General features: G+C 43.9%; 1 protein-coding gene across 2 annotated transcripts; it reads right to left on the bottom strand.

Moving 5' to 3' along the window:
- Positions 1–30,114: 30,114 nt before the first annotated feature.
- On the bottom strand, positions 30,115–122,870 carry PDLIM1 (PDZ and LIM domain 1). Of its 2 annotated transcripts, XM_088476011.1 has the most exons (8): positions 122,555–122,870; positions 87,999–88,150; positions 68,807–68,891; positions 47,276–47,346; positions 46,392–46,700; positions 40,025–40,176; positions 31,625–31,736; positions 30,115–30,536 (listed from the first exon to the last, which is right to left on the bottom strand). In XM_088476011.1, the coding sequence occupies exons 1-8, from the start codon at positions 122,648–122,650 to the stop codon at positions 30,350–30,352; spliced, it is 1,164 nt and encodes a 387-aa protein (XP_088332137.1). In that variant the 5' UTR covers positions 122,651–122,870; the 3' UTR covers positions 30,115–30,349. The 2 variants fall into 2 exon arrangements, with proteins under 2 accessions (XP_088332137.1, XP_088332130.1); XM_088476004.1 differs by lacking the exons at positions 46,392–46,700; positions 47,276–47,346 and adding an exon at positions 47,682–47,872 and having other exon boundaries at positions 122,555–122,857.
- Between the last annotated feature and the right edge of the window lie 270 nt (positions 122,871–123,140).

Raw genomic sequence — 123,140 nt, 5'->3', positions numbered from 1 at the left:
AGCATAAGACAGGACCAGTATATTGCGTTGCTACTAGTATCCTACAAGTGTTTGCATTATACCCAGTGCCATATTGTGTGCCATAATACTGTGCAGCTATGTCTAGCAAAGGCAAGAGTAACAAGCAGGCATCTGCTCCCATATTGCTATCATGCAAGTTATGTGCTCCAGGCTTAAGTGAGGAGGATTTGATACAAGATGGGTTATGTAGTAAGTGTTATGCTCCACCAGGCCCATCAGACCAGTGCCTGTACAAGAGCCCCCCATGGCTTAATTTTCTCGGGTACTGGCCACTATGGTGGACTGCTTAGCGGTGCCAGCTGTAGTTCGCCCTATGGGGTTATCGCAGCAGGCCGTAATACCCCCTTTGGGGTTGCCACAACAGGGTCAGGTGATAGTTAACTCCCGTTCCCCCCTCCCATGGGTAAACATACTCTCTAAACTCAGTGCAGATTCTGCATGTTGCAGGCTGAGAAGCCCCTACCCAGTAAGCGCTTTAAGCATAGTGTGTTATCGGCGGTCCACACAATTCTTGGATTCTGAGGTATCGTTCGGAGGCAGATGATCTCTCTTCCTCCAGAGGGAAGTCAGGGTTAGAGTCTGTCAAAAAATAATAATCCCGCCTTGAGGTGAGCTGTCAGATCCATCTTATTAATAGATGACGAGCCAGCCCCTAAATCCAAGCACCCTCTGTTCAAACGACAGTGGCTTCAGCAGAAATTCCTCTATCTGAACAACTAGCTAAACACATCACTGCAGCCTGGTAAGTGGTTTCAAACACAAGAACATCTGACCTCATGTTACCCTTTTCCTGTGGCTCATTGCGCAAAATGGGATACACCCCTGCGGTAGATTCCCATGTTGTGTTTAATTAAAAGCGCTACTTTGCCTATTCCTACAGTTACTTCCTTGAAGGATCCTATGGTTGGGAAGGTGGAAACTTGCCTGAAATTGATATATTCTTTCAGGGCTGTTGCCCGTCCAACCATAGCTATTGCATGGACGGCTAAAGCTATAGAGAGTTGGGCTGAGGCACTTGAAGACTTTTCCCTTAGAAGCTTCTGGGGATCAGATGTCTCTTGCTCAAATTCAAGATGCGGCTTCCTATATTGGAGAAACAACATTGGATGCCAGTCTCATAACCTCCAGAGTTTCGGCCTTGGCTGTGTCTGCCCGGCGTACCTTGTGACTGCGCTCATGGAAGACAGATGCGGATTCCAAGAAAGGCCTTGAAGGATTACCTTATAATGGGGAGATCTTGTTTGGCCCAGACCTTGACAAGATTGTAACCACATTGGCAGCATCAAAAACTGCATTTCTGCCTTCAGCTACTTCTACTACAAAGCCTCGGACTACATCTTTTAAGTCCTTTCGTCCTCAAGGAAAGCCTAAAGGCCAATCCTTTCCTAGGCAGTCGGCCGCCAAACCCAGGACCAGGCAGACCTAGAACACCAGACGCCCTGCTTCAAAATCCGAGGATAACTCCTCAGCCTGCTGGGATGGGCCTCCCTCTGGGGGATCCCAGAGTGAGAGGCCGACTTCAGTTCGCCCAGTGGTTGTGTCAAACCATCACGGATGCTTGGGTAGAAGTGGTCTCTCACGGGTACGCCCTCTCTTCTCAGACTGCCTCCCGACCAGTTTTTCTAGACAGGCCCTCCTTCAGACCCGAACAAGGCCTTACAAATCTAGAAAGCCATATACACAGTCCTTGCTGCAAGCAGGGGTAGTTGTGCCAGTCTCACTATTTCAGTGAGGGACTGGTTATTCTACTTTCTGGTACAGAAGCCGAATGGGTCTCATCGGCCTATCCTCAACCTCAAATCCTTGATCCAATTCCTAAGGGTGCCAAGGTTCAGGATTTAAACCCTACACTACATCCTAGCTATGGAGCTTGGGGACTTTCTGGTATTGCGGGATATTCAGGAGGCGTACCTATAGCACCGTCTCATCAGCGGTATCTCTGGTTTGCTATACTCTACAAAACACTTCAAATTTCAGGCTATGCCCTTTGGACTGTCCACAGCTCCATGTGTGTTTACCAAAATTTATGGCTAATCATGGTGGCCCACCTGCATGGTCAGGTATCCGACTGCTACCATATCTGGGCGACGACCTTCTCTTAGCTGAATCCCCAGGGGTGCTTCAAAGCCATCTACAGTTAACCATTGCTTTCCTTCACAAGCACGGATGGTTAATCAACTGGAAAAAGACCTCCCTGAATCCCTCACACAGTGATTCATCTGGGAGCCCTGCTAGATTCTCAGGATCTGAGATTCTTTCTGACATCATACAAGATCTCCACACTTCAGCTACGAGTGCGCAGATGTCTCCTCAGTCGCCGGGTGTCGATCCGCTCAGCAATGCAGGTTCTGGGATCCATGGTGTCCACCTTCGACATGGTGGCATATGCTCAGTTCCATTCCAGGTCTTTGCAAAGGCTAATCCTCTTCAGGTGGAACGGATTAACCCAACGGATCAATGCTCAGACTGACCTCCGGAGTGAGAACCATCGTCTGTTTCTATCTTGGTGGCTACAGACATTTCATCTAACCAAGGGTATCCCCTTTTGGATCCCAGACTGGGTAATCCTAACAACGGACTCCAGTCTCCATGGCTGGGGTGCAGTTACCGGTCCACACTCCTTTCAGGGCCGTTGGACATCAATCGAATCAACCTTGCCCATCAACATATTGGCACTTCAAACTGGCCCAGCACATACTTCACGGAAAACCTGTACGGGTTCAGTCCAACAATGCTACAACCATGGCTTGCATCAATCATCAAAGAGCCACTCGCAGTCAGACAGCAATGACAGAAGTGTCACGCATTCTGACATGGGCCGCGGGTCACCTCCCAGCCATCTCTGCAGTGTTCATTCCAGGAGTTCTCAATTGGGAAGCAGACTTCCTCAGCAGTCAGGACGTGCATCCCGGGGAATAGTCTTTTCACCAAGAGGTTTTTTCAACTCCTAGTGAACAGATGGGGCCTCCCAGAGGTGGACCTCATGGCCTCCCAACACAATCGCAACCAGTGTACGGGTCCAAAACGAGATGCTGAGGCAACTTTTGTAGACACCTTATCAGTGAATTAAACCTTCCAGTTTGCGTACCTATTCCTTCCAGTCTCCCTTCCTCAAGTTCTTCGGAAGTTCAAACAAGACTGAGGCACTGTCCTGCTGGTGGCTTCAGCTTGGCCCAGACGTCATTGGCACTCTGATCTCTCAATCGACACTCCGTTCCTGCTGCCTCAATGACCGGATCTGTTGTCTCTGGGTCCTTGCCTTTACCCAGACCTGTCATCGACGTTGTGGCTCTTCAGACATCCCTCCTGAGGTCCAAAAGGGTTCTCTAGCTCTGTAGTCAAAACTATGCTCAGAGCGCATAAGCCAGCCTCTGCTCGGATCTACCACAGAGTGTGGCATACATATTTCCAATGGTGTCGTACCAGAAGCTATGACCGCCAGGTGTTTCGAATTTCTAGAGTCCTGACCTTCCTTCAAGCCGGATTGGACCTTGGACTCCTCCTGGCCTCACTGAAAGTGCATGTCTCTGCTCTGTCCATTTGGTTCCAGCGTAGACTTGCTCCACTGCCAGATATCCACTCCTTCCTCCATGGTGTCTTCCGGATTCAACCTCCCTTTGTCCCTCCTGTGGCACCTTGGGATTTGTCAGTTGTTCTTAGTGCCCTCCAGGGTCCTCCTTTCGAACCCCGGATTCTGTGGAACTCGAGTGGCTAACAGCGAAGAATCTTTTTCTTCTGTTTATAGCGTCTGTGATTTAGGGGCGCTCTCCTGTTGCTCCCCTTTTCTAATATTCCACCAGTACACGACTGTCCTTCGGACTTGCCCTGGTTTCCTTCCTAAAGTTGTTACTAGTTTCCACATTAATGAGGAAATTTTAGTCCCGGTCTTTCAATCACCAGACCTCCTGGCAGGTGAGGCCTCTTTGGATGTGGTCCATGCCCTCCGGGTATATGTGGACTGTACCAGTTCCCTTCGGATATTGGACTCCCTTATTTGTGCTATATGGATTTCACAAGAAGGGTGGCCAGCCAACAAACAAACATTGGCTAGATGGCTTCGCATGACTATCTCACAGGCTTACACGCAGGCAGGCCTTCCTGTACTGGCTACTGTTACTGCTCATTCTACTCGCTCTGTGGGTTTGTCGTGGGTAGCTCACCATGGTGCCTCAGCTAAACAGCTTTGTAAGGTGGCCACGTGATTCTCTGTCCATAACTTTAAGGTTCTATGCCATTGATACCTTTGCCTCTCAGGATGCGTCCTTTGAGCGCCGGATTCTCCTCTCAGCGCAGGAGCATCCCCACCCTTAAAGGACTGCTTTGGGACTCCCCCAAGGTCTCCCTGTGGACCCTGAAGAAGAAAATGAGTGATGGTAAAACTTACCTTTTGTTAACCCTTTCTTAGAAGTCCATAGGGCACCCGTCCAGATGCACCTGGCTTCATATATGCTATGTTTCTGGCCACTGGGTTCCTGTCTCTTTCGCTGTGAAAGGGTGATTCTTGTGTGTACCATTCTTCCTTCTCTTTTCGGCTTGTCACAAACTGAGGTGCCTCTGGCTTAGGGGCAAGTTATAGGGAGAGTGGACCAGTGCATCTTGGGAGCTGAAAGCTTTAACTGTGTGGTGCCTGGATTCCACATCCACCACCTACACCCCAAGGTCTCTCTGTGGACCCTATGGGCTTTGAAGAAAGTTAAGAAAGGTAAGTTTTACCATAACTCATATTTTGGGTTGGTAGTACTAAGTGTCTGAATTAAGATGCATGTACTGCGACTCCATCTACACTACTGTTCAAAAGTTTGGTGTCACTTAGTGCTTCTCTTTCAAAAATAAGGATATTTCTGTTTGTTTTTTTTCAATGAAGATAACATTAAATTAATCAGAACTACATAATAAATAATCAGAGGCCCATTTCCAGGAACTATCACTCTAGTGTTCGAATGGGACATTGTGTTTGCTTAGCATGTTAGGCTAACGGATGGTTTGAAAACCCTTGTGCATTTATGTTGGCACAGCTGAAAACTGGTTTGCTTGTTAGAGAAGCTATAAAACTAGCCTTCCTTTTAGCTAGTCAAGTATGTGGAGCATCAAATTTGTGGGTTTGATTATACTCTCCAAATGGCCAGAAAAAGAGAACTTTCATGTGAAACTCGACAGTCTATTCTTGTTCTTAGAAATGAAGGCTATTCTATGTGAGAAATTGCCAAGAAACTGAACATTTCCTACAATTGTGTGTGTTACTCCCTTCAGAGAACAGCACAAACAGGCTCTAACCAGAGTAGAAAGAGAAGTGGGAGGCCCCGGTGCACAACTGTGTAAGAAGACAAGTACATTAGAGTCTCTAGTTTGATAAATAGACTCCTCACAAGTCCTCAACTGCCAGCTTCATTAAATGGTACCCGCAAAACGCCCTTGTCAACGTCTATAGTGAAGAGGCGACTTCGGTATGCTGGCCTTCTAGGCAGAGTGACAAAGAAAGCCATATCTGAGACTGGCCAATAAAAGGAAAAGATTAATATGGGCAAAAGAACAGACATTGGACAGAGAAGATTGGAAAAAAGTGTTATGGACAGACCAATCGAAGTTTGAGGTGTTTGGATCACACAGAAGAACATTTGTGAGACGCAGAACAAGTGAAAAGATGCTGGAAGAGTGCCTGACACTATCTGTCAAGCTTGGTGGATGTAATGTGATGGTCTGGTGCTGGTAAAGTGGGAGATTTGTAAAATGGATTTTGAATAAGGAAGGCTATCACTCCATTTTGCAATGCCAAGCCATACCCTCCTCCAACAGGACAATGACCCAAAGCACACCTCCAAATTATGCAAGAACTATTTAGGGAAGAAGCAGGCAGCTGGTATTCTGTCTGTAATGGAGTGGCCAGCGTAGTCACCAGATCTCAACCCCATTGAGCTGTTGTGGGAGCAGCTTGACCTTATGGTACGCAAAAAGTGCCCATCAAGCCAATCCAACTTGCGGAAGGTGTTTCAGGAAGCGTGGGGTGAACTTTCTTTGGCATTGTAGTTAATTTGTTGAGATACTCCTAAGATCTGCAATGCTGTAATTGCTGCAAAAGGAGTATTCTTTGACGAGAGCAAAGTTTTTGAAGGACAAAATTATTATTTCAAATAAAAATCTTGACTATATGTTCTATTCATTTTGCAACTCATTTGATAAATAAAAGTCAGTTTTTATGTAAAACATGACATTGTCTGGGTGACCCCAAACTTTTGAACGGTAGTGTACCGCTGCCGGGCCGCAACACCAGTAACAGCGCTGGTGATTCTGGCGGGTATCGGCTGAGCTGTCAGGTAAGGTGATTCCTCGCTTATGAGGAATCTCGCCCGGCAGTCCTTGCTTCCAAAGCCTCAATGGAAGCCAGTGCAGTTAAGGCCTGGGAGTGTCCGCGGCTTATCGTCTGACACTGGGGATCGGCAGCAGAGGCTTATCTGCTACCATGAGGCCAGCATACCCGGCTGGTTGATGCAGCTTAGGGGAGGTAGGCGCTCCTCGCCAGATGCAGTCCCTACGAAGGGTTTTGCGTGTCTGGGTTGTTACGCCTACCCTCCTCCGTTTGAGACTTTCACGGTCCACTAGCAGTGTGCTGTTGTAGCTGTTGGGCTTAGGAGGGTTTGGGTCAGTCTCCCTGTATACTTGTCCCTTGGTTAAGGTATATAGTGCTCTATATCCTACCATTCCTGGTGTTTGTGTAGTTGATTTAGAGTCAATTGTATATATATTACATATGCATTGTATGTGACGGTTTGCCAGCTGCTGTATTCTGACACACCCTTTTATTTCTGTCTGTCAATTATAACTATTACTTATTTTTTCTCTCCATCCTGTTGGGGTGGAGGTTTTTCTTTGAGTACTTCACATTCATTAAGATTTTGTGAAGGCTGTCACATAATGCATTTATTGAACATGTCAAAAGATAAAGGGAAACAGGGAGGGAAAGCCCCCTGTGCCGGTTTTATGTAAATCATGTATAGCCTGTGTGTCCCCTCGGGACGTAAAGGATGGATTGTGTTATCGGTTTTAAAGAGTCACCTAACCAGTCCAGTTTACCTGTACCTGGACAAGAGCCATCTTGGGTATCCTCTTTGTCCCAGGTAATGAAACGGTTTGTGAATCCTATGACTGCTCCCACAATGCCTCCTTGGATAGGGTTTCCACAGCATGCTATGTTTGCATTTCCTATGCATCCTTCCTGGATGGATGTTTATGGCCATTCTAGTCAGTGTGGCACTCTCTAATGTTGAAAGCAGACCAGTAGTTACTAAGGTGCCTAAGCGCAAGTTATCTTTTTATCAGTCTGTCCAACATATGGATTCAGATGCATCATCAGAGGAATCAGATGATGTGCAGGGTTCCTCTCCAAGGTCTAGCTCGGGGGAGGACGGTTAAATCAATCCTAGATATTCAGGATGATGAACCAGCTCAAAGAAGGCGGCTTGAGTGTTTAATCACCACCAGAAGGCGGCCAAAATGGAGTTTCCTGTATCTGAACAGCTCACTGAGCTTGTGGATGAGGCATGGGGTAACCAGGACAAATGGTTTTATGTGAATAAAAGAATAACCTTGTTGTATCCTTTCTCAGCTTCTGTATGTACTAAGTAGGAAGTACCTCCTACTGTGGGTGCTCATGTGACGCATTTAATCAGAAATGCTACATTGCCTATTCTGTCAGCATTTTCTCTGAAGGATTACACCGATTAGAAAAATTGAAGCATGTTTTAAGGCAATATTTTCATCTGGAGGTCTTGCTCGTCCAGCTATGGCTGGAGCCTGGGTAGCCAAAGCTGTTTGAAGAATGGATGGGGGCATTTAAAGATTCTCTACCAGATGCTTCAGAGAACAGATGATGTATATCTCCCACATATGGGAAGCGGCTTCCTATCTGGGAGAAGCTGCAGTAGATTCTGGAATTTTAGCTTCTAAGGCATCGGCAGCTTAAATAGTGGCACACAGGACCTTTGGTTAAGATCCTGGAAAGCTGATACAGGATCAAAGAAAGCGCTGGAAAACTTACCTTTCTATGGCAAGGTATTTTTTGGAGCAGAGTTGGATAAAATAGCTACTCTGGCAGCTTGAAAGTCAGGTCTGCCATCTAGCGACTATAAAGTCTCGAGGCAGGTTTCTTTTCGGTCCTTCCATCCTCGGCGACGAGCAAGGGAACAGTCGTCCATTTAAGCAGACTAGTTTTCACAAGACAGCAAGGTGACAAACTAAGAGGTCTGGCCTGGCAAGACGTCCAGCTTCTAAACTGGATGACAAACCCTTGGCCTGATGGGGCGGGCCTCCTCCTGGGGGATCCCAGGGTGGGATGCTGACTTCTTCAGTTTGTGGATTATTGGCATCAGACAACAGATGTATGGGTCTGAGAAGTGGTCTCTTGGGTAAGGATACTGACTTTAAACCTCCATACGCTCCTGCCTAAACCCTCTAAAAACCTGCCTATACCTTCTAAAATTGACGCGATTTGCGTACGCAGTCATACAGTAAAATAAAGACTTCAGACCTTGAACATGTGTTTCCAAAGCACAAAGTATTATTCAAGCAAAATACAGATAGTTACACGCTGTGATCTAAGTACAATTTAGCGCAAAGAAATTATACAGACCCAAGATACAGTTATACATACGCACGCGCTCTGGGACCAGATTCCGGCATCAGCAAGAAACCTCCATCAACAGCATCAGCATGAAGATTGAAGACTGGGGTCAGAACACACACATTTATACCCCTACAGAAATAGACTACACAATAGAGAGGTTTGTTGCGATCCCATTGGTTCCCCATCACGGTGCTTCTGTTACAGGGCATTTAACAGGTTGATTCAAATGGACACAGACCAGCCTCCGACAGCTGGTTATCTCCATTTTCCCACCTCATGCAAATCTAGGCTGTTGTACATTTTGGTGCTTTAACTTTCTACGGTCCATAAGTTGAGAATGCATGTTACGATCTTCACACCGATGATACCGGCAAGCTGTTGAAAAAGTGCAGATCAGTATAACACCAAACACGGCTTACTTATCATGTATTGAACTTTAGATACCAAATAGCATTTATTTCACAGCATTTGTAATAAATGACTAAAACTTGAATCTTATACCTTTTAAACTATGGAACCTTTTACGTGAATGTGCAGTGTGTAAGTATTAGGGGTTTGGGAAAAGACGCTGGTTAACTTGGGGCAGATGTGTACGCACAAAGCTAATATATAGCGTTCGCATGCGGGGTATTATGCATTCGCTAATGTGCGACATGTTAAAAGCGCAACTGTGTGTATTAATGTGTGTATGGGGTATGGTAATAGATGCGATCGCCTGATGCTAATAATAGCATCGCCATGTGTACTTAAGTGTGAGTTTAGCTAAAATGGCGTCTTGCCGATCTCATTTCCAAGATGGTGTCTTGCGGCCATTCACAAGATGGCGTCGTTTCGATCTTATTTTAAGCTGGTCTTGTCTCAGCCAATTATCCAGCTTCGACACGGGTATGCCCTCGCTTTCAGGAGGCATCCTCCCCAGAAATTTTTTAGACAGATCCTCCATCAGATGCGGTCATGGCCTTGTCCCTTCAGGTTGCCATTCACTCCCTGCTGCAGGCGGGGGTAATAGTCCTGGTTCCTGTTTCGCAACAGGGAAGGGGTTATGCCAATGTATTCCTGATTCAGAAACCGAATGGGGCTGATCGTCCTATACTAAATCTAAAAACTCTCAACAGGTTTATCCTTTTACCCAAGTTTCGTATGGAAATTCTCCGGTCAATTATTTTGGCAATGGAGCCGGGGGATTACATGGTATCCCTGGACATTCAAGATGCATATCTGCATGTTCCTATTACACCATCTCACCAACAATTTTTACGGTTTGCTGTCCTTCAACAACATTACCAATTTCAGGCTCTACCCTTTGGCCTATCTACGGCTCCCCGGGTATTTACCAAAATAATGCGTCAGGGACTCAGAATACTGCCATATCTGGACGACCTTCTGATATTGGCACAGACTCCGGTTGTTTTACAAAACCATCTTCAGCTGACCATAGCCTGCCTACAAAAGCACGGCTGGATCATCAATTGGAAGAAATCGCTTTCTCCAGCACCGCAGATGGTATATCTGTGAGCTCTTCTGGATTCTCCGGCACAAGGAGTTTCTGCCAGAGGACAAGATTGTGGCCCTATCATTGCAAGTACGCAAGTTTCTACACAAGCAAAGGGTATCCATTCTGTTAGCAATGCAGGTCTTGGGATCAATTGTATGCTCAGTTTTTCGTTCCAGGCCTCTGCAAAAATTGAATCTCTCAAAGGTATCATCTAATAAGGTCCCAGAGGTTCATTCGCACTCCAGAGGTTTGTCACTCCCTCCTGTGGTGGCTGTGAAAGGATCATCTGAACAAAGGGCATTCTGGATTCCGAAGGTGCTTCTCACCACAGACGCCAGTCTTCGTGGATGGGGAGCAGTGACAGGTCCTCACACCTTTCAGGGAAGATGGACAAATCGGGAAAGTCATCTGCCAATAAACATTCTGAAACTGCGAGTACTATACAAAGCACTTGTCGGGGCTCAGGACCTGCTCCAGGGCAGGCCGGTCCAGATCCAGTCCAACAACGCGACTACAGTGGCCTACCTCAACCTTCAGGGAGGCACAAGAAGTTACGTAGCCATGAAAGAAGTGACAAAGGTTCTGATTTCAGCAGAACGTAATCTTCCGGCCATCTCTGCAGTATTCATACTGAGAGTACGCAATTGGGAAGCAGACTTCTTAAGTCGTTAGGACATACATGCCGGAGAGTGGGCTCTCCATCCGGGAGTGTTTCAGCTACTGGTAAACAAATGGGGTCTATCAGAAATAGATCTCATGGCATCACATCACAACCACAAGGTCCCCAGGTACGGGTCCAGAGACCCATCAGCAACCTTTGTGGATGCACTGGCAGTAATATGGGACTTCAAGCTGGCATATTTCTTTCCACCGATTTCTCTCTTCCCAAGAGTTCTCAGGAAATTCAAGCAGGAAGGTGGAACAGTAATACTGGTGGCTCCGGCTTGGCCCAAACATCATTGGTTTACCAACATACAGAATCTATCAATAGACAGTTTGTATCCTCTTCCTCTATGGCAGGATCTGCTAACGCATGGTCCCTGCCGGCATCCAGACTGACCTCATCTGGCTTTGACGGCGTGGCTCTTGAATCTTCCATCCTAAGAGCGAAAAGTTTTTCCAGTTCTGTAATTCAAACGATGCTTTGGGCACGTAAGCCTGCCTCTGCCCTCTTCTATCAAAGTTTGGCATTCTTTTTGTCAATGATGTTCCCATAGGAAGTATCCTAAGGTGTTCAGGATTTCCAGGGTACTCTTTTTTTTTTCTACAGGCGGGTTTTGACCGTGGTCTCTGCCTGGACACTTTGAGAGCGCAGGTTTCTGCACTGTCAGTCTGGTTCCAGAGGAAGTTTGCTCATTACCAGATGTCAGAATTTTTTTCCAGGGAGTTCTGCGTGTTCAGCCTTCTTTTGATCCACCGGTAGCCAGGGCTGGCGCTACCATTAGGCAGCTGCCTAGAGCGCCGGCCACTGGAGGGCGCCGCTGAGCCGCCTAACAAAAGATATCTCCAAGACACATCCTTTCACACAGCGCTGGCAGCAGCCGTACCCCCTACACTAATCAGCAGCCGATGTCCTTGTGCTGGTTTCAGCGTGGCTACAACAACAACAGCAGCAGCACTGACAGTCACATGACTGAAGTGCTCTGTGGTGTCGGCGGCCAGTGCGGCACCAGCCCTCGGCTCTCTCCTCACTGGCTCCCCCTTCTCTTCCTGGACATCACTGGATCCCCCACCCCCTGCTACCTTTCACCTTGAGGGCATTTTTTTTTGTGTTACAAACTGCTGCTGGCACTGCAGACTCGCACTCCTTGTATGCGCAGCATACAGAATCAGCATGGTGTTCTCTCCAATCCCCATTGTTTGGCTCCCATTTCCTCCCCTGATGACAGGCAGCATGTTACAACGTTTGGCCACGACAGCTGCAGATCCTGCAAGTTATGTTAGTCCTGTATTACTCAATGTAACTGACATGACCATGCCCAGGCAGCAAGGAGGGGAGCACAAGTATCCAGCAGTAGTGGCACTACAAGTCCAAACACACCTTGTCAGCTGGATGTGCTGGAAGGAACTTGTAGTGCCACTGCAGTTTGATAGCTCCAGACATGTCAAGAATTGTTGATATGTATATAGTGAACCATGAGTGCCGCTAAGAGGTGCTTTGGGCCCGTGGTCACTTTAATAGGATAGGCTATTGGCAGTCTGTGCACAGGGCACACAGTGACATTGGTTAGATGGGTGTTGCACTATGCGTGCAGCCTGTAAGGGGTAGGGGGCCTTTGGGCCCGCGGTCACTGGAATAAGGCTACATAGCAGTCTGTGCACAGGGCACACGCTGCTCTCACTAGTCTGTATAGCGCTGCTGGTCACGTGGCAGTTACTGTGGTGATGTCTTTGCAGTATGACGGTCATTGGGATAGCGAATGTGCTGTATGGTGGTCACTGCAATGATGTCTATTGTATGGTGGCCACTGCGTTAATGTCTATATTGTATGGTGGTCACTCCGTGTGCTGTATAGCATTGTGAATATCAGTATGTCACCTGCCTGTGTTCCCCTGACTACACTACAGCCTGTCTGGGTGTACCCACAAATGTTGCGCTTAGAAGTTCCACGCCCTCTGTAAAGAAACAACTAAGATGCCACCTCCATATTTTCACCTGAGGGGTTTGGGGGCGCAGGCAGAAGTTTTGGGCTAGAAGCCTTGCACCAGCCCTGCCGGTAGCACCGTGGTATTTGTCTTTGGTTCTTAAAGGGCTACAAGCTCCCCCATTTGAACCTCTGACACTTTTTTCTCCTCGCTATCTCTTCTGCATGCAGAGTCCCTGATTTGGCAGCGCTTTCTTGTTGCTCCCCATTTTTGATTTTTCACTAGCATAAAGCTGTTCTTCATACAAGGGATGGTTACCTTCCTAAGGTAGTGTCTCATTTTTAATGTGAATGAAGAAATTGTAGTTCCAGCTTTTCAGGCTACAGATCTTTCTGTAGGCGCAGCCTCCCTGGATGTAGTTCGTGCTCTCCATATTTATGTGGAGCATACAAACTCTGTTGGAAAATCAGATGCTCTTTTTTTTGTATTATATGGTTTTCACAAATGAGGATGGCCAGCTAATAAGCAGACTCTGGCGAGATGGCATACGCATGACTATCTCTCAGGTGTACACACAGGCTGATCTCCCTGTCCCAAGCATGGTGACAGCGCATTCTACTCGGTCTGTGTGGCAATTGTGGGTATTTAGTTGTGGTGCCTCTGCTGAACAATTGTGTAAGGCAGCCATGTGGTCTTCTGTTTTCTTAGGTTTTATGCCTCAGGAGCGTCCCCAACCCTAGGGGAACTGCTTTAGGACATCCCCATGGTATCCCTGTGGATCCTTATGGACCCTGAAGAAGAAAATTAGAGTTATGGTAGACTTACCTAGATAACTCCTGTTTCTTCGAGGTCCACAGGACACCCACCCTGTCGCACCTGGCTGCATGGGTAATTTTTTCTTTCGGTCACAGATTCCCTCATCTTGTGTTAGTGTTTCTGGTGTATGATTGCTCTTCGTTCTCCTGCCTTGTGGCTAGTTAACAAAATTGAAGACCTGTGGCTAGGGGCGGGGTATATATGGAGGAGGACCTGAGGCATCCTGGGAGCTTATGCTTTAACTGTTTGGTGCCTGGATCTCTCCAACCATAATATCCCCATGGTATCCCTGTGGACCCTATGGACCTCGAAGAAAAGGAGTTGTCTAGGCAAGTCTACCATAACTCTAATTATTTACTATTTCCATTTCCTTCATCCCATTTTAACTTGTATGCTTAGTTAATTTTATGCCTTTGGGGTAAAGGAGCATGGTTGTATCCATTTGCGTCTTGAGTCTGCTCATGTATGTAGCGACTTCCCCCCAGTGAAGAATGACTGAAGCACCATCTGACCCAACTGAGCAGCATCCTGCTTACCCCACGGCGTCCCGTAGGTGAATGTAGATGTTTGCCTTCAGCTGCACCTGGTTATTCTTAATGTAGTTCAACCTCTCAATCTATTTTGGTGTACATGTCCACCAAAATTTGACTGAAGCGGAAGTAAAGCAGGTGGTTGTCCTCCCCTTGTATGACCATAATGCGGTAGGTCTTCTTGAGGGGCAAATTGGTCTGTCTTACTGAGACAGGGCAATAAAATACTCATCCTCACCACAGCAGAACAGATGCTGGTACTGCCGGGTGTCATATGACCGGTGGATCTTGCTGATGCATTGCAGTGTTGTCATGGCTTTGCAGGACGATGTCTCGCTGTTGGAATTCCTGACCAACCATCACCAGAGCCACCTCATTTGCTGTTGCTGCATTAAAGTGACCTCCATGAGTGTTTGGGGGCTTTCTATCTGCATGGATGAAGACTTTGAACTTTTTGCAGAAGGGCGGCACCTTGTCCAGGGTGGTCTTCAGGTCCTTTATGTAGCTTATGACGACGTGTAGCATCTTCTACAGTTGTTTAACCAATCCATTTGACGTCAGGAAAGTTGCTGCACCTCAAGCACACTTCCCTGTTGTGCTTGCCTTGTGAAATAGATAGATATTTTTATTTTCACTGCAAAAGAACACAATGAAATTACAATCCAGAACATCAGCATATATTTACAAATCACCATTTCAGATTACTGATGAAGACTGACAATAACTGATGGGAAAAAAAGCTATTCTTAAATCGAGATGTTCTAGCTTTTATGCATCTGAACAGTCTTTTAGATGGAAGGAAGGAAATGCAATGGTTAGGATAACAATCTTGTACAATGCTATTTCCCTTACGACAACTGTTTTCAATATAGATGTCTTCAATTGACGGCAAACCACAACCAATAATACCCACAGCTGTATGTACTACTTACTTAGAGTTTACGATCACCTTAGTGCTATTGCCATACCAGACTGTAATGCAGTACGTCTATGTACTTTCAACAACACAACAATAAAACCTGACCAAATTTCTTCTTCCTACTTCATGGCAACCATTACACTGAGATTACATCCCCTGGTATTAGATAGGAAGTTTTTACCCTACTGGGTCCGCCCACTCTGGCTGTATAGGTCCCCTCCACTTATACCGCCTAAGTCAGTGTTGGCTAACCTTGACACTCCAGCTGTTGTGGAACTATATATCCCAGCATGCCCTGCCACAGTTTTAGCATGCCCTAATAGCAAAACTGTAGCAGTGCATGCTGGGTTATGTAGTTCCATAACAGCTGGAGTGTCAAGGTTAGCCAACACTGGCCTAAGTCTTTTTTTTCCTGTCTCCTAGTTAGAGGGAGTGTAGGAAGTTTGTTGTTTTGTTCCAGGGGACTTGCCTTCATTTATTTCCTGTAAATGCGCCACTGGTAGCTGTGAATTGGAAGAGGGTAGCACACTGGGGAGAGGCTGAGGCTTATCTATGTGGACCCCTGAAGCATTCGATGCATTCCAGTGTTGTCTTGACATACCGCTGCCGATGTCCGGCTGCTGGCGTTCCTTCTCCACGTGGATGCTGGGGACGGCTAGCGGCAGGAGGAAGACTTGATGACGCAGCAGTCCCAGTGGCAGGAAGTTCACCCGAGGGGTGCCCTCCGATACTTTTACTCGGCTGTTGCTGGTACTAGCTTTTGACAAATTTGGACAAGGAGCTTTCTCCCCAAAAAGCTGTATGTGCCCAGGAGATGTAAGTCCTCATAGAGGGCACTTTTTGGCTATAACATTAGCACTAGAGTGTTTAGTAATAGGTATTGTGTTCTGCAGTGTGTCACCAGCTTTAAAAGGAGCTATGAAAAGAAACTATAAGAAGAAACATCTTGCAAGTACTTGTTCTGCATGTGGCAAGTCCTTTACTGGTAAACAGAATGTTAAGTTCTGCAATGTCTGTCAGAAATATTCTTCCTCGTTCGATAGTCAATCTAAACAATTACAAGATTTAATGGAATGGATAAAAAAAAACCTATTACGAATGCTGGCCGTACACTGCAATTATCGGGACGATCCGCCCGATATCGGCGGATCGCCGCGATAATTGCAGCGTGTATGCGGGCGACCGAGGGTTAAATATTGCTCGGTCGGGCATGCTGGATTGTCCAGCATGCCCGTCCGATGCGATATTTACCCGGGAAACTGTCGGCCGCATCGGGCAGTGTATGCCCAGCGCGGCCGACAGGCAGACATTTCCTGTGTTCCTTCCTACGGAAGGAACAGGGAAATGTCTCCTCCCCCGGGGGCGGAGCGCGGATATCGGGCTATACACTGTGAGATTTCTCTCACAGTGTATGCCGGCGACTTCTGCGGCTGGCAGGCTGCCAGATAAAATGTCTGTCGGTCTGACAGACATTTTATCTGGCAGTGTATGCCCAGCATAAGGAGGAATTTATTTTATTTTTTATTTTTTTTAGTCAGTGAGCTAAGAGATCTAGATCCCGAGCTAGTCTGGATTTTCATTATTAATTAATTTCACCTGAGTTTGTGCTTGATGAGAATGTATCTAGTGAGGAGTCTGGTGAAAGTTCAATATTATAGCTGGGCATACACTATACAATTATCTGTCCTATATCTGTCCAATCTGGCTGGTTGAAATGAAAATCTGGCAATGTATGGGAGCAAATGACATTCAACCATTTGGTCCAAACACTGGAAAACGGACAAAAATGATTGTTCAAATTGGTTAAATTAGTTTGATTTAACCAGTTAGATTGAACAACCATTTTTGTCTTTATTCCAGTGTTTGTGAGCAAATGGTCGATTGTCATTTGCTCCCATACATTGCCAGGTTTTCATTCCAACCAGCCAGATATCTGACAGATAATTGTATAGTGTATGCCCAGCATATGTAAAGCTGGCCACACATCTAAAAATTATCTGTCCAACCAGCCAACTAGTTGATTGGTTGAAATGAAAATCTGGTAACGTATGGGAGTAAATGATGATCAGCAATTTGCTCCTAAATGCCAGAAAACAGATGAAAAAGGTTGTTTAGACAAGTGTGAACAAATTGTTTACATCAAACATTTAACAAACAACTGTTTTTGTCCATTTTCCGGCGTTTGGGAGCAGATTGCTGATTGTCATTTGCTTTCATACCTTACCAGATTTTCATTCCAATCAATCATCTAGTTGGCTGGTTGGTCAGATAATCTTTAGATGTGTGGCCAGCTTTAGAACAGTGGTTCTCAAACTTGGTCCTCAAGACCACACACAGTTCACATTTTCCAAGTCACCCAGCAGGTGCACAGGTGTATTCATTACTCACTGACTAATTTTAAAAGATCCACAGGTGGAGCTAATGATTTCACTTGTGAATCTGTGAGGAGGCCTGGAAAACATGCACTGTTTGGGGTCCTGAGGACCGAGTTTGAGAACCTGTGTGTTAGAACATTCAATTTGGATATTGTAGAAAGTTTATTGAAGAATATATATAAATCTATGAATTCTAATGATGCAGTGGAAATTGGTGATGAACAGGATTTCCTATTTGGAGATGACCAAAAGAAGCAGACATTACCAGTACATAAAGTTATGAAAGAAATTGTTTGCTGCTCCCAGATCACTACCAGAGTGAGAGGCTGACCCCTGAACTCTGGACAGCACGGCCATACTGTAACACAGCTCACACTAATGGAGCATACACACGGTCAGATTTGTCAGATGAACGATTTTAACAAAGTTTTGAACAATTGAACGATTTTTGACTGCATTCAAATGAATGGAATCGTCCAATTCTGACTGCAAACGCATCAGATGTCAGATATCGTTATCTGACAAACGGGAATGCGCATCGTTCATCGTCCATCGTTCAGGCATGTCAGATATGTCAGATTTTCCTTCAGATATGAACGACTGAACGATTTTTAAATCGTTATCGTTCAGATCTGAAGGAAAAATCTGACCGTGTGTATGCACCATAACCCCTACACTCTTTCCTGTGGTCGTAGTTGCATGTGCTGTAGCCCTTGGGAGGTCCCCAAATTTTATCTCAGTCCTCACCGGGGTCAGGCTTGGGCCCCCAACATGCAAAGCCTTCTAGGGTCTGTATTCAATATGAGCCGAGCCGCATTAACGTAACGTGGCCCGGACTTAAACGCCGATTTTGCCTGGTTTCCAGGCGTTTAAGTATCGCGCGAGTGCCCACTATTCCCCGTATTCAATTTGAAAGTATGCGAAAACGGGACCCCGCGATAATTGGATCGGCGGTAAAAAACCGGGAATTTTCGGGAAATAATCCTAGGACCCGCCTAAAGATGTCCAGACATGGGGGATCACTATGCAAAAGAAAGTCGGGTTTTTAAATAGCCGCGGCAGGTGTTTTTTTTTTCCTGACTTTGAAGAAGTGATGCAGAAGAGCATTTAGCTTATTTTTTTCGTTTTTAAAAATGGTCCCATCAAATTTGGGGTACATGAAAATGGGTAGTAGCATTTTTTTTAAGTCCCAAAATGCATTTTTTTTAAATTCTGCAAAAATTCAGTAGTTAAAAATGGGGGTACCCATAGTGCTCCCCCATGTCTACACATCTTTAGGGGGGTCCCTAGAATATTTCCCGAAAATTCCCATTGTGTTGTGATCGAGTCACACCACGTGGAAACTGTCAGTAGCCTGGTGCCAATCACCGGCCGCTCTACATCAGCTGATTGGCTGATGGGACTGCAAAGCCCCGTTCAGTCCCGGCAGCTGGCATTCGGGAGCTATCAGTATGTGTGGCAACACACATACTGATAGCTGTTGCGTGGATTGGGTAAACTCGTTTTTTGTTTTACCAAGTCCCGGAGATGCTGCGGAGACCAGCGCCAGGATATAGGGGAGTATGAATTCTTCTTTGCAGTGCCATGTTTTAAGGATATTCTACTGGAGAAGGGGACAGATTCATCTGGTATAGGTAAGTATGTGTGAATGGGTAGGTGTGTGTAATAAAGTTATACTGTCACGGTGTGTGTGTTTTGTCTTTTTTTAACTATTTATTTTACAGTGAAGTTACAGGTGCCACATGTCTGCTGGCACTTGTTGTTCCACAAGTGCAAAATGGCAGGCATGCTGGCACTTGTAGTTCCACTGTAAAACACAATAGTTTTACATTATTTGCCCCCCTCCCCCCCCATTACCTCCATACCCACCAAGCCAGGGGTATGGGGAAGAGCGCCGGGCTTCAGCGTAAGCCTGTGGTGCTCGGGAGGGGGGGACCCTTTTTTGGGGTGGTCCCCGACTCCCCCGAGATCACCGGCTTGCGCTGACCGTAGCAAATGTAGCGACTATATGTTACAAGACTGAGCACATGACCCTGCAATACCCTTGGGGCAACAGAGTGTTGCTCATTTTGTATTAGTCCTACTGATGCTATACTTTTCCTTTTTCATATCAGTGTATACGTGATCTATGCTTCTCACCAGTCACCACTGCCTTTTGGTATATGACTGGAAGCAGCATATAATCCGATTCTATGCTCTGACATTTATCCTACTATATACAATTGTCTATTATTCCATGGGCACTCTCATTAGAGTCTGGCCATAACAGGCTCCTGCACTATATACACACCAGGACCGTCTTTTGAGCCTGGTCTAAAAGCAGACGCTCATTTTACTTATTCTCAACACCGGGAGTACTACACAGTACGCTCACGTGTCATTCACTAATACATTATAATGACATGCAGCAGCTGCTGACTAGACAACCCATAAAAGGGAGTAGTCTAATTTCATCAATAAATTTTCTATATTTACACAGTCATCTTATACCTGGGGATTTTCAGAGGCGGCTGATGAAAGATCTACCCCTCAAAAACCATAGTTATCTGTATATATATGGACACATTCTAAAACAATGCTGGTAATTGATACTGGTCGCTTTACACTATTTTCAAAAAATAGATACATACTATGGTTTGTGTAAATACTTTAATATCTTCTCAAAAGGTTTTTTCACATCCATGATTACTGACTAGCTAGAGCCTATTGATGGTACTTGTGCTGGCTGTATATATTTGTGACTAGCCATTGTGCTACTATTTTATCATTTGGTCATTGGACCAGAATGGGTGATAATCTTACCACCACTGATCATTGAGATTCTTTGTAATATTTCACTTGGCTTCACATTACCTGTGATATTGCAACCAGTCTTATATTTATGTTTTCATGTTGTCTGTTTTCTTGTTTTTTTTAATTGTTTATATTTCTGCTGCTTTTCAGCAGTAAGATTGTTTGGGTGTTGGCAGGTCTGTACTTGTTAACACATTTTTAATGTATATTTAATAAAAGTTATTTATTATTTATTTCTGTTACTAACATTGATATTAGAGTGCCCTCAAAAAGAGAGTTTTCTTTCTTCTTTTCTATCAACGTCTATATATTTATACTCTCAAGGGGAGCACCTTCACAAGGTTACTCTTTGATACCCACGCAAGGGTTATACTTTTGATATTGTGGATATACTTACGTCTATAATATTTGTTCACTATTCATTTATAAAATTAGATCCTGTGCTCAAATTACTTCTTCACTTTTCCCTTTCCCTGGTTTCTGCAAGCTCATAAATCTGTCATTCGTGGCCATATCATTAGTTACGCTTCCCATTAAAGATAATAAAGAGCACAGACAACTGCTGCAGTCTCTTACCGACCAGGTCCACTCACTTGAATCCCTTCATAAACGCACCCCCACCGATGCCATTTACAGACAGCTTACATCTGCTAAATCATCTCTTAATGCGCTCCTCTCCGAGAAAATTGAAAAGTCTACGGTGGCTGAACCAACGCTTTTACGAGAAAAGCTACAAGTCTGACTCTTTACTTGCCAAACGTCTATGGGACAGAAACACTGTTTCTGCCATATCGGTGATCAAAGACTCCACAGGCTCTCTTCATTATAATCCATCTAGAATTAACTCTATTTTTAAGGAATACTATAATCAACTTTATAATGCATCTGAGAGCATTATAAAAAATTAGAAAAAATTGTTACATCCAAATCTTCAAAGTCTTCATTTGACTGTGGAAATTGAATGGGAACTACTAACACAGAAAGGTATGTCTGAAGAAGTGTTCCTTTCTTGCATGCACAAGAAATTGTATCTTCAGATATCTATTATAGAATCTGGAAAACATTTATATTTTGGCTCAAGATGTGATGAAGGCTGATACACCTCAAGTGTTGCAGTTTCTACATGATGGGTTTGAGAAATGTCTGGCGACTCCAACCATTAAGATACAAATAGAAGCATTAAGTATTTTATTGGATAGGATCAAAAGGTCAACACCAAAAAATGGTCGACACATGATTTTTTTATTTTTAGGCACTTACTGGAGGGTGACGATTAGGGTTAGACACTTACCGGAGTGTTAGGCACTAGAAGGGACGGATAGGTTCAGGCACCAGACAGTAACTAAAGTTTTTCCTGCGGTTCCCATCATTGAGTTCAATGGAGGGAGCCGTTCATTCGCTGAGAGGCGGGGCCTGACCTCTCTCAGCCAATGAACGCTCAGACACAGACTTTCAAAGGAGGAAGCCGCTTCTGAGTGCTTTGTTCAGGCACCTACCCCGACAGTCAGGGTTAGGTATCAAGGGGAGGGTTTGGGTTAGGGTGAAGATTAGGGCTAGAAAAAAAATAAATCACATGTCGACCATTTTTTTGTCAACCTTTTGACCATGTTGACCTTTTTGTCCCCGTTGACCTTTTGTTCCAGTCGACCTATTGACTGTCTAACATCTGGCGTCTATCTTGTATATCTGTTAATCCATACCCTGCCTCTTCCTTGCCATCCTTGATAAGACCCACAACAGTCATATCATCCGCAAATTTAATAATTACATTTGTACTAGTCCGGGGAATAGTCATGGGTGAACAATGAAAATAAAAGTGGACTTAAAACACACCCCAGTGGTGTACCAAGTACTAATTATGATAGCAGAGGGCTTCATTTTACTCATTCTAGCTTGTTGGGATCTGTTGATTAAAAAGTCTAAAAATAAGAGATAAGTCCATAGGGTTCCACAGGATACTTTGCGGTATTGGTGATGACGTCAGGCATCGGACACCACAGAATTAAATTTTCATCCTCCCAGGATGCACTGGGGTCCCTCTCCCATACCCTGCCCCCAAGCCAAGGCATCTCAGTTTCATAACAAGCCATAGGCCAGAGGAGTAGAACAAAGAGAAGAAAGATCTGGAACACACAAGAATCACATTCTCACAAGAAGGAGACGGAAAAACCAGTGACCAGATCAAAGCCCATCTGCAGTACAGGTGCGACAGGGCGGGAGTTCTTTGGAACCCTATGGGACTTCGTAGAAATAAGAGATATGGTAAGAATTTACCCTTGTTATCTCTATTTTCTACATCAGGGTCCATAGAGTATCCACAGGATACCTTGGGGATGTCCCAAAGCAGTATCCTTTAAGGGTGGGGACGCTCCTGTGCTGGAAAGAGAATCCGCCGCCCGAAGGAAGCATCCTGAGAGGCGAAGGTATCAAATGCATAATAACAAAGGTATGGACAGAAGACCACGTGGCTGCCTTGCACAGCTGAACTGCAGGGGCACCATGGCAAGCTGCCCATGAAGGACCCACAGACCGAGTAGAGTGAGCTTTAAGAGAGGATGGTACAGACAGGCCCTCATGAATGTAAGCCTCAGAAATCGCCATGCGAATCCATCCTGCCAAGGTTTGCTTAGTGGCAGGCCATCCCTACTTATGAAAACCATAGAGGACAAACAGAGAGTCCGATTTCCTAAATGAACTGGTATGGACAACATAAATCCTAAGAGCCCGTACCACATCCAAGGAGGTCTCATCAGCAGATAGGTCTGGGGAATTAAAGGCCGGTACTATAATTTCCTCATTGATGTGGAAACTAGATACCACTTTAGGTAGGAACTCAGGGCGAGTGCGCAGCACTGCCCTGTCCCTATGAAAAATTAGGAATGGGGGGGCGACATGAAAGAGCCGCCAAATCTGACACTCCTCTGGCTGAGGCAATGGCCAGAAGAAACAGTCTTAGCTGTGAGCCATTTTAAATCCACTGAGCCCAGTGGTTCAAATGGCAGTCCTTGGAGAGCCCTAAGGACCATAGCCAAGTCCCAAAGAGCCACAGGTGGAACAAAGGGAGGCTGTATGCGAAGTACACCTTGCATAAAAGTGTGGACATCAGGATGTGTAGCAATCAAAAGTTGAAACCATACTGAGAGGGTTCCTGGGAGACCTGGGGGGGTGAAAGTGGGTGACACTGGGGTACCATCAGCTATCTAGGGAACCCACAAGGGTTGTAACTGCCTTAGCGAAACAAGCCCAGGGCGGTTCCTGCACAGGCGCAGTTACAGAAATCTGGCATAAAATTATATAACATGCCCGACATAAACCTTCAGTGTGCCCCTCACCCTCCACTATTGGTACAGGGTACACTTTAACTGGAGAGGAAATTCATGTTCACTCTCAGACATGATGAGTGTAACAGAGTGTATGTGACTCCCCTCACAGACAATATTTTTACTGTGAGGCAATGAATATCCTGCAACACCGCATCACAAGGGCTTTTGCAGAAGAACATGGATAGTAAAATGGCTGACAGTCAGAAGTGAAACTACAGGCAGACAGCACTAGCATTAAGTCACATACAATGCAGAAATAAATCCCTGCATTATCAGCACTGAGATCAACTACGCAGGCACAGAGCCTGGTAGGAAACAGTGCAGCATACTCTAACCTTACTCTGGACCCAGGGGGACCCGGACCTCGATGCCACCTGTATCAGCTTCCAGCAGCGTTTTCACACTTCATTAGAAAATGGCCGCCGAGGAACAAAGAGGAGGCGGGCCCGGGAGAGGAGCGCTGACACAGTCCACCAGATCGCTGTGGAGAGGCACTGTGTAGCGGGGGAGGAGCCGGCTGCTAGACAGGGAAAGCGCTCTCCCCTGGCATGCTATTAACCCCTGGGACGCCGCGCTGTACCGCACATGCTGCGGCCCGCCGTCCCTGGTGGTCTAGTGGAAGCGCAGGTTAATACCTGGCTCCACGATCAGCCTGTCCCCAGATAGCCCCCTGACTGGAGACCTACAGGACTGTGTTACCGACGGGTGCCCTCCGCGGGACCCCGCCGCTTACCTGCTCCCTTGAATCCGGCCACAGTCCATTTTATCTGGGGTCACCGCTAGCTGTGACCCCAGATACCTACCAGCATCCCCGGATCAGTACCGGCGTTCTGGTCCGGCGGGATGTAAGAGCGACAGCATGGACGTCAGTACTGACTGGCCATGCTGTACAGGTCATTTGTGCAGCCACAGCTGCTTGTAGAAAACTTCAGGGGCCATTACAGCCCCACTCTGCTTGCAAGTAATCAGACTCCTGGCCGGACACCAACGAAACTGAGATGCCTTGGCTCAGGGGCGGGGTATGGGAGAGGGACCCCAGTGCATCCTGGGTGGATGAAAATTTAACTCTGTGGTATCCGATGCCCAACGTCATCACCAATACCCCAAGGTATCCTGTGGATACCCTATGGACGCTGATGTAGAAATCCAAATACATAAGGTAACAGAAAATTCCGAATTTTGTAGTTAAGATAACAACGTAATTGGGAGAATGGTATTAAACACCGAACTCTGACATAAGTATTAGACTCTTCTAAGTGACTAAAGCCAGCTACACACTTGACCAGGGGTGGGCAATAAGCGTCCCTCCAGCTGTTGCAAGGCATGCTGGAAATTGTAGCTCAGCAACAGTTTTAGCATGGCCAATATGCAAAACTGTGGCAAGGCATGCTGTGATGTGACAGTCTTCAATAGCTGGGTGGGCGCTTATTTCCCACTAGACTAGATGATACATTGTCCGATCCGGCGGATCAGACAACATAACGCTCACATCGGGTAGTGTGTACCTGCTATGTTGCTGACTGTGTACGCTCCCACGCGTCATCTGTGACCTCGCCCATCGGACCTACATGCAGGTCTGATGGGCGGTATAGTCAGTGGGCGCCGCCGAATGCAGCATGGCCCCCGCTGTCACGTCGTCGCTCCCGTCATTGGCAAGTGTGTACGCACAACACATCGGCTGGGTACGCATCGTTAAGTGTGTACCCAGCATAAGGAAGGAATGAATCTCAGATAACAAAGCATCCCCTATAGATCTATTTTGCCTGTAAGCGAATACAGTAATTGATGATTACCAAAGCCAGCAGGCAACTGACCTTTCATATGCGCCAATACAATCCTCCCAAAACACTTCATTATAAGAGGGGTCAAAGCGATAGGACGAAAATCATTCAGGCTCATACTGTAACTTTCAAATCTTTAGGAACAGGAACATCTACAGTAGATTTAACACTTTCTGCGACAATACAAGTTGCTAAAGACCAATTCAAAATATATGTAAAAATCTAACAAATGTAAAAATCTAACTCACTAGCACACCCTTTCAAAACTTCCCCGGAATCCCATCAGGACCGGGGGCTTACCTGACACCAACACCTAATAAACCATTTCTAACCGCACACTCAGTGAGAACTAACTCACTTGAATAAGGCAATTTAGTTGCAGAAGAAGCATTACCTCCATCAAATCCGGCAAGAAGTGGCCTTTCTGTTTGCTTCATATCGAACTTGAAAGTTCAGAGGCACGTCTTCTACAACCTGCTTACCCCCGAATTATGTCATTTGGATACACCAATTGTAATTACGAACACTGGGCCTGATTCAGACCCGCTCGTAAGCGGGTCGATTATAAGCAGTGCGTGCGCGAGCCCCAGAGCGAGCACAAAAAGCACTCGCTCCGGTGTTCGCATCCAAAAGGGGCGGCTGCCGATGTTGATCGACAGCTCGCCCCATTTGGAAGGAGGGGTGGGGGGGTGGGTGGGCAAACGGAGGCGTTCCTGTACTAACGCCTGTCGTTTGTGGGCGGCCCTACTGACATCACTCGTGATGTCAGTAGGTGGACTTTCTGCTCTATTAGAGCAGGAAGTCCACTGGGGCTTGCAGGAACGAGACCCTACCACAAGGGTCTCGTCGCAAGCCCGATGGTCGCAATGGTCTTGACCATCGCGACCATCACCTGGCCGCTCGCATAAGCTGTGGATGGTAACCCACAGCTATGAGAGCGGCCAGGTGACCGCAACTAAAAAACAAGCGCCTGCCCTGATTCAGAGCGACCGCTCGCTTTTTGCGAGCGCCTCTGAATCAGGACCACAGTCCAGCATGTTCACACTTCTGAACATGCTCGAGGTGCATGTCCATTAGCAGGCTGTAGAGAGGTTCGCGCAGAGGTTTGAATGACGGTAGCTGCACCTTGCCTACGCTGCAGCGCATGCCAAGGGCCATCTTGCATTGCAGTACTGGCACTTGTGGTTCATGGTACCCAGGGTAACAGTGCTGTCTGCCTCATAAGCCACATCAGGATCATACACCATGCCTGAGTGAGCCTTGACCTTCCAAGGAAGTGCTCGCCTTTCTACTAGTCTTCCAGGACTGTTTTGTTCATATCTAGACACTGCTGCTCTGTACACTTCTGGGTGATCTTGCTTGTACCTGGTCGCTCTGTTCACTTTGGGGTTTTTTGTTGGTACATGGCCACTACAGCACAGTGCACCGCAGGATTACTCTACGCATATTTCCTTGACACATTCTGAAGTTACTTCATTATTTCAGTGAACGTGGTTCTGGCACGACGTTTGGTAGGAGCCTTCATGGGGGCAGAAAGAGGCGAGGCGGAGTCGGGCTGAGGGATGCGTGGTGTGGTTCACACCTCTTGAGGTTCACGTGACAGGTACACATTGCAATGGCCCTTAGAGAGGTCCTGTATAAAGTTTAGCCTTCTCTTGGGGATACGTTCAAAGTTTACCGTAATGGTGAGCTCTGAGAGTTTTCGTGCTGAAGACTTAACTCAAACAGTTGCCCAGCCACCACTAGTTTGCATAAGTAAAGGGCTGGGACATGTTAAGGAGGTACTTAGCAGAGCTGGTGTAGTTGTCCCCCTTTCTGTTGTGGGACATTATTATTATCCTTTATTTATATGGCGCCACAAGTGTTCCACAGCGCCTTACAAAGTACATAAATAATTTGACAAGTGACTTACAGTACAATATAGGACAAGGACATGGATGATATACATTGTTACATTAGTGACCATAACACCTAGATATGCAACAGAGCATAGGTAACCAAGTGTTAGGTGCCCTGGTGGGGGGTAAGAAGTAGATGAAAATAAAGTAAGGAGAAGCACAAGAGGGTAGAGGCCCTGCTCGTAAGAGCTTACGTTCTAAAGGGAAGTGGCAGACAAACAGGTGTGACACAGATGGGGTAAACATGAAGGAAGGAGCATGTTGCAGCAAGTTAGGATGGGAGCTGGAAGGCTTTGATGAAGTAGTGGGTCTTGTGAGCCCGTTTGAAGGATTGTAAAGAGGTGGAGAGTCTGATAGGGAGAGGGAGAGAGTTCCAAAGGTCTGGAGCAGCACGGGCAAAATCTTGGGAGGCGGGAATGGAAGGAAGTAATCAGTTGGCATGAGAGGCGGCGTGCATTAGTTGAGCGAATGGGAGACAGGAGAGTGGAGGGAGATGTGGTCAGAGATGTTAATGGGAGAGGAATTGGTGAGGGCTTTGTGAGCAAGTGTGAGAACCTTGAATTGGATTCTAAAAGGGAAGGGGAGCCAGTAGAGGGCTTGTAGGAGAGGGACATGATGAAGTCATCCCAGTTGTTCACCACATGCCTCACGATTAGCTCATGCACCTCCTTAGACATTAGCTGAGTGCCATACATGAGATAGGAGAGGGACCAGAACAGGCAGGCTCCGTCTCCTGTTATGGGGACAGTGGTGTGAGGCACCCTCTCCCTATTAACATTCAAAAACTCAATTGCCCTGTTCACTTGATTTGCGATTTGGATTTTGAAGTACCGGATTACAATCCAAATTTTCTAAAAAGAAAAAACCTAGTCAAAAGGGGCAGATTCAATTAGCCGCGGGGTTGTCCCCGTGGCTAATTGCCCAGCTGGTCCAATTCAATTGCTGGGGAGTCCCCGAGACCCCGCACACGATTCCCCGCAGTCAGACTGTACCTCACAGCACCTGGTGGTGCAAGGTAAAATTCACGGTTACTCTTTTACTAAGCTATATTTGAAATATATATATCAGCCTAAATACAGCAAAATATCCACTGCGCACTTGTCGAGAACACCAACACTGTAACATACGACTCTGGGGAGCACCACTGACTGACCAATACCAGTACCATTATACTAACAGAGTAGGATAGGAATATTTTTCAATTGTAAAGCTGCATACACACACAACGATTTTGTTACCAACGATTTTATGAACGATTTTCTGTCAGATTATCTGTCAGATTTTGTGTCATTTTTTAAAGTGTAATGAACGATTTTTATGAACTACAAACGATTTTTACATATTCCCTTAATGAAAATCGTTCAGTTGACAAGTCTGACTGAACTACAAACGTGAACGCGCATGAACGATAATCGTTCATCATTTGACTCAGAAAGTGAACGATTTTTTCAAACGATTATCGTTAAACGATATCATTTAAAAAATCGTTGTGTGTGTACGCAGTTTAAGTAATAACTAGGTCAGTTTTAGGGGACAGAGACCAATATTCATATCACACCTTTTTTGACATTCAGGTATCTCTCCTTTTCCTCATTGCGGTCTAGCCAATAATACAGTTTGTTTAATATAGGGATTATTTTAGGCTGCTGGCTGGGCACTTGCAGACCAGGGTTCTGCGGACACACAGATAACACCTCAGCACACAATGTAACTAACTTTGTAGAATTTTTGCATGAGCGGTTTATACCTTACATATGTAAATACAGTGTGGTTGGGTCATCTGCAGAGCATCACACTACCACTTTCTTATTGCAGCTGATGGGCATAACCAGGTATCACCCCTCTTCCTATAGTGACCAGTGGAATGGTTTTATTTACTGCGGAATGTTCTGTGGTCTCTTTCCTTTATGTGTTGTGTCTTTTGCAGCTCCGCATTCTATTTGGTGGTGCAACTACATCTGTCCTATCCTCTCCTTTGATAGTATGGGTACCGTGCTTTGCTTTATTACTCGCTCGGTCAATATTTTCTTTCTCTCTGTGATGCGTCGTCTCTCCGCCCAAAATAAAAATGACGAATATTTTCTATTGTATGTACTTTTGTGTTCTCTATGGCTGCGCTGTAAGTTGCATATATCTTACAATCTATTCCCTGTGTTTGATGCTGCATAACCCTTATGGTGCCTTTATAAATAGACAATAATAATATTATACATTTGCCCATCAATGATGCAGCTACCATCAACACTGAAAATGTCACCAGGCCAATAACACATGCAAAGATGCATCTGTAGGATAAGTAGGGTCACCACCTCTTCCCTATAAAATCTGGACACGTGAATTACACAGGTTCTGGGGCTGGCTGACGTCAAGTCTCCTTTTCACCTGGTTTTAAATCAGCCACAGATCCTGTGTAATTCATGTGCCCCCAAATTAAAAGGGATGACCTGGCAGCCCTACGTGTAACTCCATATCATACACATCTTCTAGAAATAGGTTTATTCAAACTGAGATGCTTTCAGCAGGGAGGGTTAGGGTAGGGAGAGGGGAAGGGTTAGCATACCGAACAACAAATGTCAGTATGTTAAACCCAACGGGATCCCGGCGTCAGGATTATGACAGCCGGGATTCCATACCCATCCCCTCAAAATGTGTAATCTGCAAACATTTGCTGTGTGGTTTTGTTTATATTGTCCTTTACCAAACTCTAGTTCAGGGCTTTAGTTCTACCACTTTTTCACTTGGAATATATTCATGAATCTTACACTTGCTGATTAGCAGGACTTTGGGGAGATATGAGATGTTTTGTCCCCCGCGTCACATAAGACCAGTTTTTACATTCATGGCTCACCATTAAGGAGAGTAGATGGGAAAAATGTGCACCATATAACATTTTATGTAACACTTCTGCCATCAATTAACGAAATATTATAGTTCTGTAAAAATCACACAACACAATTGGGTTTACTAGAGGTTTTCTGTATTGAATATCAACAAAAGTGAAGATGAAACACATCATGGATGTTGGATTGACGTTATCATCATGTAGAAAATTTCCACAGGTATTTCTCGGAAAGCATTTACTGCAAACAGTCACTGTCAGGTAATCAGACGCCTCGCTCAGCATTAAAATGGGATAGAAAATGTCAAAAAATTATTTGTTTTTCAGAACAGTTGCGGAAAAGAACAAAAAATTGTTTATTTTGGGAATACTGTAACCACATCGTACCCCTCTGGTGGGGTCATACGTTCCCGGGCATGTTTTTCACAGTACATCTTTTCCTCCACAAAAAAGTGCCCTTTTTGCTTCAGGTTTATGCCACAGTCGCTGCACACATAGCATTCGGGGTGACGAGGTTTGTCACGAATCTTAACAAAGATGCCCCTGAGAAACAAAGGTTATATTAGTTGACTGTGTGACATAAGACCTTTTAGGAAGATTTTTGGCTGAAGAGGTGCTATGACTGCCCTTCCCGAGCTTTGTGCTTGTGCCCTTTTACATACATTAGTCTCGCACCTAGTAACAAAACATTATCAGTCTTGCATCACTACAGTCACACAATTTGAGCTATATTCTCAGCGGGCTGGAGATGAAAGTTTAAAGCGACACTAACATTCAGTGTACAGCCTGGTGTGCTTTACACTGAATGTTAGTGCTGCTTTTCACTCCAACCCGATGAGAAGCTTGTAACTATAGCCCTTTGATGGGACTAAGGGCCTGATTCAGTACGGATCGCAATTGAGAATCCATAAAGAATGCAGCTGCTAAAATATGCAATACTTGCCAATGCTCAGCCGGCATACAAGACCGCCCACTCATATCCGTCCAATCTCGCCATATCGCATAAACGTCAATACCAATCTCTGCCCACTCGCGCAGCAATTTACAGCAGCCGCAGACACTGCAAGTCTCCTCACACGCAGAGGGCTCTCAAGCCGCGTATGCAATCGCAGTAGCTAATTTATGCACGCCTGTGTTTCTCCAACCACTCCCCTAACACCACCCCCAAACACTGACACCCTGTCCCTCACTCTGCGATGGATGCCTCTGTGCGTCCGTAGTTAGTGTGATCACAGCGCACACGCACTGTCTTATACGCATATGCAATGGTAAAAAATCGCTCAATCTGTGTACATAGTTGCACTTCCAAACGGCACTGAATCAGGCCCTAAGAACTAACTTGTCGGCATAATCGCTAATAGTGTTGGAGCATTGACATTTTGGCTGTGAATAATACAGTAACACAAAGCTCAGTAAGTGCAGTGCTGAAATTGATAATCCCAGATATCTTATCTTATGTTGAAAGACTGAGCAGGAAAATTTTGTTTAGGTTAAGAAGCATTAAAGGGGGAACCCTAGCATTGGATTTACCAATGAGAAAGAAAATTAATAAAAGATCAGTCTGAATGATCAAGAAACAGTATATGAAATGTAGTATACACAAAAATAAAATAGACTTGTATTCTACTCACACAATGCCAGATCCACAGTGATCACAGATTGGCAGTTTCTGTCCACTGCCCACCGAGGCTGCCACTTTATTAGAGGGGGGCCTCACACTACGGAAGCCAGAAGGCTTCTCACCTGAAACAAGTAATAGAAATTAATTATAAATCCATTTAGCACATACAGATTATACATTTCTATATGTGAAATTTAGAAGATGCAAGTAAGATGTATAATGTTAACAGTGCCAAAAATCTTGCATCCATGGGCAATATGTTTCCGTAAAAAAATAAAAACAAAAAATGTATAAAGTAATTTTACAAACTTGGATATCAGTAACCTTAAAATCAACCTAATACTTGCTGCAAAAAGTGCTAAGCCAAACAATAAGTCAGCCTTAATTTAAAGGCTTACTAATAACATTCACTAGTGTGTATGTAACGCTCCCATACCTTGACAGCCGTATGACATTACATTTACTTTTGCTATTTAGCTGAGTAAGCGGTTTTTGAAAAGTTTTGCTTAAGTTAATAATCTTTTCCTGGCCATGGCAGTGGATATCAAATCTTTAGGAGGACAAACTTATTTTTAGTTCCAACTTTAATTCCTTACATAAATCCAAAAAGTCATAGCATGAATATAAACTAACAGGGAGGCCCAAACTGGTGCCAACCTCCAAGTCCAGACTAAAAATAAAAATACATATAACAAGCATTTTCTGATTTTCTAGGCCTTACACCTGCAGTGGGCACCGAATGAAGATCCTACAGCTGTAGAATCAGGAGGGAGAGCAAATATTTGCAAAATGATTATTCAGTCTAACTGGCTACAGGGGAATATTATTAGTAAAGGTAGATAAACTGCAGACTGCAGGTCATGTTAGTGCCTGATAAACATATGAGGCGAATGGCTAGATTGCCGGCTTGCAAGCCTCATAGTGAGATGTTGTGGCAGAAAAAAATCCCATGTGGTATAAACAGAGTTGTGAGATCCTTATTATTCACATTTCTAAGCATATTTGGCTTTGATGCAGCGGGTGATTTATTTGTAACACCTCCCAGCATCCAACCTTAGCTATAGGGTAACCAGTTAAGCATCTAGTTTTCTAAATCCTTAGAGTTTTGTAGATAAGCCAGCAGACCACGTCTGGAATCCAGCATATTCCACCTATTTCTTAGTCTTCTGCATCTGGTCTCAATGCTACATAATTCTGAAGGGCAACAGGCCAGGAATGCCATTGGCTGCTTAGTAGGCAGCTCCCATAACCATGGAAAACCTCTTCATGACACATAACTTACCATCTCTCTATGGGACCTGTGAATATTACACCATCATCTAATGGGAGCAAAGCTGTGTGAGCTACCCCAGTAGTGGCAGAATCAATCTTCGGTGGCATATACCATGCTCTTATCACTTATGTTATGATCTTAACCAGGGGAAATATTTGGAGATCCTTGGCAAAGGTTTGATCCAGGGTAGCCAAAAGGACCTTATTCTCTCCTGAGGACAGGAGGAGTGACCCCATTTGTACAATACTCAATGTAAGGGGTATGGAACCTGCTAATAACCATGTAAAACTGGGAGATTTCCATAGAGTTTTTCAACAGCTTTGCATACCGGAGGTTTTGCAAACAAAAAGGGTATAAAGGGCAAAAGGAAATTTTAAGCTTATTTAAGATCCTGAAACTTTTACATACATATATTAATGTTATTAGAAGCTCTTTTATTTAAGGCTGCATGTATAGTAAGTGCTTGTCCTTTAAGCTTGCTTTGTTTAGGAAGAAACTTAAAACAGATGTGTGCCAGGTCCCTGCAATATCAGCATGTACAATGACTGGGCCATCTGCCCTTCATAATAAGAGAACATGCAACTGAGCGCAGGAATAGAGCGTGTAGTGACAGGAGTGAGCAGCATTCATACCAATGTGACTTGTAGCAACTGAACTACTAAACATGCTCTACCTGGATCTCTAAAATGTCCAGCTGTAGGACCTGTGAATAAATGTTCTGTGCCCTCAAAATCTGGCAAAGGGGGAGAGAATTCTTCATTATTTAAACCATTAAGTTTAAACTTAAGATACATCTCACACTGAGAAATTAATTTTGTAACATATATCGTTATAATATATGTATCACATATAAACCGCGATTCAATTCAAAGCGATGCTGAATAGCCCCAGGAGGGAGCACCCTGAGCTATTCTGTTCAGTGCGCTTTTAAATTAGAGAATGCCGGTTCTCGCGATTTAACCTGGGTGTTTAATCGCAAGAACCAGCGATCTCCGAATAAAGTGCCGGCCGTGAGGCTGTTAGCGCTAAGTCAGCAAACAGTCTGGTTTCTCCTCATACCCTCAGGGGGGTGCGTGAAGAAACCCTTTAGTCGGACCAAACATCACGCTGAATTGAATAGCTCCAGGAGCTCCCTCCCTGGGCTAACCAGCATCGCTTTGAATTGAAAGTGGAGTAGTTGACCAAAGCAACCAATCAGCTTCTCGCTCTCTCTCTCCAGGCTTGATACATCGCCCCATAATTGTGGCACTAAGGGTCTTCACATATGATACAATAGCACAATCTGTGTGTTTTCCAGCATTTAAGTTTAATACAAACTTTCCCTAAACTGAAACATTGGAAAAGATACAGGATGTGCTGTTGTGTCTTATGTGAAGACCCTGAGTGCCAGACATATTACAGGTTCTATGAAGAGTTTTGTGTGAGAAAGGAACCTGGACAGAGTACGAGTAACTGCATACGTGGAGTGCCGACTCTTTCATTGTTACTAAATACATAAATAAATGTAGATGTACATGACATAGAAGATATATGACAAAGTAGGAATGAGAATTGTCATTTACTCTTCCTAAGTTGTCTGGCTATGACCTGAAGAATGGGTCATTGGGGCTTTCCAGCAGTGCATACATTAAAGGTCTCAAATTAATGCTGTCACAATTATGCAGGTCTGGTGGCTCACTGAGATTTCGCTCAGGTTCTCCTTATGTGAGTCCATGCAATTTAGCTCTATACATATAGTACAACAGGTTGGGTACAGAATGTCAGCGCTCGAGATCCCAGCGGTAAGAATCCAGACACCGGCATCCCAACAGGGTTAGGATATTGACAACTGTTGGTCAATATCTTAACCCTACCCCTAACCCTCCCCCTGGTGCCTAACCCTAGACCTAACTTTAACCCTCTCCCTACCCCAATACTTACCGTCGGGATGCCGAAGGTTGTGATGCCGGCGCCGGGATTCTGACAGGTGACTATATTCTGCCGCCGGCATCCTAAGCACCTACATCCTGACTGTCGGGATTACAACTAGATCCCCATTCAACAGCCTGACTAAATGGGACACAAATCTGGAAGGCAACTTAAAGAGGTCAAAAGGATTTCAATTTGCTGCACATGTACTCTTGAAACTTTTGCTTTTTTTATTTTATTTTCCTTCTGAACAGATTGTACTGAATATGTCCATTATGCACTGTCACCCCTATGCAGCAGGCTGTCTTTACAGTAGGAATGTGCTTTTCTAACTAAGGGCAGCCATACTTTGTGCAAATATAGGCCCGATCAGCCCACTATTGCACAGCGTATGGCCACGACCAAGCAGCAATTATTGCTCTGTCGGGCATGAGAAATCTTCCAGTGATGCCCTAAAGATGTTATAATTGCTGCTTTAATCTGACCGCGGATATACTCACCATCAGACAGTCTGTCAGGTAATTGGTCTGACTGAGTATGGCAACGTCAGATAAGTGGTCTGTCTGTCTGATGGCGAGTTTTATCTCAAGGTGTATGGCCAGCATAAACAAGCAAACAGAGTGACTGACATCATGGCAGACTTCCTTTGTACAAATATATGGCTTGGTAGATTCCTTAAAAAACAGGATGAAGTGTAAGTTAGAGCAATTTTCTGTTGGAAAAAACCTTTTAACTCTTACTTAGCAGTACAGACAATCGGACACTCCCATCTCAGTCCTACAAAACATTCTAAAGCTAATTCCAGTAGATAAAGAGGATATGTGGAGCATTGGCCGATTTAATGTTTATTCCACTTAGTATGCTCCTAAGAAGAAATCCACAAAACATGCGCTGTTGGTGAACGATGGATACATGTTTGTGATCACTGGTCTAAAGTCATTTCAATCTGAAACCTATATGTACAGTGCATCCGGAAAGTATTCACAGCGCTTCACTTTTTCCACATTTTGTTATGTTACAGCCTTATTCCAAAATGGAATACATTCATTTTGCTAATTTAATATATATAAAAATAAATAAAGAAATCACATGTACATAAGTATTCACAGCCTTTACTCAATGCTTTGTTGATGCACCTTTGGCAGCAATTACAGCCTCAAGTCTTTTTGAATATGATGCCACAAGCTTGGCACACCTATCTTTGGACAGTTTCACAATTCCTCTTTACAGGATGGGAAGCGTCGGTGCACAGCCAGACATTTTCAGATCTCTCCAGAGAAGTTCAAAGGATTCAAGCCTGGGCTCTGGCTGGGCCACTCAAGGACATTCACAGAGTTATCCTGAAGCCACTCCTTTGAAATCTTGCCTGTGTGCTTAGGGTCGTTGTCCTGCTGAAAGATGAACTGTCATCCCAGTCTGGGGTCAAGAGCACTCTGGAGCAGGTTTTTATCCAGGATGTCTCTGTACATTACTGCATTCATCTTTCCCTCTATCCTGACTAGTCTCCCAGTTCCTGCCACTGAAAAACATCCCCACAGCATGATGCTGCCACCACCATGCTTCACTGTAGGGATGGTATTGGTCTGGTGATGAGCAGTGCCTGGTTTCCTCCAAACATAACGCCTGGCATTCACGCCAAAGAGTTCAATATTTGGCTCATCAGACCAGAGAATATTGTTTCTTATGGTTTGAGAGTCCTTCAGGTGCATTTTGGCAAACTTCAGGTGGGCTGCCATGTGCTTTTTGATAAGGAGTGGCTTATGTCTGGCCACTCTACCATACATGCCTGATTGGTGGATTGCTGCAGAGATGGTTGTCCTTCTGGAAGGTTCTCCTCTCTCCACAGAGGAATGCTGTAGCTCTGACAGAGTGACAATCAGGTTCTTGGTTACCTCCCTGACTAGGGCCCTTCTCCCCCGATTGCTCAGTTTAGACGGCCGGCCAACTCTAGAAAGAGTCCTGGTGGTTCCGAACTTCTTCCATTTATGGATGATGGAGACCACTGTGCTCATTGGGACCTTCAAAGTAGCAGATATTTTTCTGTACCCTTACCCAGATTTGTGCCTCGAGACAATCCTGTCTCGGAGGTCTACAGACAATTCCTTGGACTTCATGCTTGGTTTGTGCTCTGACATGCACTATCAAGTGTGGAACCATATATAGACAGGTGTATGCCTTTCAAAATCATGTCCAATCAACTGAATTTACCACAGGTGGACTCCAATTAAACTGTAGGAACATTTCAAGGATGATCAGTGGAAACAGGATGCACCCGAGCTAAATTTTGAGCTTCATGGCAAAGGCTGTGAATACTTATGTACATGTGATTTCTTAGTTTTTTTGTTGTTTATTTTTATTAAATTTGCAAAAATCTCAAAAAAACTATACACGTTGTCATTATGGGGTATTGTGTGTAGAATTTTGAGGATAAAAATGAATTTATTCCATTTTGGAATAAGGCTGTAACATAAGAAAAAGTGAAGCGCTGTGAATACTTTCCAGATGTACTGTAAAATTCAGCCACCAGTGATATATTATTATCCTTGTCATTAGTTAGAAAAACCATAAATATATTTTATTACACCATTGTGCATTTAAAACATACTTTTTCATTTAACTAGTTCAACACAGGTGACTGCAATCAGAAATTGGAAAGTTCAGGAGCATAACATTTTATACCTGATGGAGGCAGTCATGTTAAAGGGTTGAAAGGTCTGGGATGAAATTAGTCAAGAGATGATGTCAAGAAGAACTGAATACATAGATATGTTTAATGGGCCCCAAACTGCCCATTGCCAGTTCATATCTTTTTTTCCAGTTTTTCTTTGGTGTAGAACCACAATTATGACAATTTTGTCAGATATTCTATTGAGGTGTGCTGAATGCTTGTAACTAAAGCTGGGTACACACCAATATGATGATATTTTGTACGATATATCATCCCAACACAGATTGGAACAATATATTGTACACATCATATACTTTGTACACCAGATCAGTCGTTCCTGGCCATCATTCATTGAATCGCTGCATTGGATGTGCTGTACATCCAATGGGACGATTCAATCAATGACGTGGTTTAGTTACACGCAGCGTACGCCGGATCGTGCAGTGTATACGGTGCGTGTGTATGTTTTCGGAAGTCACAGCTTTGCACGATGGAAATAATATAGTACATTAGTGAAATTTGTTTTTCAGTACTGATGTGATGTGAACTAAGTATATGCAGTCTGCTATTACAGGTTGAGTCTCCCATATCCAAATATTCCGAAATACGGAATATTTTTAGCATGACTGAGATAGTGAAATCTTTGATTTTTGATGGTTCAATGTACACAAAAACTTTGTTTACGGCACAAAATTATAAAAAATAAAGTATAAGATGACCTATAGGCTGTGTGTATAAGGTGTATATGAAACATAAATGAATATCATGTATGTATACAAACTTTGTTTGAGCCACAAAATTAATGAAAGTATTGTATAAAATTACCTTCAGGCTGTGTGTATAAGGTGTATATGAATCATAAATGCATTCTGTGTTTAGATTTGGGCCCTATTCCTAAGACATTTCAATATGGTATACAAATATTCCAAAATACGGCATATTCCAATATCCAAAATACCCTTGGTCCCAAGCATTTTTTATATGGGAGACTCAACCTGTAGTATAAACAGTCTAATCTAATGAGAAGAGTAGAATATACAATAACAATTGTATCGCATGACCCAACACATAAATCACAAATAAACCAGACTGTTTACTTTCTAGTTTATTCTTCTTTTGTGTTGTCATATAGATCATTATAGTAATATTCTTCACTGGCTCCTCCTACTTCTTAAAATCAATGTAATCCCTTCCTGCCCATATCCTCTTGTAAATGTGGCTACTGTATGGCGTTTAATATCATGATAGGAATTTAAAAAGTTCTTATTGGGGAATAATCACGTTAAAACAAAAATAAAAACAAGCTGCCTTTTCTAATTTAATGTAGTTATAATTACTTCTTATAATAACACACAAGTGATGCTAAAATATGTTTAGACCTCTGTAAAGAAATGCATTGTGATGTCATTACCTATGTGTATTGCATAAAATGTGTGTATGATAAGGAATACTGTAAAATTATCTATATTAGAAATCACCTTAGATACATTGACCTGTATGAAAGCAGTCATCTAAAAGCCTTGTGTTTTTTATAGCCCCATACCTCCTTGGTGTCATGTAGTCGAATGCAGTGCATGTATTATCCCATATATAATCCATTTTCCTACTGTCCTCTCTGGAAGTGTCTATTAGTTGGTTTTTAACACAAGGTGCAGTGTTGGGCAAAACAATTATGGTAATATAAACAAATTTTTTTTTATGGAATTCAAATAAACTGTTCTTCTTGACCTAACTGTGGATCTCCGAGAGCAGATATGTATCGATGCCTTTGGAGTTGTCCCTACATAAAACATTTTTTGGGTCCAGGTCTGGAGGTTTACCCCTGATTTTCTTGTGAGTTCCTTCTCCCTGACACTGGCTTGGACCATCTTTGGTACGCCTCCATCAAGCAATCTCTGCGACTGTACGAAAAAGTGTTCTTCAGACCTTCTATGTCCATAATTTCGTCAGAAACTGTATCATATCTTTCAGGTGGACTGGGTTGAGGCTTTTTTGCAAAAAGGCTCCAGCACACACAGGTTTTTACTCACATGGGAAAGTTTTATTTCTGTATTTCTCCTTCTCAAAGATTAATGGTGCGTACACACTTGCTGATAATCGCTCATGAAGCAAATAGCGTAGTGTGTATGCCCCTTAACTCATCCTTTGTTTTAGAAACACTCTTTGGTTTGAGACTAAATATATTATAATGACCCTCTGATCCTTTTGTGATGCGTTTTTATTGTATTTATTATGATCTGTAATATATAGACCCCTCATCTTTATCTACTGTAACACTCCCCTTATTTACCTATTTTTTGTGTGTGTTTATATATATATATATATATATTTTTTTTTTTTTTTTTATTATTATTTTTTTTTTTCTATTATTATTTTTTTTTGGGGGGGGGGCTTTCGGAGTGCCTTCTTAACTGGCAGTGTGTACATGTATGTATGTATGTATGTATGTATGTGTGTTTATATACTGTTCTATATCTGCACAAACAATTTAGAAAGATCTATATTTTAAAAGACACAAATTATACGGATATTGAGATTTCGGCAATCTAGTGGCTACTTACCTGTCTCATCAGTCTCTAAAATTTCTTGCAGTACTAAGAAAGATGCAGACTGTCTTGGGGGCTCGTCCGATTCTTGATTCTCCTGCAGCATCTTGTAAACCTCAGAATCTGTGTCAACATGTCTAGTATTTGTCGGCTGTGGTCTTTCTGCACTGTATATAATAAAAGAACAAACATAAGTCTATCAATGTACACCTTGATCAGCTTACGTCAAAGTTGATACGGAGAGTACTGCAAGGTGACCAAACTGTAGATATCTTGCTCACTTGCAGAAAATAAAATCCATCATCTCTCTAAATAGTCTTCTTACTTACCGATAACACATAGATACTGATTGTCCTAGATGGTTTTTGTACAAACATTTTTCTGGGTCATATTCTTGAATGTTCTGTATTTTTTTTATTACAATCACAACAAGATGATGAGTTATTTTAAGGAAGGAAGTTTGTAACTGGACAAACCATTTTGTGCTGCAGCACAAAGTATTCTAGATGGATTTACTCTAAATGAGGTCCTATATATATATATATATATATATATATATATATATATATATATATACACATACACACACACACACACACACATACATACATATATCTATATGTACACACACACACACATATATATATTTAACTCCACGCAAGAAAATGGAAGTGCATTAGTTATGACCATTTTACTTGTCACAGAAAAAGTTGGTCACTGAGGTGTTAAAATGGTTTTCCATGAGACGGCCTTCATTTATTGGCTTGTGTTCTACTAACTATATGGTTTTACCCTTAATGGTTTCCTTTTGTATTATTTAGCCATGTATGCTATTCATGTATTCATTTAATCAGGCAGAGATGTTTATTTGTTTATCCCTAGGACAATATAAAGTAGCTGCCTGGACATAACAATATCCTATGTCATATCCTAGGGCAATGAAAGTACACAATTCAGCCTGATTATAAAAAAAATAAAAAAAAAGACACAGCTAAATATCACAGAAGGGACAAACAGATAAAGCAATGTAGTTAAGTAAAGGTTGCCAGAGTGCATGTACAATGCAATATATAGAGGTCAACAAAAATATAAAACTGTGATAACATGCAGTAAGATGACTGTTGAGCACCCAGATAGCAATACAGCTAAATTACCGTTGGCGTGTCCTATATTTTTATCCACAGTCAGTGAATCAGACTGGCCAAGAGATCACTTAACATTAAAAAAAGAGGGAGCTGCAAAAAAAGTTTACCCTGAGATTATATATGTATACCCTGGAACTAAAATATACATATATTATAATAAATAAGTATAAATAATATCAAATGGCTCATGATGCTTAATTTTTGTGTCCCATTTTCATACATTTATATAAATGATATCCCCACTAAACCTGTAGAAGTTAATCTGAACTTTTGTAAAAAAATCAATTTCCAGTGGCAAAAAATTAGGACTCTCTTGAAAGTCTGCAAATATAGTGGCCCTGTTTCAACATTTGTAAAGGTGACAAACCCAATTTGACTGCAGTAGTTTATGCTCCATTGCATTAGATGATATTAGTAGATCTTCTTACTTGATGTCTACAAGCTTAAAAAAATTATCTATCATAATAGTGAACTTCACTACAATTCATCAGGCTGCTATTGTGGCATTAGGGTCACCAAATACCTATATGAAAACTTAACATTGCCAAGGAACTTTGTCCCAGAATGAGCTGGAACTTTAAATGATGGGATATCCAGACCAGACAATACAAGGTTATAAGCCATGAGTGACATCCACCGTAAACAATTTGGCTGGACTGGAGGCTAGACTGGTGTTCCACAAGCCATATCACACAGGTATCCCAACCAATTTTCCTTAAGAACAAATACTTTCTAAATCCAGAAGTCACATCATTTAAAAATAAACAGACATGCCATAAACCTAATCCAACAAATCTGACCATCCTGACAACACACCCAATTTAATGTCGTCACAATTACGTTGCGATGAGGGTATGCGTTTGGCATCCCAGTGGTCTGGATGCCGATGCTTACCTTACCGGCGCCCGAATACCAACACCGGTCAGAATCCAGACGCCGGCATCACGACCGCTGGGATGCCGAAGGTAAGTAGCGAGGTGGTAGAGGGTTAGGTTTAGGGGGCAGGAAGCTAGGATGTAGGCACTAGGGGGGAGGTTAGGTTAAGGCACCAGGGAGGGAGGGTTAGAGTAGGGAGAGGGGAGGGTTAGCATACCGACCACCAAGTCTCGATATGTTAACCCTATCGGGATCCAGTGGTCGGGATTCTGATCGCCTGGGTCCTGCCTGTCGTTATTGCATACCGATTCCGCAATGAGCTATGGCTCTTTTCAGCTATGAAAAAGGTATTTTTGTCAAAATCAGGGCTTAGGGTATGTACATGCAGGCAAATGCTGGCCAAAAAAGTACCTGGCAGATTCACAAATTGGTCACACGCTTCAGTGGTCCCTTATAGAATGATTGAATCGACTATGGGGCCTATTTATTGATGTCTGCATTTTTTGCACATTCATTTACAATGATTATTGCCGCTATCCTCAGCAAGAATAGATTACTATGGCAACTTAGCATTGAAGTCATGCTGGGGGCCCAGCCTCGGCCTGGCCCCTCCAGCAATCAGTACCAGCTCCCCCCACTCTGTGCCCCTGATGCTGCCTAAAGATTGGTAGCATAAATTGGGTAAAGGCTACCAAATATGTACATGTTATACAACGTATGATGGTATTGTAGGGCCTAGAATCAAAGTTGTTGTTTTTTTCCTTTTTAATTGTTAAATCCTTTTTGGATTCCCCATTGAACTATGTATAGCTCTCATTTTGAGCACTATGCACATCTATCCAGTAACCAGGAAATGTAAGTTCTTGTTCACATCACTAGAATATCCTACGGTCCTTCATAAACATGTTCCATGTTAGTGGTTGTGCTCTGTAGCGCACGGCTGCAATACTGAGAGGGCTCATATTTATATCCACTCAATGTGGCTGAGGAAAGGATAACACTATGCTCAAAAATTTGTCCTTCATATATAATCTGCAATGTACAGAGGAGTCAGCCATTTTGTGTACTGAACCAATATCGTTGGTTTCTATTCAATGTATAGGCTGCAGTCCCATGAATCTTACTTCAGCCCACAAAATGGCTGCCTGTACTGAGTTTATGTGACAGGTGATCTTAAGATTCCTTTTCATTTCTAAGATCAATATAAAAAAACAGGCCTGGGTCTTCCGAACTCATTTTGCATCTACCTCATTTTGTCTCCTCGATGCCGACCCGTAAAGATGGGTGGGATCCAACTCCATTTGAATCAATGTGTCTCTCTCAAACGCCACCTAGACATTTAATATCCATTTCGTGTCAATCCTGTCTAGAGGGCCTCACCGATACTTTCCCTGCTTATGTTGCTGCATGGCATAGGGACCTGAACAGGGAGTTGACGGAGGATCAATGGTCTCAGATATTTAGTTATACTTTTGCCAGCTCTTCCTCAATGCAGGTATTTGAGACGCAATACAAAATTTTGTCTCTATTGTATAGAGGTCCAACTATTCTCCGCCAAATGTTTCCAGATCTCTCTGATCTCTGCTGGAGGTGCGGTCGGGAACCGGGCACTCCACTGCATATCTGGTGGGATTGTTCAGTCTTGGCTGGCTTCTGGCGGAGTATCCGTGAGATCTTGGAGAAGATCACTGACCACCCGCTCCCCAACACGCCTGAGTTTTGGCTGTTTAGCTTAATGCAGTGTTGGCTAACCTTGACACTACAGCTGTTGTGGAACTATATATCCCAGCATGCCCTGCCACAGTTTTAGCATGCCCTAATAGCAAAACTGTAGCAGTGCATGCTGGGTTATGTAGTTCTATAACAGCTGGAGTGTCAAGGTTAGCCAACACTGGCTTAATGGATATGTCCATTTCTCAGTATAAGAAATCATTACTCCAGCATTTAATGAATGTGGCATGAGCAACTATTCCATGTTTCTGGAGGTCTCCTGTGTAACCTCCTATCTCCAGGTGGTTCCAGAGAATTCACACAATATGGTGCCCACCATAAACAAACTGAGAAAATTATTGGGATGTACTTAAAAATTATCCTGTTTTAGGTGAAGTACTACCCATAAAACCAGTTTATATATATAGAAGAGCTCCATCCCTTAAGGATAAATTAGTTAGGAGTGTCTTGCCCGAAACAAACCAATCCAGCGAAAGGAGTAAAGGCTTTCATAGATGTGGTAGCTGCTTGATGTGTAGAACCACCGCATCAACTAATATGAATAATAAAAAGATTACTGAGTTTACAGTAAATGGCACCACATATAAAATAAAGGATTTCATCACATGCCATTCAAGATATGTTGTATATCTTTTAGAATGCACATGCGGTTTGTTCTATGTTGGTAGGACCACCAGGAACTTTAAATTGAGAATGTCCGAACACATCTATAATATTCGGAAGGGTTTAAATACACATTCCTTCTCGGACCATTTCTTAAAAATTCATAATAAAAATGAAAATCATATAAAAAATTTTTGGGGTATCCAAGTAATTAAACCACATTGGCGGTCAAAGGATATGGAAAAACGTTTGGCCACCAGCGAAATTAGGTGGATTTTTAATTTGGATACACTTTCGCCTAAAGGCTTAAACCTTGATTTTGAATTGAAATGGTTTTTAGATTAATTTTATATATTTCAATGTTTTTAACGTTTTTTAATATTTTCTCATTTTATTAATTATTATATTTCTGTTTTATCTATTTATTATTCCTCTACTGCTGGGAGCGGTGTATAATTGTGTTCCACTGAGGGAGGGATGGACCCTGCCGGAATACTAAGTACGGCATAGCTTTGTAATCAGTGGAACACACCTACATGGATACTTCAAGTTCGCTGAAAAACCCTGCAAAGATGGCCGCGATTGGAGCCTGGTATTCACCCCCTAGCATTTCTTTGGTGCAGCAACAGAGAGAAAAAATATCGCGCTGTGGAACGCATATAACTTCCGCTTTTCCAGGAAGTTGTAATAGATGGAACGCAAGCAGCTTCCTGTTAAGAACGGAAGTGACGTCATCGTGATGTTTGCCGCAAAAAAAGCGGGAATTGGAGGACCAATAAGAAATTATTGCAGAGGATAAATAGGATCTGACTTTTAATCACAAACTACCTTTGCCTGAGGAAGGATCCTGAGAGGTCCGAAACGCGTTGCAGGAGGTGCAAGTTTGTGAATCAGGAGGAACGTCTTGTGGGATCCTGTTGCCATTTGGACTACTATAAAGTTTTCTGCCTTGGTACCGAGCTAACTTTGGCCCGGGACCCTTTGCTAATTTTTAGCATTAATCCACCGCAGCATCTCCACTTGGTGAGATTTTAACATCTTGGATCCCGATTCCTTCTTTATATCTATGTTATGAATGTTCTTGTTTTTAATCTATTTTTGTCTGAATAAATGATATCATTTTATTGGATGGGTATTTTATGCATATTTCCCTTCCTAATTTAAGGAATTACATGCAATTAGCGCTATCCAAGACACATTTTTCTGTTTTGTTGTACCCTTTTGAAGTTGGTATTACTTCATCTTCTGTGTGGTTGGGAGCTGCAGAATTGTATTTCTTGCGCAATCTGAGGGTTACTCACCTCTGAAACTTTCCAGAGAATTGACCATTACATGACTATGGAAGACCTTTCCTCTTCCTCGTAATTGATTTCCTCTGCCTGTACGGCCACCTGGTTTGATTGGCTGGAGTTTAAGGGGTCCTCAGAATATAATATCCCCACCACCTCTCCCTCTCCTGTTTTACTTTCATAGATATGGTGACAATCTCATTCCCCCCCTCCCCTCCCCCCTTTTCTTTTTCTTTATTTTTTCTTTTATAGAATTATTTATCTTACTTTGTATTTTTGTATTGTGTGTATTTGAAACAGGCTGGTTACTGTGTTATTTACTTAATCTCTATGTATCAACATTTTATTTTGTTGACTATGTTTACTATGATGGTATATTGTATACACCTTTTTCAGTGTTTGTTACTGATTCTGTTTTCAATAAAGATAGATTGCATTAAAAAAAAAAAAAAAAAAAAAAACAGTCCTGAAAACATGCATGCAAAACACAACCATATTGTGAACAAATAGAAAAATATTTCTATAATATCCAACACATTTATAGACATTGTATAATAGTACATTTGTGACACAGTGAATTCAGAATTATTAGGAGTGTGCTATTAACATAGCAGACAAAAAAGTGAGAAGAAAAATATTGTAAGGTGTTATGGTGACTTGCAAAATTCATAGGAAAGCGGTGCCACTCTACAACACACATACATTATGCCAGGTACTTGTGCGCACGTGCAATGTTACCTGGAATAAGATGGGTTAATGGAAGAGATCTGCCCCTGCAATGTATCCATAATGTTTTCCTGGGAATAGAGCTGTAATGGGGAGTTAAACTGGACATGCGTAACTCTGAGGCCAGGAATATCCACCTCCACTGGGCTGTTGGGACAGATCTGTGCAGCTTGTTTTAACTCTTCAGGTACCACTCGCACTTGAGATGGGATTGAGGAGGTGCTGTGCCTCCTTTGCAAAGTGCTGCGGGAAGTACTTGACTGAAGAGGGTAATAGACAGAAGCCAGAGGAGCCTTAAACATGGCAGAGGGCGATAGGGGGCTAGAAACCAGTTTGAAGTTCAAGATCAAAAGTCAGAGAGACGTTTACGACAGATCAGCAACAAAAGGAAGGAAAAGTTGAATTAATAATAAGTAAACAGTGGTGGGTAGCAATCACATTCCTAAATCTGTATTAATATATAAATACTACAATTCTGTCAAAGATTATGCATCTAACAAAAAATTTAAACAATACGGTATCCATATCTTAATTATATATGCATACTATATAATAAATAATGGTCACTATATAAGTAATAATAAATCTTAAATATTTATTTTCCTATATATTTATTTGTTGCAGACACTAATTATATTGGAATGCTGCAATATATTTTATGGACTAGATTGCTCTCTGCTGGTGGCACTTTAATGAGGACCCATCGCTTACACACAGTGAACGAAGACATATTTTGGGCAGATGCAATATTCACCCTTTCAATTAACCAGGATACAGTGACATCACTGAGGCATGAGGCAGCTTATCTTATTGCTTCAGTACATAAAATGTCTCCACTAAGTGTAGGTGATGGGACCACCATAAGCTAGGAGCAGATCAGAACAATGGGAAAGCACCTGATGGAGCCTGTTGGTGATTTTAGTGGCTGGTAAGTCATGCTGAAAGCACGCTGAAATGTGACAGGTCTCTGGTAAATAAAGGAAACACACGTTAGTTTTCCATTAGTCGATCATCTGTAGAACGAATGTGAACAAAGAAAAAATATGGTCAAACAAGCAAGAGCCAAATAAATCTCAACATAGTTCATTTTGGATATAACCATATCAGTTGTACATTTTATTATCATTGTTGGGAAATGAAGGAGATGTCTGCAAGACAGGACTGAGGTTGGGGTGAATATACACAGTATAGCAAAATACATTATTAATTAGTGAGGAACTACAACAAACTCGGAAATGTTGTCTATATAATGTACCATGTGGTTAATACACCATTGAAATGTTCCAGACTAAATATACTCACACTTTGCTTGGCACTGGGACACCAGAAGATTTGGTCTCCAGAGTACTATTGAAGGTTTGAATGTTGTCGGTGGAATAAAGGCCGGCCGGGTTGTTGTACTGAGCAGTGATGACTTTGGGGGTGCTGGAAGCGGAGGCAGCAGTGAACGGCAAAGCACTTCGATTGTGTGCGATTCCTATCTGTTTTACTTCCTGCATGCAAGGGGACCAGAAGGAAAATCAGATGTGTATCTAACATGCACGCGTGACGTAGCTAGACAGCCAAAACTCATGCAATGCTGAACGACAAGGTATGAACATATGATAACTGTCCCACAGGATACGGTGGGCAAAATGGAAGCTGGAGGATATTAGGACAAATCATAATTTCAGAGTCCCAAAATGGGATTTCAAACTGGAACTACAATTACAGAATACAACGCCATGTTAGACTAAAGCCTTTAGATTTTTTCTTCATTTCTTCTTAAGTGTTAAGGTGCCCATACACCGTTCGATTTTTTTTACACGATTTGGCAATTTTCGATCGCCGTGCAGCTGAACGACATTTTTTTTTTTTTTCATTAAAAGAAAAAGAAGCAGCCGGAGTTCAGGCAATTGCCCAATTGTGTTCAAAAATATTTGCACTGTGTATGGGCTCGTGTAATTGCGTTTTTTTGTTTTGATAAGACCCCATGGATTGCCTACTTTGGAATGAAGAGGACCCAAACTTTGCATAGGAGAAGGTGAGTATGGATGGATTTTCTACATGGAGAAGAGGACCGATGGCTACACTGGCTGGAGCTGGGCTGGCTGAATGTAGGGGGAGCTGCTGCTCCCAGGAAGTTCTGATGGGGCATTGCAAGAGGGCCAGGCTGAGCTGCTGCTGGGTGACTGTATTCCCAGTGCTTTCTCCTGGACCTGGAGGTCAAGTTATGTGGGGGTGTCCAGTCGGGGAGGGGCTACCGGCAGGATGTTACTGGCTGCGCGGGTAGGGGGGGGGGTTCCAGTGGGGGTGTTCTTTAATTACTGATGCTGTACTTGTTTGCCTGCACTTATGTTTTTTTGTGAAAGAGGGGTGTGTATATACGTGTCTGTCTGTGTCAGTGTGCAGTCTTTGTGAATGTCTGTCCTTGCCAGAGTGTGTGTCAGTTTGCGTGTAATGTCGAACTGACTGTCCGTCATCCATAATATAATATATATATAGATGAGCGGTTCGGATTCTGTGGAATCCGAACCGCTCTGAACATTGGGGATCCGAGTCCACCCGAACCCTGTTCGGGTGTTCACCGCCTGACTCGGATCCCCGTTCGGGGCCGAACGGTGGCTGCCTGATGTCGGATTCTCACTAGAGAATCCGACATCAGGGCTCCTATTGTGTAGGGCAGAGCGCTGTGATAGCGCTCTGCCCTACACAGACACAAACACACAGCCGCCAGCAGCAGCTGTGTGTTTGTTACAGCAGCCAATGAGAGTCACACAGACTCTCATTGGCTGCTGCACGGAGGGAGCCGGCTGGAGCTCACACATGAGCTCCGTCTTCCGGCTCTCTCCTCAGCGTGTGACAGCAGAGCGGACGGCACGGGAGCGGGGATACAGGTAAGTTTTTCTTTTTGTTTTTTTGTACTTGTGCAAGGGCCGGGGCGCTACTGGGGGGGGGGGATCTGCTACTGGGGATGCAGGGGGGCCATACTACTGGGGGGGCCTGCTACTGGGGGTGGGGCTATACTACTGGGGGGGTCTGCTAGTGGGGGTCCATACTACTGAGGGGCCTGCTACTGGGGGGGCTATACTACTGGGGGGGCATACTACTGGGGGGGCATACTACAGGGGGGGCTACTACAGGGGCAGCCTACTACTGGGGGGGGCATACTACTGGGGGGGGCATGCTAATGGGGGGGCCTGCTAATGGGGGGGCCTGCTAATGGGGGCACTGCATAGGGGACCCTACTACTAAGGGGACTGCATAGGGGGCACCACTGCTGGGGGCACTGTGTAAGGGACACCGCTACTGTGGGCATTGTGTAAAAGGGTCACTACTGTGGGCATTGTGTAAAAGGGACACTACTGTGGGCATTGTGTAAAAGGGACACTACTGTGGGCATTGTGTAAAAGGGACACTACTGTGTGTCGTAACATAAATAAGAGACACTACTTTATGGTGTAATGTGAATAAGATTGTGCACTGTGACTCCTTGGGCCGTAGCCCACTATGTAAACAAGTACTGTGATTCTGCTGGCCGTACCCCACTGGGTGGGTGCACTACTTTTCATTTCTGCCACTGCTGTGTGGCAATGTGTCATAGATGTGCTTTATACTGTGGTGTCTGTGGTTACTAAGCGACAAAGCAGCGGCACAACGACAGTCAGCTCACTGCAACCTTTGGCCAGTAATGTTGAAAACAATAATATAAGCTGTGATATGCTCTAAATTGACTGGAAATTAATGTTATTGAGGTTAATAATACTCTAGGAAGAAACAAAAGACCCATTTATGTGATTTTAGCTTTTTTTTTTATAAAAAAATCCAAATCCAAAGCCAGTCACCGCAGTTTGGCAAATCCAAAGCCGGACGACGAATTAGAACCAAATCCGGCAAAAATGGTCCGGCGCACATCCCATATATATATATATATATATATATATATACACACACACACACACATATTTCCTTACACACACACATATTTCCTTACACACACACAGCAGCCGGGAAACAGTACGCCAGACTGGATTCGAGTACAAGCTGGTCGGCGCCAGTCTTTATTGTGCAAAACAGAAATAACATAAAGAAAACATAAACATAAATCCTAGCCCTGTCGGGGCACTAACTTCACAGGTAGTTCCCTCACTACCAGAACCTGGCAGGGCCTAATGCCCTCACCAGCAACCAAGGCACAGCACAGCACTCACAGTTAGGTTTTCACAGTGTCTCTGAGCAAACTCCCTGTCTGCTCTCCCAGGTGAGACAATCAGCCCTCAACACACTAGGCTTATATTGGCCACTCTCAGGTGGAAACCCTAACAAGCCTGTTACCAGGCTAAGAGAACCAAAACCTGGAGTGGCCGTGGGTGGAGCCCTCCCTCTCCTCTCACCCACAACCCCCAGGTCCCAAAACGGCTTTTCAAAAAGCCGAGACTCAAGCCTGCTACACTGCAGACTTTCTCCTGGGGGTTTAAAACACATAATGACAGGAATCTGGGACAAATGTACCTGCCACAGACCACTTTATCAGTGATCCTATCACAACATATACACACACACACACACACACACACACACATATATATAAAATTTTTGGGGGTATTTGGAAACCCCCCCTTCAAAATTCTGCATTTGCCACTGCGCATGTTGGTACTTGTGGTTTCCGAGTACCAGCATGCGGAGGAGGCTTGCTGGGACCTGCAGTTCCACAGCAAAAAAACAATATTTTTACTTTTATCAAATGCACTGCACTACACTATCTACCCGGCACCCACCACCACAGAGGTCCCGGGGATAGCCCCGTGCTATCAGCCTAGACCTGGAGTACCCTGGAGAGGGTGACCCCTTTATTAGGGGGGTCCCCAGCCTGGGCTGACTAGCGGTCAGGGTTAATGCTTCGGCTGGGGGGCCCAGTGAAAGTGCTCCCCTGGTTGTGGCATTAGCCCCCGCTAGAAAAAGTCCGGTGCTGGTTCTGGATAATACAGGGGGACCCTACTAATTTTTTCCCCCTGTATTTCCAGGACCGGCTCAGAGCCCAGTGCTGGTTGCGCAAAGTATGGGGGAACCCTACGTCGTTTGTCACCCATATTTTGGAAACCAGGGCTGATTCGGGCTAGCCCGGTGATGGTTGTGCTTAAGTACAGGGGACCCCTACATCGTTTGTCCCCTGTATTCAAGCACAACCAGCACTGGGTCACTAAATGCACGGGGCTGGTTGCTCTTTTGAGAGGGGGGCACAAGATTTTTTTTTTCTACACAGGTTTGTAATTATTTTTTTACTGCAGCAGCACAGACTGTTCTCTCTGATCCCGTCCGTGCTCTGTGTCAATGACACAGATGAATGTAGCACAGATCTCCTGGTCTGTGCGTGCATCTGTGTCATTGAAATACACAGCAGCACATACGGGTCTCACTGATCCCGTCCGTGCTTCTGTGTCAATGACACAGATGCATGTTGCACTGATCTCCCTGGTCCGTGCTACATGCATCAGTGTCATATCACACTTGATCTAATGATTATAGATTGGGTGAACATCGTGTAGCTTTTGCTGCACATCGTTCACTTCAGCTGCCGGAGAGAGTTCAAGGGCGATTGCATATGAGATTGCATCGTATGCAAATCACACAGTGTATGGGCACCTTTAGAGATCTTAAGGGACAATAAGATTTTGAAAGATTTAAACCTAATAGATTTATTGAAAACTGTAAATATGAAAATATGGTTGTTCTTTCCTAGCATAGGCGCAAATGAAAATTAGTAGTTGCCACAGGTTTCTGTGCATTTGCACCTACAAGAAAAAAAAAATGTACGAGGGTGGATCCAAAAAGTCAGTGTCCTGACGTAGTAGTAGATGTCGCCTCGTATTGATTTTCTTTATGTATGTACTAAAGGTCTGAATAGAACACTGTGGAAAATTACAGCACATTTCTTTTATTTTTGCAAATATAGAATAATAAACAGAACAACATCACTAAAAATTTGGAATATCACCAAAAGTTGAAAAATGGAGAATACTAAAAAATGGAGAAAACTGAAAAGCCGTCAGTAAATATCTGCAAATGAAGAAGAGGACGCCTGCTGAAATTCACACTCAAGCTCAAGGAAGACATGGGAAGACTTTTGCGTCTGACGACTATGTCATGACTGCTGTACAAGACCGGTTTGAGGACCAGTCACCTGACTTTTTCCTGAACGGAATCAAGAGGTTGGAGCATCGATGGGAGCAGTGTATTGAAGTGGAGACTAACAGGGGTATTCAATATGGGAGCGATAACATAGTTTTTGCGTTAATATCGCACTTTTGACGTCATTATCGCAGGTTTGACTTTTACACCGTATTCAATTTCTAAGACTTATCGCAGTTTTGAAAAGTCTTTGATAAAAAACGTTGAATAGGTGTCGAAAAAAAGTGCAGAATTGGGGTTTAGGGGTGCAGGCTTAAAAAAAATAGCCTGCACCCCTGGGAATGACATTTAAAAAAGAACTGTGTCAAAAAAAGTTTTTAAAAAAAATAGGGACACCCCAAAAAATTTATTTAAAAATTGGGGTGAAAAAAAAAAAATGGGAAAAAATTGTTTAACAATACGGAAATAGGTTCAGGGCTATTCTGCAAGGATGCGGCAGGTGTTTTCTAGAATAGAATTATAGCGGCAAGTGCACAAATGCAGAATTTTTAAAAACTTACTTTAGGGACATAAAAATATGCTAGTACCCATTTTCATGTACCCCAAATTTGATGGGACCACTTAAAAAAACGAAAAAAATAACTTAAATGCTCTTCTGCATCACTTCTTCAATGTCAGAAAAAAACACCTGCTGCGGCTATTTAAATCCCAGACTTTCAATTAAAGGCTAAAACGGGGGTACCCATAGTGTTCCCCCATGTTTTTACTACTTTAGGTGGGTCTTACTATTTTTTTAAGGAAAAATTCGTAACTTTACGCAAATCCAACTTCGGAGTTTCCCGTTTTCGTTAATTTTATATTGAATACGGGTGTAAGCGGGAGCGCGCCCGATACTTTAACACAGGTAAAAACTCCGATATGAAACGTTAACTTCGACAGTGAAGTTAACGTTTCATATTGAATACCCCTCTATGTTGAAAAATAAATGCCATTTTAACGTACATTTCTCTGTTATTCATGGTCAGGACACAGACTTTTGGATCCACCCTCGTATTACTTGTGACTCGTGAACAAAGACTAATTCATACTTTTTTGAGTCACAATTTTTGCAGCATTCTTAAGCATATAAAAAAGTTAATATTGTATGGATTCCAGTCCAGATCATTCTAAAACAAAACAAAACATCCAAACACACAGAAAGCTGTATTTCTCTTGCTTAGAGTAATTGTTTAAATAGGTTTGCAGTATGTTAAACAGATCAGAGCCTTGCAATAATATAACTATTTTCTATGTGCATGCTGAAGATCAATGTTGGAACTAACCAGGGTTAAAATCAAAATGATTTTAACCCTGGTTAAAAACGGGAACGGGACACAGTCAGGAAGCCGACGGTCGAAATGCCGACCGCTGGGTTCCCGACTGTCAAATCCCGGCAGGGTACTAATGACAGGCGTCGAAATCCCGACGCCTGTCATTATACCTATGCCGGAGCCCGACGCACAGCATACCGAACAAAGGTAAGCCGGGCGGAGGGCGCGGACAGACATGCGGGGGTGAGGTTTAGGTTAGGGGCTCCCAGGGGGATTTAGGATTAGGCACTAGGAGGGAGGCTAGGGTTAGGCACCCCTAAAGGAGGGTTAGGAGGGGAGTAGGGTTAGGTATACTTGCCTAAATCCCCTGTCGGGATTTTCACTGCTATCGGTCTGCCGGCGTCGGGATTGAAACTGCCGGCCATAGGGTCATTCATACATATTCCTGATTTATATACTGTATGCAACCAAATGTATTAAAGTGTATAAAAGCTAGGCGTCTAAGCAATAATTTATAAAGCATACAAAAATACATTGTAATATATAATTATATTAGGGTTGCTATATATCATGGTTTTCCCAGTATCGTAACATAATTGAGGTTGTGTTCCAGCATCCCAAAGACTTCAGGATGCCCAAATGTCCCAGTTTCGTGGGGAAGGCGATTGGAGCAGCAGAGGGCGCAGAAGACTGTAGTATACTCCTGCGCAATCTGGTAGTCGCCAGTGCCCAGTCAGTGTCCAAGCACGCCCCCCACTACACATCCACCAGTCAAGGGCTCGCAGCTGCCTGAACCCGGAAGTACCCTACATTCTCCCAAAGACGCTGCACCAGCTGTCTCTCTCCCTCCTACCTACAGACCATACATGCTTACCCTCCTGGTTTTCGCGGCCCCCAATTTTTCGGGTAACCCCCCGCACCCCCAGAAGGGTAGGCACTTCTCCTGCTTTCTGCCCACTTTCTAATGAAGTGAGCAGAATGGGGAGAACTTCCGTGGCGATCGCGAGTCCCCATGTAGGGGGCGGGGCTTAATGACACGATTCTGCAGAAATCGCGTAATTTAGCCCTGACCCTTATGTGAATTTGTGCCAATCGTGGCAATTTTCTGTGAAGGGGGTGGAGCTTAATGACATGAGACGCCAGGCCCCGCCCCCATCACGACCCAATGCTACAGACCATACTGGGCAGGATCTGACACAAAATTTTGGTGAGATACATCCCCACCGGCTGTATCCTCCCACAGCTAGACACCAGGGTAACACTGATATCTCTGAGCACACCAGCTCCAGTACTATGGACTGGCAGCCTCTAAACCTGGCAAGGATTTTTTTTTCTGGTACACAACTTTTCTCTGTTTTGTTCTGTTTTCAATCAAGAACCTATATAAATCTTTTTTCAAAGTATATATTTTGATTAATTGATACCTCTCCAAAAATACTTCACTTCTTCCCCCCATTTAAAACTGGTCTAGCACATAGCTATTCAACAATGTGTATTCTATGAATAATGTATACATTTACACACATTTTATGTGTGACAATGTTTGGGTAGAAGAAAGGGAAGAAAAGTCCTGTTGACTAAGGGCCTAGACATTTGCACTATGATGATATAAGCATTCGGTGTGATCAAGGTATAAGATTGTATTTATACCTTGATCACATACGCTAAATATGATAAAAGGTTCAGTTTAGGTGCCTATCCACTAGACGATTTAAATGAGCAATTGAACGAGAATGACATCGATATGGTTTGATCGTTCGATAATCGTTTGCAGATTGTTTAAAACATTGGTCTTTTAGACATCTATCATCGTGCAAACATGCTGGTCAACCTAACAATAACATCAGGTTGAGCATGTTTGCAGATGATTGATTGTGCCTAGACTGAACGACTACTCATTCAGTGTAGGCACATCACAGACTGACAAACGACTGCACGATTACAATGTTGTAATCGTGCAGTCTCTTGCCTGTCTTCTAGTGGATAGGCACCTTTTGGTTCAAAGCGATGCAACATTTATAAATATGTAGTTTATGAAGGACAATTAACCATATCAGATAGCACTTCTCTAGGTGATTTTATCAGTTTTTATGTTGCTACATGAACAGGGCCCTCGTGTCACATCATGTAACAACATTCAATTATTTTTCTATTTTAGTATAATGGACAGGAGTCTTGGGGACCCCAGTACTTTATTTTGGGACAACAGGGGTGTGAATGTATTCACCCGGCACTTGTCAGCACAGAGCTGGAAGCCTTGGGATGAGGTGGATGTATACTGCTACTAGCGGATGTACCCGGTTTCACCCAGGTAAACCGTAGATATTTACCGTTTCCATTTCCATCTCACCACTCCAGTAAAACATTAATCCTTCACCTCAGTGCTATAGGGACATTACCTTCCCTCACCTGTGTACTAACACATTCCACTCCCTCACCGCTATAGTAACACATTACCCCCGCTCAGCCTTGTAGTAGCACATTACCCTCACTCGCACCTGTAGTAACTTACTCCACTCCCTCACCCCTGTAGTAACATATTCCCCTCCCTCACCTTTATAGTAACACATTACCCCCGCTCATCCCTGTAACACATTCCCCTTCCTTGCCCATGTTGTAACATTCCCTTCCCTCACCCCATAGTAATACATTCTACATTCCCCTCCCTCACATGTGTAGCAACACATTCCCCTCCCATACCTGTGTAGCAACACATTCCCTTCCCTCACCTCTATAGTAACACATTCTTCTCCCTCACTATTTAAATAGAGAAGCCACACCAATTGCCAGTGATATACTTGGGGTGACAGTTGGTATTTGAATATTGAACTGTGCTGCAGCCGGCATGAGTCAGTCAGGACATTGCACAGGGGGAGGAAATATTTTAGCCGTTTACAAGCCCTTAGGAGTTGAATTTCGAAAAAATTCCTGCTTAGTGGGTACCTACATTATGGAAGGAATGTACTCAGATTATCGCACCATGCTTGGTGCACTCCAGTGTTAGTGGGACCAGCCCAGGCTTTATAGTGCTCTATATGGGTTTTCATGTGCATCAACAAATTATGGGGAAGCCTTCCCCTGCGAAAGCCAGCCATAATGGCAGCGTGTGTTCATAACAATCAGCTAACAGAAGTACACTGCATGCAGGTACAAATACTGGATGAAAAGGCGATATACTTTACATTAGAACTACATGGTTTTGATTACTACTACAGCATGCAAAAGGAAATGTGGTTAGCCTAAAAATGAATGATATTACAATACTTAGGGTGGGATGTATTGCCCAGTAGAAGCCTATGGGCTTCTTTTCACTTACTGCAGAAGGACTTCTGGGTCATAAACCGGGAAGTCTCTCTATCGAAAAGGACAGCTTTTATCGGGAGAGTTGTCCTTTGCACATTTCTAGGTACATACCGGCGTTATTAATGCCGGTATGTACCAGATAAGTGGTAGGTTGTACAGCATCGGCAATGCGATGCTTAGCACATCCGTCCTGTCCTTAAAACGGAGACCTGAATAAATCAAAGTCTCACGGGACTATGCGCGACTGCCGCAAAGACGAGTGAGGCACATCTGTATATAGCCAAGAGCATAGTAACGGCTGGTATTCAACATGCAGAAAACTTTATTATGCAGCTGGACAATAGTGAGAAATAGGAACACTTCCCAAGACAAAACTTTTGCCAAATAAAAAGAAAGCACCACACAGGTTGGACAGGTGCAAGGCGTTAAATCTGTAGAAAGAACAGCTCCTGACATTCCAAGCTTATGACACAAATGTGGCTCCAGAATACTAAACAATTATCTTGTTAGATCTTGTGTCTGCTATGTCATTCTTATCACACCTAGCTGAATGACACAACCTGCAATGACATCATGTTCCTCTGGAAACAGATCAACAGGTACAAAATAAAATTACTTGCAAGCACAAAATAATGTGACCTTATTCAGGAAGGCAGAATAAGAGCAATTTGTGTGTTGATATAGCCTCAGGCGACTCAGGAAATTACAGTGCAATAAACTTGAGTTCAGTATTCTAGAACCAGAACTATTATTGTTTATTCTACAGACCAGTGATAAGATCTGGCAGAGAGCTAGAAAGTCAAGTAGGACTTTTCTGAAAACAGTACAAAACTGGGAAAGGCAATGCCAGCTGTGGACTGACCAGGGCCCTAGGGGTGTGATTCAAAAGGTCGACATTCAGAAGGTCAACTGATTCTGAAAGTCAACAATATAAAGGTCAACATGGACATTAGGTTGACCATCATTCTGTCAGCATGTATTTAGGTCAACAGGGTTAAATCGTCAGCACAGCTAAAAAGGTCGACATTTAACATGTTGACATTGAAATGTTAACTCTTGTTATTTTAGCCTATCCCTAACAATCATGGAAACAAACAGGTGTCATCATTTTAGTGTTGACATGGTAAGTGTCGACTTTTTGACTTGACTATTTAACACTGTTGAGCTAAATACATGTTGACAGACTTTGGTCGATCTAATGACCATGTCAACCTTTTTTACCATCGACATTCAATGTTGACCTTTAAATTGTCAAGCAAGTGAGCTGTATCGGGCCATAGGGGGAGCAGGAGCCTCAGTATCAGACATCCTTTTGACCTGTTGTAATAAAATCCCCAGCATGCATTGCAAGTTGCTGAATGGTAAAGAATGACACTTGAGGGGGGCAAACAATAATTGCACGGGCCTGATAAACAAACTAAATGGTTGGAGGTCTGTAATTCTGGATTAGGTGATCTAGAGAAATCAGGCAGGGGACCTATTGACCAGAAATTGGTTATCCAAACAATGCAGGAAACCAGAAACGAAACGTAGTAAATAAATGATCTGCTTTGCAGAATTCATGTCATACACACAGACATATTACCCAGAGTTCCCCATAGACACTATGAGGAGCACTGCAAAACAAAGTAATAAGGGAAATGCCAGGAGCAGAAAGGGGAAACTCCGGTCATTTTTCAGATACAATATAGAATATTTTAATAATAGCTCCAAACTACAGATAACAAAAACTCAAATGGAAACCGTAAGTCCTAAAGATTCCAACAAATAGTTCCCATATCGGTATGTCTATAAAATATTTATAGAGGGCCTGATTCAGCCGATGTACGCTATTCCCATATTTATTCAGTGGAGTGTTTAACGGTCGGCTGCGCATGCATCATGATCGCACTACGCACACTCCAAGGTAACTTTGCGATGCCGCTCGCAGTGTGGATCACTTTGTAAAGTGATTGACAGTCAGGAACCATTTAGGGGAGGTAACAGGGAGTATCGGCAAAAATCGCAGGGGTGTCGAGACCATTTTGGGGACGTGTATTATTATCCTCTATTTATATGGTGCCACAAGTGTCCCACAGCGCCCTACAAAGTACATAAACAAATACGTTGATTTACAGTGACATACAATACAATACAGGACATGGATAATATACTTTGCTACATTAGCGACCATAACACCCAGATAAGAAACAATGCAAAGCAACCAAGTGTTAGGTGCCCTGGTAGAGAGTAAGAAGTAGATGAAGGTAGAGTAAGGAGAAGCACAAGAGGGTAGAGGGCCCTGCTCATAGGAGCTTACATTCTAAAGGGGAGGGACAGACAAACAGACAGGGGTGACACAGATGGCAGGGAGGAAGGAGTATGTAGCAGCAAGTTAAGATGAGACCTGGAAGGCTTTGATGAAGTAGTGGGTTTTGAGAGCCCGTTTGAAGGATTGAAGAGATGTGGAGAGTCTGATGGGAAGAGGGAGAGAGTTCCAAAGGTGGGGAGCAGCGCGGGCAAAATCTTGGAGGTGGGAGTGGGAGGAAGTAATCAGTTGGCATGAGAGGCGGTGTGCATTTGTTGAAAGAAGAGGGCAGATAGGAGAGAGAAGGGAGATGAGATCAGAGATGTAAATGGGAGAGGAATGGCTGAGGGCTTTGTAAGTGAGTGTGAGAACCTTAAATTGGGTATTAAAAGCGAAGGGGAGCCAGTGGAGAGCTTGTAGGAGAGGAGAGGCAGATGTAGAGCATTTGAGAGGAAGATAAGCCGAGCAGCAGCATTGAGGACAGACTGGAGAGGGGAGAGAAGGGAGTTGGGGAGGCCAGATAGGAGGTTACAGTAGTCCAATCTGGAGATGACCAATGAGTGTATGAGGGTTTTAGTGGCATACTGGGTGAGAAAGGGTCTAATCTTGGAAATATTTTTAAAATGAAAGTGACAGGACTGTGAGAGATTCTGCATATGTGGTTTGAAGTAGAGGGAGGAGTCCAAGATAACTCCAAGACAGCGCACTTTGGGGCTAGAGGAGATAGTTGTGCCATCAATTGATAAAGAAATGGTGGGAAGTGAGGTTATGTTGGGGGGTGGGAAGCTCAGTCTTAGACATAATAAGTTTAAGAAGTCGCTGGGACATCCAGGAAGAGATGGCAGAGAGACAGTTGGAGACTCACGAGTGAGGAGAGAGGGAGAGAGGTCAGGGGAGGAAAAGTAGATCTGAGTATCATCAGTATAGAGATGATAATGGAGGTCAAAACAGCTGATGAGTTCACCTAGTGAGGATGTATAGCGTGAGAAAAAGAGGAGTGGTCCAAGAACAGAACCCTTGGGAACACCTACTGCAAGAGGCTATGGGGGAGAAGAGGAGTCATGAGAGGAAACTGAGAAGGATCGGTCAGAGAGGTAGGAGGACCGCCAGGAGAGGGCAGTGTCACGTAGATTAAGGGAGTGAAGGATTTGCAGAAGGAGAGGGTGGTCCACAGTGTCGAAAGCAGCAGAGAGGTCAAGGAGAATGAGTAGAGATTAGTGGCCCTTGGATTTAGCAGCAATGAGGTCATTGCTGACTTTTGTGAGGGCAGTTTCAATGGAGTGAAGAGAACAGAAGCCAGACTGAAAAGGGTCAAGGAGGGAGTGGGAGGAAATAAGAGTGGTAAGGCGGTTGTAAACAACACGCTCAAGGAGCTTGGAGGCAAAAGGGAGGAGAGAGATGGGACGGTAGTTGGAGAGTGTGTTAGGATCAAGGGTAGGTTTTTTTAGAATGGGGAGACAAGGGCATGTTTGAATGCAGACGGGACAGTGCCTGATGATCGGGAGAGATTAAAGGAGGGTGGGCAAGATGGGAGCAGGCAGAAGGAGAGAGGTAGCGGTGGAGACGTGAAGGGATAGGGTCAAGGGGGGAGGTGGAAGGGGGGAGGACTGGATGAGGGACATTAACTTTCTTCTCCCCTGTATTTGGAGAGGAAGTAGAGTTGGTAAAATGGAAGGAGAGGGGTGATCTGGGAAAGGAGGAGGTGGATAGCAGGGGGACTGGTGGGATATGATGTCCTGACATATGGAGGAGGGGTGGGCGGAGGAGGGAGTTGAAGGTGGTGAAGAGACGTTGGGGATTTGAGAATTGAGAGGAGATGAGGTTCTTGAAATATGACCGTTTAAAGAGAGAAAGGGCAGCACTTTATGATGAGAGCATAAATTTGAAATGGAGAAAATCAGCCTTAGAGCGTGATCTTCTCCACTGTCGCTTGGCAGTTCGCGAACACTTTTGCAGGTATCTGGTGCATCTGGGATGCCAGGGTTGAGGTGTAAATCTGCAAGGGTGAATAGTGATCGCCAGAGCAACAGAGTCCAGAGCAGAAGTAAGGGAGGTAATGTATAGGGAAATAGCTTATTCAGGGCAGGAGAGAGACAGGATAGGGGAGAGAAGCGAGTCAAGCTGGGAAGAAAAATAAATGGTGTCAATAGTCTCAATGTTACGCTTAGTGATGGTGGCCTTAGGAGGTGTAGAAGGGCAGGAGAGAGGGATAGGTTAAAAGAGAGAAGGTGATGGTCAGAGAGGGGGAATGGGGAATTAGAGTATTCAGAAATATCACAACGGTGAGTGAAGACCAGGTCAAGCGAATGCCCACTCACATGGCAGAGTAAGGAGGTCCATTGGGAGAGACCAAATGAAGATGTGAGGGTAAAGAGTTTGGAGGCAGAGGCTTCTGTGGGATTAAGAATATTGAAGTCATCTTGGATAATAGAGGGAAGGTCAGAGGAGAGAAAGTGAGGGAGCCAGAAAGCAAAAGTTGTCAATGAATTTGGAAGGAAGGCCAGGGGGACGGTAAATGACAGCTACTCTAAGGTGTACTGGTTGGTAGAGGCGTCTAGCATGAAACTCAAATGTAGAGATGGTTCAGGGGGTAGGAGTTGGTTGGAGTAACCGGGGGATAGAAGTACCCCTCCCCCACCACCGTGGCGACCCCCAGGCCAAGGGGTATGAGAGAAGATGAGGCCCCCAGAGGAGAGAGCAGCAGGTGAAGTGGTGTCAGGTGAAATCCAGGTTTCAGTAATGGCTAGGAGATGCAAGTTTTTTGAGATGAAAAGGTCGTGGGTGGGTACGAGTTTGTTACATACTGATCTGGCATTCCAGAGGGTACAGGATAGAGGGACAGTGTTTGTGGGAGATATGTGAATTAGATTATTTGGGTTGCTGTATCGAGAAGGTGAGTTTAATATGGGTGGCCAAGAGATGTAGTGGAGAGATTGTGCAGGGACCAGTGCTGGGAAGGGAACCTGTAGGTGGTTGGCAGGGAGGGAGTTTAATATGATGATGGTGGGGTGGGGTGACACGGAGGTTTGGAGGAGGGTTTATCAGTGGGGTAGTAGGACATAGGAGGGGTAGAAGAAAATTAAAGTGTAGCAGTGGGAGAGGAGAGGGAGGATAGCAGACAGAGGAGGGGAGATAAAGGAAGGATGAGGTGGAGGAGACAAGGGGGAAATGGTATAGGTGGAAAAAGGGGGTAGAGCAGAGGATTAGGTAGACAATGAGTGGAGGGGGTACACATGATAATGGTGTGGATGAGTTGAATAGTGGGTGGAAAACTAGATGTAGGAATAAAGTATGGAGTGTTAGAGACAGTACAAGAGATTTGCAGAGAAGCAAGTAATAGTACAATGGAGGAAAATGTGCCTGCCCAATTTCCAAACTATTATTGAGCAGAGGAAAAGAGGAGAAATGGAATATTAAAGTAAGCTGAATTAGAAGACAGATGACAGGCTAGGGAAGGAAAAGAGGTGGGAAGACATTATCTCTAAGAAAACCAAAATTGGCACTGAATACAGTAAGCTATGAGTTGTTTGTGAAACGAGCGAGTCAGTACAAATATTAGCAAGTGTAGGTTCTTATAGTGAGCAAACAGAGGCCAGTGATGATTGTCCAGGTGATGCAGACAGCAGTTGCTCGTAGTGTACATAATGTGAACTTACATTTCTTGATTACACTTTAACCTTAAACCATTCTTTAACAAGAACATAAGAACAGAGTGGTCTCCTTCAGTTTTATGCCGGTATAATGCCGAATTTGGTAAGAAATGCACTTTTACATGTGTATCACCCAGCGTCTATGATAGAGTATGCAGTCAACATGACTCCGTCTTATTTCCTGAGGTCATTCTGCGCGACCCTAGAGCTACTCAGGACTGCTAACATCAAATGATTTGCGACCAATGTCTTTGTCTTAGATCTGCCAGAGGGCACCTCAATGCATTTACAGCCAGCTTCAGCATTAGCCGATTCCGCACAGCAGCTGGGAATGCATTAGCGTACATCTCCCATAGCCGATTCCGCACAGCAGCTGGGAATGCATTAGTGTACATCTCTCATAGCCGATTCCGCACAACAGCTGGGAATGCATTAGTGTACATCTCCCATAGCCGATTCCGCACAGCAGCTGGGAATGCATTAGTGTACATCTCTCATAGCCGATTCCGCACAGCAGCTGGGAATGCATTAGTGTACATCTCTCATAGCCGATTCCACACAGCAGCTGGGAATGCATTAGTGTACATCTCTCAATCAGGCCCAGGGACATTAAATTGTTCAAGCAACAAAATGTCATAATAATATAGCCACTGCATTGGTATAGACTAGACTATATCACTTCCTCTAACAGAATCTGTAACATGGTAATCCTCATGCACAGTAAAATAATAAATATGTTGGGGAATAAAATATTCTCTGTACAAAATTAGCTAATAGAGAAATGACACTTTGTATCAATTGGAAAAGGGTAACTAATTGGGTCAAGGATCTGCCCATATAATAGTACTTTAGATTTACTAATATAAAAAATTGGTGATGTGTTTCCATTGATCATCAAACAGATTAGGTCAATTTCCTAAAGAAGTGTGAAAGAATCATCTCAATGTTCACAAAAAAAAAAGAAGACAAAGAAAGCAATAGTCAGGGAGCACTAGGACCAGTCATTTGGTAAAAGAATATTTATTTATTAGTATGCATTAAAAAGATATCAGAAAAGGTGAAATATTTAAAATCTTTTATAGAATGTGAAATAAAGATATGAAATTTGTGTTTAAAGAAATAAAAATATATTAAACTCAATGCTATGTCTCCTCTTAATTTGTATTTTTATCATAATAGTTTCTGCTCAGTGGCCATAGGAGTTTCAGTATAGTTTATCTCTTCCCATAGAAAGAAACAATGTAGTTATTATTTGTTTTGTCTGTATTATCTTTATACAATCTTTCAGAAATATTCCTAACAAAATGACTGGTCCTAGTGCTCCCTGACTATTGCTCTTCTATTTCTTTTTTCTGTGATGATTCCCCTTTATGAGCAATGGGCAGCACCTCTTATACATTCATGTAAAATACTACCAGATTGATTAAATGTGAAATAATAGGAGTATGGGATCAAGGAAACAACTTTAGTTCTATTTAAACTAGGGATGTGCAGGCTCGGATAGGTTCGAGTTTGCACGTGGAGTTTTTTTAGAGGGAAAAATCCGAACTCCACGTGCAAACCCGAACCTATCCGAGCCTGCACATCCCTAGTTTAAACTGGTGCGAGATTGAATTCTCTAAGCTTGGGGGTGGAATCATCTCAGTGTGTAGCTGGAAGCTTGCAGCTGTTTATAATGGGACGGGAAACAGTTTCCAGATAACAACTTCATATTATAGCAATAGAAACGCTACATGACGACAATGTGTGTGAGCAACTTAAACCGTATTTATCGTCACTGATAATACATTGTTGGCTGCAAGCAGGTTAGGACTGGCCATTACTGTTACGAGGGTCTCTCTCAATAGCCAATAATTGAGCTCATAAATGGTCATATCTGGCCCTTTGGCTTGATAACCAAGCAAATATGTGGCAGAATTTCGCAACATACATTGGGTGAAACTCAATTTAATGCAATGTGCTGTGGCACTGCCCGGGTGCGCACATAATAGTCATATATGGTAAGGCCAACGTTGCACTAACATAATAGTCATATATGGTAGGGTCAACATTGCACGCACATAATAGTCATATATGGTAGGTTCAACATTGCACGCACATAATAGTCATATATGACAGGGCCAACATTGCACACACATATAATAGTCATATATGGCAGGGCCAACATTGCACACACATAATAGTCATATATGGCAGGGCCAACATTGCAAGTTTTCCCCTCGTGCCTCTATGGGTGCAAGGGAAAAATTTGCGCTGCCAGCCAGCATAATGCGATATTCTGGAACAACACATCACGTCCATCGATGAAAGACTAAAAGACCAGGTCTACCAAGAATGCAAGGTGGAGCCATAGGACTGTAAGCTGCACCAATGTAGGGACTGATGTTGGTAATTAGAGACTCTGTAAAACATTGGTTAATATAGGCTCTATTGAAATAATGGTTAAAAAATCTACCTTGTTTTGCATGACCAGTGACGACATACAATAAGCAATGTGTGGCTGGCTGGCTGGCTGGCTGACCCATTCTGTCCAACTGGTTCTGATGCATCAGACTAGACTGGGTCTGCATATCAACCAAACAGCCACACAAATAACATTTTTGGAACATAAAGTCGGTGGTGTGCTCTAGAAAATAAATAAATAAATAAATAAATATATATATATATATATATATATATATATATATATATATTTATTTATATATTACACACACACACACACACACACACACACACACCCCTACTGTGTGTGCCATATACAGATAATAATGATTCTTTTTCAGTCGCTATTATTTCTCTGAGCAGAATTACAGCTTCAAAACATTGGATGCTGCAGGGTTTAAGCACCTTTGATGTGACTGTCCAACATTTGACAATGAAACCAGTGGATCTGGTACTGAGGTAGGGATTACATGCAGCATAGGAGGTGATCTTTATGGCTCTCCAACAAGATCTGTGTACTGCAAAGTGGTGACAGCCACAGTACTTATATACAAGACACGTGTATAAACACTACATGCAGGAACTAATAAGCCTGGGTATCATGCATAGAACTCCTCCAATCCTAGTGTGGTGTGTGTTATTACAGCATTAGTTATCTTTAGCACTATTGTTGCATCGGAGACTGAAAGCTATGAGACAAGCACTTCTGTAAGAGTAGCAATCACTTGATTAAGGAGAGTTGTAAAAAGAAAGTTTCCATCTATCCACGTTACATTTATATACTGTAGGTAATAGAGATATTTTTTATATCGAACTACTTTGCTGATGCATATTACTTTTACGTAAGATGTATCTTCTATGGGTCAGTCTTAAGGTGCCTACACACAAGACGTGGTGCTCACGATGCAATATCATGAGTTATTTCCCTTGAACTCTCCCCGGCAGCTCCCCGGCACTCCAGGACACGATATGGTGCTAAAAAGTATCCAATCTGACTTAAAATCTATCGTGCACAACATCTATCTATTGCACAACATCGTGTATGAGACTGGCAAATCTTGCCTGCAGTAGGCAAGATCTGAAGATGTGATGTACGACCAGTGGGTACGCGCATCGGCATCGTGAGTGGACACTCACGATTTGGACATATTTTACACGATCTGACGTTCCGATGCATCGAAATCGGACGAATCGTGTAAAATATCGTCTAGTGTGTAGGCAACTTTATGCTGGGTACACATTTAACGATGTGTACCCAGCACGATCTTGCAAGCGACGAGACCAGTGGGGGTCCCGGCATTGGCAAGTGCATACACACTTGCCAATGTCAGGAGCGACATCGCGACGGTGGGCGCCATGCTGCATTGTGTAGGAGTGCGCATCGTCAGTTACATTGAGTGTACACACTAGATGATGTTGCCGACATGTCGTCTAGTGTGTCCCGGCCATTAGATAGATATCAAGATTTGTTTGAAGACTGAAAATCCTTATGTAAACCTTTAGGTGCCAGGGTATTCGCAGGAGCAGATGAGAGCTGACTAGTCACTGGGTTCACTAGTTTTACATTATATAATGCGCGGATTGTTAAAAAGCACAATTTTTTCATGGTGCATTATTCTTATGTAGAATTTAGAATTCTACAATTCATGTGTTTGTAATCTGCATGCTTTAAATTTTATCCATGAATAATATAATATACTAATACACTGTGACTAAGCTGTATGTATCTATAAGTTGTATGTATCTAAACCATGATGGTTAGATACATACAGGTGTTTAAACAGCTGTTAGTCCACTATGAAATGTGGAAAGCGAGGGTGCGGGGTAAGGGGGGCGGGCAGTATAAAGTCGGTAATATACACTATATATTATTTTCTTGGTATTGTCTTAGACATAAAGATATTTGTACGATTGTTGATTATTATGGCCATTCCCTTTCTACTTATGTTTAGCTATATTATTATATCTTGCTGCGCCGAGATTTGGGAGATTTAAAATTTTGTTCATACGTTTTGCAAAAGTGGATTCCTTGCTTCTTTCAATAAAAACAGAATATACAGAAACCTAAAGCTTCATAGATCTGAGTGAATGGTTTGCAGTCCTAGCCAATAGAAATGCTCAGTAGTTTTTAGGACTTAGACACAGGTGTTTCTGCAGGACGTGCACTTGGGGGTGAGGGTTCTGATGCCCTGAAATCAGCTACTTGTGTTGAGATGCTGCTGTACCATTAGGGCTGTCTGTAAGTCTGCCCACCGCTCTACCAATGACTCTCTGGTCCTGCAGTTCCCTGTCTGCTCCCTGGGACTGCAGTTAGAAGAAAGAGCTGAGAGGCATAAGAACCTTTCTTACAACTACATGCAAGAAAGTCCTGTAATGTGTGTTTCACCCAGGATACACCATGAAGGTCACATTCTAGTTGTCTAAGCATTTGGTTACTTAGTGCATTTGTAGCACTGAGTGGTGATGTATGGGACAGTAGCATGTGGCTATGGTGGAGTGCATGGCGTTAGCATGTGTGAGTAGCAGTATGTGCATTTGGCATGTGAATAATATGGACTGTACAACAGATGGTGCATTGCTACTTAAGCGGTGTTCCAGCTGTAGTTTAGAGGATTAGTAAAGTGTGGCAGATTTCTTAAACAGCCTCATTAAATGGTAAATACTACATATTGAATGCTATTTATCATCATCTAATCAGAGATTGCTCAGTAAGCATTACTGTATATTACAAACCATTACTAGATGAATATACAATACTGTGGTGGCTGAAAGCATAGTTTACACTGACAAGTTGCAGCTGTGCTTTGTATAAGCATTGTATCATTATGTAGTAAAATACACAATTTATGAGAAACCATGCAAAGGCAGCTGTGTATGTGTATACACCAGAGCAATTTGTGCTAAGAGAATATCAGATCATTCCTACTGAAAATAAAAATCCTGAAACCATTTATGTACATTAAAATGCTAGATAGTTTACAGGTTTTGAGACTTTCTTGCAGTGGACTGTAAGAAATCATGAACCACAAATATAAAAATATTTGTGCATCACAAATGAAACTACTATCCTACTATGAATAATTGACGAGTGGGCTCTCCTAGTGCCCACTTTACAGTATAAGAAAACAGGAAAATAGTTTCAGCAAAAAGGTTCAACTAATGTTTTTCCAAATAATATGAAACTACAACTCCCAGCATGACCTGACAGCACACTGCTGGGAACTTTAGTTACACAACTGTTGGACGTTAGTGTTTCTCTGAGAATATGCTTAAGGAAACCTTCCCATAAACAAACAAGACATCATGAGGAGTAATACAATTATTTACCTGAGGATTAGATGCCAAATTCATTTTATATGGGTTGGATTTGCCTTCTTCAGATACAAGAGGTGACCAGATTTTAGAATCGGTTCTGGAAGAAATCAAAGTAGAATGTTTAGTTTCTCAGTGATGTACATCGGTTTCTGTCAGTGGTGTACATCGGTTTCTGTCAGTGGTGAAAATCATGATGAATAGTCGGGGATGAGTTTCGCCAAGGAAAATATTTGCAGGAATGGGGTATACATAAAATGTACAGATATTCAAGTGGTAATAGTTTCATACAGAAATAGACAATGACCCAACTTGAATATAGAATTCAGTTCAACCTCTATTTGTCTAGGGTTCATTGAACAGTGCAGAATTCTATAAAAAAAATAAATTAAATTATCTGCAGATTAAAGAAGAACCTATATGTGCAATGCAATACAAAGTAAATGTAATAATTTGGGCCTGACGTGGAGTTGGGCATAAGCCCATTTGCGTAATGTAATTTCCATGAATTTGTACTGCGCAAGAACACTAAATAAGGCACACTCATATGCACATATACAGATTTGCCTGCATGTGACACTTAAGTCTGCTCACAACTGATGAAGTGTGTGTGGATGGAAGTCTAAAATGGGCAGAATAATGTGAGGATGTGTTTCATAACTGCAAACAGATGCAGACCTGCACGGAGACGCATGGTCAGACTGGCCCACAGGAGTACAGGGGAATTCTCCAGTGGGCCCCACTGCCTGGGAGCCCACAGTTCTAGACTGTGCACTGAGTTTTACATTGTTACTCTAATGGAGCAAGACCACTGATAAACATAATTTCTTAGTTTGCTTCTATAGATGCTACACTAAAGGTGGGTATCCACTAGGCAATTTTGACAGGCGATTGCACGATAATGACATCGTTATCATGTAATCGCCCGCAAATCGGGCATGTAAATGACAAAAACGACCGGCGATGCGCGTGCCTGCTGGTTGTTTTTGCCATCTATCATCGCCTGTACATGCTGGTCAACCTGACGATCCTGTCAGGATCAGCATGTGCGGGGATGATGGATGTGCCTGGACTTAGAGTGAACGTTCAGTCTAGGCACATCACTAGTTATAGGGCAGCACAGACGGTGTAATGGTTAGCGTTACTGCCTCACAGCACTGAGGTCATGGGTTCGATTTCCACTACGGCCCTAACTGTGTGGAGTTTGTATATTCTCCCTGTGCTTGCGTGGGTTTCCTCCGGGTACTCCGGTTTCCTCCCACACTCCAAAAATATACTGGTAGGTTAATTGGCTCCCCACAAAATTGACCATAGTGTGTATGTGTATGAGCATGTGGTAGGGAATATAGATTGTAAGCTCCACTGGGGCAGGGACAGATGCGAAAGGTAAGATATTCTCTGTAAAGCGCTGCGGAATATGTGTGCGCTATATAAATAACTGGTAATAATAATAATATACAAACGACAGCACGATTGCAATGTCGTAATCGTGCTCTCATTTGTATGTCTATAAGTGGAGACGCACCAAAAGATTTGCCTAATGGTTAGCCAAACAACTTTGGTAGCTAGCCACACCCCCTCTAGTTGATGACTACTGCATTCCCCCAGTGGGTGCTTTATGCCTCATTCAACACTGCGAAGACATATATTGCCTACGATTGCCTGAGGTCTGGTGCAAATACATGCTGCTTAGGATAAGGATGTCCCCAGAACCAGCTATAGACGTATAATGCAATAGATTTACTACCATAAAATCTCACAACTGTTTTATTTTTGTGTTTTTATATATTTTCAAATTTATTACCATGAATATTTTCTAATAAAACACTTGATTAATCTGTCATGTTGTGTGTGTGCTTCAGAAACAAATGCCCCAGGAGTTTGTTTTGTCATGCTCCTTTGCTGGAAGCTGCATCCTAATTGTAGGATTCTCTAATGGTCCCCACTGGATTTAGAGGTCACCTAACTATTCTTTGACCATATAGAAGCATAAGGTCACAGGTCAAGGTAAATGGTGCTGGGCTGGACCTGTATGCTGTATGTATTTTATATAATGATCAGGAGAGCGCTCTGCGCCGTTTCCTCATCTTGCTGGTGCTGCTGAAGGGTCTCCATAGTAACAGAAGGGCACTGACATCACTTGCATGACCTCTTACCTAATGCACTTCTTAGTGATAGGACACGCTCACGAGTGTCTCCGTAGGGCGGCTGTGCTAGAAGCATAACGGTGCCTATATGCACCACTGTCAGGGCCAGTGCTAGGGTGTTCAGCGCCCCCCCGCAAACTATAAATGTGTGACCTCCTCTACTCCGTCAGGACTGGTGTGATATGTGTTACCGCCGGCGGTTCATTTCCCGACAGTGACTACCCGACAGCGCTGGACATCCCGATCGTCCTAAAAGGTATCAACTAACCTAACCTAACCCCCCTAACCCTCCTTAGGGGTGCCTAAGCCTAACCTCCCCCCCTGTGCCTATCCCTAACCCCCCCCAAGTGCCTAAACCTAACCCTCCCTTCCCCACTGCCTAAACCTAAGTCCCCCGGGGGGGTGCCTAACCCTAAACTCCCTCCTCCTAGCCTAACCTCCCAGGGGGGTGCCTAACCCCAAGTCCCCCCGGGAGCCCTAAACCTAACCCCCCCGCGTGGCTGTCCACTGCGGCGCCCAGTATCTGCTCGATCAGGATGCCGGGCGCCGGTCTCCCGACGTCGGGCAAATTGCAGGCGTCTACATTTAGCCGCCTGTCATTCGTCCCAAGTCGGGATAAAGCAGTCTGGAAGCCGGCGGTCGCCATTTAGACCGTCAGGTTCCAGACTACATCCCGTCAGGACCACTCATTAGCCAGATTGCCAATCCAACTGAATTTAAATGAAATTTATGTCCGTCCGGTCCACCCTGCCATGCCCGCCCAGTGTCGGGCATGGCAGGGTGGACCGGACTGCACTGGCTGTCTAAGCATGCTGGCACAGCACTGCAGCTGTAAAGGCGCTCAGGAAGCAAGCCTCTCCAGCCCGCTCCCACAATGCTTACCTCACGGACTGCATTACACCGGCCCTGACCACTGTGTCACCACCGTTAGGTGCCATATACATTCTATTGCCACCAATGAGTGTACTGCTGCACACCACTGGCATTAACTCACTCCTGGCTGGACCTGATATACTGTATGTACCTGCATTCCATGTCTACTTCATTAACCATGTGTTGACTCCGTCCAGTGTTTCTACCTGGTTAATAATAAGTTATTCATCATGTGGTCTTCTATCACACACACAACTGGCACCTATCCACACCATCGGTACTGCCAATAAATGTAATGTCCAGTTAATGTGAATTTGAAGGAGAAAGATAAGAATCACGGAGATAGTTGTAAGTATTGTTCAAAGTATGGCCGAACTGGTGCAATGCAAGAGATAGTGAGGAGTAGCATGCAAGGGAAGACAGTTGTCCACACATACAAAATATGTCCCACAGCTCTGTGCTGCAATTGGCCTCAATTGTGTCCCCTGGACTTGTTTCACTTCTTTTATTGTTAAGCGCACAACTTCCCCATAATGGTCTAGACTTCGCCCATAAGCCGCCCTATTTCTGCTACCTCCTAATTCATGCCTGCCACTGTGCCTCCAGATGCAGCCCACAGAGCACCTCTCTTCCAGCCCACCCATTGACAAGCCAACAGGAGGACTAATGTGATACAGTCATGGGCATTGTGATTCATTGGAAGGAGTTGAACCACATGGCTCAACTCAGTGGAGTGTATGAAGACAGTCTCTTGGGACACTGCTCATTCAGATCAGGTAACCAGTAGCTCCACCGACTCAGAGTGAGATTCTGTCACTTACAGCTCTGCACCCCGCACTGTTGATGATTCATCTGCTCTGAATCTCCCCAGTCAGTGCACACACCCCAGACCCCGGTGGTAGAGGAGAGACTCAGAGTGAGCCGCTCACAGCTCCGCCCCCCAAACTTCTGATATCCGTCTACCATACACCCTGAGCCCTGGCTGTAGCGCTGTTAAGGCAGACACGGGATGGGCACACTGGTAATGGCAGGATCACTTCAATGATGAGTTTCCTGACTCTCGAAGCTGCCGCAGACTAGTGTCAGGATTGACACACTGACACTGTAACCTCTGCATCCCGGCTCACTCTGACTGGAATCAGTTCTAATCCCGACAGCGGAAGCCCGGCAGGGGTGAAGATCCCTATCGCTAATTTTGGTAAGTACCCCTAACTTTTACCCTCCTTTAGGGGTGCCTAAGCCTAACCTCCCCCCTAGTGCCTAACCTCCTCTAAGTGCCTAAACCCCTCCTCCCCCCTTCCCCTAGCCTAAACCTAACCCTCCCGGAGGGAGCCTAACCCTAAGTCTCCCTGGGAGCCCTAAAAACCTATCCCTCCCCCCCGCAGCAGTCCGCGCCCGTGTTACCTTCATTTGGTATCCCGACACCTTGCCGGGATTTGACAGTCGGGAACCCGCCAGTCGACATTTCGACCGTCGGCTTCCTGACTGCATCCCCTCTGACTGTGTGACTGAGAGAGGCTAGAGAGGTGGGTGTCTCGACACATCAAACTTTGAATGACTCAAATCACTCACACATCCAAATGATTTGGGTCATTGTGTCGAGACAATCACTCCTGGCTGGTCCCGCCCCCAGGGCTGAGAATCTATCCTGGATCACAGCCTACAGATGGGTGACAGACCGGGAGCCCGCCTTAGTCACACCACATCACGGGGCACATAGCAGTGGTGACTACATGGGCTCCTCCCAGAGACCTCCAAGTAACTTCTCCGGGGCACCTTGTGCAGTGTGGCACATGCATTGCTGAGGCTAAAGCTGATGTATAACCTCTCCCCTCCAGTATATTTATATTCCTGCATCTTGCTTCCCTCAGCTCTAATTTTACCAGTCCCCCTGATGTCCTCAAACGGCTAGATTATACGATCTTCTGACCAGTTTCATTCTCCTGCTGAGGAGTCCTCATTAGGATACTTTAGATCAGGGAACTTTTTTTTTTACCTTTTACCCCCTTGATTTGAAAGGAAGGAAATCCTATAGTAGTGCCCCCATAGTTATGGGAGGCAATCGGGAAGCCGACTGCCTAAATGCCGGCAGCCGGCTTCCCGACTGCCATTTCCCGGCAAGGGTGAAATGCCGGGCGTCTAGATGTAGACGCCCGCATTTCCCCGACGCCGGGAGACCGGCGGCCGGCATCCCGATCGTAGGGATGCCGGGCGCCGCGAGCGGACAGCCGTGGGGGGTGGAGGGTTAGGTTTAGGGATCCCGGGGGGGGGACTTAGGATTAGGCACCCCCCCAGGAGGGTTAGGGTTAGGCTAGGGGGAGGGAGGGTTAGGGTTAGGCACCCCCCCGGGGGACTTAGGTTTAGGCAGCGGGGAAGGGGGTGGTTAGGGTTAGGCACTTAGAGGGGGGATTAGGGTTAGGCACTTGGGGGGGAAGTTAGGGTTAGGCACCCCTAAGGAGGGTTAGGGTTAGGGGGGTTAGGTTAGTAAATACTTACCTATCCACGATTGGGATTTCCAGCGCTGTCGGGCTTCCGCTGCGTTGCACTCTGCTCCTGGCGGCCGGCGGTATTTCATACCAATTCCATAGTTATGCCCCTGTAGCAGTGCCCCCATAGTTATGCCCCTGTAGCAGTGTCCCCATAGTTATGCCCCTGTAGCAGTGCCCCCATAGTTATGCCCCTGTAGCAGTGCCGCTTGTACAAAATAAAAAATAAAAAAGGAGGGAGAGGTGCAGGGGCGAGAAAGGGAAGGAGGTAGAGAGAGATGAAAGGAAGGAATGAGAGATGGATGAAGGACACGCCCGCATTTTGAGTGATCACACCCCAATAACATAGCCACACCCATCCCCCCCTGCACCTTCCGTGCGCGCACACACTATCTCCATATCCTCACTTGAGTATTTCCACTTTGACCACTGATCTACGTATAATGCGGATAAGAATTAAATGTTGTACACATCTTATAGTGTGTATGCACGATTCATTGTTCACTGAATCATCCCATTTGATGTGTTGCACGTCCAATGGAACAATTCAATGAACAACAACACAGCGTAGTTACATGCAGCATGTACTGTAATACATTGCACCATCACACGGCGCATCTCACAGTTTCTACGTCATACATAATGTATCTTTACATCGCTTGCCACATCGCTGAGTCACATGTCTGTAAGGTGTGTATCCAGCTTTAAAAGGAACAAAAAAACGCCTTCCTCTCCTAGTTATACAAAGCACCCTCACTGACAAATGCCAGAGAGGCTCCCTCGCCAGGGATTTGCACGAAAAGAAGCCCATAGTTTTCTATAGGCAACGCCATCTATGTATAGCATTGCCTATCGGGTGCAAGCTCGAAAAAGTTTGCGGGATTGTGGCAAACCTCTGAATACAGCAGTAAAATAATAGATGGCTGAAAGTAAATTGTACTGTTTATTTATTTAAAAAAACAAAAACTGTCTGTGTGTTTTGTGTTTATTTGCACTTTTGTTAGTCACAGATCCAGCCAGGAGCTTATGGAGTTATCGCCAGTGGTGTGCATAGATGGAGTAGCTCAAACCTGTATACACTCAGTAGTGGCAGTGGCCCTCTAATAATAAGCAGTGGTGACACAGTGGGGTCTGAAGTGCCTTGGCTGTGTAGCACAGTCTCCGAAGCAACAAAACGCTCAGGGGCACCTTCTCTTCCAATGGAGCTCAGATAGAAAAGATGTGCGGAGACGCCACGCATCTCTTAAAAAACGGTCTTGGTCCTTATTTGCACTTTTCTGAACTACAGGTGCCAGGGAAAGCTGGCGCTTATGGTTCTCCATGTGCCAGCAGGCCCTGGCAACCATTTTTGGCAGCCGGGTCATGCTGTTTTAGTTGCAAACATGTTTTAGTTTGCAAAAGACAAAGGGACATATTCAATTAGCTGTGATGAGCCATTTTCGGTGATAAAGTTTCGCCGGTGACGTCATTTCGCCAGGCGAAAACTTCTCCCCGTATTCAATTCCAAAGACTTTCTGCCTAGGCGGAAAGTCAATGCATTGGTATAGGCGAAAAAGATTTGCCTATGAAACCTGGCGGAAGAAAGTGCAGAATTGCGGTTTTGATGTGCAAAGGTGGGGAAACCACCCTGCACCTTTGGTACAGGTCCCCAAAAGGTTAACTGCATCAAAAAAATCCCCCCCAAAAAATTGAGGATCACCCCAAAAAATTACATAGAAAAATGGGGTGAAAAAAAACCCAAAGTTGGGATACAAAACTTAAAAACTAGCTAAATAAGCTTATGGGGGATCTGCAAGTATGGGGGAGGTGTTTTTTTTGATTGCAGGTGCTTGATGAAGGTGCGTTTTTCACAGATTTTTAGAATTCACTTTTGCATTTTTTAACCATGCATGCACCCATTTTCATGTACCCCAAATTTGCTGGGACTAGTTATTTTCTCCAAAAAAAAAAAAATGCTAAATGCTATTCTTCACCACTTGTGCAAAGATGCTAATTAACAGCTATTGGGAGCATTTAAGTACCCCAAATAGCTTGAGTAGGGCTATTCGGGGGCATCTACATTGATCCCCAATGTTAGTGCATCTTTTGGGGGGTGTCAGGCTGATTTCCCAAAATCTGACAGCACTTTTCGCCTGTTTGCGTTTCGCCGGGACCGCACATGAAAAAGTTTCCACCGGCGAAACATGCGAAGACAGCGAAAAGTACGGCAGGCGAAATCTTTCCGACTTTTTGCGACTAATTGAATATGCAAAGTGCATTTTCTCTATTTGGTGGAAGCCTGAAAGTTTTTTTTGCAGGACCAACTTACCTGGAGAAACCAGCCCTGGCATCAACTGTCATGGGGCTTGCTTGAGCCAAGGTGAGGGAACCCCCTCACTTCGGGGCCCCCAATATGGCTCCATCAGCCCAGTGACGATTACCCCAAAATCATGGGGGACCCTGCCTCGGTTTTCCCCTTATTTTGGGATAACCAGTACTGGAGGATAAGCACCAGTGTTGGTTAGAAAGCGGGAAAGGGGGGGGGGGTCTTGAGTTCTAAAACTGCCAGCTTGCCTTGGCAGCTGGACCATGCTTGGACCTCTAGTTTACCATAAAAAATGTAAAATATATATTTTAGAGATGCAGAAGTAGGCAGACACTATGGACTTGATCCAGTTAGGAGTGAAGGGGGCGAGTGCCATTTTAACGGGGTACAATTCCCCCCGTCGGAGCCCGATCTCACCCTGGACTCACTCATTTTTGCTTACATCCCTATTTGGCTGGAAACAGAAACGTGCAAGTCCCGCGGTATCATAAGTGCGACTTGATAAAATGGTCTATTCGTTGGCAAATCTGTTAGATGTGAAGCTAGCATTACATCCACAACTATTGGAAGACCTTTCTGCAAGTTGGTCTTCAGACCATACACACTGTAAAGCTAGGTACACACTGTACAATTATCCACTAAAAAAGGGAGAGAGTGGAACTACATCCCCATCAAAGCAGCAATGTCTGTTAAAAAAAATTTGCCTGAAATTATTTTTGAGGTTAGATTGGATGAAGCATATCCAGTAATCAGATTGTAGAGGATCCCTATGATCTAGGTGATTGACAAAAATCCCTGAAGGATCAGTTCTGTTTAATATGGCCTTCCACGTGTAAGAACAAATTGCCCAGAGAACTGATCGGGTCAAATGACGGGGTTGCCACATTGACCACCCATTAATACTGTTGTTCGAGAAACCTAATTAGAAGCCTTAGGGGTCTCTTTAGTAAGACTTGGATGGAGATAAAATGAACAGAGATAAAGTACCAAACAATCAGCTTCTAACTGCCATGTAAAAGGCTGTTTTTGAAAAATGACAGGAGCTGGTTGGCTGGTACTTTATCTTTGTCCACTTTATCTCCATCCAAGGCTTAGTAAATAGACCCCTAAAGCTTGATACACACTGACAGATATATCTGTCCAATCTGTCTGGTTGAAAGGAAAATCTGGTCTGTCTTCCAGGGTTTTAGACCACATTTCTATTGGTATTTTCTCCCATACATTACCAGATTTTCCTTCCCACCAGACAGATTGGACAGATATATCTGTCAGCGTGTACCCGACTTTAGTTACCGATTAGTAAATGGTCAAGTGCTTGTGCTACTTAGTATATAATTAAAATTTGCAAATCAGAGGTACCCATATGCATATAAATTTAGCCAATTGCTTGGTCTCAATAAACAGACTTCTCTTTAAACCAATAAGATATATTTATATAATAGTATACTCTTGTTTTCAAATATAAGCAGAAATAAAGCATAAAAACATTACAATGGATAAGAGTTGATACTTTGTATATACTGTATCAAATTAGCTGCTGTGTGCAGTAAATATATCAATAAAACATGTCCACTGAGAAATCCACAGTGTAGAATAAAATTAGAAGTGAAGGGAAGATGTGCTCACCAACGGTCTTATACAAGGAGATTCAGTTCTGAGTGTTATATTTGTGTCCTCCAAATACACAGTACACTTTGTCCTAAAGTCCAGCAGGTTTAGAAGTATAATCCACATTGCAAGTACTATTAAACCTGCTGGACTTAAGATGTGCACAATATTGTGACCACATTTATATAATCTTTTAAGCTTGAAGATCCAATCATGAAATAAGACCAATTTATCTATGATAAATGGAGATTGTATGTGCATACACATTAACACATTATACAATTCTCTGGCCAATCATAAAATACTCAGATGATCTGCCAAATAATTTATAGTGTACCCAGCTTAATGCTGGGCATACACTGTTCAATTACCAGTCCAGGCAGCCAATATCAGCGGATCGGTCTGATAATTGTATAGTACATTGCCGCTACCGACCATTAAAATTATCGGTCTGTCGGACATGCTGAAATCCTCCAGCATGTCCAAAAGTTACGATAATTGGTCGGCTGTATATGGCAGTGTTTGCGCGGCTGCGACAGTCCGCCTGACCTTTACCCTGTTCCTTCAATGGGGAGGAATGGGGAAAGGTTTCCCCAGGGGAAGAACACATATCACGGCCATACACTATGACATATCTCACAGTGTATGGCCACAATATCTACTGGGTTTCAGGCTGTCAGAAAAAATGTCTGTTGGTCCAGTGTGTGTCCAGCATTACAGCGCCTCTGTCATGTAATAATATAAATAAAAGGATGGTTAGATTTTCCATTCTGTCCAATCAAATCTTTTTCAATCATACTGATTTGTAATCATAACAAAAGGGGTCCATACCGATACCACACAAAAAGGGTAAAGCAAAACAAAAACATACCAGAGAACCAGATGTACCAGCGTGTGCATAACTTTTTATAAAATGTTTTATTTTAAATTCTAGTTTAGGTCTAATGAGAATCTCTTCCAGGAATGTTAATAGATTCCTTCAAGTGTAAAAAAAATGACATGAATGTTATTATTTAGCTATTTCTAGTTTATATTTCCTATTCAAAGAATATGCTGAAGTGACAAACGAGATTAGAAGGAAAATAATATTACTTAGTAACTGCATATTTATTAATAAAATGTTACCTTGTGCCAAGTAATAAACAAACACTTTCCAAAATTCCAGGAGGAAAAAAAAAAAAATGTACTGCATTTCAGTTAGGAAAAATCCCCTGTATACTAATGTGTTCTGTGCAGTAATTCAAACGGCTGTCATAGTGAATCATCCTACACCAAACATTTAATCTGGGCTTTTCTTTGTCTTTTAATAAAAGGGGTTTATCTGCCCTTATTGAATCATCTGAACACTCATAACATGGCAACCTAGGACAATGTTATACTGAAGTAAGGTTAAAAGGGACACTGACCTACAAAATCTCAATTCACTTAAGAAGAAAGTTCTAGGGGAGATAAAAGGGATTATGGGGAAGAGAAGGCAAATTGTGGAACTGTACTAATTGGTGAGCTTCTGTATGTAGAAAGTCTTAATTGCACCAAAGAAATAAATTAAAGCCATACCAAGATTATTATACATTCATCTTTTAATGTTTACTTTAGCCAATTAGGATATTGTCTGATTAATAAATACACGTGTGAGAAGTGAGTCTTGCTGAGCAGAAAAATCGATGCCTGTGGCGTTTTGTTCACATGTAAGAGAAAAACAAATGTAAAAAGATACTAAAATAGTTTTCGATTCCAAAAGATCTTACAGCTAATTTTCTGTAATAAGTCTTGAAGGACAGTGAACTCAAAATTGGCAAATCTGAATATTGTGGGAACATTTTAATTGTTCAGTGATAAAATTTTTAACAACACTCCACCATAGACAGCTGAAGCTCCGTCCACATCATTGGGACAGGGTCCCTGTATAAGTATCCACCAATCCATCAAGTATATAACTGCACAGAAAGCCTGCACAAGAGTCACTCAATCTCTAAGAACCCCCCTACTAACACAGTAGTGAAAGGAAGTATGGTAGCCATATTTAGTTAAGTATAAGCACTCCAGTTATTTCATTTATATTACTTATTTCATTAATATACAATCGTCGATGTGTATGTTTGTAGAAAAGAAAATAAAAAAAAAAAAAAAGAAGTCACCGGCTTAGTTGGATCAGCTTAACAGACTGTAGTTCAGTGTAGTCGTGACTGTACAGTACTTTCACACTACACTGCAGAGTTCATTTATCTCTATTGCACAGGGCACCACCTTTGTTACACTTAAATAAAATTCTATTGCATCACCAAAACTATGACAATCCCAGAACAAACATCATACGGCTAAGATCAAGAAGATAATAGAAACTATTACACATTGTTTATTATATGCATATAACCGTAGCAACAGGCAAAGAACTTACACACTTTTCACAAAACCACAAGCTTGTAAAATGATCACTCTCCATTCATGTGGTTTGATATGGCTAGAGGCTATAATAGTATAGAGCAGTGTTGGCTAACCTTGACACTCCAGCTGTTATGGAACTCCATAACCCAGCATGCACTGCTACAGTTTTGCTATTAGGGCATGCTAAAACTGTGGCAGGGCATGCTGGGATATATAGTTCCACAACAGCTGGAGTGTCAAGGGTAGCCAACACTGGTATAGAGCATACACTTGGTCTAACCTAACCAAGCAAAATGTGGTGGGATCAGCATTATGCTGGAAATGATGTGTGCGCAGGTGTTGATATTGCAGAGTTATGTAGGCACACACCAGCAGATGTCTCAAACTATTAACAGCCCAGTTACTTAACCAGTGGTGTTGGTTTATTGAGAGATGGCAGGTACAGTCGTACTCACTGTTACATGTACACTGGTACTGGAACGGAGCTTGAGTGGAGCCGAGTTCTCACCAGCCGGTAAGTCTATGCTGCAAAAAGGTAGCGGCGCAGGATACTGGAACAACTTTAGCTCGCTCTGAATCAGGGCCGGGCTTTTTTTTTTGAACGGCCTCCTGGCCGCTCGCATAGCTGTGGGTGACCACCCACAGCTATAGCGAGCGGCCAGGAAGATGTTCGCGATGGTCCAGATCATCGCGACCATCGGGCTTGCGACGAGACCCTTGTGTTAGGGTCTCGTTGCCGCAAGCCCCAGAGAGATTTCGGCTCCAACAGAGCCGAAATCTCTCCCACTGACATCACTCGTGATGTCAGTGGGGCCGGCCCCAGATGGAGGCATTCACATGGGAACGCCTCCGTTTGGGCAGCCACTTCCCCGGCCCGCCCACCAAAGGGGGCATGCTGTCACTCAACATCGACAGCACGCCCCCTTTGGTACAAGACCCGGTGCGACGGAGTGCCCGTCGCTATCCGGGTCTCGCACATGCGCACGATGGAGCCGGCTCCGTCGTGCGCATGCGCACTGGGCCACCATCGACCCGGTTGCGAGCGCTCAGCACTTGCGACCGGGTCTGAATCAGGCCCTAACTTAGTCCAGTATCACAGCTCATCCAAAAGCTAGTGCATTTTTTTCATTTTAAAATATATCAGTTTAACAGCCTGAACCAGTGCCTAGCAGAGGTGGAGATGCAGGTCCAAGATTTTGCGTGACATGGTAATCAGAGTTCCAGGCAGTAGGGGGCAGTGCAGCATCGCATTGGGTGCTGAAAACTACAATTCTCAACAACATAAATCAGTAAAAGGTCAGGAAGTGACATCAGTATCCCCCCAAAAAAAATCAGTGGTTTGGAGCCTAATGCAAAGAAATGGCAGAGGTGCAGCCATTTATAGGGTGGCAGCCATCCTCAGAGAGACAAACTGCAATCAGAAATAAGGGTCTACAAGTAGCATGGAGACTAAATCACAGCCAGACAATTTGACTTTTGAAGCAACAATGTGCGGTGAGGTCAATGGCTGGGGAGACACACATGGAGATGGGTCTGAGTGCTGGGAGCCTGTCTCACCCCCTACTCTATGCAACTCTCCACTCACTACACTAAGCTTTAGTGTCCATTGATTCTCCTACCTGCATCACTGTGTCTTCTCCATACTTGCCTACACTCCCGGAAGTCGCTGGAGGCTCCAAATTTTCCGGGTAACCTCCCGCACCCCCAAAAGTGTAGGCAGAGCACCCGCATCCTGCCCACTTCCTAGTGAAGCGGGCAGGATGGGGAGATTTAATGGGGAATTTGCGGGTCTGCGAGGAGGGGGGGGATAAACAGCGCGATGTTCATCATTTAGCCCCCGCCATCTCGCAGACCGCAGGCTTTTACTTGGAAATGGGCGGGGCATAATTATGGCAACAGTCCGGCCCCGCTCCCCGAACCGGCCTGCAGGATGGCTGCTCCCGGAAATAACTTCAACATAGTCAGTAAGTATGGTCTTCTCTTGCTGCTGCTGACTGATCCCCGATCTCTGAACACTGCAGTGTACTTCCTGGACACATGACACATCCAAAAGGTGTCCATCAGTGCTCAAGGCACGCCCCCCAAACTCAGAGCATGCCTCTATTAGCTCTATTTTTGTGCAGGTTACTGCCCATGGTGTGGCCCCGCCCCGAGCTCTGCAAGCAGTGTCTGACTATACTGAAGCGAGGCTGAGCGGTCTCCTCTCCCTGCAGTCCCTGGGTGCTCCACAAAGCTGGTGAGTGTTAACTATAAAAATTATTACAATAAACAAAGAAGATATTTATAAGTTATAAATATCTTTTTATTATTCTGATCATTTTTATATCAAATCTCAGGAGTATGACAGGGGAGGTTCTGTCATACTCCTGAGATTTTATATAAAATTGGAGTTAAAAATGAACAGAAATAATTTAGAGTTGGAAAGGGGCATGTCCTAATTGTAAAAATAAAGTGGTCCAGTATTTATGTGCTACAGGCAAAAACAGCTAAGCAGCCCAAATGCATGTGAACCTCTTGCACTCAACATGGGTTGTCCCCGAGCACATTTGCTCCATTTTGTTAAAAATATATATTTTTTATTGCTTTATACCTAACGCTCAATTGTTTTGTGTGGTGCTATAATTAATGGGCGCATAACGTAGCAATTCAATTGTTTTGTGCGCCCAATTAGACAGGGCTTAGCCCTGTACAGCTACTAAACTCATCTAAAGTCCTGGTTAGGGCACCCAAACTGCCACAGACTTTTCACACATTATTGCTCGCCTCCTCAGGAAAGGGCAAACAGAAATGCCGGTGGCTGTTTGCACCCGAACGGACCAACAATTGAATTGCTCTGTCAGGCGCCCGGCACCCACAGCCTCCGACGTTATCAATTGACCCGCCCCCTAGGTGAGAACTATGCATTGGAATGTTCTACCACCACTCTGGATAGTATAGAGACTACAACGAGAAATGAGAAGGAATCAGCATAGTCTATATACAGAACCACTGCCAAAATAATAACACAGGTCTGCGATGAAAAAGCTTATTTAACAAATTTATGTGATACTTATAGATTTTTGGCTTCTGAACATGAAAATTACTCCCGGTTTTGCATATCACATCACGTTTTTCTGCAAAATGTGTATTTATGCATAAGTAATTTTTTTCATATTCCTTAAAAGTAATAAATGTATTCTGCCTACATTTATTATAATGTCTTAAATGAATTCAGTCGGTAGTATAGAACGTTGCAACTCAGTTCTCCTCATAAAACTTCCCCCCGCCCAGTGCCACATTAAGGTCAACATGGGCCTAGAGCTGAATTTACAAAGGGCCCCATACTGTCTAGAGGAACATTGCGCACACACACTACAACTACAAGGTAAGCTGGCGAAGATGGAACCAAATACAACAGATGCAACACAGTTTTGCCCTGTGGTGGCTCATTTTAACCCCTGCCTACCACATACACACACACACAGAACACACTACATATACAGTACACACCACTCATACAGTACAGTATACACACACCAATTGATGCTACTCCTAAAGTAGCCATTATAGCACATATAAATGATGGCTGACTACTGCTGGATGACACAGAGACGACACAGAAAAAGCTTATAAGTGAAAAAAACGAAGAAGTTTGAAGACAAAAAAAAAACAAGATATTAACGATTTTTTCAATAATTCTGGTTCTATTATTGTTTGATTTTATTGCTATTTTATTACGTAGTTAAGACACTTCTTCGTATTTCACAATAAATGTCAAAAACAAATTACCCTCTTGTTTTTTCTTAAAAATGTATGTAGCCCCCTAATAGGTAAATGTGACGTGGTAAGTTTTTTAATATACTATTTCTTGATGTACACAGGAATATAATTAAGAATATAAAAAGTATTACTAAAAAAGTTTTCAATACCTTAAAATTTCACAGACCTATGTAAGTAATCAGACCATCTACCCTAGCAGACCAGGCTGTCATTTTGGTGAAGAGGGCTACTAGAAAACTAGAGCTAGTTATAAGATGGAAGAGCCATTCCACAAAGGAATCTGTCAGCCAAGGAATAGCAGAAGTCCTGTACAAGCTTATAAGTGGTGCAGATGGTTTCCATATCCTTTATAAAGGGAAAGAGACAGCTAACCATTCCAATTAAAGAGAAAGCCAGATTTCAGCACAGAGGAGGAAAGTCTAGATACCCTACATTGACCCAGTAAGCTGCCGGCCCCTTTATGTTGCTGTTTAGAGAGGAGAGTTAAAGAACAACAAAAAAAATGTGATCAGTATTTAGAGCACCCTTCTAGTAACCAAAGTAGGTCAGTATCCATTGTATGTGTGAGTAACCTGCCTTACATTTCACTGCACCAACATTGCTCGTGTGACAGTCTGTGGGAAATAGAGGTACTATCTTCCGTTGAAGAGACTACTACTTCCTCATCTAACCTTAACATTTATTTAGTACTGATCAGGACCGGATTAACGTCAGGGCGACCGGGGTGGTCACACCAGAGCAACCCCATACAAGGACATTCTGACCCACCAATTACAGAGGAGCCCAGTGGGGCTTTCTGTGGCATACTGACGGGGGCAATATGTAGCACACTGGGGAGTCACTGGGACAGAATTTTAATATGGAGGCTCTTTGTGGGGGGGGCAATATGTGGCATACTGAGGGGGCACTGGAACATGATATTAATATGGGGAACTCTGTGGCATACTGGGGAGAGGGCAATGTGTGGTATACTGGGAAGGCACTGTGACATAATATTAATATGGAGGGTTCTGTTTCATAATAAGGGGGCAATGGAACATATTAATATAGGGACACTATGTGGCATACTGGGAGGGGCTGTGTGGCATAATGTAATTTTATTGGTAGGAGCCTCCACAAAACCTTAATCCGTCCTCGGTAGGGATTATCATCTGGGGACTACTCTGCTAATTTTAATTACATCTAACCAAATCTGTGGCGCAACAGTGTATAGCTGTATGCTGAACCGCACATTACCATATGCCAGTGGTTCCCAAACTCTGTCCTCAAGGTACCAGTCCAGGTTTTCAGTATATCCATGCTTGAGCACAAGTGGCTTAATTAGTACCCCCAACCTCAGTAGCGCATGCAGGGGGGGTTCTGAGTACCCAGAACTCCCCCCTGACAGACTCGAGAGCAGGCACCATGTTTTAAAGCAAAATGCCGCGAATCGTGGGTCAGTCGTGAGGAGGCGGAGCCAATATGACATTATTCCATTAGAATTGCGCCATTTGGCTCCGCCCCTCCTGATTGACCCGCGAATCGCTGCATTTTGTCGCTAGGGGAGGAGCCTAATTACATGGTGCAAGGAAAGTGTGTGTGTAATGTATGTGTGACGTGTGTGACTGTATATATGTCTGTGTGTAAGGTGTGTGTGTGTGCGTATGTGGGTAAGGTAGGGTGTGTGTGTCAGTGTAAGGTAGGGTGTGTGTGTCAGTGTAAGGTAGGGTGTGTGTGTCAGTGTAAGGTAGGGTGTGTGTGTCTGTGTAAGGTAGGGTGTGTGTGTCTGTGTAAGGTAGGGTGTGTGTGTCTGTGTAAGGTAGGGTGTGTGTGTCTGCGTAAGGTAGGGTGTGTGTGTCTGCGTAAGGTAGGGTGTGTGTGTCTGTGTAAGGTAGGGTGTGTGTGTCTGTGTAAGGTAGGGTGTGTGTGTCTGCGTAAGGTAGGGTGTGTGTGTCTGCGTAAGGTAGGGTGTGTGTGTGTGTCTGGAAACCCCCCTGTAAAAATCCTGCGTTTGCCCCTGAATCTGAAGAGAGAAACATGGACGGGTGCAGGCAAAGTCAAAAAGTAGAAACAAGTCTGACCGTGAGCATTAATACCCCTCCAGGTGTCCTGAGGTACTATAGGCACAGGGGTTAGATTAGTAACATTTTGAGTTAATTACATAGTAGGGGGCCCACAGCGCCTTTCTCACGGTCTCATGAGAATATTGAGCTAACAACATCTATATTATGTATAGTTCATTTTAGACTAAGCATAGCGGGTGGCCTAATCTGTCATAGATCAGGTCATCGATCTGCTTGTATGTGAGGATCATAGATTCACATCATTGCCCTGATCCTAATGCAGTGTGCCAAGTTACATCAATTAAATGCCTGTCGTGTGTACTCTGCTAGTATTGGTAATGGCGTCTGTCTTTGTTTAATAAGTAACAAATGATAGTGAGCTATTATAACAAATCGCAGAAGTTCAAATGTTTATGCAGATAATGCAATTCTTAAGAAGAAACAGATTAAACACTGATTGACCTCACTGGGATGAAAGATCAGGAGAGGCTGTTGGGTGTTCAAATAATAAAGGTTTATTAGCATGGCTTCAGCTTGTAAATCATATTCCCACCAGGATACTGCTGAGTAATTGTCAAATCCCTTTTGCACATGGGGGTCAATTAAATTAGCCGTGAGTCCCATCGCAGAGCAAGTAAGTTCTGCTACATGCCGCACTTATGGTATCTCCGGACTGGTGGATTTTTCATCGCAGTCCCATTAGGGACAAGATTAGGCCAGCTAGGGTGGGTGAGTTGATGTGCCATTGCTGGCGTTTCCATGCAGTTACAATGGCAACTCTTCCACCTCGCGGCTAAATGATTCCCAATTAAAGTACACCATCAACTACATATTGTCTTGTTTACAGAACATAAAAGGTACCCATATTTGATTCAACTGTTAGCAACTAGGCCGTTTAAGATGGTCCATGAACACCGCCAATCTCGATCAATGCCTGTTATCTGATATCTTTCAGGAAGGATAGTAAAGGAATTTGGAAGCTGGCCACACCTGACTGTATATACGCTCACCGGCCGCCTAGCCTGGGTGCTGGGTCCGTCAGATCTGACCACTCACATCTGCGTATATAGCCAGCTATTAGCTTACCTACACAATGGCTGCCTGCGCTGTGTAGATAATAGACACCAACTACAAAACAAAATTTTACATTTGCAATGGAGAGCAATCTTCTCCTGTTATATGTCACAAGAGAGTTTGATTCCAAAGGCGGTCTCACTGAGGGGTATGTTCTATTGACAGTTATTCTGCAAGCATATAATTGCCTGTCTAATACTCACCATTATAAGTTATAATAGTCACAAGGAATAATTATATACTTTTAACATACAGGGACACTATTCGCTCTGTTCTCTGGCATCTTGCCCTTATTAACAGGGCTCTTTCCTCTGTGCTCGCTCTATGTATCTGAATACAATGGTCTGCTGACAAAACAAGCTCCCAGGTGTAGCAGGCGGAAACCACAGGAATGCACTATAGATCATGTTATTACATGAGCAGGTGCTGAACCCCTCAGCCCTCAGACTAGTGAAGCTTCAGAGTATTTATTTTACTTGCTTCTCTTCATCTAGAAGCTGATTCATGCAGAGACATCCGGCCCGTTACCTGTTTATCGTGAGGCTCAGCTCATCCTCACAGCCCTTGATTTTATTTTGTGCTTCTAAATGAGTCATCCCATCTGTGTTTTCTCCATCGATGGCTATCACCACATCACCAATAGCCAGATCAGCCGATGCAGCCTTGCTTCCCGGGGACACCTGCAACAATACAATGGAATGTTCACTCAAAGTGTTTTATTCTCGAGAACTTTCATTTATTACATTACAACAGCTTTATTTTATTCCTGAAACCAGGCCATGCACGAAGTGCTGCAGATGCCTTACAAACCTCATGGGAATAAGGATTTAACATTTATTTACACACATTCATTCTAAGATCTAGGTTAAGGTTAGGCACCCCTAAGGGAGGGTTAGGGGGGGCGGGTTAGGTTATTAATAGATCAAATACTTACCTGTCGGGATCTTCATTGCCATACCGATCCCGTATATCAATATAATCCTTTTCTGTCCCAATGTTTGCCACCTACTGGCAGGAATAAAATACTCGGAGTGATTAATCCCAGAGATGTGCTCACTAGTGATGCTGGCTGGGGTCACATTCACTAGAGAGGACACTAACAGGCTAATTACCCATAAATCAAAATAGTAGTAAGGCCACTATGAAAAACAGGGGCATAATTAGGTATTTGAAGGCCCCATAGCAAAAGTTTCTAAGGGCCCCTATGTACCACCCAATGGTGAAAAACATATATAACATAACACATGTAACTTTCACAATAAAGATGGGCCACCCCTCAGCTCTGGGTCCCATAGCAACTGCACCCCTTGCACCTATGGTAGTTACGCCTCTGATAAAAAACAAAAAAACAGGTTGACCAACCCTACGTAGTTACACAGCTACAGGAATTGTTCATACTACATACAGTAGAAGCCAGTGGTGAAACAAGTTTACTTATTGTGTCATTGGAGGAGAAAAATGACCAGTTACCCATCTATAACATGCAGGCAGGCGCTAGTTATTTATTTTAGCACATGACTCAGAAAGGGAGCGGAAAATAGATTATTTTCAGAGAGAAGCATCCTTTTAAAAATTCAGGAGAGATAGGGAGATAATTGCTGGATCTACTTCATCGAGCCTCCATCTTCCAGAAAGACAGATGGCTCTGGAGCCTACTTCTGTTTCCAGACCTGACTGAAAATACAGCTATTGCCAATATATTAGTAACACAAATTAATATGTGTTATGTTTATGGCGCCACCAAGTGTCCGTAGCTACAGAGTTAAGTCCATCACACAGCTGTGATTGGATGCTGCTTAGGGGAGGCACAGGGGCTGTGAAGTGTAGATCTTATGTATGGAATGCCTTCCAATATTACAATGTTTGCAATCTTGACCCTCATGGCCATCTTGTGTGTGGAAGCAGTCATGCCCCCCAGGGGCATGTCTAGTACGTCTGAAGAAAAAGGCCAACCCCACTTTCTGCACTCTCCTGAAAACACCCTTACACTGCCGAATGCACCACAGGCGTTGGTTAGTCGGTGCAGAGCACTCACTCACCAATGCTCTACTGAGCAGAGCATCAGTGAGCGGGAAAAAAATCTAACATTTCCAGCACATGGGAGAAAGATCCTAGCTGCCTGGATAGTGGAATAGTCTCCTGATATCGGAATAGTTTGGTTGTATGGTGGTATCTACTTGAGGTAATCTTTAAAGAGAGAAACTGGAGGAGACAAGTAATTATTGTTCAAATACAGTGGCATGGATGAGAATGTCCTAACATGGCCACCATCGTAACAGGATATCATCTTTGAGTAGTGATGCCAGAAGCTTGCGAAGATAAGGATAATACAACACTCATGTCACCCGCGCACGCAGGGGGGGTTTCCGAGTCCCTGGAAACCCCCCCTGTTCGACCCGGCGAGCAGCGCTGCTTAAAACATTTTTTTTTTTTTTTTCAGGAAGACTGTGACACTGCCTGGGCTGGCTGTAGGGGGAGCTGCAGCGCGCAAGCCCCTCCCAGCCAGTTCCCAGGCAGGCACCGTGACTCCACTCAGCGCCGCTGTGGACTGTCTGCCGCGACTCCGTACCTGCAGAGTTCGGCGCCGGGCGGCGTTCGTAAGATGTAAGTGGCCCGGCCGCCGAATTGTTGATCCTGCGGCCAGTATGTGTCGGGGGAGCGCCGGGGATCTTGCGGGCGGGCCGGCGGCGGGGGCTGGGAGTCCGAGTATTAATCGGACTCCCAGCCCCCGCTGCCCGCCCGCTCCTCCCCCCCCCCTGGCACTGCCATATAATTACACTGCCAGACTGTCTGCTATACTGCTGCTGTGGGGTGGTGGGGGGCGGGCTGGGAGTCCCCGTTTTTTATTTTTTGTGACTGCAGCCAGGTGCCATCTATTGCTGGGAGGGGGGTAGGGTAGGCACTGCCATATTCCACTGCCAGTCTGCTATACTGCTGCTGTGGGGGGGTGGGGGGTGGGCTGGGAGTCCCAGTTTTTTTTTTTTTGTGACTGCAGCCAGGTGCTATATTATTCTACTGCAGGGGGGGGGGGGTAGGTAGGGTGACGGGGGCTGGGAGTCCCAGTATTTTTTTTTTTTTCTTTAATGCAGCCAGGTGCCATATTATTCTACTGCTGGGGGGGGGGGGGGGCGGGCGATTATTTGGAAACCCCCCTTTCAAAATCCTGCGTTTGCCAGATATTACTATTGCTTCATAGAAAATAGGAACAGTGCCAAGGACAAACACTGCAATGTGGATACAAATCTTTACAAGCAGGATCACCTAGATTATAATGGAATTGCTGCCTTATATTGCATAAAGCTAAATTATACATTGAACCAAAGCCACTAATGAAATAACTGGGCATCAGCCTGGTACAAATCTCGTTCTGTAGCAGTCTACCCTTCAGAGACTCTGCAGAGATCTGAGGACGGTGATAGATTGGATTTTCCAGTTAGACATGGAAGTTCTGAGGTTCACATTGCTTATTCCAGCTGTATTTATATCTTGTTCTGTAAAGTGTAGCATGCAGCAACATGTCTAAATATGGAGCCCAACAGTGTTCTACAAGGAAAAAAGAAAACCTCTGCCAACCTGCTCATACCACAGTGAAACCACAACGGTCACACTGTACTTACACAAAGAGCAGTAGAAAAGTATCCTGAGCCCTGAAGAGGGCTCCCAACATCTGCAGTCAGTTACATGCAGAGTTCTTATTGTTTACCAACAACTTAAAACCTAGAACACTGCCTGCACGGAGACTGGTAACATCCAAAGATAACATATGGTCTGATTCAGACCTGACGGCAAGGCAGGAAAAGACGAGACGAAGAAGGCATGATTACATGGTTCACAGTAAGAAGTGGGTTGAGCAATCACATGACTCATATCCATCCACACCTCAGTACATGCCAAGTGACGAGGGTGTGATGACACTATAGCGATGCCCCATACTTACTAATACAAAAGCATGTGCTAATACACGTCTGCAGAGACCTGCCCATATCATCTGTATGCTATGAGGTATATACTGTACATGTAGAAGAAGTAAAAGTCTATTTTCCCATTTTACTACTCATGATCTTATGCAATTAGTGCAGCCCTAGAACATGTCCTAAAATGCATTTATCATTGCTCTTAATTTACATACCATATAGGTTAAAGCTAATAATACTGAGGGACGGGTCAGTGGATCTGTAGGCGTTGCACTGCCACACATGGTCTAAACAGCATGCGGCATTAAAAAAAAAAAAATGGGATTTAGAAGACGAAAAAGGAGATCAAAGCAGTTGACTAATCATTTGAAAATAAAGATAATTGTCTCTTACAATAAGGGAAGGTTATATAAAAGATATTTAAACGCCTCAAGGTTGGAATTTTCACGGTCATTCTAGATCCTTTGTATATTAAGGGGAATGGTTGGTGTCAAGGCAAGATCTGAAAGACCCAGTGAAATTGCTGATGAAACTGCTCGTAAACGGATCAGATCTGCAAAGCTGAACCTCTCCCTGTAATGGACCTGCAACAGGCTTACTGACACCTGAGTAGTGGTCCACAGCACTCAGACACAAATGTTCAGCAAGCTGGTATCGTCAGAGTGGGATGTGGGCAATTATACTAGATGCAAAGGATTGTGTTGTTGTGAGGGCGGTAATGTTGACATCAGACCTTTTACTCTGCAGTTCGTGTGCTATTCAATTGTAACATTTGCTTTGGGCCTGATTCAGAGTCGCCGAAGTTAATGTAGTCGAGTGGTTTATTTTGCAACTGTACATGCTCGAAAAGTTCTGAAAAACCCTACGGCGCATTCGCATTCCTCCCAACTGTCCCGGGACAGTACAGTTTTTCTGGGACTGTCCCGCTGTCCCACCCGCGGGCCGCAGTGTCCCGCGGTGGGGGGAAAGTTGGGGGAAGCATACACCGCTGCTCTGCATAGCAGGGCAGTGTGTATGCAGAGCGAGAATAAATGCTGTGCGCATGCGCACAGCATCTATTCACAGTATGGGTGCAGCCCGGGGCAGCTCAGCATCTCGGAGATGCTGGGCATGCCCCATTAGTGATGTAAACGGGTGTGTCATCAGACCACGCCCCCTTTACAATCAGATCACGCCCCCTTTTCGGGTGCACATGCCTTTAGCGCGCTCTTGTCCCGACTCCTTGCCTGCAAATGTTGGGAGGTATGCATTCGTTACACAGTGTACACACAAAGGTGCTGTTGCAATCAGGTTAGGCGGTATCAGCAATGTGGTGGAAAAGGTGGGCGTTCCTGGGCAGTGACCAGTAGTGCAGGCAAACATGGTCTGTTCAGTGGGCGTGCTGCTGGTGTGTCAATGCAAGCAGCTGTGTTCTCAGGCGCAGAGCCGTATGCATAGGAGGCCACATATGGTCAGGCTGAGAAACTGTACCTGCCATAGGGCTGGTGCAGGTTTTGATGGTGCAACGGATGGTGGCGTATAAGGATGCACCGATCGGTATTACGGTGTGCACGGGTGCTAACAGTGGGCGTCTCAGTCCTTGTACATTCAGCCGCACAGATATACACAAGGGAAGGAGTTTGTAGGCCATTTGTATAACCTTGCAGACAGGTGACCGCCAATAGATGCTGCTGCATGTCAGTGGTGGCTCCAGAGGTGGGGCTGCAGCACAGTCCAAAATTCAAATAGGGGATCCACACCAACTGCCAGTGGTGTGACAGTTGGTGTGGCTCCCCTATTTGAATTTTGGACTGTGTTGCAGCCCCATCTCTGGAGCCTCCACTGCTGCATGCGCATTTGTGTACGACTCAGAATCAGTCCCTTAAATTATGTCCTGTGTGAGGTACAAAAAAAACCCCCAACCATAAATGTGTTCAGATAATAACAAACTTCCAGGTATCCATGTCCACAAAAACTAAAAAGCAACATACATCTATACTTCTTATATATCCTTTTACATTAAAATATAGGTTATATATCATACTTGCCGACAATCAGTTCCCTCCTTCCGGGAGGGAGCTGATTGTCAGCTAACAGTGGGGGGCGTGCCCGGCCATGATGTCACTTGGGGGCGGAGCCGGGGGTGGAGCTGCGTGATCGAGTCATCGTAGCCCCGCCCCCTCTTCACAATGCCATTATTTTTGGTATTGTGAAGCAGGGGGCGGGGCCACGATGACGCGATTCATCGCGAATCGCGTCACCGGCCCCCCCGCTGCGGGGTTTTTTAGTTTATTCTTGGGGGTGGTCGGGAGGGTTGCCGGCTGCCGGGAGGCTTGCCTGCCTTTCCAGGGGGCCGGGAGCGGCCCCCGAAAATCGGGAGGCTTCCGGCCAAATCGGGAGGGTAGGCAAGCCTGTTATATATTTATATTCTTTTTGCAGTTTATTTGGTGTCACAGTTATATGCCGTGCGGAGTTGAAGTTAAACATATCACAAAGATAAAGAAAGCTAATGCAGGAGAGCTTACAACACGGAGAAAGATAAAAATGTGAGAGAGGAGTTTGCAGGAAGTGGGGATGAGTAATATGGGTGGTAAATAAAGGTGAAGGGTGCTGTGTGGCTGTTGGCAGCCTGAGATTAGGTGCGTGTGAATCTCAGAAGTGTTATGCTGGCCATACACCTGCACGATTTCAGGCCGATTGCCCGATTTTCGATGAGTCCTTAGTATGGATCCTGTGAAAATCGTGTATTTTTTTTAGTAAGATACAATCCGTTTTGCGCTCCCGCAGCTCCTATAATCGGATCTTATGATCAGATGTGCAGCACATCTTGTCCATCATATCGTGTGCAGATCGTGCAGTTTATTTTGTTCATGTGATCCATCGTGCAGCAATTCAAGTCATTTCAATGAATGTTTCCCAATGAGCGCGTGAAGCACAGGATCGATCATACGACAGATCCTGTACTAAGAAAAACAACAAATCTGCCCCCGCGACTGCCAGGGAGCTTCGGGGAGTCGGATGGTGAATTGTGTGTACATGCTGGTCGTGCAGGTGTATGGCCACCATAAGATTACTGGTGATTATAGAGCTATAATCATACCTGTAATAAAATGTGCACAGATTTTGACCAATGACTCTAGTCATGAAGGAATCAACATTATGTTGCTGATTAGCGATCCCATACAATTAGCAATTCAATTTACAGTTGCATTTTCAAAAAACTCTTCACCACCTTAGTTGGCGCAAGCAAATATTTGTGCATGTGGCACATTCTCACCAGCGCTATCTCTTGCGGGTTTTGCAGTTGAATAGCTTTTCTCATCATTTGCATTAACTCTGAAATATTGCACAAGACAAGATCTGACTTCATGTGTAACTGAATTGCCTTCAGTGTCTGAATTATATAAAACAAATTAGCCATTCATTTCTTGGAACAAAGTGTTGTTGACTAATGAGACAAAAATTTAACTTTTCGACCACAAAATAAATATTTGGATAAAACCAGATGAGACATGGAAGGTTTATTATGCTTCTAATTGTGTTGCAACAATATGAATTATTGTCCGATGGAAGGAAAAATGTATTCAACAACAAAATGAACAAATACTAGAAGCTAAATATCCCAGTTAAGACCCCCATACATCACCAATATGAAAACCACAATTGAACAATCTGAAGATTTGTTGCCCGATATTAGGACTTCCCAATCTAGCAACCTGCGCCCATACATTACAGATTTATTTCAGTGATTTGCAGATCTTCAGCAAACATAGATCTGCCAATCTTGAAAGGCCCATCATTTTACTAGTAACGGTCTGCAAATCTGCTTATCATGGCCATACACTAGTAATCTACAGCCCCAATCCATCTGTGAAATCCAACATGTTGGACAATCTGATTTAACAATTCCAATCACGTTTTGGTTGCAATCTGCTATCTATGAGCCCATACATTGCAGATTTTTATACACAATCATCTGCAAATTGCAGATTTGCCACAATCGATTGCTGATGTATTGGGTCCTTTAATGAGAAGTAGAAAAGAAGGTGGATGAATATTTCAACTCAATCCAAAAGCTATATCAAATTTAAAAATCAAATTACTAGGAATTAAAAAGTAAGGTTATGGAATATTATTAAAAGATTTGCAAGGAGATTTCAGTTATGCAAGAAAATCTAAAATGACTTCTGAGCTCTGTAAGTAGGAGTGAGAAAACAAAACTAAAGGCCACAAGTTGCTAACACATCATGGACCATTTCACTGGCAACTTACGGCCAATAATATCATAGAATTATACAGCCCATACAGGTGAGCAGGAAAATATGATGTAGCTCTACCATAAATCTCTCAGCAATGTGCAGATTTCTGCTCATCGCAGAGCATGAAAAATCCCCCTCAGCTGGTTATAATAACGCACGCCAAATCCACTTATTTCATTTCAGTCTTTAGTAAGTAGTGGGTTTGCATTTAAGCATGTAGCAACAGGCTATGTTTAAGTAGGTAGGTTGCAAATGTTATTTTTTCATTTAGCAATTTAATGAAATATGCAATTTGACCAAACTCTTGCATGTACATACATATATACTTTCCCCATCAGTGCACCCCCGTCAGGGAATTGCAACTATTTTTACAGTCCTTTAACTCCCCCATTTGATTCGATAATAGCTATGAGCTCTAAAGCAATCAGATCCTGCATGTGCTATTGGCACTCATGTTTATAGAAATAAGAGACGACAATGGAAAAATGAGACTATATTAATTTGTTAAAACACTATATAATGCATTACAGTCACAGCATTATATGAAGAATTAACATACTATAAATTGATAACAAATATGTGCCAGAACTACACAAATGTTCCTCGTATCCTCAATATTTTCTAAAACTGATTGTTGATTGGATTGATTGTGATGCACCTTTGGAAGTCTTCTCAAACTCAGTCCTCAGGCAAACTAACAATCCAGGTTTTAAGGAAATCGTTGCTTGAGCACAAAACGGTAAAATGACTGGAGGTACTAACTAAAACCTGAACTGTTTGTGCCTTTAGAACAGGGGGGAACCTCCTGCCCAGGGGCCGTATAAGGCCCCTGGAATCATTTATAAGGCCCCTGGAATCAGCATTGCCACCCGACATCATTAGCAAATGATGACTGGTCTCCTGTCTGCTCTGCAGCAGTGTCCTGCAGACAGCTGTCATGACTCCTTAGTATATGATCCCTGGTCTCCTGTCTCCTCTGCTCTTATCAGTGTCCCCCATTGATTGTTAATGTGAATCAGGCTTCTTATATGTTCCTTTATATCAGAAACATTTAAAATTAGAGAGACTAATTTATTTTATTTTTTTCTAATATATATCTTCTCCCACACTACCCACCACATACCACTCACCACTCACTAATTCCCATATGTCAACCTTGCAGGAAAAGAATGCAAGCACCACATCAACCACAATGCTCTATTCCAAGGTAATTTGCATATATGCAAATTATATTGCCCACAATGCACCTTGTTTGTTATTGATGCCCTCTTTTCCTGTGTTGTTGACATATAGAAATTAATAAACAGTGCTTGCATGTAGTAAGTGTTATAACTGAAAAAATATAAATATATATATATTTTAAAAAAAAGTATACATATATATTGTCTCCCTATTTCTACAGGCGTTTAAGTTGAACTACCCCCAGTGTAAGTACTATTAAATGTATCTTTTTCTCAGTATGGGGAATTGACCATGATCTTTATAGATTGTGGATACTCTGCTGTCAGGATTAAGACATGATCCTTATAGACTGTTTTAATTGTTGTGTGTGAGATTGCAATGGACCCATCTGGGCTGTTTTACCAGTGAATTAAATGGCAAAGTTAAAAAGCATAATGCAGTGTAGATAGTCCAATTTGAATATATGTAAATTATTTTACCCATACTGCATGTTTGTTTTTGATGCTATGTTTTCAAGCTTTTCCTGTATTTTTTGGCATTAATAAATAGTGGTTTGCAATAGAGTAAGTTTTATAAAAGGTAAATATATTACAAAGAGAAATAAAAAAAAATATTCTCCCTTTTTCTACAGGTGTCTGAATTAAACTACCCCCAGTGTGTGTTATTTTATTGTTTTATGTAGAAGCAGTCATTGGAGGGGGACGCCAGTCCCTTAGTTAGCCAGGGGCGCTTGGACCACAAGATACACCCCTGGTCTGGCCCTCTGAGCTTTTTTTCTGCTAGCATCATCTGGCTAGCAGGGTGCCTAGAATGGCACCCTGCAACCAGAATCTATGCAGCAGTGCTGCCTGGAGAGTCTTTAGGTTGCTTCAGATTGTCACACTGCTGCCCTTACAGCTCCCTGGAGCATCCTCAGGATGCTCCTTGTATTGCTGTAATCAGCAGCTATTGTGGCTCCGCCCCTGTGTGACATCACATTGAGGGGCATGGCCTGCACCCGTCCCGCAAAAAATGTTATATATATCAAAAGGGCCCTCGGCAGAAAAAAAGGTTCCCCACCCCTGCTTTAGAACCAATTTTGAGAAGCACTGCCTCAGCACACAGTCCCTTGGGGAAATGTAATAGCTTGCGACTTACATGCATCGGCGAGATCCCGGAGAGTCTGCCCAATCTTTTAAGATGGCAACCATTTAAAAGGCAAGACCAACCTGTGAGAGAGTCGCAAGCTTTTACATCTCTACCCTCCTGTGCCAGTGGGTTCCATAGCATTTGCTTGTGCTACAATAACTACCGTGTTGGATTGGGGCATAAAGGGCCCACCGGGGAAATGCAGTGTTTGGGGCCCATACTTAGGGGTGTGGCCTGCCTACACAGAGGCTTGGCTAGCCATTAGATCGTGCATGGTCTGGGCCCCTTTATGTACAGAATAAAATGGCCCTAGAGACCACATGACCCTCCGGGTACATCCAGGAATCTATAGGGCCCCTATAATAGATTGTATGCTGTAGGCATGGGTGTACACTGCTTGCTTTGGACTAGGGTGTCATTCTCTGGACACTGAAGAGAATTCTTAGTGACTTGAAGATATTAGCTACTATAGATGAATTCATTATATATAATAGATATATATATATATATATATTTCAGACAGACACTCCATATAGTGATCGCAATGACCTGGGCAGGGCCGGATTTACCGCTAGGCAACCTAGGCACCTGCCTAGGGCCGGCGGGACCCAGGGGGCCCGCGGCCCTGTGAAATCCGGCCCTGACAATTACAAAGGCAGGCATCAGTCTTGCTGCTATTACTGGCCTGAGCACAGTGCTCAGGTCAATAATAGCGCTGAGCTGGGCTCCGTACTCAGCCTCTGCAAATGTAGCTCCCAGCAGAGCACCACGCGACGTCATACAGCTCCGCCCCTTCATGACGTCACACGGCTCCGCCGCTACATGACATCAATCGCCCCCTGTGATACAGCATGCAAGCCCGGCTCAGCCAGCCCGGCCCTGGCACAGCCCCAGCTCACATTGAGGAGGAGTCTGAGCAGAAGGACTGGAGACTGTGCTGCAGACAGTGTGTGAGAAGAGAGAACAGGTTAGGGATGAACTGATGTTTTACACATGAGAGTCTTTGTTGAAAAATACTAAGTTATGGATATACACATATTTAAGGAAGCAGAGAGAGTGTGTGTGTGTGTGTGTGTGTGTGTGTGTGTGTGTGTGTGTGTGTGTGTGTGTATATATATATATATATATATATAAATATATATAAATATAATTTCATAAATATGTGTGTATTCATTAGATAAGTTCTACACCGGGTGCCCGCACAGAGTGTTACACATACAGCAGCATACCGTGTGGCAACGTTGCCGTGCCCTATATATGTGACACTTTTGTCAGGACACACATATAGGGCACTACAACGTTGCCACATGGTATGCTGCTGTATGTGTAATTTATTTACTAGCCTGGAGTGCTGCACCACGTGGAGTTTGTGTATATATATATATATATATATATATATATATATATATATTATAGGATCTAGGACTCCTACTGTAATAACTGCATAAATTACAGTAGATGTTGCAGCAACAAGGTACACACACACACACATATTATATATATATATATATATATATGTGTCAATCTATATAGCTATATAGATAGATATGTACATATCTATATATCTAAATAGATTGGGTATAGTAGATCTATCTTGTATCTATCTACCTAGTCCCAAATCGACAAGCAATTACCAAGATTAGACAATGTGCCTAGATACCCTTCACATATGTATCATTTGTACTGTATATTATAGTCTCCAGAACTCTCATATAAAGAAACAATCTCTCACACGCATAATATAAACCGATTCAATACATTATAAGAAGTTTCGCTAGTGATAGAAAAAGAATTGAAACGTTGGTTTCAATTCTTGTGAGTGTGTTTCTTTATAAAAGATGAGAGTCCAGTGACTGCCGCCAATACCAGAGGGACACTGCGGGGGCTGACTGGGGTGACAATACGGAACCTCGTAGGAGGGACACTGTGGGGGCTGGGAGGAGGAACACTGTAGGGGCTGGGAGGAGGGACAATATATATGTGTGATCTAATGACACCTACTGTAATAACTGTGCATATATTACAGTAGGTGTTTCTGAAGCAAGATAGATCTTGCTTCAGAAACACCTACTGTAATATATGCACTATTATTACAGTAGGTGTCACTAGATCACATTAAATATATTTATATTATATCATGTTCTAAATATGTACATTAAGCCAACTGTGTATACAAACATTTTTATGAAAGGAATATGTATATAGTGATATGGATTGGAGGGGGGCCCCAAACCAGTAACTTGCCTAGGGCCCCATGAGGTCTAAATCCGGCTCTGGACCTGGGTGCACCTTCTAATACACACTGTGGTGTCTGATACAATAGACCGGCTGGTCCAGCGCTGCAGAGCAGGAAATCTGCGGAAAGGTAAGTATAATTACCTATGGGTGCAGGGTGTGCGGAGAGGGCCCACCCCCCTTGGACCCAGGGGACCGTGTGCACCACACACCTTGCACCCATTATAAAGATGCCCCTGTATATACACACACATAGTTGTGGTACATGTAAAAGGGATGTAAGATTTCAAATACAGTATGTGACAACGTGTGGGGAAATAACATTTTTTTTCAAAGACCAGTATGCTAAGACTTTAACACAAACAGAAAAAAAAAAAAAAACTAGAACAGAACTTCAGTTAATTTTGCATCAAACTAAACTGTCATTCAACCAAAAATGTTTGGTATTTGGCAAAGTAAAAGCTGGTATGGGATACTGTGTCTCAGTTTACATATGAAATGTTAGGATGTGTAAGAACCTGGGTATATGATATGATAGGTGAAGACACAGATTTGAAACTAGATGACAAAACACTTTTGGTGAAAGTAAAAATGTATCCTTGCCTCATCCCATTAGTAACATACCCATAAATAAAATGTTAATTCAATGACACTGTATTAACTTTACTGTAATACAGATGTTATTTCTATATTTCTGTGAGTTGGACACAAACAGGACATGTTAAAAACACATGATTACTATGACACTCTCCACTGATGTACTGTCCTGTGGATTTGCCATGGTCCTTTATTTCAGCATGTATTTTCCTGCATAGATCATCATACCAATTATTTACATTTTGGTAGGAAAGTCCCAGTTGGATGTCCCATACATCTGTTCTGTGGTGGAAAAGTGCCTGCAGCTAGCAATGGGTGTTTGGAGGGGACCTAGTATTAAACTTATACTAGGCACATCCTTATTGCGACATGGCCACGCCCCCTTTCCTGATTCAGGAATCTGAATGGTTGGGAGCTATGTCTAATTCTTTAGTACATTTTTCACTTACAGTACAGCGTTCAAGAAAAACGCACCAAAACTGCTAATGTGAGCACAGAGTTATGGGCAGATTGAATCATGGCCGGGCTGCCCGTTACTGAACATTGCTGCCTAGAAAAAAAAAAAGAAAAAACTTTGTTCACAGTCTTTGCTTAGACAATAAGGGAAGTTAGATTTAGATCAGAAAATCTGCTTATCACAATACAGGAAATGCACAATATACAATGCGGAGCGTTAACCTGCAACACCACTCACATCACAGCTACCCATTTTCACATTGAGCAATTCCCAGTAGCTTTCACAGTTTGTACAGAGTTGAAAACATTTTAAACTAATTTCCATGGACACGACAAGCCCATCATAATATTGTATGCTTTATGATTCATGCTATACTTGCCCGTTTTATTAATTACACATGAAAATATTAACAGTGCACAGAGAATATAAACCACAGGTGGGCAACAGCATGACCTCCTGTGGTATGGACAATGCCATGCCATTTTCTCAGTGACCTGCATATGCGCAGTAGCTGTGCCCGGAGTCTACTGCTGCTGTCAGTTCGCTGACGGCAGCCGAGGAGAGAAGAGTGGGCCCTCCCGGACGGGGAATGAATACGGGCCCCCTCCTCTCTTAATACACCGGACCCATGACGGAACGGCATGAACAGGTGCAGGAGGTAAGGAACGGCGAGGGCGGCTGCAGGAGATAAGGAACGGCGAGGGCGGCTGCAGGAGATAAGGAACGGCGAGGGCGGCTGCAGGAGGTAAGGAACGGCGAGGGCGGCTGCAGGAGGTAAGGAACGGCGAGGGCGGCTGCAGGAGCTAAGGAACGGCGAGGGCGGCTGCAGGAGGTCAGGAACGGCGTGGGCGGCTGCAGGAGGTCAGGAACGGCGTGGGCGGCTACAGAAGTAGTAAATATCTAGAATCACAAACTATTTCTAAATATACATAAAATCACTTTAGTATCGTATAATGTGATGGTTTTACTCTGTTTATTAAAAGATACAGTATATCTAGATATGATTCTATTCTTGCCAGGCCTGTATTTTAGCAGCATGGTTACCAATGTACTGCCTATCATTTACATATGTTGAATGGGCATTATAGGCATAATGGGTGGATCTGCTCCCTTGCAATAGCTGGTTCTTCTGAAGACTTTCCACTATTTTTTAGGTAGGAGATACTCCAGTCCTTTAAACCAGTGTTTCTAAAAGTGGGCTCACCAGAGCACCCTATTTGGGCACAAAGAGGTAAGGCTGTAAAATTTATGATATCAATCATTAAAAAAAATAAATGATATTAAAAAAAACAAAAATTTGAAAGGTGTGCCCGTACTTATTTACCAAGATATGTTAAATAGATAATTTAAAAAAAAAATCCAAAAAAATAAAGACTATCGATGGAACCTCCTTTGAACTCTGTTTTACATTTGAAAACCTACTTTCAGCCACCACTGTTAAATAAAACTAGAAACACATTTATGGTCAAATAATTGATCAGAATTAAACTACTACTTCTAATGCTGCCCATCCACTAGAAGACAGGCAAAAGACAGGCACGATTACGACATTGTAATCATGCAGTTGTTTGTCAGTCTGTGATGTGCCTACACTGAACGAGCAGTCGTCTGCTAACATGCTCAACCTGACATTACCGTCAGTTTGTCCAGCATGTTTTCCCGATGATAGATGACAAAAACGACCAGCGGGAGCGCGCATCGCTGGTCGTTTTTCAAACAATTATTGAACTACTTAGTTATGGTTCAATCGCTCAATTTAATCGCTTAATGGATGGGCACCTTCAGACTATAAAACAGTGCAGGGGTGTCACAGGCAAAGAGCCAAATAATACCTGTAGCTAAGCTAAAGAGCCGTCAAGAAGCGAGCATGGCCTAGCTGTCACAAGGCCACGCCCCATTTCTGTGCGCACGCCTCTAAGACATTTGCAAGAGCATGACCCATTTGTGCTCCTTATGGAGTGCCCCCTGTAGCTGTGCCTCTTACGCAGTGCCCCCTGTATTTGTGCCTATTATGCAGTGCCCTCTGTAGTTATGGCCCTTATGCAGTGCCCTCTGTAGTTATGGCCCTTATGCAGTGCCCCCTGTATTTGTGCCCACAGCCCAGTACTTACCTGACCTCTGGCTCTGTCTCGGGCTGACGCTGCCTCTGACTGGATCTAACTAGATCCAGCAAGCGCACAGGACAGGCTTCTCACATCAGGATTCTTTAGTCTCTTCTGATCGCTTCAGAGACCAACGTTCCCAGTTCCAGTTTGGGGAGCCGCATCTTAGAAACAAAAGAGCCTCGGGTTGGCCACCCTTGGGCTAATGCAACAGCTCTAGTTTGTACTTATTACTTTTCCCCATCTGTCACCAAACCACCCATATACTCAATTATTCATACAATTATGAAAAGTGTTTTTACAAGTGTCTGCGTGTCTGTCTGCCTGTCGGGGTCTTTAAGTAGCCTCCTGTAAGAGAACTTCATGAAGCTTTTCATCTCATGACACCTGTCTACTGCAGTGACAAATATTAGACCCAGAATAGCTCTCAGACTACAATTACTACACTCATTTTACCAGATTTAAATCCATCAAATTCCCTGAACATAAGCCAGGTCACCATATGAGCTGACATTTCTTATTCTATTATTAGTCAAAGCTAGGAAATATTCCATTCTTCATTCTCATTATAAATTCAATTCAAACTTCCATAGTTATAGAAGGGATAGTTAATGACTGCTAACGTCTGGGCCCTGACTGCTGTTAAAGTGTAGAGAAAAGTAGAAAAACAAAAATCCACTCAGAACCCCGCAATGCAAAAGTTATCACTTTCAATGCACTTTTGCCAAAAAGAACTTCCTAATGCTGAACAATAAGAATACCTATATTGTGTCACACACTGTGTAGATATGGGTATGCAGTCGGGAAGCCGTCGGGCCATCCTGATCGAAGTGATGCCGGGCGCCGCTGCGGGGGGGGGAGGGTTAGGTTTAGGGCTCCCGGGGGGGACGTAGGGTTAGGCACCCCCCCGGGAGGTCAGGGTTAGGCTAGGGGGTGGGAGGTTTGGGGTCAGGCACGCCCGGGGAGGATTTAGGGTTAAGTACCCCCCCCCAGGGGACTTAGGTTTAAGCGGCGTGGAAGGGGGGGTTAGGTTTAGGCACTTAGAGGGGGAATTAGGGTTAGGTAGTGGGGGGAAGGTTAGGGTTAGGCACCCCTAAGGAGGGTTAGGGTTGGTGGTGGAATAGGTTAGTGAATACTTACCTGGGGACGATCAGGATTTTCATCCGGTTCGTGCAGCCGCGGTCGGGATTTGAACCGCCGGCCAGGGGTCCGGCGGTAAATCATACCGATTCTGGGACATGAGATCACACCCATTAAAAAACATGGGAATTAATATGAATTTAATAGCGACTTTGCTGCTCTAACAGCTTCCACTCATATGGGAAGGCTTTCATCTATATTTTAGATGAAGTCTGTACGGATTTGCATCCATTCATCCACAAGAGCATTAGGGACTACTACTGGGTGTACTGCATAAGGGGAACTGCTTCTGGGAGTACTGCATAAGGGGAACTGCTTCTGGGGGCATTGCAAAGGGTCACTGCTACAAGGGGCACTGCATAAGGGGCATTAAGGTGCATATGGAATAGAAAGAAATGTGACTAGAAATGGTAGTGTGTCATGTTGACAGGCACCAATTTTCCAGTGGCCGCGCCCCTTGTGTGTTTGGTATGCTAACTCTCCCCCTCTCCCTACCCTGACCCTCCCTGCTGCCTGACCCTAACCTCCCCCCCTAGTGCCTAAACCTATCCTCCCCTAAACCTCCCCCCTTAGTGCCTAACCCTAAACCTATCGCTCCTATAGCTGTGCATGGCAGCACAGCAAAAGTAAGGAACTGAGGCGGCACTCCTAGGTTTGGTGATAACGAAGTGTATTTCGAAAAAAAAAACAAAAAAACGACGTCCACACGATATATTGGCCAGTGTGTACAGGCGATATGTCTGTGAACGACGCGGTTCACAGACATATCGCAATGGCTGTGCTGCACAGCCGATGGACGGATATGTCTGCAGACCGCCCATACACACCCAGCGGCAGCCACAGGATGTGGGGCGGGACACGCCCTCTGGCCGACCCGCTAGGCAGAAGCAGATGATGGCTGTACAGTGTGTATGAACGACCATCATCTGCAGATATATCTGTATAGTGTGTACCCAGCATCAGGACTGTAAATATGGAGACACTTTTGCTGTGCTGATTAGAATTAATTATATATATATATATATATATATATATATCACAGGCAGCACTCCTCCAAGCCCTTCAAGACGGTCAGAATCTGAACCGGCAGGCAAGCATATAAAGACAGATGGCGGCACTCAATGCATTAATCAAAACACTGCAGGCTAGGCAAGTCTTGCACCCTGATGAAAATGTTACGTTAGCAATGAACCATGCCTGCAGTGTCTTGATATATGCAGTGTCCCACGGGTGCGCAAGGTTGTGGTATAGCGATTACCGCCGGTGAATGGATTGGTGGCAGCCCGGCATGTCCGTAAGTGCCGGACACGCCCCCAAGAGTGATGAAAAGAGGGCACGTATTAAAAACATGTCCCCTTTTCCTGTGGCCACTCCCCCTTTTTGACACCAGACCTAGAGTGAACACACACACTTTTATATATATATATACAAGGCCGGTTCTAGACATTGCGGAGCTCAGGGCGAAAGTTCACAGTTGTGCCCCCCCATCCCCCCCAAAAAAACAACTTTGTGTAGATGACGTTCCTCTGCACGCGCTTCCGGAAAGGGGAGAGCGTGTCCTTGCGGAACACCCCAAATTCATCAAACTGTGGGGCGTGCCCAGCTCTCCCCTCGTGGCGAATAATTGCCATGTGCAGTAATGTGCCTTACACAGTAATGTCCTTTATAAATACATTATGCCACAGGCAGTAATGCCCTGTATAACACATTATGCCACACGCAGTAATGCCCTTTATAAACACATTAAGCCACACACAATAATGCCCTGTATAACACATTATGCCACATGCAGTAATGCCCTGTATAACACATTATGCCACACGCAGTAATGGCATTTATAACACATTATGCCACATGCAGTAATGGCTTTTATAACACATTATGCCACATGCAGTAATGCCCTGTATAACACATTATGCCACATGCAGTAATTCCCTTTATAATACAGTATCCCCAATTCAAATGACGCCACACATTAGTCCCTTATTCATGTTATGACACACAGTGGTGCCCCTTTTACACAATGCCCAAATTAGTGCCCACTATACACAAGGCCCACAGTACTGAGTAGTAGTGCCCCTAATACAATGCCCACAGTAGTAGTGCCCCCTATAGTAGTGCCCACATTAGTAGTGCCCCAGTAATAATGCCCCCTATAGTAGTGCCCAAAGTTGGAATGCCCCCATTAGTGCCCCCTATACTAGTACCCCCAGTAGGAATGCCCCCTTATAGACATGCCTCCAGTAGTAATGCCCCCTTATAGACATGCCTCAAGTAGTAATGTCCCCTTATAGACATGCCTCAAGTAGTAATGTCCCCTTATAGACATGCCTCAGTAGTAATGCCCCCTTATAGACATGCCCCCAGTAGTAATGCCCCCAGTAGTAATGCCCCTTATAGACATGCCCCCAGTCAGTAGTAATGCCCCCTTATAGACATGCTCCCAGTAGTAATGCCCCCTATAGACATGCCCCCAGTAGTAATGCCCTTTATAGACATGCCCCCAGTAGTAATGCCCCCTTATAGACATGCCCCTAGTAGTAATGCCCCCATGCCTCCCTTCTGAAAAATAAAAAATACAAACACAATACTTACCTTAGGCCCCGCTCCTGCGTCCGCTGCCGTCCGGTCCGACCACGGCTCCACCACGGATCTATGGGAGAGACGTCATGACATCCCTCCCATAGTGCTCTCTGCTGGAGCCGGAGCTCTGGAGTGAGCTTCGGCTGCCTTTGCAGGGAGGGAGCCGGGTGCCCGCTGATAACAAATATCAGCAGGCACCCTGCAACGCGGGGGGGAATGGCGCTGTTTTTTTAAATTATTGTGGGATTTATTTATTTTTTTTACCTTCTGGGGACTCAGTGGCGCCCTCTAAGGGCCGGCACCCCGGGCAACGGCCCTGTTCGCCCACCCCTAGAACCGCCACTGTGTGTGTGTGTATATATATATATATATATATCAGTGATTGTGCGGTCAGGTGAGGCAGAGCCTTTCCCATCATACTTCAGTATACGCCACAGTTTTTGCTATAAAAATTATAACAAAAATGTAAAAAGTATTATAAATATCATCTGTGTATTCTAATCATTTTTATAGTCAGAACTCTGTAGTTAAAAGTGTATGGCAGGTGAGGCACTGCCTTCCCTATCTACCTTTTCCGCACATCCCTGATCAAAACACACCAAATTTTCAGCACTATATACTTCTGCACCTTTGTATAATGCCCACATGGACCCTCGGGGTCATAACCAGTATGTATCTGTATATATGGCTCTAATACTAGCCACTGCCTCCCCAGCCGTTTACCTCACTGCGAATATATATATATATATATATATATATATATCATACATACATACACACATATACACACACACACACACACACACACACACACACACCCCCCCCCCATACACACCCCATCCGGAAAGTATTCACGGCGCTTCACTTTTTCCACATATGTTACAGCCTTATTCCAAAATGGAATAAATTAATTTTTGTCCTCAAAATTCTACACCCCATAATGACAACGTGTAAAAAGTTTTTTGGAGATTTTTGCAAATTTAATAATTATAAAAAAAAATAAAAAAAACCCTAAGAAATCACATGTACATAAGTATTCACAGCCTTTGATCAATACTTTGCTGATGCACCTTTGGCAGCAATTATAGCCTCAAGTCTTTTTGAATACGGTGCCACAAGCTTGGCACACCTATCTTTGGGCAGTTTCGCCCATTCCTCGTTGCAGCACCTGTCAAGCTCCATCAGGTTGGATGGGAAACGTCGGTGCACAGCCATTTTCAGATCTCTCCAGAGATGTTCAATTGGTTTCAAGTCTGGGCTCTGTCTGGGCCACTCAAGGACATTCACAGAGTTGTCTGGAAGCCACTCCTTTGATATCTTGGCTGTGTGATTAGGGTCGTTGCCCTGCTGAAAGATGAATAGTCGCCCCAGCCTGAGGTCAAGAGCGCTCTGGAGCAGGTTTTCATCCAGGATGTCTCTGTACATGGCTGCATTAATCTTTCCCTCTATCCTGACTAGTCTCCCAGTTCCTACCCCTGAAAAACATCCCCACAGCATGATGCTGCCACCACCATGCTTCACTGTAGGGATGGTATTGGTCTGGTGATGAGCGGTGCCTGGTTCCTCCAAACAGAACGCCTGGCATTCACGCCAATATATACACATATATGTATACATACATACATACACACACACGTCGAGTCTCCCATATCCAAAATAATAGTGAAATATCTTGGGAATGGGGCCCAAATCTAATCACAGAATGCATTTATGTATTATATACACCTTATACACATAGCCTGACGGTCATTTTATACTATATTTTGAAGAATGTTGTGCATTAAAAAAAGTTTGTGTACATACATAAAATTTATGTTTCATATGCACCTTATACGCACAGCCAGAAGGTTATTTTATACAATAGTTTTAATTATTTGTGCTTTAAACAAAGTTTGTGTACATTGAACCATCAGAAAACAAATATCTCACTTTCCCAGTCATGCAAAAATATTCCATATTTCAGAATATTTGGATATGGGAGACTCAACCTGTACATATACACACAATTATTGAACTGTACCAAAGAGGCCAAGGACAGAATTGGGGTGGCAGCTGTTTAATTCGCCATTTTTAGCCACACTTTCTCGGTTAAAATACTGACACATAATACTCTAGGAGATTAATCCCTGCTGTATATGTAGTGTTAATTATAATTTACATTTATACTGTGCAAATCCATCAAGCAAATTCCAGATACACAAGGCCAAATATTTTAATACAAGAATGAAGCATTCAGAAACCAGACAGATCTTATCTGAGCCACAGAGACTTTTCCGCAATCACATTCTCCAAACTAATCAGGAAAGTTTCCTGACCACACAAAACAAAACACAGTCCCAAATTGGAGTCTCACATTGTTTGGAGCTATTAAACTTTGCAAAAGTCGAGAGAGATCTCGAGAGAGAGATATCGAGACAGGGCTTAAAGTGGTCCTGGAGAGGTGGTGGAACTCCTCTCCTCGACCGCATATTCGGAGCTAGTCTAAGAGGCCAGAACAAGTGTGAAAACTGTTACACACACACACACACACACACACACACACACACACACACACACAGTTGTGTATAGGCAACTATAAAATGTGAATGGCCGGGGTCTTTGTGGGCTATGAGTGTCAAATACATCTTAGATGCTGTTTTAGAACTCCTGCCATTAGCGGAAACTACAATGTTAGGTCACTTAATAAAAAAAATAAAAAAATAAGTTCTATATCATCATTGTAACTCTATTACTTTTCATCCTCCTACGTCTCTCCAGCATCATCCTCCTGTATCTCTACAGTGCCACCCCACTTGCTACTCATCAGCTCCATCCTCCCTGCATCTCACCCGCTTTATCCTCCATGCGTCTCTCCAATGAAATCCCCTCACCGTCACTTCAGCACAATCTTCCTGTGTTTCACAAGCATCAGCTCCAGCCCGCATCTCACCAGCGCAATTCCAGTGTCTTCACTCTAACAACATCCCCCCGTGTCTCTCCAGCTTACCTCCTTGTGTTCTTCCAGCAGCTCCCTGCCTGTGTCCCCCACCATCAGCTTCCTGCCCGTTTCCTCTCCCACCAGTAGCTTATCCCCCCTGTATCCCTCTAGAGCAGCTCCTAACCCGTGTCTCCTCTCCCACCAGCAGCTTGGCCCCACAAATTGAGTGACAGGAGGGGGAGACAGAGGGCGGAGGAGGAGCCAGAACATGGAGCCGGAAACCAAGGGGGGTTGGCGAACGCTGCCAGATAGAGTGGCCCTCTGTCCGTGGTACTTCTGCGCAGGGACATGGTAGAGGTGGAACTAGTGCAATCTACTATTACCAAATAAAAAGTATTTTAGGCTTATCTGAAATTCCACACAGGAAAGTCAATAGATAAGATGTGCCTGCGATTCTGATGATTAGGAAACCTTGAGTGGGGGGGCTCGGTCAGAGCCAGATGAGAAAGATCATATAGTGCAGTACTTATTATATCAGTTAAATGGTGCTATTAATAAAATATGCGTACTGGATAGCACTTGAAAAACAGCATGTAAATCAGAAGTTTCTGATCGCTCCTGCAGTATCCCTTAGTAACCCCAGCATATTTCAGATGGGTAGGTTATGAGCTTAAAACCAAGCAGAAATGACCCATCATCAGTGGTGATTTTCCAAACAGGATTTATCATAACATAACAAAGGGGATATGGAATACAGGAACAAGATACAACAATTAAATCCACTAAAACAGAAAAGAGGGCTGTGTGTGTGTTAGCCGTCGGCTAACTGAATTCATGTTCCCATGCACTGTGACGGCTTTGGCAAGTTTAGTTGACCACCCTGGCTTCTCTTGTTTGGTACCTTACCGTCTACATATATATGTGCTATTATGGTGAACTTCATCATGTTTTCTATTACTATTGAACTTTAATATATTTTTTTTGCATTTAAATGGATGTGCTGGCTCCTTTTTTATTATCACTACCAATGCTTATGTGCCAAGCACTCCAGCTTGTGGAGTTTGTTTAAGGAGTGCAACCAGGACTTGTTATATATATATATATATATATATTTGGGAAATCCGCATCTCAGCTTTCTCTTTACAGTTTGCGTTTCAGCATTTGAGCTAATTCCAGAGTGAAAGCCAACCTGCCTTGGAAATCATAGCTGCCTAATCTCCTGGAATGTTCAGGGTGGTGGAAATCACTGAAAAAAAGAGGCAGATCCCTACTTGCAATGAGCACCATCTGTCCCTAGCCTAATGGTGGGTGAACACTATAGCGATATATCTGCAGATCGAGTGATCTGCAGATGATGGTCATTCATACACACTTAACGACCATCATCTGCATGCTGCAGCGGGTCGGGCTGGCCTGGGAGTGTGTCCCGCCCCCTCCCCCACTCTGTGTACGGGCGATCGGCTGATCGTTCACAGACACATTGTCTGTACACACTGGCCGACAGGGGGCACGATATATTGGCCGATCAATTGATCGGCCAATATATCGGACAGTGTGTACCCAGCATAAGGGTTTAAGATTCATTGTGTACACAGGGTACTCTTCGTTGTCCTTGTAGTATCAAAACACACCTCTCACCACAACTTCTTGTTTGGTGAAAAATGAGGATATAGTGTGGGACCATTGACTGTACTTTCCTAATTTTCAAACCTCATATCCAGGAGATATGTAGGTGAGGTATGAATATAGAAACTTGGGGAGAGTTGATGGACCATATAGGTTATCAATTTAACAGCGCAAAGTGTGTGATGCCACTGGTTGTGTCATGACGTTCCTGTGCACACCCACACGAAGGTGAGTGTGGCTTGATGCGATTTGAATTGCTGTGCTACTACTTAACCCATCTTACATGCAGCCAAGTACCCTTCTTGGTGAATTGCCGACTCTACTTACATCAATATGGGGGGGGGGGGGGGGGGGGGGAGGGGGGGTTATGGACAGTAGGATACATTAAATATGTCACATACATTACGATGTATACATTACCATGGTCTAGGCACCATTAAGCACGGAACATTTTTGATTCTATATTATTACACATAAATTTATTCTTAAGGTTTCTCTAATGGAATTAAAAAAATATATTCCTACTAAAAAACAGGCCCTGTAGCTTGGTGCTCAGCATAGGCCATGCGGTCAATCATTGTAGAGCAGGGTTCTTCAACCTTTGGCCCTCCAGCTGTTGTGGAAGTACACATACCAGCATGCCCTGCCACCGTTTTGATTATAACAACATGCTAAAACTGTGGCAAGGCATCCTGAGATCTGTAGTTCCACAGCAGCTGGAGGGCCAAAGACCCCCTTCTGTACAGTAATAAACGTAGTAATAAGTCAATAAAAAGCAGGTTTTAGAGATAGACTATAATAAAGAAAGAATAAAAAAAAATACTTCAAATTGATAAAAAGGAGCAAAGGTCCTGGAGGAAAGACAAAAGGGACAGTCACAGAGTCCATACTCGCAATAAACTGGAGAATTTACAGCAATCACTGTGGGCAGGATGCAACTTTTTTCTAAGTGGTATTAGTTATATAGCAGAATTTAAAAAGAGTTAGACAGGAGTTAAACAGGAGGAACACAGGATAATAACATTAAAAAAATTCTTTACAACTTGTTAACAATTGAAACGGATCTTCTGAGCTTCTAGAAACCTTGCAACTCAGCCACCAGATTTCATTGTAACCTGGACACAGCTTCAAACTCAATTTGTTTATTATATACTATTGAAGTTGTGCCTTTACATCTACCAGCACTGTTCTTCCTTTCATCTGATTTTTTAACATCTTAACTGTGCTGTTCCTGTATCTCACTCTCATCACTACTACTGCCATTTCTCTCCCAATACCCTCACCTACACTATGGACCTCATTCAGAGGCGTTCGCAAAAAGCGAGTGCTCGCTCTGAATCAGGGCGGACGCTTTTTCTTTTTTTTAACCCGGCCTCCTGGGCGCTCGCTAAGCTGTGGGTGACCACCCACAGCTTTTGCGAGCGGCCAGGTGATGGTCGCGATTATTGCGACCATCGGTCTTGCGACGAGACCCTTGTGGTAGGGTCTCGTCTGCCGCAAGCCCCAGTGAGCTTCCTGCTCAAATAGAGCAGGAAGCTCACTGTTGACATCACAAGTGATGTCAGTAGGGCCGCCCACAAACGGCAGGCGTTCCTTCAGGAACGCCTCCGTTTGTCCAGCCACCCCCACTCTCCGCCTACAAAACAGGGTGAGCTGTCGATCAACATCGACAGTCACCCCGTTTGTAGCGAGCCCCGGAGTGAGTAATTTTCTCACTCACTGCGGCGCGTGCGCAGTGCCCCACCATCGACCCGCTTGCGAGCAGGTCTGAATGAGGACCTATGTCTTTCCTTTCTTCTGCTCGACCCATCACTCAGAAGCTACATAATACTTTCCTCTACCACCAGTTCCCATCTCTTTCCTCCCTCCATAGTCCCCTCCACCTTCTTCTCTAACTCCTTGATCTCCTCTGTCTCCCTTCATCCCATCTAGTGCTCTCCACCACATCTCCCATAACTTCTAAGCACTGCACCATCCCTTTATTTCAAGTTACACCTCTTTTTAACCCACGCCACACTAAACCTCCACCTTGCCCACCACCTGCTGTCACCCTTCCTCATTCAGAAGTCCACCCCATACCCACACTCTCCTTATCCCACTGCACTAAATCAATCTCAACCACACTACAGCAATCCTAACAGTCTCCTTCTCTCTCCTCCCAACCATGTCCCTCACTCCTGTCTCCTCTGGAAAGCCAGTTCTGTCTATAATCAACTGGTTCCCATCCATGACTTCACCAAATCCTGTATTTACCCATCTGACACCACCTCTCCTGCAGCTATCTCCTTTGGGGGCCTCACATTCTTTCAACTGGAGGTTGCCACAGTGTTGGGGTACTTCTATCGTCTGGTCACTCCCACCTACTCTTACCTTCTAAACTCTCCATTTCATTACTTCCATTCAATGCTCATATCAGTTGCCTCTTCCAACTTCCTCGAGTAGCTGCCTTTCTTCGTCCCCATGGCCTTAACTCAAAATTCCATGTTAACTTTGCTTCTTGGCTCCTAATCTTCAAATTGTCTCTCAAGACCCCTTTCTTCCTCAGAGTTTTCCTGCGCTCATCCTAACCCACTACTCCATGTTCCTTCCTTACAATCCAGCCCATCTGTGTCACCCTGTTTGTCTGCACCCTCCCTTTTAGAATGTAAGCTCTCACGAGCAGGGCCCTCTTACCTCATGTGCTTCGTCATCCCTTACTTCTATTTTAATTTACAACAGCACCTGACACTTGGTTGCTGACACCATGCTGCTTATTTAAGTGTTATGCTGCAATGTTTATAAATCATGTATTTGTCCTGTATTGTTTGTACTGTTAAACAAATGAGCACACAAGAAAGTTATTATGTACTTTGTAAGGCGCCATAAATAAAGCAGCATAATAATAATAATAATAATAATAATAATAATAAAAGAAGAAGAAGAAGAAGAAGAAGAAGAAGAAATGCGGTCAAACCCCGAAAATGCAAGTTTGACCGCATTTCTCATATGCACCAAGCCTCAGGATGTGATGCACTCTGGGGCTTGGATGCTATGGGAAACCCCATTTTCAGATGGCATTACCCTATAGAAGCCTATGGGCTTAAATGAGAAGAGTGCTGTGAGAGATTGGATGCCTCCCAGCACCCCCGCGGCATGCGCAGAAGGACGCCAGAGTGACTTCTGGCCCATAGTCCCTCATTCGCAAAGAACTGCTCTTACCAGGAGAGCGGTCCTTTGCACAGATCTTCATGCATTACCAACGCCGGGGTGCGCGAGAAGAGCGGCGGGATGCACGAGAAGAGCGCTGGGATGCACGAGAAGAGGGGCGGGATGCACCGCAGCCCGAATGCGATGCATCATGCATCCCGTTCTGTATCTTGTAACATCAAAGCACAATAGTAGAGCTATGTAAATAAATAAAATGGCCATTTAGGCCAAAACAGATACAGAAACAAGATAGGTTGCAATGTTAACACAGAAATTTACATAGTGAAACCCATAACACAGCAGCTATTGTTACTCTTCCTGTTTGTCTTTGTCTGCTGAACATTGTCTGTGTTACTATTTACACAGTGACTCAGAGCCAAACAATGCTGCTCTGATAATGGCCTATGGTGTGACTCCACCAGGACAATCTCCCTAATCTCACCTCCCTAGTACTGAGCATTGTACCCAGTGCCAGATATCAGGGGATTTCAGAGAGAGACAGAGAGAGAGAACTCAGCACGCACCACTTTTAAATCACTCACAATAATACATAATGGGGGTTTGGTTCAAGGATTGATCAATGCATTTAAGCCTGCAGCCCACATCACAGGACCCCACTTCTCTGAAGGTCCTACACTGTCTGTCATACTTATGGAAACCTGGTAGCTGCTATAATAGAGTTTAAACTGAAAACATGTTAACTGGTTTAAAGCTCACCTGCCAACTAACTTATGGCTTTTCAAGGCAAGACAGTCACCAAACAGCTTCCATCATACTACCAAAAAGGCAGCTGACATATTAATATAAATGAGCTTGCACAGGGGTGCATGAGAAAGCTATGATCACAAAAGTTTTAATTAAAAATTAACCAAATAAAGTAAAAAATCCACTGCACTCGCCACTCCCAGATTTGGGGTGCAAACCTGCACTTGCCATTTCCAGGCCTGGGGTGCAAAGTGGCCTTTTCTATTTTTATTTATGTAAGCATTGTGGTCACAGCCACTTTGCACCCCAGGCCTGGAAATGGAGAGTGCAGGTTTGCACCCCAAATCTGGGAATGGCGAGTGCGCAGAATGATGCACGTGGGGGGTGCTGGGAGGTATCCGATTGGATCCCTCTCATGATAGGAGATGGCGTTACCCACCACACCCAAGCCTTGGAGTGCATCGCATTCTGGGGCTTGGTGCATATGAGAAATGCAGTCAAAACCGCATTTTCTGGGTTTCACCGCATTTCTGCCTTTGCTGCATCCCGCACGGAGATAAAGTGGAGAAGTTGCTCAGAGCAAAACAATCAGCTTCTAATGCAGGGTACGCACTGGCCGACATATCGGCCGTTCAATTGAACGGCTGATATATCGTGTGTGCATCGGCCAGTGTGTACCAGTGATATGTCTGTGAACAACGTCATTCACAGACATAACGTGTCGACTGCGCTGCACAGCCGATGCCCTATATATCTGCAGATATATTGGTGCATTGTTCTGTGTGTACGGGCGGTCAGCCGACCACCTGTACACTTTTTGCACGTGCCGGTGGCGATTGACAGCTCAACTGGGCGGGCACATGTAAATGTCCACCCAGTTGTGACGTCAGTCACGACTTATCGGGCAGTCTGCATGAAGAACATATGTTCTGCACAGTCTGAAGATGAGTCAATCAGCAGATATACAGTATATCGGTCAGGTGTTCCTGTAAAACGACAGTTAGAAGCTGATTGGTTAGCACTGCATCTCTCTCCGCGTTTTGATAAATCTCCCCCAGAATATCAGCAGACAGAGGGGGCAGATGTTTTGATGCAAAGGAAGCGGGTTACTGGACAGTTACGGTCCACATTCAGAATGTGTTGAGCTTATGGTGTCGACCTTCTGAATGTAAAACCTTTTTATTGTCGATCAATCGACCAATATCCAAGGAAATAACATAGGTTTAGATTTGTTAGCGGTCATGGATAATTAATAACTTTGTATACAATTACGCCCACGTTCACTGTGGCTATTCACGGCACAAACATGCCCGCAAATCGTGCTATGTGTTACGCTATGGCACGTCCCCGATCGTGGGAGTCCATCTCGCACCACACATAGCACGATTCGCTGCGCTATTGACAACAATGTAGCTGGGCAGATCTGTATGTACCCCAATCTTTTAACTACTTATTTTAATAGGGAAGTTCATCAGGAATTGTAAGTTTGTGACCAGGAATTTTCAAATTGGAATCAGGAGATCCAGATTTTCATAGTGAAAACACTGTTTGTACCACTGGCAGTGCCCCAGCAAGTCATTATGTCACACCATAAGCCTGCTCCATGTATGGGTGAGCAACATTAGGTCACTTGCTCAGTGTTTTAGGTGCCCTCTAAGTATTGGCATCGTATGCATCTGCCCAACTTCTCCTAATGGTAGAACCAGCCCTGCCAGTAGGGGGAATAATGTTATTACAATAAGATGCCCAAATTTGCCAGAAGTCGTGCCATCAATAGCTTGCAGGTACTTAATCTAGTCTATTGATGATGATAAACACCTGTTAAAAACCATATCGTGTACCATGTAGTTAAGGTGCACTCCATTAAACTGTAACATGCATGAACACTACGGGCCGGATTCACACGCAGTCGGCACTATGGCTGCATCTTTTTACAGAGGCGTGGTGGCGATAATATGCAAATGCTAGTTTCAGCTTTCCCCTCGTACACTAGTGTGCACCTAAATGAGACGCCCACTTCCAGTGTTGTGGCACACTGTATCATCGCTGGTGGTGCACCTATGGCAGGTGCAGTGTCTCAGTTTTAACATGGCCGCTGGAACTCATCGTCTGACTGCTGTCACTGACATGCCTACAACACTACCATAACATACTTTTTGCGTTTACATCAGACCACCTCCCAGTCACCACCCAGGAATGCCCGTGGTTTTCCCTCCCCATGTTTAATACCAGCAATCACAAATGATGTTTAATACCAGCGATCACAAATGCAATAGCGCATGTGTGTACACTCAGAGTAACCTGTGCGCTGTAGGGGATTACAGAACATTTTGAACATGCACAGCAGCAAATATTTGCTCACCTATGTAATTATATTGGCTTTGCGTGCACAGGATTCGGTCAGGAAGTAGACGGTCGCAATGCCGACCGCCGGCTTCCCGACTGTCAAATTCTGGCATGGTACTAATGACAGGCGTCGCAAACCCAACGCCTGTCATTAGACCTACGCCAGGGGGCCGACACCGGGCATACCAATCAAAGGGGGGGTTAGGGTTAGGCACCCCCCAGGCAGACTTAGGTTTAGGCTGCGGGGACAGTTAGGGTTAGGCACCCCTAAAGGAGGGTTAGGGGATAGAATAGGGTTAGGGGTTAGTTATACTTACCTTTTTTGCTGTCAGGAGCTTCACCCCTGCCGGCCTTCTGCTGTGGAATTTTAACTGCCGGCCATGTGGCCGGCGTGATTACATACTGATTCCGCGTGCACTTAGGGTGCGCCTCCAAATCAGACAATGTGTGCTCAAATAAGTATAATAGGTTTTAGAAAAAGAAAATGTACATGCAATATGAACGGCTGTGTGTATGAAAACTGTAATTATTACGTTTATTTTTTCCCCATAGACAGAATGATTCTGCCGGCACGAAGATTCAAACCACTCCGTGGTCTCAACCAGCTGCATAAGGAGGAGGGCGTATAAGGGATATATAATTCCCCAAACTGAAGCCTGGTTTAGGAAAACATTTCACAACAGTTTACACATATGGATTGCCATGTAAAACAAGAATTAGCCCCGTGCTAACAGCCAGAGGCCTTTCTAGCCAGTCCTACTGTTTAGCAGTACTGAGACTTGTTTACCACTTTGATCTGACAGCCAGATGTTGTTTCTCAAAGCCCGGCAGTCTCTGCTGTATGTAAAAGCAGCATTGTGCAATACAACAAATCACTAAGAATAAGGACACGAACACACAGTATATACAGCAGAGAAAAGTTATATTGATGAGAGGAGTATGCAAACATTTGCATACAAAGGCAAATAAAATCACTGAAACTTAAGATCTGCCAAATCGATGGCCCTGAACACCTGTAATGCCCATAAGGTGTGAGGCCATATAACTGAAGCCACATCACAGACACTTTGGGGCAATGGTCTTCTTTTAAACTTTTTTTTTTTTTTGCAGATCTTGAAACACTTTCTTATACCGGTCTCTTACATATGAAATAAGCATTATCACTTATCAGGATGTTTAAAGTACAGGAAGAACATCCAGAGAAAATAGTTAGAAATAGAAACAATGCTTAAAGGAAATGGTCAAGAACTACTCAGAACTTTGGTTCAGGACTTATGACAACACTTTTCTATAGAAGCAGGTAACAGCCATGGTTTCTTATACTGATTTCTGTGTAAACCAGCCAGTCTGACATAACAGAGATTATGTGTTAACAACCCCAAATTTCCTATAGCTTGCTTCTGATATTCAGATGCGTGGAAAATGAGATGAGATGTGATATAGCCATTAAGGAGTGTCACATATTATATTTCTGGAGAAGCAATAAATAATATGCTAATGTTAGAGGAGACGCATGTAGTGTTGCAAGGCTATAACAGTAGGTTACATCTATGGCTGGCCAGTCAAGCTCATCAGGAGATATCACCATCCAATTATAGCCTACTCTTCAATGTAGTCCCAACTGTCTCAATTTGGGTGGGACAACGTCAAACACTCATACCTCAAAAGGAGCGGCCCTTGCATCAAAGTGGGCAGAGATTTGACAAACGTGGTTATTTTTGCAGATCGGGGACAAGGTTCCAGCGAGACTCTGCTAGCACCCGGAGTCTTTCTTACTGAAAATGTGTCTAATGGTGGGTACACACTGGGCGATATTACTGAGCGACTGCACGATTACGTCATCGTAGTCATGCAAGCGCTCAGTAATCGTGCACTCTTATGTCGGAAACGACCAGCGATGCGCACTCCCGCATTGTCCATCGCCTGAACATGCAGCACAATCTGACGACCTCGTCAGGTTGCTGCATGTTGGGGAATGGGGGAGAGAGCCCGGCGCTGAACAATATCGTTAATGATATCGTTCAGCGGCTGTGCTCAGTGTCATGAACGACATTGAGCACAGCCTGCCGGGGACACAGTACACGATATCGCTCAGGGAGCATATCGTGTAGTGTGTACGCACCATAAGTCGGGACGCACCAACAGACTGTGTTGATTAATTTGATATGTGACACTTGAATATCTGTGAGCACCTGACTCTCTGAATCTGTATACGAAGTGCTACAATGTAGCAGCTGCATTTTTTTTCATTTCAAGTTCCCTTGTTCATATACAGACTTAGGTGCACACAGATATACAAGTATCACTTATCAAATTAATCAGCGCAGTCTGCTGGTGCATCCTAGTCACACTGCGACTTAGACAAATTTTTGGAAATAAAGGATGCCCGACACTAGCAGATCAGCACGGGACCTGGCGGCTCTCTCACCAGACAAGTTGCGCCATGGCATACTGAGACTAGATGTTTGAGGACCCATCTGTATTTTGGCCAGTTATGCATGTATGAAATGTTGGAATGTACAGTATGATAGACACTATGCAACATTCAATTCTGGAGACAAATTCTGCATTATTAGCAGCGATACCAGTTACTTGTCCAAGGTCTGACAATAATCAATTGGATGGAGAAAGACTGCTATCACCTTGCGTGTGCTCCTTTCAACACCACTAATAGGACTCAGTTATGTCCAAAGTGATCCGGCTACTTGGCACATCCAGACCTTGCCCTATATGACAGGCCAAATTAGCAGCTGATCCTGGTACTCGGGCAGAGCAGCAGAATCAGCTCCTGTTTAGCTGGCTTAAATCAAATGGGGATATTACCCTTGTCAGGAGCAGACTTACACCCCATGTAAGGACTGCATGTTGTACTGTGCATACCATTACTACAAAGATAGATGAACAAAGTAAAAGGCATTGTCTGTCTCCATTGTGCCAACACACAAACAGACATCTTCTGGACTGAACAGATACTCATGAGAGTGCAGCCTATTCATTCACCAGAAACTAGTAACAACACTTATGCTGTATAGGGAGGATAGGTAAAACGGTCTACACTCCAAAATGGTCTTGTATTTCAGCACACATTATTTTTTATTTTAAAAGATAATATTTAAAGAGGCTTTTTTTTTTTTTACACACTTTTAGAGTTTTGTTTCATCTGCTTGTGCCTGAAAAGTGCATTAAAAATAGGATCAATGGTTTATTTTGGGCTCATGCACACCCCTACGGTCTAAAATGTAAATAGAGTGCTTTGTCATACTGTCTCATGAGTGATCATGTGTTACCAACACTATTGACACAATTTAATTAGTTTTTACCTATTTTCCCAGTGCATGTAGGAAAAAGCTCTAAGAAAGAGTGTTCATTATATGAAGCTATTCCAAGAAAAAACTCCTGCATAAGACTAATTAGCTCTGCAGACCCCATTATTATCAATGGGGACTACGGTCTATGGAGGAGATTTAATAAAGCTTGGAGAGAGATCTAATTGGAAATAAATAGCACCAACCAATCATCTCCTAACTGCCACTTTACAGGCTCTCTATGTCTATGGAGACATATTTGGAGGAATATACCTCTGAAAACTTACACTGTGTGCATGCATGGTGTCAGATTCTCAAGAGGAGCCTTTCAAAAACGTTAAAGACTCCTCCTCCATCCCTGCCAGTTACATTTAGTACATACCGGGAACATTTTAGTAAAAAATGAAAAAGTATGTCGCAAGATGGACTGTTAAGCTGGCCACACACTAGACCAACTTACATCCAACCAGCCATATAGTTGATTGGTTGGAATGAAAATCTGGTAAGGTATGAAAGCAAATGAGGGAGGGAGAGGGAGAGGGAGAGGGAGAGGGAGAGGGAGAGGGAGAGAGAGAATGTAAAGTATTTTTATGACATGTTCTTATTTTCATTAAAAAATATACTACTACCATCAGCATAGTATTTCATTGCTCACTTATATTATTAAATGAACTTTTTTTTTTTTTTCCGGTTGATGACTTTTATTTGACTTTACCTGTTCCATATTTCAAGCACACCCTTGCGAAACCGATGAGCTCATTGTGTATATTGCCAAACTAGAAATATACTTCCAGTACCTTCCCAAATGTCAGATTACTCTGATAACACACAAGAGAAAATACAAAGCGGCAGTTGCACAGATTCTGGCGTGTGCTAAACTTTACTTTCAAAGTTTTTGAACAGTCATATTAATCAAACAGAACAATACTCACATTGCAAACACCACTCATTCCCATTAACAATGTTTCCACTGACAAACAATCTACTTGTAGATTGTGAGCTATTAAACACCTTTTAAAAGTTCTACTGGAACTTCATAATAATAATCCATTCTGATAGCTCTTAATTATTACAGAATAGTTAAACCTTGCTCTATGGAGGAAAGCAGCACAGGACTCAGGAAGCCGGCAGTGTACCCCACCCATCCCCAGTGTAAGCCCTATAAGCACTCAGGTGTCATTAGTACAATGAAAGCTAAATGTGTGTACATAGGAAAGTGACAATTCTCCTCTGCATGACAATTCTCTTCTGCATGGACTGTCTGAGCATTTTACATTTTCTTTTTATTTCATACGTGTAACAAAGCAGGAAATAATATCATGCAGGGCTAATGCAGTCTATGAGGACTGTAGGGACACACCGCATCAACAACACGTGAGATTCCGGCATAAATACAGCTGTGGGACACAGGACAGACACTTACCCTGGAAATAGTTAAAGGCTGATCAAAGTCTTTCCCTCCGACTAGCCGGAATCCCCAGGGCGCGGGTCCTGCGATTACTATACGTTTCGTGGCCATCACGCTGCAGAGAGAATGAAGATGTTCCCCTATATCGGTTCCTTCCAGGCACAAGCTGTGTGTGGATGTTCCTGTAGAGCCGGAGCTGTCCCTGATTACTCAGCCCTCCGGCACATACATAGGGGTGTGGTGTGTCCCAACCATACAAAGACTTTCCAGCGTTAGAAAGATTCCCTCTTCTGGCAGCTTGCAGACATCTATTGGGCTCTCTGACTTGGGCTGGTCCGGGAACACTCCCTCCCCTCTCTGACACTGTGTCCATGTATGGAAGAGCAGGGATCCCAAACCTAGGGAATGTTACAGCACTGTGCATTCCTCACAGTCACAGATACCTCCTCTATACTTCCATACTATTTAGCACAGGCTTCTCTACCCTGAAAGAGCTCTGGGGAAAATATTTATTTTACTTTGTATATTTTATATATAATTATTTGAGACAGTTTAGGCCCATATTCAATTAGTTTCGCGTACGCGATAAAGTTTTACATGC

The sequence above is a fragment of the Taudactylus pleione genome, unplaced genomic scaffold (assembly GCF_031769625.1).
Source record: "Taudactylus pleione unplaced genomic scaffold, aTauple2 ptg000016l, whole genome shotgun sequence".
Taxonomy (NCBI): domain Eukaryota; kingdom Metazoa; phylum Chordata; class Amphibia; order Anura; family Myobatrachidae; genus Taudactylus; species Taudactylus pleione.
Note: the sequence above shows the minus strand (reverse complement) of the source record. Positions and strands in the feature narration are given on the sequence as shown.

Excerpts from the sequence above, each read along its gene's own strand:
- PDLIM1 (XM_088476011.1), bottom strand. The coding sequence starts at position 122,650 with ATGGCCACGAAACGTATAGTAATCGCAGGACCCGCGCCCTGGGGATTC. Across the intron at positions 88,151-122,554 it reads AGCCTTTAACTATTTCCAGG|GTGTCCCCGGGAAGCAAGGC; the intron begins GTAAGTGTCTGT and ends GTATTGTTGCAG. Across the intron at positions 31,737-40,024 it reads TTTAGAGACTGATGAGACAG|GTGAGAAGCCTTCTGGCTTC; the intron begins GTAAGTAGCCAC and ends TACTTGTTTCAG.